The sequence below is a fragment of the Hippocampus zosterae genome, chromosome 9 (assembly GCF_025434085.1).
Source record: "Hippocampus zosterae strain Florida chromosome 9, ASM2543408v3, whole genome shotgun sequence".
In the NCBI taxonomy this organism is placed as follows: Eukaryota; Metazoa; Chordata; class Actinopteri; order Syngnathiformes; family Syngnathidae; genus Hippocampus; species Hippocampus zosterae.
In genome coordinates this window covers 6,709,844-6,831,739 of record NC_067459.1, presented here as the reverse complement: position 1 = coordinate 6,831,739, position 121,896 = coordinate 6,709,844, and the positions used below count along the sequence as shown (strand labels likewise).

Here is a 121,896-nt window from a genome sequence, read left to right as displayed (position 1 = left end):
TTTTCGATTCTTACAAAACCAGGGAAACCACCATTTTACAAACACAAGAAAACCACTACTTTCTCTTTACAGACTCAAATATTTGCCCGTGGTGCGTGACGACTCAACGTGTGTAGCAACATGTTTCCTTGCCAAAGTTTCGTTTCTCCCCGATAGGTGCGCGCATCGGGCCACGCGAACCGCGTCACCTCCACCGTGGCTCGTGTTTATTTACGAAGCCAAAAAGGAGGGGGGGGGGGCTGAGTGGGTGGGTGCGGGGGTCGTGAGGGGGCACTTCCGTGCTCTATCTGAGGCCAAACGATCCTCGCAACGTGGATCCATAAATGAATGGTGGGCTTTGCGGCCACACCATGGCGCACAGGGCCCTGATTGGCTCGGTGCGAGGCCGGAATAAACCCAACCGGCATATATATGTGGCAGTGAGGTGTGACACTTCCAAGAAAGCGAGCAAAGCCTCTCACCTAAAATAATAAAGAGACAAAGAGAGAGAGAGAAAAGAAAAAGGAAGAAAGAGAGGGTCAACAAAAGCTGCGTAAACGCACAACTCTTTTCAGGCCGATAAAACCCACCGCGGGTAGAATGAGGGCGCAGATTCAAAGAGTGCCGCAAATAGTGGAGCTGCTGAAGAAGAAGTCCGTCGGGCTACAACACTTCAAGGCCACATCCTCGGTGTGCGTCCTGGAGGAGAAAGATGCTGTGGAGGTTGCGCGGTGCCCGCACGCCGCCTCCTCCTCCGCCTCTTCCTCCTCCTCCTTCTCGGGGACGCACAGTCTGGATGCCATTCCCGGACCGACCAACTGGCCTCTCGTCGGCAGCCTGGTGGAGCTCCTGCGAAAAGGAGGACTCACCAGACAGCACGAAGCACTGGTACGCTCGAATTCACCTTACTTGTATTTCATTTGCTCTAATGGGATTTTTTTTTCTTCCAAGGTGGATTATCATAAAAGGTTCGGTAAAATCTTCCGCATGAAGCTGGGCTCCTTCGAGTCAGTGCACATCGGCGCGCCCTGCCTGCTGGAGGCGCTGTATCGCAAGGAGGGCGCGCACCCGCAGAGGCTGGAGATCAAACCTTGGAAAGCCTACAGGGACCTGCGCGATGAGGCGTACGGGCTCCTCATCCTGTAAGTCGTCGTGGGATGACTCACTTTTTCGATCTGGATGGTTCCGACTTGGAGGTTGACCAACATTTCTTTTAATTGATTCAGGGAGGGAAAAGACTGGCAGAGAGTGAGGAGTGCCTTCCAGCAGAAGCTGATGAAGCCGACAGAGGTGGTGAAGCTGGACGGCAAAATCAACGAGGTAAGGCGCCGATATGAAAATATCGTGTTTAAATGATTATGTTTGATATTAAAGAACTTTTTTTTAAAAAACACATTTCAATTACAGGTGATGGCTGAATTTGTGAGCAGAATTGGAAAAATCAATATGGATGGCAAGATTGAAGATTTGTACTTCGAACTCAATAAATGGTCTTTTGAGAGTAAGTTTCATTCTGTTAAATGTTAAAATTTGGGGCTGCAAATCAGATACATTTTTATTAATAAATGTATTCCCATTTTAAGAAAAAAATGTTTCTGGTGTTATTTATTAGGGATTAGCAGTATGTCCAGTGTAATACTGGACATACTGTTATACACAATGGGAAACCCTGCTAGATATCATACCACATCCAAAGATGAGCATTTTTTTCGTACTTCGGTACCAAAATGGAACCCTGCAATCATGTTTCTGTTGTTTGATTTAGCCATTTGTCTAGTGCTCTACGATAAGCGTTTTGGTCTGCTGCAAGAGAAGGTTGACGAGGAGGCCATGAATTTCATCACCGCTGTCAAAACGGTGAGTGCACTCTTAAGAGGAAAAACAATTGGGCAGATTTTCTCATCCACTTATCTTGAATTTGTGAAAATTAAAGAAGGTGAAGTCATTGGACATTGGACATTGTTTTACTAATTTGTTAGACCGGCCTTATAAGCTCATGCCAAAATGATTTCTACATATGTGTTTGTCATAGTTAAAGAAATCACTGTGGTGCCACTATTTAATCAAAATTATATGTTTTGTTTTGTAAAAATCTAAGCATTTATTATTATTCGTGAATTTTCTGAATGTACAGTTTTCCTGAAAAAATAATACATTCTATTCACTGTTCACTTCAATTTCCAAAGAGAAATTGCATTTGCATTCAGTGTTTAAAATGGTCAAAGGTCAAAAGCTTACTGAAATTGAAAGCACCAACATTAATGCACTTCGTGAGAGGTTTCTTTTTGGCAAGTGGTCTTACAAATGTGTTACATCAGACAATTAGTGTTATTCCTGCTTCCGGCATGACTGTGAACATCATGGAAGGTCCGTCCAGGTTATGCATGAAAATTGAACAACCGTTAACTCCCAGCACACTAAAGTCAGTAAAATGCAGTCAAAAATCCTGTAGGTGGCAGTATTGTCTATCATCTACAATACAGTGGAACCTATCAGGTTGAGTGTGCTTTAATGGTGTAGTGCTGCTTCTATTGACAGCTAAACACGAGAACCTGACGTCCCCACCATTATACAATGATCTGCATGCCGGAGTCACGCCGGTTGCGAGTTCGTCGGGTTCACCCAAGCCGAGGTCAACTGAACTGCTGCCAGTGAAGCCGGTTACTGGGGCAAACCGATACTGTCAATGTACTATCACAAAAGGGGGAAAAAGGAGTAGATATGGATGAGGGGGAAGTGGGATGATAGGAGTGAAAGCATTGACAAAGACCACTGTGATCAACGAAGGTGATGATTGGATTAACTGACGGGACTTCAATTCACAGATGATGAGCACGTTTGGCATGATGATGGTCACGCCCGTGGAGCTCCACAAGGGCCTTAACACCAAAACATGGCAGGACCACACCGCCGCCTGGGACCGAATTTTCAGTACAGGTACACAAACAAGCCTCTTTCACTTGAAGATATTGCAAAATTGGTCATGGAAGACATGTGCCATTTGGACAGAACCCAGTGAAGAGGAATATTGCCACAGCATTCCCCAATGAATTCCTTTTTGATATAAAAATACTTGAAATACAGTGACCAAATGTATGGATGCCCCAAGATGGCAGGGAATTAATTAAAGTGGACAGGACCATAAAACATCAAAATCCATGCTTCTAAAAAGTACACAATCATGAACTCATAGGACAGAAATGATTATTACACTTTCTCATGAAGCTTATCAATAATATTAGCTTGCATGCTAGCGTAAAGGACATGTTATGCAGGCAGCCTAAAAGGGGATACGCAGTTAAAGATGAAATCAAGTCAAACATTTTCTTTCCAATAATATGTTCTCTGCACCCCTACTAGTCTAAACACAACATTTTGATAAATATTGCTTTTGTGAAATATGAATTAAGCAGCAAAAAAAACCCACCCTTTTATTCTCAGTGGGCAGCCATTTTGCCACTTAGTCACTCAGGTAATGACTAATCTCGACTCAGCTTACAAACATCACAAGACTGGACTCAGAAAAAAGGTGCCCCGTGATTGGTAACCCCCATTCCCGGGTCAACATTCCTCTCACGCCACGTCGGTACTTTTCAAAAAAGGCAAAAACATACCAGTTTTTACAGACTGTGGAAAAAAAGGGACTTCACTTGGTCAATGTTCAATTTCAGTCAGGTGACAGGGAAGCGCACATGAACTGGATGCTCACTTTTTTTTTTGCGCGTGTGTACTTGCGTGAACCAGGGTTGTAGTAAACTGCGTGACCCACGAGAGAACAAACTTGCCAAATATTTGTCGTAACGGCAGCAATGAGGTCGGCGGGGGCGCTGAGCACAGGCCTGCCTTAGTAGAAAAGTTCAGTTATGACATTGCATCTAGAAAGTGGACATTTAAAAAACCCACCAACAACAACAACACAGATCATTCCAGAGAAATGTTCATTTATGACATGTCATCTGCAAAGCTGGCAAACGACTTTAGTTGGAGTTGACTATTTCAGACAAAAAGTTCAAGAACTTCCCCAAGTTAATGCCTGTATTTAATGGGATTCACTCTCTTGCTTCAGCAAAAGTTTACATCGACAAGAAGTTGAAGCGAAACGCCCCCGAAGCACCGGATGACTTAATTGGCGAAATCATGTACCACAGCAGCCTCTCTAAGAAGGAGTTGTATGCCACCATCACCGAGTTGCAGATCGGCGGCGTGGAAACGGTAAGACACATTTTCATACCACAGAAGAAACTCTTACGCTTATTAACAGAAGACTTTGAAGATGCAGGTTGTTTGTTCATTTTCATCCATATTTATCTACTTGTCACTTCCCATGCAGACACTGACTTGTAAAGCCATTGAGATTCAAAGTCACAGATGCTACAATAAATCTTGATGGGGACTCCAAGTAGAAGCCAAAGCTCACATGCATGTTATCGGTTTTAATAATTTATCCAATTATTCACTCAATGCCGTAGTTGACAAATTGCTCAAATCTAACAGTTGCTAGCTGCAGCCGGAATTTGAAGCATGTGGAAGGGAATCATATCGTTTCTCGATTTCACAGATTTTCACTTGAGTTTGAAAGGTATCCCAGACAATAAACGGATAAATGCATCACAGTCATTGAAATGTGAAAAAGTTTAAAAACTAATTAAAAATTGTGCTATAAATCACAGATGTCTGCCATATAGCAAGAGTTTCCACAAGTAGTTCCCGCCCAAAGAAATCTGAGATAAAGCTGGGCTATGACAGGTGAACCACCATATAGCGAGGAAATATTGTACTCAAGTGGCAAAGCATAACTGAGTAACAGCTTCACCTTTCACCTATTTCCTATCCTGTTAAAAAAAAAAAAAAGGAAGAGTGGTGGGACAGATTTCTCCAAAACAAGCATGCGCTACAGTTACAATGCCTCACTCAAATGCACCGTATGTGTGCAGAGTGAGCGTAACTGAAGGGGCCTTTGAAGAACCTGAAACATGTCTTCATTCCTGTCAGAACCCCACAGTGGAATGCACTTAAAAGAGGCTGCCTCACCATACTATGTCTCACCCTTTGCCCCCCTCCATTTCTCTCAGACTGCCAACAGCATGCTGTGGGCTATTTTCAACCTGTCACGTAACCCCGCCGCCCAGAGGGAGCTGCTGAGCGAGATCACAAGAGTGGTGCCCGCCGACCAGCCCCCATGCGGAGAACACCTCAAGAGCATGCCCTACCTCAAAGCCTGCCTCAAAGAGTCCATGAGGTACAATGGCACGTCCTAACACATAGGAACTACCTTTTTTTTTTGTTTAGTTCCCCTTGAAGGCTCATAATTTGTGTAATGAATGAAAATATATATATATTCTATTAACATTTGTAATGGTAAGTCACTGATAGGGAAGTTGTACACTCGTCTGGCTTGTGAGCGGGCAGTGTGGGATCGGTTGCCACTCAGTGACGGTGTGGATGTGGGTGTGAATGGTTGTTCGTCTCTATATGTGCCCTGCGGCCGACTGGCGATCAGTTCAGAGTGGAGTCCGCCTTTTGCTCGAAGTTAGCTGGTATAAGCTTCAGCAACCCCCGTGACCCTGTTCAGGATACACGATGTTGAAAATGAATGGATGGACTGGTAATGGTCAAATACTTATGCAGAAAGAAACCACTCATAAACTACAAGTTAACACTTTCACGCACCAATAATGATAATCTGTAACCTGATCACATGATCGGCTGTCCACTGTAGTAACCGCTGTCCCTGAAAGGGTTAGTGTAACAACAACTACTACTCTAATTTTGACTTTGCGGTAAAACTAAAATGAAATAAAACGACTCGCCTGTCAACTGTACGTACAACTAAAATGAAAGTACATAGTGTAAAACCACTCAGTTCTGACTGGTGGTAAAGCGACAGGAAAGTAAAATTTGTCAACCTTTGACTGTATCCTAAAACTAAAACAATGTAAAACTACTAACCTTTCAAATGTAGAGTAAAACTGTTCACTCTGACTGTAAAATAAAACTCAAAAAAGTAAAACTACTCTCGTTGACTGTATACTTAAATCTAAAATACAGTAAACGTTTTGCCCTATCATATTTGATTGTATGACAGAAGTAGAGTAGAACTACTCACCCTTTCACTACATAATGAAACAAAAATAAAACAGAACTATGCTTTTACTGTCGACTGAAAATAAAATGGAAATACTCACCCTTTGGTATCAAGCAAAAGCAAAGCTCACCCTTTAACCATGTACACTACTGTAAAAAACGAGTTCAGCTGCTTGGTGCTAAGTCAATAAATAAAGTTAAAACCAATGCTAAGATGAATTAGTAGATGTTTTGGATTCATTTAATCGCTCACATTACACTCAGCACGATTTTATTGTTGCCGTCCCTCATTTCCTCTTTGCCATCACACTGGTATACTTGGATACATGGGAAACGTCAAATAAAAAGCATTTGAAAGTTTGCATTGGAGGTCAAATCGTGCAACTGTAGTTACTGTAACTCAAGACGTGACTATATGCATCCCGTGAGCGTCAACAGAGATTCTGAGCAGTACCACAGAGATTAAGAAACTAGAACATCCCTCTCGCACATGATCGCGGCTCGACAAAACAAGCCCCGTGAGATCGGACGGCATGACCGGGCTCTGATGCTTTTCTTCATGTGCAGTCACAAGTTGTCGATCGTGTTATTGAGTGCTCCTATGTACGTCAACCAGGGAATGTACCGTATGTGACCTCCGACTGGAGATTATACCGGCACTCCCACTGTATGGAAAAAAAAAACCACACCGTGTGTTTAGCTCACATAAACAGCTTAGACATGCAACATTAGACCTTCATGAGGCCCAATTCTCATGTTGTGCTTTTTCTTCCTTTCTACATTTTATAGGTTATCGCCGTCCGTTCCATTCACAAGCAGGACCCTGGACAAAGACACTGTGTTGGGAGATTACGCCATTCCCAAAGGAGTAAGTGGTTTATATGCCATACACCTGACACCTGAGCAGATTATGTTCATTTACATTTGACACATGTCTGGAGGAGGCATGTTGGAGGGAGTGAATACAGCATGTACAGTACAAAGTCCAGATGGAAAGTTTTTAAGCCACCCAGATGACTGAGACATCAACAAAAAAAAACAATCTTTATCAAACACATTGGTAGTTTTTATTTTATCTACAGCATAGATCATTGGGGTCATAAGGGGAGTTGGAGACACAGTTTTTCCAGTCACACCAATGGACAATTTTGAGTCTTCAATGACGGTTCATTCAAATTCCACACGGGAAGGCCAGAGCAGAAATTCAAATCCAGAACGTCAACAACAAAACAAACCAACCCCCCGCCCCCAAAAAAACAACAACAATAAATTACTTTGATCCTCCCATCAGATTTTTTTATACTGACTGTGGCCCCAAGAGAACTTTCTGAAAACAGAAATTAATGACACTGACCCACGGACACTTGATTAAGTACACTAATACTTGTTAGTTAGTTAGTTAGTTAGTTAGTTAGTTAGTTAGTTAGTTAGTTAGTTAGTTAGTTAGTTAGTTAGTTAGTTTGAGAATAATACGATAAGGCGGATTCCGAATTGAGTCTGCTTGTGTTCTGACTTAGTCCCAGCATTCAAAACCGTTATGTTCAATCAATTGGAAAATCTAAATTGTTTCGCTGTGTGAATGTGAATTATTGTCTATATGCCCTGATGGGTAACCAGTCCAATGAGGACAAATGCTATAAACTCTGTCTCTGCCCTCCAGACAGTTCTGATGATCAACAGCCACGCCATTGGCGCCAACGAGGAGTACTTCAACGACGGCAAGGTCTTCAAGCCCGACCGTTGGCTTCGTGAGAACAGCTCTATCAACCCCTTCGCCCACGTCCCATTCGGCATCGGCAAGAGGATGTGTATCGGCAGGCGGCTGGCCGAACTGCAACTCCAGCTGGCGCTGTGCTGGGTAAGGCGCTCACGTTCAGATCAGTAAAAAGCAGACCAAGCAGTACAAATACAAAAGTGAACGTTTCACTTCGCCACTAATAAGATAAGATAAGATAAGATATCCTTTATTCGTCCCACAATGGGGAAATTTACAGCCTCCAGCAGCAAGAATGTACTGTATGTAGAAAGAAGAAAGGAGAAAGAGAAAAAAAAAAAAACAACAAACATCTGTCAATTAAATACAATATGAACACAATGGATAAATCGCAGTACTATTTACAATTTTACTTCACATAATTTAATTATTATTATTATTATGATTGTTATTTTTTATTCATCAGCCTGACAGCAGTCGGTAGGAACAAGCGTCGGTATCTCTCCTTCTTGCAGCGCGGGTGTAACAGTCTCTGGCTGAAGGAGCTACCAAGTGCTGTCAGGGCGGGCTGGAGGGGGTGGGAGGGACTGGCCATCATAGCTTTTAGCTTAGTTAGCATCCTTCTGTTGCCCACCTCCTCCAGAGTGTCAAGGGAGCAACCCAGGACAGAACTGGCCTTCCTGACCAGTCGCTCGAGTCTCTTTCTGTCCCGGGCTGAGATGCTGCCTGACCAGCAGACAATGCCATAATGGATGGCCGAGGCCACCACCGAGTTATAGAACGTCTTAAGGAGTGACCCCTGAACCCCAAAAGACATTAGTTTCCTGAGTAGGAAGAGTCGGCTCTGTCCTTTCCTAATCAGGGTGTCCGTGTTTGTAGACCAGTCCAGTTTGTCGTTCAGAAGAACACCATGGTAATGGTCCCGATTGCATCATAGCTCCACCTGAGTAATGTTACACAGAGATTCCCAGCCGCTGTGCCATGAGATCATCAAAAAAAGTACCCGATTTAACTTAATAGAGACCAACCACTGCCACAAATAGCGAAAATCCACGAGTGAGTCACACCACCCCCAAAAAAAGTTTGTAAATGCATATAGACGGTACTAGGGGGCGGCAAAGCGCTTTTTGCCTATTAGACAAAGCTATGGCCTGACTAAATGAAGCACTTACACACACTAAGTTGTGTGTAGTGCCGTTGCTTGCCACAAAGATGCCAGCAGATGGTGCAAAAGCAATATTTTTATCAGAGCTGTGGCTTTGACCTGAGCACAAAAGCAGTGAATTGGTACTGTCGTTAGGCTCATGCTCTGTGCGAAGTACATTTCAGAGCACATTATTAGGAACTTCAGGACAAATGATACAACAAAAATGTATTGAAATGACTCACAGGATGACTACAACAAGGTAAAACCTCTCACTTCTTGACGGTATAGTGGAAAAAAGTAAATCTACTCATCCTTCGACTGTTTAATGGCCCAGTAAAATGATTCACTGACTGTGAAAATACATCATTGTATCTTATTGGAACATTTCAGAGCACGTTATCAACAAACTGAGTCATGTATGAAATTTGACCAGAAATTGAGAAGTTTTATATATATCATATATATATATATATATATATGATGGGATGATAGAAATATCTATATGATGGGATAGATGATGGGATAGATAGAAAAAGGCCAGTACATAATAAATAAATATGCCACGTATATGTCTGCATTTAGAGCACTGAGGAGAAGCATGGGTGCAGGTATAAAAGTGAATAAAACAGCTGTTTAAAAAAGAAAAAAAAACCTACACCAGGCTTGTCCAAAGTCCGGCCCGGGGGCCAAATCCGGCCCGCGGTCGAATTTCATCCGGCCCTCGGCCCCTGTCATAAAATCAGTGCCGTCTGGCCCGCAGTTTGGGCGCAATGGAACACGTGTTGCATTGACTGAGGTCTCGTAGACTGGTGAGTGATGTTTCATTGAGTACTGCTTCCCTCTAGTGGCTAAATGAGTAATAGCATTCACTAAATGAGTAATAGCATTTAGACACTAGAGGGCATCACTCACGAGTTAACAAGACATCACTCCGTGTTTATATTGACTGATATGTCATATTTCAAATTCCTGTTTCAAATGAACCAAAAGAAATTCTTAAGATTGTTGAAATTAAAATAAAAATGGAAATGTGAAACAGACTGGCTTACTAAAATTTGTTGAACAATATTGTTGTTCAATGTAAAGAATGTCAGCCAAGGTCGGCCCCCCGACATTTTACCACATAAAATCTGGCCCCCTTGGAAAAAAGTTTGGACACCCCTGACCTACACAGAGCACAAAGTTGTAGGATAGAGTTGGAGGCATATTCAGACTTTTACTGTCAGTTCATTCGGTGTCATACAATGAAAACTAGCTGACAAGACCAAAGTCAACCTAACTACTCGGTAACTTAGGACAACTTGTTTTGGTCTCCACGGATGGTATTCACTGACTCATTGTCTTTCCCGACAGCTTGTCCGAGATTACGAGATAGTGGCAACGGACGAGGAGCGGCTTGACGTGATCCACTCTGGATTGTTGATTCCCAGCAGAGAACTACCAGTCGCCTTCATCAAGAGATGAGGTGAGAAAGGAACACTTCACTTTGGTACGTTTACGTTTCGCCTCTCATCCAAGCTTGATAGGATAGCACTATCCTGACTGTTGTGTGCACTGTGAAAGTATTCGTGGTGTGGGTGGCACCACTAACAGAGCGGATGAAAATTTGGTTTTCTACACCAACACCCAGGCTAGGGCCACCTTATCTAAATGAAAGCAGTTACCGGTACTACTTTCCTATTAATCAAATTGGACTGTCAGTATGTATGTACCCTGCTTCATCCCTAACTTCTTATTCCTCTTCCAGGCGCTGTATTCCTTCAATGGAAAGACGATACCTCTGTTGGACCACTGACTCCCTGTATTGCTGCTCTGTAAATAGAAAGACACAAAATTGAGAACCATGTAATCACACCATAAATACCTCAAATTTATTTAAAAGTATTACTCAAGACTGTTGATGGCTAAAGTAGCAGTTATTGTGTACAAATTAAGCATAGGCAGCTCTCTTTAACTCTATTAACGTCCTGTATGCATTTGTTTTGTCTCCATGTTTATTTCCATTGTGTATATAAAGTGCAATTACAAGGTACACTGTTTTACATATCACCTATGTTATTTTACGGAAATAAAAAATGAATAAGTACAACGTAGGTTTCTTGTGCTTTTCAAACAGACAAACTTGTCCGGGTATTTAAGACATTATGTATCCATTTTCACGCAGTAAAAAAACACAAAGCACGAGGATGTGTTTTACTTCTGAAAGATGCACACTGAAATAAGCACATGAAACCATGAAAAATACAACTGTTTCTGGTAATTATGATAGCGTTTTCGTATTGTAACTCGAATATATATTGTATGACACAATTAAGTGTCTTATTAGGGCATCTCTCAGTGGTTGTGTGTGTGAGGCAAGCAAATGGTGAGCAGAAAGGTCCAAGAAATGCAAGTACAGTATCTTTACTGCTATACTTACAGCAAGGGGAAAACTGTGTTTCATAAATCTGAGTTTTACTTTTTGAAGTCATTCATTCATTTCATCTTCCGAGCCGCTTGATCCTCACTAGGGTCGCGGGGGGTGCTGGAGCCTATCCCAGCTGTCTTCGGGCAGTAGGCGGGGGACACCCTGAATCGGTTGCCAGCCAATCGCAGGGCACACAGAAACGAAGAACCATTCGCACTCACACCTAGGGACAATTTAGAGTGTTCAATCAGCCTGCCACACATGTTTTTGGAATATGGGAGGAAACCGGAGCACCCGGAGAAAACCCACGCAGGCCCGGGGAGAACATGCAAATTCCACACAGGGAGGCCGGAGCTGGAATCGAACCCGGTACCTCTGCACTGTGAAGCCGACGTGCTAACCACTGGACTACCGGGCCGCCCACTTTTTGAAGTGAATCACTGAAATGAAAATTTCTACATTAGTCTGATTTACAATACATACCGTATGTTAAGATATATGATGATCCCCTGTGCTTGACCATATGACACTGCAATGCAACAAAACCCTGAAGATGACGAAACATCATATACGATTGGACATTGTTTGAATTACTTCCCACGATTAGGATTAAACACATCTAAGTGAGTCTGTCAAAATAACCAAAAGCCTGTTTGACAGGCTACTTGATCAACCAAACGTGTAATGCATGCAATTTAGGTTGACTGTAATGCAGCATGTGTGTGTTTATGCTGTATGCTAATCTTCATCCAAAGTCTGACATCAGGAAAATAATGCCATACAATCATAATTCTACAGGAGATTTGAATGCTTCGTTTAAGAAGGGGCATTCAGAGTAGCTTATTTTATAAGACATAGTGTAAAAATACACAATCACAAGGGTGTAAGTATCAGTGATTGTGGAGGGTGAAGGTTTCACATTAGTCTCATGTCTGGTGTTTAAATGCAATAACTCCGTTTTCAACACAGGCTTAATAAATCCATCTATCCATTCATTATCTGAACCGCTTATCCTCACGAGGGTGCTGGAGCTTATCCCATCTGTTTTTGGGCAATAGGCTGGGTCCACCCTGAACTGGTTGCCAGCCAATCGCAGGGCACACATAGACGAAGAACCATTCACGTTTACAATCTGTGGACAATTTAGAGTGTTCTGTGAACGTGCCATGTATGTGTTTGGAATGTGGGTTGAAACCGGAGTACAGGCATGGCGAAAACATGCAAACTCCACACAGGGATCGAAACCTGCAGTGTGAGGCGGGCGTGCTAACTTGTCGGTCACCTTGCCGTCCCTGAGTAAATCCAACATTCCAAAAGTCAATAGATGGGATAGATCGTTGCACGGATCGGCGAGTCAGTAGGTCTGTCTGTCGATGCATGGATGGACGGACAAACGGACAGACTTTCTCAAATGTAGTAACTGATGGCTCACATCCTCAAAATACACACACTCACTGTATTAATCATAGTCACTGAGAGTGTACTCACTCCACAGTAGTGGGACACTCGCCTAACATGTGACTGGGCAACGTAGGACCGGTTCCCACTCAGAAACGGTGTGGATGTGGGTGTGTATGCCTGTTTGTCTCTATCTGTACACTGCGACTCACTGGCGAACGGTTCAGGGTGGAGTTTGCCTTCCGCCCTAGGTCGCCTACGCTAAGCACCCCCAGCGACCATATTCAAGTTTGGCGGTGTTGAAAATGGATGGATGCAATCATCATAAAATTGGAAATTATATTTTGGTGCGCATACAAGTTCACCTAATTAAAACTAACACCACTGTGAAATTACATTGTTACTTGGTAAGTAGTCAGCACAGCCACTTGAAAACAATAATAGAGTATAACGTGGGAAGAAGTTGTGCAATGCTGTCCTCTAGAGGTCAAAAAATAAACGCTACTGGATTGATTTTTTAAAAATAAATATATCATTTAAGATTCTATTTAATTTTAAAAACCTCATTAAAGATCTCATTCTAGGAAATCAAAACAGTCTAAATGAAGAGGGCATGCACGCGCACACTCACACTCACGCTACGGGCGCGCGCGCATAACCACACTCACACAACCTGCCTAAGCAGTGGCAGGAAGTTTGCTGTGAGAGTCAAGCACCTCCGCAAAACTACAAAACATATCACATATTATTGACTCTTGTCGTCGCGACTTTATTCGTACAGTACTTGGAAATAATATCATCAGAAATACATCAGAGGGTGGACATGGCAACTGACATCAGTCAGGAAGAGTTGGACTTTTCAGATTTGTTTCTCTATAATCCACCTGGTGAGGATTTTTCTGCTGGCTGTATCCCAGGTGAGCATTCATTAAATTTTAAACTACATACCAAAATTAGTGCAGATACATATTGATTAACCGCTACAATTAATATTTAATAGCTTGTGTGTGGATACATTTTATATTAGTGTGTATATAGGCTATGTTTTTAAAATTAGAGAAGTACCTGTATTTCACCTCACCTACCCCCCTATATTCTCATCATATAGAATAATAAACATTTGAATCCTATTTCATGAATTTAGGATTGGTGAGGGGACTTTGTTGGGCACGTATAATTGACAGCATTGCACACACACACACACGCAAACACACACACACACACACACACACGCAAACACACACACACACACGCAAACACACACACACGCACACACACGCACACACACACACACACACACACACACACACACACACATTGCTGTTTGTGAGGGGTGCATTCAATTTCGCTGAGTTTTCATGGTATCATTTAGAACAGGGGTGCCCATTACCTCGATCCTGATCTACCGGTAGATCTAAGACAGGTCCCAAGTAGATCCGAAGAGTGTCGAGGAGAAAAAACACAAACAACCATTTGTGTCTTTGTACATGTTAGTAATATATTTTTTGTTAATGTACACTGCACCCTAATCGTCTTATCAGTCTCATTTTCACCCCAAAAATATTTTAAAAATAAAATAAAGCAGGTAAATCTTAAATTTACGGTGGCGCGTGATTACGTCACCGGAAGTTGTTAGCAATAAGCAGTTTGCAATTGCATGTGATCAGAACTGTTGCGCTCTATCTTTTATCGTCATTATTGTCATTCAGAGTTTGCTTCATGTACAATTCACCGAGAGCACGGGCAAAGAATAGGAATTTAGGAGGGCCCAGGGAATCACTTTAAAACGGTACGTGTGAGCTACGATAGTTAACAGGCTGCAAAAGTGTGTCGCATGCCTCCGTTTCAGGCTGTTTCTCATCATGGCGTGCGTGTGCCTGTGCGTGTGTGTGTGTGTGTGTGTGTGCGTGTGTGCGTGTGTGTGTGCGTGTGCATTTGCGTGTGCGCGCGCCGATAAGGGTAGATCCCGGGAGGTTAGTTGATCGAAAAGTAGATCTTCGATCCAAAAAGTTTGGGCACCCCTGATTTAGAAGCATTAAACTCCTATAATAATGGCACCAGAAGTATGCAGACCAGGAAGTAGACTACAAGCTAACAGTCATAGAATAATATGCCAATTCTTGATTTTCATTAACAGTTCAGCATTTGTGAAGGTCTCAATGTATTGAAGATTATATGATCATTAGATCAACTGTTACAAATCTGAGGTGGCGAAAGCAGAAGAAACCAGATTTTTAATTTCTTGGCTTCATCATCATTCCAAATAATGTCACAGTCACAGTTTCCGTGGCTCGGCGCAACTCAAGATTTGCCATCGTAAATATTTTACAGGTATAAATAGCATTAACGGGTGGCCCAGTGGTCTAGTGGTTAGCGCGTCAACGTCACAGTACAGAGGTGCAGGATTCAATTCCAGCTCCAGCCTCTCTGTGTGGAGTTTGCATGTTCTCCTCGGGCCTGTGTGGGTTTTCTCCGGGTACTCCGGTTTCGTCCCTCATTCCAAAAATATGCATGACAGGTTAATGGAACACTCTAAATTGTCCTTAGGTATGAGTGTGAGCGCGGATGGTTGTTCATCTCCGTGTGCCCTGCGATTGGCTGGCAACCTGTTCAGGGTGTCCCTATCCTACTGCCCAAAGACGGCTGGGATAGGCTCCAGCACCCCCCGCAACCGTTGTGAGGATAAAGCGGATCAGATAATGGACGGATGGATGGAAATAACATTAACGATTGTCGGCTAAGACAGTTTTGCGAGCAGATCAGGGACTCTTGATTCACCCCACACCACAGGATAATCGGTCAGGATACAGTTCTAGGGACATCTAATAAGCTCGCTTTAGCTAACTTTGATCACAAGGGAAGGCCTGGTTTACCCCACTTAAAATATGCAGTACTTTATTTTAGTTACTAAAATAGCTTTAGTTGTTCAATAATAAAATCTGAGGGCAAATGAGTATCACTGGTTATGTTGACAGATGATGCCGATCAGTCCGCCCTGCTGGAGGTCAACCATCACACCGGATTTATCAAGGATGCCTCCTGGAATAGCCCAGCTGAAGAAAGCTCAGCAGAGACCATGTTCGACTCCATGGGCCTGGCGACAATACAAGGGATTATCTCGGCTCCCAGCCCAAGGATTGAGATCACTCCGTCGGGGGACACTCTCACCCCTCAAGCCTTACAGCAGAGCCCTGGCTGCAAAGCCCTTGGAGCCTACCGGGAGAGTGCAAGCCCCGCTAGTAGCAACTCCTCCACAGGGTGGCTAGGAGATGGGTGCTCTCTATCAGCCTCGCCATGCATCTCCCCTTCCAACAAAGGCACATGTGCCATGGATTTGTCCACCATAGATCTCTGTCCCATTCTCCAGGGTTTCCAAACATCTTCCACCCACTCCTCTCCAGGTAATAGCTTCAGCAATGAGCTCCTCCTCCTGTCCCAGCGCCAAGTCACCTCACCACTCGTCCACCGACGCTGCCGCTCAGCGTCGCCACAAGGCAAGCGCACCCACGACCAGACCCTGCCTTATCCAAGGGCCACTCCTGTCAAAGAACACTCTCGGAGCCCAAGCCCCATTACCCTGCCCTCCAACCTGCTGGGCTCCCACCCCCTTCACCATGGAACCCGGGTTCCAGGCGAGCACCAGACCCAGGCTCAGGCCTCTGGGCTTTGCCCAGAAGACAAGGTGAGCAGCCTCACCTTAACTCGAGATGTGGTGGAAGGGACTAATGTGAAAAACCCAAGGCCAGATTGCTTGTACAGCGAAGGTCACGAGCTGCAGAGGGTTGGCAGGGTAGGAGCTGAAGTCAGGCCCGGAGGTTTCTGTGTACTCCCAACTCAATGGCCTCATCATCCAGTCCACTTTGGAGCATTTGGGTGTGTTACGTTTCTATCTCAAATTTAAAGAATATCAAGTATCTCTTTTCTTATTTCTCCTTTCTTCTTAAGAGGTCTTTCCTTGGTACCTCTACCACCTCTCGAGAGGTCATTGCCCAGTCAGTCAAGTGAGTACGAGCTGATGATCACATCCCAGCCAAGGTCTCACCACAGGGCTCATTACGAGACTGAGGGAAGCCGCGGACCTGTCAAGACACCAAATGGCGGACACCCTGAAGTCCAGGTACTTGATTTGATCCCTTGAAAATCTTTGTGATGTTTGATGCTTGAGCATCAAGCAACTAAGATGGAAAAAATATCACTCTCACTTCTTGTCTCTTCCATCCACTGATTAGAAATAAGCAGAAGTGAGATTGTGCACACACAAGAGTGATTCCTGCAAAACACGGTGTCTTTGTAAGACAGACAGCCATGCAAATTCAAATTATCCATAGTCCCACAAAGTCCATGATCATGATATGCCTGTTGAAGCTGGTTGTAAACACACTAGCATACTATGTTCAAATTACGGTAAATGTAAATATTGCCGACTGGTCTGGCAAAGGAATTAATGAGCTGTTGCTCCTGTTTTTCCTGGCTTGATGCAAAACAATGCACTTGTGACACAGAAGGTTTTAGTGGTGTGAAGTTGTTCTTCGGTTACTCAAATCGATGTCCTTTGTCAGTGAGCCACATTTCAAGCGTGATTCTAAACTGCTTTCATTGCGCCCATCAGCTCCACGGTTATCGGGGCACAGCTCCGCTGAGTCTACAGGTTTTCATCGGGACAGCCGACGAGAAGATGCTGAAACCGCACGCGTTTTACCAGGCCCACCGCATCACCGGGAAGACCGTGACTACGCCGAGCAAGGAGAGGATGGTCAACGGGACCAAAGTGCTAGAAATCACACTCCAGCCTACGAACAACATGAGAGTGGTGTAAGTCGCCTATGTAGAAATAGTTCCCAGAGCTGTTCACACTTGCTGAGGTTGATTGGCCTCCTCAATGTCTGTAAAGTTGTTTAAATCAGAATGAATGTAGCTGCGTACACCACCAAAAACCTATTTTAATGTCACTGCTGATAGAAATGTAGCATGCAACACACAGAATCCTGTTTTACTGGTGGTCTTTTGTCATGTTTCCCAGAATCGACTGCGTCGGAATTCTGAAGCGGAGAAATGCTGACATCGAGCTGCGGACCGGCGAGACTGACATCGGTCGCAAAAACACTTGCGTACGTTTGGTGTTTCGCGTTCACATACCACAACCTGGAGGCCAAGTGATGTCACTTCAAGTGGCCTCCCATCCAATCGAATGCTGTAAGGATGTAGCAAAAGATAAGTCGTTGTTGCATTGGGTGTGATCACGTCCTACATTTTTTTATCTACCAGGCCTTGAAATCGAGGCCTCAATTCAAGGAAAACTTGTACTGCCTATACTATAAGGGTCTTCAGTTTATGATAGAGTTCCATTCCAATGGCAGAATGCACTATAGTAGCGCGATGAGTCGAAATGTTTTTCATAATTTCGATTTTGGCATCCCTCGATCTTTAAAATGTTATAATCGAAGAAAATGTGCCGAGTAGAGCGTGTACAAGTAAGTATCCGAAGTTGTGAAAGTACCCTGAATACAACATGTTGCTTGCATAGCAAGTGTGTAGCGGTTGTGATTTTGTTGGCCCTAAGCATGATTTAAGATGTTTCATGACGTTCAGTTGAAGTTTATTATAAAACTAAACACACAACACATTTCTACATGCTGTGTATTTAAATGCAAACGTCACTAGCACTCATGCTAAAGTCGATGGCTGATCCGATTCATATGCTATAACGCCAAATTAGCATTGATTTGGGGAGTGATAGTCTTTCAAATTACGAAACATTCACACACCAATGCTGTTGAAACACATAAACACAGGTAAAATAACACAACTCAAAGGCACAAATTCATCCCAACCTGTGAAAAATGAGTTCCATTAATAGAGTTCAATCACAACCTCTTCTGTTGTCATTCAAACTACTACTCCATCCAAGCATGACAACAGGCTGCCCCCAATTAGTGAAAACAAGACTTTTTTTTTTTTTACGTTTCTATTATTTTAGTATATTCTTATTGTATTGTATTCCCTCAAATATGTTTCCTCATTGACCTTTCAAATTATATTTAAAGTTGAGTTTTGAAGTATTCAAAGAATTTTACTTTCCTCAAAATTGAAGGATTCACAGAGCCAAGGATTTTATTTATTTGTTTCTTAATTTATGTCGTACCAACACATGGCACGGCATCAAATAAAATCCTGAGTCCTCAGACTTTTTGTAATAACATATCAGGATAAAAAATAAATATGATACAGACTTTCTTAGACTTAGAAGGTAAGGCTTTTCAAGGCTTTAATGTATGCAAAGATGCAAGGCATCAAAGGTGTGGATGTAGAAGAATGAAAATGCAAGAGTAGTTCATTAGTTCATCTTGTCTTCTTCTGTATTCTGCATTCTGATGTAATCATACACCAGTGTGCAAACTAGTTCAATTGCGTGCTGTGTGTACAGTACCCTCGAAACATTACTCCTTGTAAAGAACGGTAAACTAAGAACGCCTATTCTGGGTGCTGCTATTACTATTTTGCAATAAAAACATTGTACTTGAAATTGTTTTTGTTCAGCCCAGCATTCAGCTCAGGAGATTCCTTTGGTGAAGACGCAGAACCTCGACCAATGCTCAGTTCTTGGTGGGCAACAAATGCTACTAACAGGGAAGAACTTCACATATGACTCGAGAGTGATGTTCTCAGAAAAAACACAAGGTCAGACAGTGTGAAAAAGAAATATGATGTTAGGTCTTAAATCACGAGGATGTAGAGTAATCATTTGAAAACAGAAAGAACCTTGCAATGTTACTGATCACAAACACCTGAAATGTGTCTAACTATTAAACCAGACTTTTGTTCATACAAAAAAGAAAGAGTGCACCACCTTGCCATCCAAACTTACATTTTCAAACTGTAGGTTACAACACCTTGAACATCCTACACCCATGTTTTAAACCACGGGTTAAATATCAATGTTTATGTACTCCTAAGAAACAGCTTGATTTTTTTTGATAAAGATCTTGTATTGGATCTCATCAAATAGCGGAGGAGTGTAAAATTTGACATGGAAATGTTTAATCCTCCTCTCCTCCTGCATGCCGGTTATGTGAGAATGAACCTACCTTATTGTTGACAACTAAATGAAGAGCTTCATGGTTGCATGCGTGGGTTTCAGTCAACAGGATGCGGTAAGAAACAGTAGACTTGGATTTAAAAAAAAAGAAAAGAAAAAAGCGAAAAGAAAGAACGAAGGAGAAAAAAAGCAAGGTCAGGTGAGTTAATCAAGTGGGCAAGTTGAACATGCCACTTAACAACAAAGCGAAGGCAGAGTTCACTGTTTCAATGCATTTGCATGCTAGCTTTTCTCAACTTGCTTTTCTCAACAAGTGTATGTTCACATCTTTCAGATGGTCAACAAATTTGGGAGGTGGAAGCAAATGCAGACCGAGAAAAAAGCCAATCTGTGAGTGTGCTTGTAGCCGCACAATAATTGCCGTCCTGACGTTCTCATGTATATTCAGCTGGAAGACAATCTTCCATAGCTTCCAACCACTACCATTTCATCATCTCACATTTTCACTGTCATTTCCAGAATACGTTGATGGTTGAGGTCCCTCCGTATCGAGATCGAACCATTTGTTACCCAGCCAAAGTCAACTTCTATGTCATCAATGGGAAGAAGAAGCGCAGTGAACCTCAGCATTTCATCTACACCCCCATAATAGGTATTTATTTCAGCACTTAATGCAATGGAGTGAAATACAATACATGGGTCCACGTATCCCTCATTCAATAGAAGGCCTGCAGCATCTATTCCACTTGCCGACATCTAAGCAGCTTTCTTTTTTGTACCCCAGACATTAAAACAGAGCCACTGGATGACTGGCAGGTGAATTTGTGTGATTACGGCGACACTCAGCTTCGGTCTGGCACACAAGTCAAGTCACCCTTCAATCAGCTGGAGAAGGAGAGCAGTCTTCAATCATTTAGTGTGCTTGCATCAGTTCCATGGGATTACCAACCAATCTTTTACCAGTCAAGGAGAGGCGATCTAATCAACAAACCAGATCTTTACCACGCTCAAAACTATGCTACCACTGTCCATGATAGCATCGTTAAAGCATCATTCCCTTCCACTGACCATGCCTCACTCCATCCCCCTCAGGGGTCCAGTGTCAAAACCGCGACTGCCAAACTAAATCAAGGCCCTCAGGTGACACAAACATTCCAGGCCTATTCATCGACAAGACATCAACGTTCTGAGCAAGTTGTGCCGTCTGTATGGAAGTTGGCGCCTTCCAGATTCGTCCAAAGTAACATTTGTGTGAAGTCTTCAACCCAGACCGGCTCAAACGCAGCCAACCAGGAAGCTCGGACTCTGGAGCGGATTCCAGTAAAACAGAAGGAGCTCAGCTGTGCCTACCTGGAAGACGGTAATTCATTTGTCTTGCACACAATGAAATCAACTAAGATGGAATCAATCGCTGTACAGCAATCGCCAGGTTTACACTTCACAAATGTACCTTAAAATATGTATGGCAGCACATTTAACCCTTTCAGGGACAGTGGTTGCTACAGCGGACAGCTGATAGGGTTAATGTTTAAGTGATTATGTTATGCAATTAAGAACACAGTCTTTTGTCATTATACTACATAGCATGAATTTGAAATGTAACCTAAAGATAACTATAAAACCTGAGGTGTTATTTTTTTTATTTTTTTTTTTGCGATCGAGTCTGCAAAGCTAGCAGGCACATTGCAAGCGTTTGCTTGCAAATGCTGAGTTGTGGTCTATGAGGCCTTTTGTTTTGACTTTCCTGTCTGTGTCACTCTCGCTTTTACTAATTCTTTCACTTGTCAACTCACACTTGCAGATCTGTTATGAACACTGTCTTCCCCAAGTCAAGAAAGCACCGTCATAACAAATGTTGCAAGTGCTGCAGACTGATCTTGTTGTCTGAGAACCAAAATAGTTGTTATCTTCCCTGTGGGCACAATAAAGGGAAGTACTGCATATATGCAAATACAAGTAGCCAAACCGGTGTCAAACAAAGCAGCAGTGTCTATTTCGTGTTTCAGCTAGACTGGCAGAGTGGTGCAAAGTCTAATAACGAGCATCAGTGTCGTCTGTTTAATTCCTGTTCTTGAATCTTTTCAGGAATAATGTATTTTAGCAACTACAGAAATGTGGCATGAATAAATAAATAAATAAATTGAACATTGCCATCTGGTGGATATGAATGTAACTGCAAATATTCCAAGTTGAATATTCCTTGTGGCATTGAACAGGCTAAACAGTGTTGAAAAAGAGTTTGAAATTCTGCTTTGGTTCGTAGTTTTGAATCCTAAGGTTGCTAATTGCTTTTTGCAGTGAATGACATCATACGAAGAGACTTGAGAGACCATCACAGCGACGCTGGAGTCATGCGGCATCCACGGCTTTAAGAACCACAACAATTCGGGATCGCGACATCATCGGGAAAAATAAATCCCACTCATCACCGACATGAACTCTTGATGTTGTCATCAGTGATTTTTAAGTCAGCTTTTACAAGTAGTTCCTTTTATCTGATTGTGATTATGTATGTGTATTTTTGTTATTTTGACTTCAAAATGGTGCCACTAGAGTGGCTGCCTTTCCAGCAGCTCCTATATTTTGTTGTTCTATTTCTTCCTTTCATAACTTTACTGCTGTGAATTGGGAATTTCTCCATTGCGAGACTAATAATGGTTTTCTTATCTTATCTTATACATGAGGAGGTGTTAAACTCCTAATAATCAAAGCATGCCTAATGCCTATGTGCAGTACGGGTATAGTATAGTATCTCTCTCTCTCTCTCTCTCTCTCTCTCTCTCTCTCTCTCGCTCTCTATTAAAAAAAAATCCTCATCTCACCCCTCGGGTGGTGTCCGTCCCTCATTCAGCTCGGGTCCTCTACCAGAGGCCAGGAAGCTTGAGGGTTCTGCGCAGTATCCTTGCTGTTCCCAGCACTGCACATTTCTGGACTGAGATGTCCGATGTTGTTCCCGGGATCTGTTGCAACCACTCATCTAGGTTGTGGGTCACTGCCCCGAGTGCTCCGACCACCACAGGCACGACTGTCACCTTTACCTTCCAGGCTCTCTCCAGCTCCTCTCTGAGCCCTTGGTATTTCTCGAGTTTCTCATGTTCCTTCTTCCTGATGTTTCCATCACTTGGGACCGCTACATCCACTACAACAGCTTTCCTCTGCCCTTTATCTATGATCACGATATCTGGTTGGTTCGCCATTACCATCTTGTCAGTCTGGATCTGGAAGTCCCACAGGATCTTCGCTCTGTCATTCTCCACCACCTTCGGAGGTGTTTCCCATTTTGACCTTGGGGTTTCCAGTCCATACTCCGCACAGATGTTTCGGTAGACTATGCCAGCCACCTGGTTCTGGCGTTCCATGTAGGCTTTCCCTGCCAGCATCTTACACCCTGCAGTTATGTGTTGGATCGTCTCAGGTGCCTCTTTGCACAACCTACACCTTGGGTCTTGTCTGGCGTGGTATATCTGGGCCTCGATGGCTCTGGTGCTCAAGGCCTGCTCCTGAGCAGCCAGAATGAGTGCCTCTGTGCTGTCCTTCAGGCCAGCCCTCTCTAGCCACTGATAGGACTTCTTGAGATCAGCCACTTCAGTTATGGTCCGGTGGTACATCCCGTGTAGGGGCTTGTCCTCCCATGATGGTCCCTCTTCCAGCGCCTCATCTTCTGTTCCCCATTGTCTGAGACATTCTCTGAGTACGTCATCCGTTGGAGCCTTCTCTTTGATGTATTCATGGAGCTTGGATGTTTCATCCTGGACAGTGGCTCTCACACTCACTAGTCCCCGGCCTCCTTCCTTTCGGCTTGCGTACAGTCTCAGGGTGCTGGATTTGGGATGGAACCCTCCATGCATGGTTAGGAGCTTTCGGGTCTTAACGTCCGTGGTCTGAATCTCTTCCTTTGGCCAGCTTATTATTCCTGGAGGGTATCTGATCACTGGCAGGGCATAGCTGTTTATTGCCCGGGTCTTATTCTTGCCATTGAGCTGGCTTCTTAGGACTTGCCTCACTCGCTGGAGGTATTTGGCCGTAGCCGCTTTCCTTGTTGCCAGTTCGAGGTTGCCATTGGCTTGTGGTATACCAAGGTACTTGTAGCTGTCCTCAATGTCTGCTATTGTTCCTTCAGGGAGTGAGACCCCTTCAGTGCGGACTACCTTTCCTCTCTTAGTCACCATCCGACTACATTTCTCAAGCCCGAATGACATCCCGATGTCGCTGCTGTAGATCCTGGTTGTGTGGATCAGGGAATCTATGTCCCTTTCGCTCTTAGCATATAGCTTTATGTCATCCATGTAGAGGAGGTGACTGATTGTAGCTCCATTTCTGAGGCGGTATCCATAGCCTGTCTTGGTGATTACTTGACTTAGGGGGTTCAGTCCTATGCAGAACAGCAGTGGGGAGAGTGCATCACCTTGGTATATGCCACATTTGATGGACACTTGGGTAAGTGGCTTGCCATTGGCTTCAAGTGTGGTTTTCCACATCCTCATCGAGTTCGCAACGAAGGCTCTTAGGGTCCTGTTCACCTTATACAACTCCAAGCATTCAGTGATCCATGTATGTGGCATCGAGTCATAGGCTTTCTTGTAATCAATCCAAGCTGTGCACAGGTTGGTACGTCGGGACCTGCAGTCTTGTGCGACTGTTCTGTCAACCAGGAGCTGATGTTTGGCTCCTCTGGTATCTCTACCAATGCCCTTCTGCGCTTCGTTCATGTATTGATCCATGTGTCCACTTATCTTAGCCGCAATGATGCCTGACATGAGCTTCCATGTTGTGGAGATACAGGTTATTGGCCGATAGTTGGATGGGACGGACTGCACCCTTCAAGGGATCCTTCATGATCAGGATCGTTCGCCCTTCGGTTAGCCATTCTGGGTGTATCCCATCCCTCAGCAGCTGGTTCATTTGTACTGCTAGGCGCTCATGGAGTGCTGTGAGTTTCCTTAGCCAATAGGTGTGGACCATGTCCGGGCCTGGTGCTGTCCAGTTCTTCATATCTGAGCCTCTTTCCTGTATGTCTGCCACTGTTATGGTAACTGGGTTCTGTTCAGGGAGGTGTCTGTGCTCCTCTCTCAGGGTCACCAGCCATTGTGCACTGCTGTTATGTGCAACCTCCTTCTCCCATATGCCTTAACAGTACCTTTCAGTTTCCAGTCTTGGTGGGTCAGCTCTGTTGTTAGGACCCTGCCACTGAGCGTACACTTTCGCAGGTTGTGTTGCGAACAGCCTGTTTATTCGTCTGGCCTCATTCTCTTTCGTGTACCGCTTTAGGCGACTGGACAAGGCTTGGAGCCTTTGTTTGGCAGTTTCGAGTGCTTCAGGTATGGTCATCTGGATGTACCTCTCGGGTATCGGCCTTTTCATCACACCTCTCTGGGCCTACGTCAATTGACTCAAATCTTTCCGGGCCGCCTTGATCTTAGCCTCCAACCGTCTTTTCCATGGTGGGTAACGTATCTCATGACTTCCATGGTTGCTCTTATAGCCCAGAGTCTCCAGGATCACTGATGCTGAAGCGTAGCTGAAGGGGTCACTCCTTAAGACGTTCTATAACTCGGTGGTGGCCTCGGCCATCTATTATAGCATTGTCTGCTGGTCAGGCAGCATCTCGGCCCGGGACAGAAAGAGACTGGAGCGACTGGTCAGGAAGGCCAGTTCTGTCCTTGGTTGCTCCCTTGACACTCTGGAGGAGGTGGGCAACAGAAGGATGCTAACTAAGCTAAAAGCTATGATGGCCAGTCCCTCCCACCCCCTCCAGCCCGCCCTGACAGCACTTGGTAGCTCCTTCAGCCAGAGACTGTTACATCCGCGCTGCAAGAAGGAGAGATACCGACGCTCGTTCCTACCGTGCTGCTGTCAGGCTGATGAATAAAAAATAACAATCATAATAATAATAATAATTAAATGATGTGAAGGTAAATTGTAAATAGTACTGCGATTTATACATTTGTGTTCATATTGTATTTAATTGAAAGATGTTTGTTGTTGTTTTTTTTTCTCTTCTCCTTTCTACATACATTCTTGCTGCTGGAGGCTGTAAATTTCCCCATTGTGGGACAAATAAAGGATATCTTATCTTATCTTATCGTATATCAGCTCATTGGTTTCTGTGATTGTTACGGTAGGGATTGCCCTCAGTGCTGCATTCACACTTTCTATGAGACTTTCAGATGGTACTTCGCATATCCGTTGTAATCGGTTTCTAGGTTGCCCAGCTTTCATTCTCGCCATGATCTTAGCTTTCAGGTCAGTTGCTGCCTCGCTCAGCATTTCATTCATTGGGGCTGGCCACCCAATCTCATCATCTGCATTCAATGGGGCTTGCCTCCCAATCTCTTGTATGACCTCCTCCTCTGATCTGGCAGCCTGGGGCCCTTCACCATGGAACCTGTGTTGTACCTCATCAATCTCAAGTTGTGACAGCAGTTGCCGTTTGTGGATGTTGGAACACTGAGCTACTAGTTGTTTCGTGGTCAACCGTGACTGTGGGTTTCGAAGTAACCATTTATATATATATATATATATATATATATATATATATATATATATATATATATATATATATATAAATGAACAGCAGTGGGGAGAGTGCATCACCTTGGTATATGCCACATTTGATGGACACTTGGGTAAGTGGCTTGCCATTGGCTTCAAGTGTGGTTTTCCACATCCTCATCGAGTTCGCAACGAAGGCTCTTAGGGTCTGTATATATATATACACACACACACACACACACACACACACACACACACACACACACACACACCAAGTCAGACTTGACTTGACTTGACCAAGACTGGACCAAGACTGGAAACTGAAAGGTACTGGAAAGGGATATGGGAGAAGGAGATTGCACATAACAACAGTGCACAATGGCTGGTGACCCTGAGAGAGGAGCACAGACACCTCCCTGAACAGAACCCAGTTACCATAACAGTGGCAGACATACAGGAAAGAATCTCAGATATGAAGAGCTGGACAGCACCAGGCCCGGACATGGTCCACACCTGCTGGCTAAAGAAACTCACAGCACTCCATGAGCGCCTAGCAGCACAAATGAACCAGCTGCTGAGGGATGGGACTCACCCAGGATGGCTAACCGAAGGGCGAACGATCCTGATCATGAAGGATCCCATAAAGGGTGCAGTCCCATCCAACTATCGGCCAATCACCTGTCTCTCCACAACATGGAAGCTCATGTCAGGCATCATTGCGGCTAAGATAAGTGGACACATGGTTCAATGCATGAGCGAAGCACAGAAGGGCATTGGTAGAGATACCAGAGGAGCCAAACATCAGCTCCTGGTTGACAGAACAGTCGCACAAGACTGCAGGTCCCGACGTCACAACCTGTGCACAGCCTAGATTGATTACAGTGAACAGGACCCTAAGAGCCTTCGTTACGAACTCCATGAGTATGTGGAAAACCACACTTGAGGCCAATGGCAAGCCACTTATTATATATACGTATATATATATATATATATACCAAGGTGATGCACTCTCCCCACTGCTGTTCTGCCTAGGACTGAACCCCCTAAGCCAAGTAATCACCAAGACAGGCTATGGATACCGCCTCAGAAATGGAGCTACGATCAGTCACCTCCTCTACATGGATGACATAAAGCTGTATGCGAAAGGGACATAAACTCCCTGATCCACACAACCAGGATCTACAGCAGCAACATCGGGATGTCATTCGGGCTTGAGACATGTAGTCGGATGGTGACTAAGAGAGGAAAGGTAGTCCGCACTGAAGGGGTCTCACTCCCTGAAGGAACAATAGCAGACATTGAGGATAGCTACAAGTACCGTATTTTCACGACTATTCGACGCATCGTACTAATGGCCGCAGTCTCATTAATGGGTGACATTTCTGTATTTTACACATACACAGGACGCATCGTACTAATGGCCGCAGTTTTACAGTGGTAAAACATACGCCAGCTTAAACATACGGCATGCATGCGCGCACTCTAACACGTTAGCTTGAAGCATACGGTAGCATGCCAAGATATACAGATAAGCTAAAAACACGTTTTTAAAAAGGCAACGAAAGCAGAACTGAGTTCGGGTGTATTTTATTTAGCCATCGTACAATGTTCTCACGTTTATCGATCAATCATCACCCAGAAATCCATCAAAGTCCTCATCCTCTGTATCAGAAGCAGAGGACTGCACATCTCAGTTGTCATTGAATGCATCACATGCTAGTGTGAGTTGCTACGCATTGCCGAGCGGAAAGAAGGAGTAGCAACAGCAAAGTCAACATTTCTCTCGTGTGAAGCTTTCCCACATTTGAAAGTAAAGAACAGAGCGAAACATGGTGGCAGCGCGTGTGTGTGTAGAAAGAATTGAACAATTGTGCAATTACCGTAATCCATCAAAAACGCCCCGTTCCCTCTCGTTGTTGCGTATTGTGGCGTAACTCGCCAAGTGCTGCCTCTCACTCTTTGTAAAGTTGTGTTTGCCACCGATCATCCATTGTTCCCATGCCGTTTGCAACTTTACTTTGAACGCCCGGTTCATGCCAATGTCCAGCGGTTGGAGTTCTTTAGTCAACCCTCCGGGAATAACGGCAAGCTCAGAGTTCATTTGCTTGACTTGTTTTTTTCACCGCTGCTGTGAGATGGGCATGCATGCCAAAAGCATAACCGGTGGCTTTAAGTTTGAACTGAGCTTCGTAGGCGTGTCTTTTTGTCGAATTTATTTTCAGGGGTTCTTAGAAACCAAAACCGGAGTTGTTTTGGTTTCTTCAATGCACATTGCCACACTCTATACAAGTGTTGGTACTGGCTTGAGGCGTCCACTTACACGCCCACCCTTCACCATTGGCGGACTAGCTTGCCTGTCCTCTCTCTCCCTCTCTCTCTCTCTCTCCCTCTCCATATATGTATATATACACGCCCACCCTTCCCTGATTGGCCAACTTCTTTCCCGCATGCCTGGCCACAGTCACTTCCGCCTTTTCTCTATATAAACAGCGTGTCGGCTGTCAGTCAGATTTTGGAACTCAGCGCATATAAAGGACGCTCTGCACCATAAGGCGTCCTGTCCATTTTGGAGAAAATTTAAAACTTTTAATGGCGCCTTATAGTCGTGAAAATACGGTACCTTGGTATACCACAAGCCAATGGCAACCTCCAACTGGCGACAAGGAAAGCGGCTACGGCGAAATACCGCCAGCGAGTGATGCAAGTCCTAAGAAGTCAGCTCAATGGCAAGAATAAGACCCGGGCAATAAACAGCTATGCCCTGCCAGTGATCAGATATTATTCCCTGCAGGAATAATAAGGTGGCCAAAGCAAGCGATTCAGACCACGGACGTTAAGACCCGAAAGCTCCTAACCATGCATGGAGGGTTCCATCCCAAATCCAGCACCCTGAGACTGTACGGAAGCCGAAAGGAAGGAGGCCGGGAACTAGTGAGTGTGAGAGCCACTGTCCAGGATGAAACATCCAAGCTCCATGAATACATCAAAGAGAAGGCTCCAACGGATGACGTACTCAGAGAATGTCCCAGACAACGGGGAACAGAAGATGAGGCGCTACACGGGATGTACCACCGGACCATAACTGAAGTGGCTGATCTCAAGAAGTCCTATCAGTGGCTAGAGAGGGCTGGCCTGAAGGACAACACAGAGGCAATCATCCTGGCTGCTCAGGAGCAGGCCCTGAGCACCAGAGCCATTGAGGCCCAGATATACAACACCAGACAAGACCCAAGGTGTAGGTTGTGCAAAGAAGCACCTGAGACGATCCAACACATAACTGCAGGGTGTAAGATGCTGGCAGGGAAAGCCTACATGGAACGCAATAACCAGGTGGCTGGCATAGTCTACCGAAACATCTGTGCGGAGTATGGACTGGAAACCCCAAGGTCAAAATGGGAAACACCCCCGAAGGTGGTGGAGAATGACAGAGCAAAGATCCTGTGGGACTTCCAGATCCAGACTGACAAGATGGTAATGGCGAACCAACCGAATATCGTGATCATAGATAAAGGGCAGAGGAAAGCCGTTGTAGTGGATGTAGCGGTCCCAAGTGATGGAAACATCAGGAAGAAGGAACATGAGAAACTCGAGAACTACCAAGGGCTCAGAGAGGAGCTGGAGAGAGCCTGGAAGCTAAAGGTGACAGTCGTGCCTGTGGTGGTCGGAGCACTCGGGGCAGTGACCCCCAGACTAGATGAGTGGTTGCAACAGATCCCGGGAACTACATCGGACATCTCAGTCCAGAAATGTGCAGTGCTGGGAACAGCAAGGATACTGCGCAGAACCCTCAAGCTTCCTGGCCTCTGGTAGAGGACCCGAGCTGAATGAGGGACGGACATCACCCGAGGGGGGGTGAGACGAGAAATTTTTTAGATGTAGATAGCTATCTATCTATAAGAAGATTGGGCAGCTGCTTTAAAATGCTGCAGAAACCTGCTTAACTAAACTAATTTAGCCGGAAGTTGAATCAAGTGTGACAAATCTGTCTGTGAATTACAAATCATTCAAAACTGTGTTGAAAGTGAAATGGTTTTATCTCATCTGGGGTGATCTGATTCCACAGCCAGGGCATGTCTTATACTTAATGATGAAAATTATATGAGGCAAAAGACTTAAATAAATGGCTAAAAAGTGTTTGAATATTATTAAGCTGAATATTCATGTTTATTTTACTGTATTTGTATCAGTTGCAGAGAACCAAGAAAATGTGTTTGAGAGAAACTTATAAATGGCAAAAATTTCGCTAAATGACATGATGCATGTGACATAAACCTGAAGGTCAGTGAATTAACAGTGATGGCAATTGAGGTTATACCCGCTCAAGAGCTCAACAGAAAGATTGATACGATGCCTGGTGAACAGGAAGTAAAAGACACCTAGGCAGTTTTAACTGCCAAAGGGAGCAAACAAAAGGCTAGCACAAAGTGGTGGCATGGGCACCCGCAGCGACTCCTCTTGTTATCTGTTGTCTGTTTTAGAGGGAGGAAATTTCATCTGTGCTGTATGTGCACATTTGACAATAAAGTTATACTTGAGTTGAAAAGAGAAACAATCAAAAGGATGCAGAGACTCAGAGATACAAAGTTATCACTGAAGATTAGTGTGGCTGAAAGGATAATTATAACAATTATATATTGCACAAAGCCTGAATCGCACATAAGGAAGCATGGGTCCAAAGCCACAAGATTAAGGCTACAAGGACTGGGAGAGGGTCTGGCCTGAAACAATAATGGCCTAAAACAAATCACTGTCACAAGTAAGCCAAGAGTCAAAGCCAAAAGGTCACCGGTTACAGCCGTGCAATTTAAAGGAATCCAGAAAAAAATCTGGCATCCAATTGGAGACATGCATAAGGAGGCAGAAGGCCAAAGTTGCAGAACTGCCTGTTAAAACAGTGTCACAAGAACGGACCAAACTCAAATCCGGCACAAAACAAAAGATAACAAGTAACCAAAGAGTCAGATCCAAAAAGCTGCCGGTGAAGGCCGCGTCGGCAAAAGAACTCAAAGTAATGACCTGTGCAAAACAAGGCCCCCGCTGCCCCGAAAGAAGACCATCGGGACCGAGGCGAAAAACAAGATGCCACCAGAAGCAGCGGGTTGAGATTGAGATGGATCATCTGGATAAATTCAGCAGCACACAATCTGGCACAACCCTCAAAAGGGAACAGAAAGGCAAACCAACTGAAGTGAAAAGTCTGCGAAGGCGACCGAATGTAAAGACAGCGCAAAACCAGATGCATTCAAAATGAAGCAGAGGATCAAAGATATGACAGTTTTGGCTGAAGCTGTACCGAAGAAAAGCAACAAGAAACAATGGGTCACAAAATCAGATACAGTACTGTACTTTCATAAATCACCAGATTGACTCAAGTGTCCGAGAAAGCAGGGCCACCTAGTGTAAATTTGGCAGACAAAGTAACTGGAGTGCATGCTAAGAATGTTTGTGGCATGCTTTTCTTCCGACAGACACCATATTAGAACAAAAATATATTTCCCTCTCCCGTCTTTTTCCATTTTCAAACATTATTGAAAAAGGTCCAGGGAGCCAGTAGGGCGGCGCTAAAGAGCTGCGTGTCGCTCTGCAGGTTGCCGACCCCCGGTTTATGCAGATCACAGGAAAACGGATTATAATCCAGTAAATAGGAGATTTAGAATAGGAATCTAGGAGGGCCCAGGGAAGCACTTTAAAACGGTACGTGTGAGCTACGATAGTTAACAGGCTGCAAAAGTGCTTAGCACGCCTCAGTTTCAGGCTGTTTCTCATCAGGGCGTGTGTATGCGTGTGCGTGCGCGCGCGCGTCCCGGTAAGGGTAGATCCCGGGAGGTTAGTTGATCGAAAAGTGGATCTTCGATCCAAAAGGTTTGAGCACCCCTGCTCTACAAAGACACGATATGGTTGTTAAGATGATGATCAAATACATCCCCAAGGCAAAGGTGAAAAATGTCCCATTGGTGAGTGTTGTATTTGTTGGCACAGACTTTGCCTTTATCCTTCCTCATTTCGTTTAAAAAACATTTTTTTACATCTGCATTGTCTAAATGTGATCACTAGAGCATACATGGAACGTTGCAGAAGGTCCCCTTGGAGGCCATCTTTATGCTGCAAGCATCCAGCATAAAGAACTCGGATGGAGAGGTATCTAGAGAGAATATCTAATTATGGAGAGGTCAGATTCAAATATTGTATTTATTTAATTTACTCTTTTGGGCTTCCTTTCAAACATTAGAGGTATATTCCAGGCATGTAAGATCACTTCTTCTGTAAAATACCAACCAAATAAAATACTAAATCAACATTTAAATACAACAAACAAAAACATTGAAATAACAATCCGTGACAAACATAAGCGAAGTGACCGTGAAACACAATTCTACATCCCACCGTTAGAGGACGACATTTGAGAACTAAGCGACAACCAGACAGCTAACGACAAACCGGAAATACGCTGGGAACGTTACGTCACTTCTTGTGAAAAAAGGATTTGTTTTATTTTCATCTGTGGGCCAACTTTTCTCAAAATTGCTTTGTGTTCTACGAGTTCTCCCTTTCCTGCGTCTTCATCCTCAATCTATTTGGAACAAAGAACAATTTCACAGTTCTGGTAAGCTTTAATTGATGAGAGTATTACATTGTAAATCGATTTTGGTCTTATTTTGTTCGACAAATAGGTCAGGAATGTAGTGGAAATGTTTTATCTTATCACGATCATACACGTTTTCCACAAATCAGAACAACTTGTGTTCAGGATTATAAATAGTCTTTCTCGTTACATCGTGCCATTTAATGTACCGCTGCCTCTTTGTTGCGTTCAGGCTACTCTTGGTAGCGTCGTAATTTACTCCCCACAGGACAACGTCTTAGCATACAAATGTATTTTTTATCAAACATGACAAAAAATAAACATGACTTGTCTCATTCTAATGCCTCTGCATTTTTTCCAAAGGCAGCAAAAATGTCTGCAGAAATGGACCTGTCTCCCCCAGAAGTCCCTGAACCAACTTTTCTCGAGAGCCTCCTGCGCTATGGCCTCTTTCTTGGTGCCATCTTTCAGCTCATCTGCATCCTGGCAATCATTGTGCCCACCTCGAAAGGGCACGAAAAGGTATGAACATGCTTTTTTCCTACACGTGTGTGTAAATACAAGTTAACCACTTTCAAATACAGATAAATATATTTTAAGGTAAATATAAAACAATTCCATGTAGAATATAGTAAAACACAAACTTTGCCTGATGAATGCACACTACTTTAATGCTAACATACAATGCAGAATTCGATAGATGGGCTAATGAGAAATCAGCATCAATGTTACGGTAATTATAATCCTTAAAACAACTTAGATTTTAAAGACAAATGCCAAGTCAAGTCAGATTTATTTATATAGCCCTTCATCATCAGAGTCTGAGGGCCTTGACAGATAGTTGACAAACCTTAATGACATCCCCTGATCTTAATTTCCAAAAAGGGCAAGGAAAAACTCCAAAATCCCATATGTACAAACCTTGAGAACCCAGGATAATCAGGCAGCAATGGATTCCGACTGAGCAGCTATTAACAAATATTGTGGTGTTATACTGGAACAGCGTAAGAGTCCATTTAATAAGATGAAGCACTACAGGAGGACACCTGCGGAAAAGTGGTATCACTCCATTCAAGACGGAGCACACAACAAAAATCAAAGGCATATGTTTTTTAACCATTCATCCTTTATGCAAACTGCTTATCCTCACAAGGGTCATCGGCATGCTGGAACCTATCCCAGCTGTCGAGCAGGGACCATACAGACACACGTCCATACAAACTCACAATCACACCATGGGACAATTTAGAGTGTTCAACTAACTGACCAATGCATGCAAAAAATGACTTGTAGTTGAGAAGATGATCTGTGTTTCATCATCAAACCTCCATCCATCCGTTATCCTACCGTCTGTATGTATTGTACTGCCCCTCGTGGCCAATGTTTGTACAGCAGAACAGCACAATGCCCTTATCATGATACACAAACTGTTGATGTTCTTCATAGTCTATGAAATGATTATAATTGTGTTTTTATAAAGCACAATACTGTAAAGAGCTATAGCTATATATGTGTGTGTGTGTATATATATATATATATATATATATATATATATATATATATATATATATATATATATATATATATATATATATATATATATATATATATAGGGGCGGCCCGGTAGTCCAGTGGTTAGCACGTCGGCTTCACAGTGCAGAGGTACCGGGTTCGATTCCAGCTCCGGCCTCCCTGTGTGGAGTTTGCATGTTCTCCCCGGGCCTGCGTGGGTTTTCTCCGGGTGCTCCGGTTTCCTCCCACATTACAAAAACATGCGTGGCAGGCTGATTGAACACTCTAAATTGTCCCTAGGTGTGAGTGTGAGTGCGAATTTCTTCGTTTCTGTGTGCCCTGCGATTGGCTGGCAACCGATTCAGGGTGTCCCCCGCCTACTGCCCGAAGACAGCTGGGATAGGCTCCAGCACCCCCCGCGACCCTAGTGAGGATCAAGTGGCTCGGAAGATGAATGAATGAATGAATGAATGAAAATATATATATATGTATGTGTGTGTGTGTGTACACACACACACTACATTTTCTTTTGCTTTAAAAAAAAACAATGCAAACGTTTTTGTTGTGGAACAGATTAAAAGCATTTACATTCATTTTAGTGGTGATAAATGAATTGCAATATCAGTGTTTTAAGTTACGAGCATGGTCACGCAACTAAACTCCTAAGTCAAGGCACCACTGTCATATGGACAATTATTATTATTTTTTTTGTATTTGTTCTGCGTGTGTAGGAGGAGACTGAATCCACCAACGGCAAGGCAGCAGATCATACGAAGAAACCCAAAGGAGCAGCGCCTCAAATTAGACCGAAATCCAAGAAGGAGAGCAAAAAGAAGCGATAGCTCTGCATTGCCACGAAAGTGTGTTTCATATTTTAATCCCTATTGCTCTTCAATGTCACTCCAAGTGCATGAGACACTGCGGTTACCAGTATTGACATTCTGTTTCGTCTGTGTCTACAACCACAGTTTTTGTCATTTTTCAATAACTGCTATTCATTTTTTAAAATAAACGTTGCAATTAAATGCATAGAGTGACCATCAGAGTTCTTTGAAATAATGTAGCTTATTTTAAGATAAGATATCCTTTATTTGTCCCACACTGGGGAAATTTACAGCAGCTCAATGATGTGATATCCTGACTTTTTGTAATAGATCTTTCCCAATGCAGGTGACACTTTCAGAAACAGACTTTTCTCATGATTGAGCACAATGTAGCCTTTTACATGTTACCGCCCTCACTTTGTGTCACAATTAGGTGGCTACATTTTAGTGTTACGTTAACCATTTTAAGGTTGTGATGTACCATCTATAAAATTGGGATGTGGAAAACGAGTGCGCAATTTTCGCAGCCTTTGACTGAAAATGTCCAGCAGTGTTAAGATGTCATCAACCCTCAAATGAATTGGGACACAGCTCTTGACTCATTTTGGATGGCATGACTTCCTGATAAGCACAGTTGCAACAGGGGAGTAGATTGTTTTACAGTAGGAAAGCAATATTTAATGACACTCACTACAAACATAATTATTACCAGATTTTTTTTCCTTTCATTTGCATGCTCCACGCCATTTTGTAGTACCGGTACATATTTGTGAATGAAATGATGTTGTTGTTGTTTTTTTAAAGAATGGTTCTAACTTCTATTAACCGGTATTTGTTTTTGGAAAAGCATGCTTAAAGGTGATTAAATGCCATCACAAAGGCGCCAGTCAACTCTGCAGTGTTGAGGGATCTCATTATTTAGCTCTATAAGTCATGAGAAAGCTCGAAAAGAATCTCCAAGGCATTAGATAAAATAAACTTGCAACACACTGACGACAGTCGTCAAGTGGAGAAAATATTGCACAACAGCAACATTACTCAGAACTGGATGTTAATTCAAACCTGACAAAAATAAAGTGGCCAGCGACTGCAAAAATGTTGCCTTATCGATTCAAGAAGCTTCAGGAATCAAGTACTGTCTCTTTTGTAGTTTTGACAACAATCTTACTTGTTCTTCAGACAATATATCTGGACTATGGAGTAGTTTGGCAAGATGGAAGCCTTATCTACAAGAAAAAATTATTTCTGCCTACATTTAGCAAAAATACACTTGGAATCTCCCAAATGCATACATGGAAAATATGTTCAAGTCTGATGAAACAGAGCTTGGACCATAAGGCCACAATTATTAAAGGGTATGTGTTGCACAATCACAACACAGCCAATTACAAAACAACACCATACCTTAGTCAACTTAGTCAAGGTGAAGGGAATTAGGAAGAGTTCCAAATAACAGCCCCTATTAGCATAAAACCTTCAGGCTTTTGCCAGAAAGCAAAAAAAATAAAAAATCAAAATCTGGGAAAGCATACAAAAACATCTTAACTGCGTTTGTGATTCATCACAGGCACTTTAAATTGTGGCAAGTGTGTGCTGACTCTCATTGAACATGAGTTTTACCTCGAGTGGTCAGCTCTGAAGACAGCCTGGCCACTGACAATGAGGTGTGCACACTTGTACAACCACATGGAAGTTATTTTGACTTGCCTTCTCAAAACGATGTATTTTTTTAAATTAAGTTTACCTGTATAGATTATATAGGTCACATTATCGATGGGAATCATTTAAAAAGGAAAATGACAGCCTAATTTTTGGTATTACAAAAATAGGGCATTTGAACAGGTGGTACAGACGTTTTATAGCCACTGTAGGTAGGTAACTAGGTGTGTAGGTAGATAGGGGGTCAGATAGATAGATAGATAGATAGATAGATAGATAGATAGATAGATAGATAGATAGATAGATAGATAGATAGATAGATAGATAGATAGATAGATAGATAGATAGATAGATAGATAGATTTGCAGATTGTGTTGTGCGTGTTGTGGAATAAAAATCAACCCTGACCACTGGGAGGGATTTTTAGAAGAGCCGTTGATGTCTTCTCCACACTCGAATCAGCATGCCTCCTCCTATCGCGTCGACACACGGACACGCCGCTAGGGCTACTCTCCGTAGTACGTAGTAGAAGAGGCAGCTTTGTCCGCCGGCCCACTGACTGACAATCGGCGTGTACTGTACCCAATGCGAGAAAAGAAGATGCACCCCACTCCATGACCTCCGCTTCCTCTTCTTTTTTCTTCCTCCTCCTGCATCCGATTGTATCGAAATTCGCTAAATGGGATTCACCAGCGTTTCCACAGCAACGTGCACTTATTCGTCAAATGAGGACGAGCGAGAGGATTTATTAACACGTCTCTGATTTGTGTTGGGCTTCATCTCAAGAAAAACGGTGAGTCTGTTTGTATTATTATGCGCATAGAATTTATTTATTTTAAAAAAGCGAGGCACTGCGTATTTTCTCCCTTAAACGTGGTTAGCGCGTCCATACTTTCGGCCAGTTCCATTCAAACAAGCCGACGGACCACAAACGTTTGTTGTCGTGTTTCCGACACCCCCCTCCGAGCCTGAGACACAATAAAAGCGACGCGTATCAGGCAAAATATCACGCTTGTACGGGCTTCCACGGTCATTTCACGGCGGGGGAAAAATAAAAACACTCTGGGGGAAACAATAAAAAAAGACAACAATCCATTGAAATTCAAAATGGAGCAGCACCTGTTTCGACTCATCTGGTCGAATAAACAAGCCTCGGCAGCATTTTCACTCTTTTTTTCTAATGCTTGTGGTTCTGTTAATTTAACCTCGACCATCTTACATGTTCTGGAATGCGGTGTCCGTATGTAACATTTTATTGTCTTTTTAATAATTATTTTTAAATTCCAATTCCAACCCCCTTCTAGTATCTGATTTTGACAGCTGCTACTCCGGCTGGCAGCTAGCACCCCACCCCTTCACCAACAACTGGGCTGTTTGGAATCACTTCCTTTTCATTATCGTATAGAACACTATTATGGCTAGTTGATTTTGTTCTTCTGCCCTAAATGATGTTTTGTGTACACATAGGTTATCCTCTACATGCAGTCGTTTCTTCAATGTATCCCACAATGCATCTTGAAAAGTAGTGAACAATCAATGGTCATTTGAAAAGCAACATAATGATATAGTGTCGTGTTTTTTTTTTTCAATTTCCAGGGTGTTGTTTAATTTTCATTATAACAAATTCATGAGCTGTAGCACAAAAACAGGTCAGACAAGTTCTATGAATGCTGTCACAAAGATACACAGTGGTACCTTTGTGGCAATTTACGAATAGTAAACAATTAAAAAAAATAGGTTTGAAGCTGAGCCACTCCTTGTTCAATATAACAGTCCAACTAGTTTTGCTATAGTAAAGTTCACTTAGATTAAGAGGAAGTCAGTTCAAACATTTCCTTGCTCCGGTCGATGCAAACATTGATGTTCATTCTTTAAGAGTGTGAGAGGCTCTCATTACTCCATACAGGGATCATTGTGTAAAACACACACTGATCAAACCAAACAAAACTGAAGTTGCCAGTACCAGTGGCAGGGTAAGATGCCTGCCGTCTGGCTTCAACGACATGCGGCCAATTGTTAGGCCATTCATATGTAAGTCGGTGCTGTTGAACCTTGAAGCAACTGATGTTTGAACAGAAATGTTGGCGCAACACGGGCAGACATTAAAAAAAAATTGTCATAGACGTGTATTCTTTCAGGTGTGTATTATACTGCCTCTCCTTGGCCAAAGTGCACACATCACAAAGAGCAGCACAACCACAGTGAATTAATCATCAAGCACAAACGGTTTTATTTTTTGCATTATATTTAATTGTCTTTGCTGTATTTTAATGAAGTACAATATTAGAGATATATTATTTATTTAAAAAACATTTACAGCACTTCAATTCATTCGTTTTTTGGGGGGGGATTGGTGGGGGGGCCCTCCCTCCCACCACCCCTCCCCAATACTTCAAAAACGTTGATAAACATTCGATCCACGTTTCCCCCTTAAAAAACGAATGCATTGAAATGAGTTGCTCAACTGCATATAAACATCCCTATGTGGCATACGGATTTTTACTGTACTCATTGGTGAACTCTATAATCAGTCCCTGTATGGGGATTAGGGAGTAGAGAATGAGTGAATGATTCCGCACACAGCCGGAATCATTCTATGGGAATAAAAATTCAAATGATGATTCAAATCCATTTACTTTTTTTGGCTGAGATTTGGATGAGTTCCAGCTCATTTGCATGAAAGGAAAGCCGATTCGAGGCTAGGCTCTGAATGAGATGTCTGAATCACCAGAGCGGTGTGATGGTGAAGCAGGGGACACACAACATTGGACTCTTTACCTTTTGGTAACCTTTTCTCTTGCAAGGACCACAGTCGTAGGACTGGTTATTTGTTGCTTTTTTTCCCCCTTTTTTGGCTGTCGAATTATCATAGAAGTATACATTATATTTGTGGGGGAGAGCAGTCACTCGCCCACTTGAGACTGTCTATAAGGATTTTACTGTGTCACTGTTCAGAATGGGGGTGTGAAGGTGACCGAGCAGTTTTCTATCTTCAGGGGTAGTATGTGGGATGACATTTTGCTGTGTCCTTTTCACTGCCTATGTAAGCCTTCCTTTTTTTTGCACATGTTCCGTCTCACTCGTCGGTGTAAACGGCATTCACAATGATTCGGAGAGATAAAGTCAACCAGGCAAATTTCCATAATCAGGGGTTTTATTGATGTAGGATGACATCTATCTACCAGTGGTCCTTTTAACATTGCCTGGAAGAGCCCTTCCATTTTCTTCCCATGCTTTTCTGTACAAATGGCAACGACATTGACTCAGAAGAAAAAGTCAACCCAGCAATTTTCAACTTTTGGAGGTAGTATTGTTGGTGCCCCGTTTATACTGCCTGGAAAAGTAATTATTCTCTCTGAATGCCAGTGACACAAAAGGGGTGTTCACAGGGCACACATTTGCTACGGCGCTGCACCGATGTAGTTTGTTGCGATATATTTTGCACCGCAGCAAATTGTGTGGAGCGTTCACACGTACAAAGCCGCTGAGCGTGCCAGTACCGGCACAGCGTCGGTGTAGCCCCACTTGCGTTCACACGGCAGTTTCTGCAGCGGAGCAAAACGACAGAAAACAAATGAGCTGTTGTGTTGGTTCTTTTTAAAACGTACTGTATATACACAACTCAAGCGACGACTGGACAGGCACGTTCTTCTCCTTCTCGGTCTCCGTGCCTTCTGCTCGAGAGTGACCGCCCCCGAAAACGTAAATCAACGATGACTTCAATGACACTCAGAAAAGCAAACACGTAATGCGCCAATCAGAAATTCAAGAGGAAATCACAAAATAAATTATATGGGGGGTATGAACACACAACAAAGGAACAAACTACACTAACAACATCGAGATAGTCCAGTCTCCTACAAAAGGAAAGATGTTACCTGCCAAGTCTTATTAAACAAACGCATGACGGAAGTCCGACAGAGCGCGAAAGCAACGCATTTTCGCCGCACGTACGTTTCACAAGCATTTGCTCTGGAGCAAATTCAACCCAGTTGCGTTCATACGTTCAATTTTACATCGGTGCTGCTTCGCAAACGAGCATTTGCGCCGGAGCAAATTTTTAAACCACCTCCCTGAGGTGGATCAAATTTGGTCCGGTGTAAGCCTTTTTCCGGGGCTACGCCGGAGCTAATTTGCACGTGTGAACGCTCTACTGGGGCAGCCCCGGCGTAGCACCGGACCAAATCTTGCCGTGTGAACACCCCTAGAATCAACGGATTTAAGTTGACCGAGCACATTTCCGCAATCTTAAATCGTTTCAAAGCTGTAACTGATGCCGGTAAAGACCTTAATATTTCCACCTTTTTTTTCATGTCAGTGTTCTGTGGAAACAGCACAAATGTGGAATTCGGGCAAAGTCGACCTGGTACATTTCCACCCACGGAGATAGTATCAGTGGTGAGCAACTGATTCTAATAGCCATCTTTGTTGCCGTTCTATGTAAAGGGCACCACACAGAATGTGGGACAAAGTTAAGCCGACTTTTCCGCCCTCAGAAGTAGTATCAACAGACTTGTCATAGGTGGCGCTCCGCCTGCAAAGGCCATCAGGTGTCCGCCTTTTTTCTCCAGTGTTACTGTTCCGTCGAAATGGCATACGCACAGAATGGGGGCAAAGTTGATCCAATTTTCCGCCTTCTGAGGTATGAGAAGTGCGACAACCTTTGTCATAGCATCCTTTCCACTGCCTGAATGGCTTTTTTCTGCATTACTATTCTGTACACACAACACCAACACAGAATCGAGTAAAGAAGTCAACCCAGCAAGATGACATAAAGGTGCGACTGAATTCTTCACAGTCACTTAATCAACTATTCTGCCCACCCACACAACACCGTAAATTTCCACGAAACCTTCCATGCTTGTTTACTTCTGAACTGGTCTTGTCAAATATTGACACCTCAGTTCACATGCTGTCATTTATTGACAAAGAGCGCGGCACCTCCGCAGTGAACTCGCATTCAACCTCTGACCTCCTTCATAGAATTAGTAACCATTGCACACAGGCAACACTCACAGCCAAAGCCCGCACTCGCAGATGGTCGGAAAGGGAAGTGTTTTTTTTTAATCAGGCAAATGCCAGCATCCGCTGCCTGTCTTCCACTTCTTGATGTGCTGCGAGATAGAACTTTTATAAAAAAATAAAAAAATTTTAAAAAGTCCTTAAGGTCGGCAGACAAAATGAGATTGGAAAGCACTGGGTTGCAATGCAGTGTTTCATTTTCGCCCCAAACAACCCATTCTTTGTCTCTCTCTTAACTTATTCACATCATTGTAAAACTGTGTACAGGTAATCAAGACAAATTTGAGCATGTCGCCACCACATTTGATAAAAGTCAGCAAAGCCCCAATTATCAGATGGTTCTAAAAGACTATTCGAGCCAATTATCCTGAAATGAGGGGTGTGTTAAGAGTTATTTTTTTCTCCCCTATCTGCTCATAAAACAGCCCGACAATGTTAAACTTAAACAGTCGCAAATTCTTATGTGTGTGCTAAGCGGTCAACACGGAGTTTGGCGGATCCACTGACAGGTAGCCCGTTAGCTGTTGTTTAACACAAACAGAAGAGAAACCGGTTTTGTTAGTGTTGTCTCACGAATGATTCACCGCAGTAAAAATGATCAGGATTACAAGATTAGCCCGTCTTCCTCTACTGCTACTCTTTCTTCTTTGTATTTTCCGACAGTCTGAATGCCCTGCAGCATCATCCTACCTTTCACGGTGGGTCAGTCTTGGTACTATGACAGACAGAAGAAAATGTCGCAATTTCAGTGAATGTATTATGTGGGTGTTTTGTGGTCTTGGTCATCTCAAATAAATTGCACAGTATAAGAGAAGTAAAACACTTGAGATGTTTTTTTTTTTCTTCCCATCAGCATGTGTCAGGTCACTTCTATTTTAAACAGTCAGGTAAGATGTTAAAAATGAGTATACAGTTAAAACCCACTTTGGACCTAAAATGCAAACACGTATGTGAATGTTTTCATCTTGAGTCGCCACCACACCCTGCACACCCCCTTACTGCGATGCTCTCATTGGACTGCAACATTGGCAGCGGTGACTTCCTTCGCTCTCTGCAGCAACTGTTCTCGTCTGTTGTGACTCATTCACGTTTGTCACGGCCAAATGTTCGCATCGGGATTATAAATGCTGGATGGAGGGGAGGGGGGCCGCGGGGGAGGGAGAAGGGTAAAGAGGTCCACAGTTCTGTTGTCTTGAAATATAGGTAGAGTTATATAATGCTGTTTGTCATTATAATAACCAGTATACCCGTTTTGGCAGCCTCTCCATTCCTACACGGCAGTAGACAAGTTTCAGAACTCTCAATGTTAGCTGTTATTGAACGTTGATCATTATTGATGATTTGAACATCAGACAAGCTTAAGAATTGAAGCAATGGTGACTTATGATTCTAAAACACTGCATGTTTACATGAAACCTTTAGTGCCAAACACAATTCATTCTGTGATACTTGTCATCCTTTAAAAACAATTTTTTTCATGCATAATTACATTTTTATTATTTCCTAATTCATATGTGCAATTTAATCCACTTTCCTAAATGTAAGGCCTCTGGGAACATTCAGATTTTGAGATTCAACTGTATGAGATGTGGTTTCACTTGATGTCAGATGTTTTGGTTTCACCCACTTCATCAGACTAATTGTATACGCTTCTGTGTCTTCCGTAAAAGTGAGTGATTGTGGAAGTACTCTTGAGTTCAATTGTGGCACCCCATATTAATATTCCCAAGTATACTTGATTTTGCACAAATATGTAAGACAAGAGGACCTCAATCAAGGAGTTATTTACCACTGCTTTCATCCTCCCATTATGCCTTCCCACTGCTCAGGTGTCTTCACTGATAATTCTTTGTGAGTGTCACATGTGGTTTTCTCACATTCTTTACACTGATAAAGTGTCACAAACCCTCTCCCGCCCAGCTTCGATTTCATTTTCCGTCCTCTAGGTTCCTCTGCTGTCTTCAATTTCTGTCCTCTGATGAAGGATCGCCATCCCTGTTTCATACCCAAGTTATGAACAGAGCTGCGTGTCGGCGTATTCTGATGTTAGCTTGCTATGACACCATATTGGGAGAAAGTGAGAGGCTCTTTTGGTGGTGTGAGGTGGGATGTTTACATACAGTTTGCAAACTGGGATGCTTTTAAGTGGGCTGTTCTAGTGTTTCTTTGAAAGTACGTTTTCAATCATCCTTGGAACACTCAGATATTGTTCCAGAGATCAGCATATATGCAAGGCACATGGCTCACAAAACACCAACAAGCAAAAACGAACATACACATAAACAAAAAATACATACATAGGTTAAATATGTACCCTCTGCCATCACGTACAAGAGAATTTAGTTGCTCTGCCAGTGACGTTGCTACCACAGAGGATCAAGCGGTACGGAAGATGAATGAATGAATGAATAAGCATTGTAGTAAATATAAATTTTAGAGCAGTTAATTAAAATGTAAAGATTTGGCTGCCAGTTCAGGGATTATCCAACTTCTCTCGTAAAAAGTGAGTTCGACCACACTTCACCTCACCTGCAATTATGAACAGGGCAGCCAGTACAAAAAATGGTTGGATTAATGATGGTTATCCATCTCTTTTTGTGCCCAGTGTTCAACTGGCAGCTCGTCCAAGGTGTGATTTGCCTTTGCCTAAAGTAAGTTGGGATAGTCTCCAGCTCACCTGCAAACACGATGTAGAAAATCGATGGATTGCTTTTGATACGTGACACATTTCACCCATTCCGGTCCATCACTTTCAGCAGACCTGTTATTGTGGCTTGTCGCTGTGTGACTCACTGTTGCACTCACAAGGATGCCTTCACCCCCCGAAGGACGTTAAGACCACATCTTGGCGAGAGCTGAATCAAATCTCTGGAGAACGCACGCCTACATTCTCCCGCTTCATCAGCAAGGGTCCCTCCTTATCATTTGACATACTTCTATCATTATGCGTGCATGTTATATTTAAAATAAATTAAATATAAAGCCCATTGCGCTGTATACGCCGGCACCTCCACATTCTTTTTAGCACCCGCCGGCACTTCCTCCTTCGTCGTTTGTCAATAGCACTCAGTCGGAAAAAAAACCAAACCCACACGCAAGTGTTGGAAAAAGGATGTGAGATGCTACCGAGGTTGAGTGCGAGAGCTTCCCAGAGACTAGGGAACAGCTGCTCATACGCACACACATTGGTGCAAACACTGTCTGGAACTGAGAGTGCCTCCGTCCACAGGAGGAACAAGGCCGTTTTCATGCGTGTGTGACTGTCTCTGTTTCAGCCCGCCTGAAATAGCTGGTCTCGCAATGAGTCATCTTCAGCTTCCCAGAGGGAGGTCTGCTCTTGTGGTGCGAACACACACATCCATACATATAGACACACACACAATGTCACAGCTTTCTGGGGATGCACTTAACTTGTCTTTGTCGCTGCTTGTCAAGATGATGCCGACATTCTCCACTGACTGTAATAGATATGTTCAACACAAAGGAGCTTGAATTTTCACAAGGAAGCATTGTTGAGACATTTGTCGATTATTCCCTCCTACCTCGTGTAAAACTATATGGAAGAGAAGTTGAGCACATATAAGATGGCCAACATGTTTCTACAGTTATATGTTTGCAATTTAACATGGCACTCCTGACTAGTAGAGTGGAAGTTTTGCTTTTCACAAGCTGCTGTCCTTTCCCAGGGCACAACAATCATGATAGTGGTAGATTCTCTCTTTTAGCTTATCATAAAACTGTACATAAGTGGAACATACACAGGAAACTGACAAGCTGTTTGTACGAATGGAAGATACAGACCTCTGAAATGGCATAACAATCATGACCAGCAGAGGTACATTATACCATCAAGCTTAATGGTTTGCACAATGCTGGACATAAGAGAATAGAGAATGTGGGGAAATGGGCAAGCTGGACTCTATGTACATTAGTACATTTGCAAGATGCGGTCCTCTGACTGGGTTGAACAATTATTCCCAAGAGTGATGGAATCTCTCTTCAAACTCATTCATTCATTCATTTTCCGATCCGCTTGATCCTCACAAGGGTGGCGGGGGGTGTTGGAGCCTATCCCAGCCGCCTTCGGGCAGCAGGCAGGGGACAACCTGAACCAGCTGCTAGCCAATCGCAGGGAACACAGAGACGAACAACCATCCACACTCACACTCACACCTAAGGACAATTTTGAGTGTTCAATCAGCCTGCCATCCACATTTTGGAATGTGGGAGGAAACCGGAGTACCCGGAGAAAACCCACGCAGGCCCGGGGCGGGACATGTAAACTACACGCAGGGAGGCCAGAGTGGGGATTGAACCCAAGATCTCTGCACTGTGAGGTCGACACACGAACCACTGGACCATTGGGCCGCCACCCCCCTCCTTCAAACTTACCCACTAATATGAAACAGTATGTAACATTATGTGGAAAACAAGTGCTCTGTGTATACCTTTTGTGTTAAAACAGTGAATAGTTGTGGTCATCGGCCAGTACATACGTGTAGAAGTTCCTCCCCTGTAACGTGTGTAAATCTGAACCTAAGAGGAACTGTATGCGAAAAACAAATGAGTTGGGTTTGCATTTGTGGGTTTGAATAGTCATAATTGCGCTCCTCTATTAGACATAACAATCACGCCCGAGAGTAATAAATGCCCCCAGCTTGATTAACTGTGCAGTTTAAAATGATACTTTAGAAGAACAAAGTACAGTCTGTCCTCTGTTCACGACAGAATTCTGCTCCTCTGATGGCAATGTAAGAATTTGTATGTAATGCATTGTAGTCTGTCACAAACCGACCCTCTCCCGGTGGTCAGAATTACCATAAAACATTAAGGTGGAGGCATTGTGCATTCCAAAGTTGTTGCCAAATACCACAAGGACAAGATGACGTAGGCCATTTTCCATGGATTCGAGTTGATTACATTAAAAGATAGTCCCGGATGCGCAAGCCTTGTCTTCACCTAAATTTAAGGGTTCCTTTTTTTATCGCACTCTTTGTCTGAAAGTTGTGCAACTCTATTAAGTAACATGCTACCATGGTAAAAAAAAAAAAATGCAGGCGAAACAAAATTCTTGTATTGTACTCAAGCAAAACAATCACGGATGAGCTGGTGTGCCAGTATAATTATTTTCATGAACAATCAAAAGCCAGTAAAAATTTCCCTGGCAGACATACTGACAAGCACAAAATATAACTGCAATTGTCCTTCGAAGTTGTAACTAACTACCCTGGCTCACCGCAATTTCAACTCTCCTTCTGTTTAATGCGCATTGATTCGGTCCAGATTGATTCGACAGACGGCAAACTACCTCGTCCGTGTGTTGACACTGTCAAGGTGTCCTGGTCGCCCCGTTTGGCTATCAAACAGTTTGAATTGAACCTGGACCTGCTCCAAGGCTTCTGTTTGGTGGGGCCAATATAAATAAAGATGTATTGTGTTGATAGATGGATGACACTAAGATTGGAGTCACACTGCTAATGCGGTAGTAATGTTTGAGGTTTGTTTTTATAGTTTTTGTCACAGTGAACTGTGAATATCAATGCATCAGTGAACTTTGTACAATTCAGTCAGCTCATTAGAAAGGAACTGAAAGGGGTTTTGACGCCTTGATTACAAATTATTTATATATAGCATGGTACACTTAAATAGTATTGCAGGGTAGGCTTTTATGCAAATACAAGTTAAATCGGGCAGTCAATTTAATTTTTTTTTTTTAATCCCCTTGAGATTTATTGTTTCCACGCAAAAAAAGGAAGTGGTCACGGTGATAAAGGAAGTTTTTGTTGCTCTTTGTTCCATTTGTGTGTAGATTTAATCCATCAGTACCGGTAAATTCGTCTTCACTTGAGGAAGAGACAACGGGTTTAAAATTTAGTTGAGCTGAGCGGAACCCAACATCAGGTGTAAGTTGGAGAAAGACGAGTCATCCTTGCTCCTACAACATCCTGACCCATCACTGGCTGTCATTCCAGGTCTGCACATGGGGGCTGGCAAGAGCAAGCCCAAGGAACCGGGCCAGCGCTCCATGAGCGTGGACGGCACCATCGGGACGGGCTCAGACAGCGGACACTTCCACCACCTGAGCCCCGCCCAGCAGACCCAAACCCCGAACAGGAGTCCTGCGGTGAGCACGGGGCGGCGAGGTTACAAAGGGTACCAGCATGCGCCTACCAACACCCCTGAGCTTGCTCTCTTCGGAGGAGTCGACCACACGGGCACCGTCACTTCGCCTCAGAGAGGACCTTTGTCAGGTATGCTTTCCAGTTACATTGCATAGCACCAAATATTTCTCCAGTCTTAGACGGGGACTCAACAGAGCCACCGTATTGTTCCTTGGGAAGCAATTATTTCATGGTGACCCACAATGACTTTTTTTGCTGGTTGCCTGGTAACCTCCAAATGAGAACCAGAAGCTCAATTTTTACTTTATTTTTTTACACTTTGCACTACACGCCTGCGTGCGCACACACACAAACACACACACACACACACACACACGCGCACACAGTTAAAATATCATATAGATTTAGAAGAGGATCTCTACCGTGGGTTTCAACTGGGGAAAAGTCTGGTTCGTTTTTGGTCAAAGCATTTTGCTGCAGGTTTTTGACAAGAAAAAAACAACTTTCAATGTGACCTAGTGGAGTGCACACCTCTACCTCGACCCTGCAAAATTCTCTTTCGGATCAGAAACTTTGCATATCTGCTACTTAATAGATTAATTTTCCATGTGTGGCTAACATTTTCACTATTTCACCAAAACTAAAGTGAAAACCAAAAATCATTCATACATAGGAGCCCTGTGCCCTTAAGGTAAAAAATATGTGTCATGAAAAATAATGCACAAAATAGTGTCAGACATGTGAGGTCTGGGTGCAGTCAAGGTTAACGCTGCGTGTGCTTTGTTTTTCCATTGGCTTTTTGGCCACATTATTTCCACATGTGATTGACCTTTCCAATCAAGGTGCATTAAGAAAAGAATGGAAACTGAAGTACACTTTATATTCTTTGTTTGGCCCATTGTGTTGAATTCTGCTCCCTAACAAACGTCAGAGAAAAATATTTGCTTTTATCAATGTCAATTCTCTGAAATGTTGAGTCACGTCGACAGCGGAGGAGGAAGTACAGTTTTTTTTCCCCCCTCTCCAACCTTCGGCTGTCAAATAGACTTGAAAGCTCTGACGTTAAAAGGCTGCTCAGTGCTCTGCAGACTTGACATTAAGCCTTAATGTGTCTAGACTGGCCAGATGGGTCAGCTAATATTGCTCCATCCAGTGAGCAGTCTTGAAGTGAAGTGTATTTTTGCTGTCTCCTCACATATATTCATCAGGTTTTGCTTTTGGATTGCACATCTTTCAAAGGAAGTGGCCCAAACTGCTCAAACAGCATGCACAGACAGATAATCGGGCCGATTATGTCCTGTCCGAACAAGATCAGCAAAGACCAGATGCTGGGATGTCTTGAAAAGATCCTGAACGATTATCCTGTGTTGTTGGATTTTTAAGCGTAATTTCTCCACCCCCAAGATCTGACCCTGCCCCTCCACAAAAAAAGAAAAGAAAAGCAGACATGTTTGTTTTGTGAAACAGGACAATAGCCAATTAGAGATATTGGTATGTGTGTGGTGTCCTGTGTTGGTCATCCCGAATACAACACAACCAAATTATTATTTTTTTCCCCTCGTCATGAGTGTGGTGGCTCATCTCAACTCAACTCAACTGTATTTATAGAGCACTTTAAAACAACCATCGATATATACAAAGTGCTATACATGGATCAAATATATATTCAACAATAAAACAACAAATTAATAACAAAGACAGTCGAAAGCACCGAACAGTAATACTGAGGTCAAGTCGGAGTCATGCCGTGTCAAATGCCATAGAATACAAATGAGTTTTGAGACAAGTTTTAAAGATGGGCAACGAGGGGGCTTGCCGAATGTTCAATGGGAGTTCATTCCAAAGAGAGGGACCAGCAACGGAAAAGGCTTGATCCCTTCTGAGCCTACGCTTAGGTCTTGGTACTTCTAATAATGTCTGGTCCGCAGACATGATCTCATATTCATATTCATATCGCTCATATTCGAAATAATAGGAGGGTAAATATTAAAAATCAGTATGTCTAGTGCCGTGAAAGGATATTTGCACTCCTCTCAAATTCTTACTTTTTTTTGCATTGTTTCCCCACTTTAATGTTGAAGATCATCAAACAATTCATAAAGCCAAGTTAACATGAAATGGAGTAGTTAAATGATGATTTTATTTCTTAAAGGGAGAAAAAATTATCACAGCTACTGTACTGGGCCATGTGTGGAAAAAGTACTTGCCCCCCTAAACCTAATACAGTATTGTGATTTCTGGGCTACAAAATCTACCTGATTAAAAGATACAACAGCTCAATTTAGCCATTAAAACTCATTTGTACATGCATTGGCTGCTTTGTTACAATTAATACAATTACTGCTAAATTCAAATTACTAAAATAAATACAATATGATACAAAAGAATCAACATGGCTCAGTAACAGAGTGGTTGTCTCTCAATCCAAAGATTTGTGGGTTTGATTTTTTAAATTAAATGTAATTAATTTATTTATTTTTACACTGAAACACTAGCAGGCACTACCCATCTCCCCGAAGACAGCAAGTTACACGGTGGCGTCCCGCAACCTTTCTCAGTCACGCTTGTTGTCTCATGAGGTCCATTTGCCAACAAGCTTCAACAGGTAGCAGTGCACATAAATCCATGGGAGTGCAACCTTGGGAAAGCTGTTTGGGAGATGCAGAGGATGTCACTACATGGATAGAAATGCAGTAATTTGTGGCTCGCCGTTAGTGTCGTCAGTTGCCAGCCATGGTGGGAGTCGGTCGCAAAACAAACAACAGAGAGACGGGGGCTGCACTGCAGAGATGGCTGTATTTATGGCACTTGTTCCTTACGCTCATGAAACTAAACTCAGGATGCTTATTTTTGCTTTACTATATCCTTTTTTAGCTCCTACACAGCCACATACCACTACACACTCACGCGCACACACTTCCCCATTTCAGGCAGGAACTCTGCCGTCGATATCATTTGTGCCCAGTCTCTTAGTCATTGTTGAGTCACTAACACTGACCTCAACTGAGGCAAGGGAGGCCATCACTTCCTTAGACCACTTAGATTCCTTTGTGACCTCTTGGCTGGGTCGTTGCTGTGCTCTTGGGTTAATTTCTGTAGGCTGGCCACTCTTGGGAATGGTCACCACCATTTCATGCTTTCTCAATTTTTGGATCATGGCTCTTACCGTGATTCGCTGCAGTCTTAAATTTTTAGCAATGACTTTGTACGTCTTTCTCATCTGTTCTTGAATTTCTTTGGATCGATCATAGCATTATGATGCAGCTTTTTGAGAGCTTTTGGCCGACTTAATTTTGTCAGACTGCTTCTATTTAGGTGATTTATTAATTGAACAGTTCTAGAGGTACTCAGGCTTGGGTGTGGTCAGTGAGAAGGAACTGGAAATGTGATTAGCCATCGTGACAAGCCTCCCCGCTGCCCATCTTTAAAACCCACGTCAAAACTCACTTGTATTCTTTGGCATTTGACTCAGATTTGTTCTCGGTTTTGCTGTTCAGTGCTTTCTACCATCTTTGTTACCGATTTGTTGCATTACTATTGTATATGTTAGTTGTTCCATGTACAGCACTTTGTATGCAGCGATGGCTGTTTGAAAGGGTTGAGTTGAGTTGAGTGAATTTGTGATTTAACAATGGAAGCAAGTACCGGTACTTTATCACACAGGGTCAGGCGTGTGTGTTTGGAACTGAGAATCGGCGCTTGGAATTGAAGTGGATTTAGATGGGAGGGGAGAAGTGAAACAATCTCTTTTTTCATCAATGGACGCTATTGCTTTTTGTTTAGTTTCAATCTTAGCTTGTTGTAGACGTGTGGGACGAGATGCACGTTTTGAGCATAACGTCTCTGATCCACCAGTGAAAACAGACTTTGATTCTCTCCTCTTTCATCTATAACTGCTTCAAACAACAAAGCACATGCAAGAAAAGTGGTTAAGATTGCATGAGTGTCCATGTCTTATCTTATGTGTGATTCTATTCTTTTGTTATTTGATGATAAGTGTTCTGAAAAGCACTTTGTTACAGATGTGAAAGCGCTACACTGTACTGTATCGTAAAGCAAATCACCATTTAAAACTCCATTGTATGCTACTTGGGTTATCTGTTTTCTGATATGTACATTTGTCTGATAATCTTAAACATTGACGTGGGTAAAAAAGGTAAGAATTTGAGACAAGTGCAAATACATTTTCTCGGCCCTTAAGTACCCTATGATAGACAGTTGATAGAGCTTTGTCCTTCACACGTTATTGGTCACCTGCAGTCTGCATGTCAATATTTCTCATCAAGCCATGACAAATTGTTCAATGTACACATAGAGTGTATGGAAAATAACTATGGATTTATGTTACATTAGAATTAAGGACTATATGTGCCTGATAGGATTCATATTCATGTAGTTGTACTTAACCATCTTGATCCCTAAACGCCTTTTGGCGTGCGGTTTCTTGCAGGAGGTGTCACTACGTTTGTGGCTCTGTATGATTATGAGTCACGGACAGCATCCGATCTGACCTTTCGGAAAGGCGACAGACTGCAGATTGTCAACAACACGTAAGAACCCACAGTCGACCTTGTGTGTTTTATTTCCCCCTACTCCTTTCTTATACCGCAGATTAATGTGAACAGATTTGGACAATGCATGTTTGCTGAAACGCACCAAAACAAACTGTAAGCGTTGAAGGATGTTCACAATTCTGTCATCACACTTCTTGCTAATCCGTACACTCGCTGGCCACATCACTTCTGTAGAGACACAATCAAGTGAGTTTGACTTCAAGTGTATTAACAAAAATAAAGATAAAAGTTTTGATTTGTATTACAATACAGTGGTGCCTTGAGATATGCGTGACCCAACTCGTGAGTTTTGTTTTTTCATTTTTATTTTTTATTTGCAAATTTAAGATTGACTAAAAGTACAAGATTTTCAAGTGCTGTTTTTCTTATTTAAAATCTATATATATATTGCGCGTCGTCCGCACGCGGTCTGTCCTTCCGTCTGTCCCTTTTCAAAACGTACCTACTTCTGCGCGCCGCCACTGCGCCCCGCCACTGCGCCCCGCCACTGCGCCCCGCCACTGCGCCGCTCAGGCAGTGGCTCACTACGATCGCGCGGGCATCTTAGCGAAAAAATGTTGTCTACCCACAAGCATTGCAATAAAATTGTTAGTTATTTAGTAGAGCTAAACATCTCTTTATTTTTGCGATAAGCAATGAAGATGAACAAAAAGTTGAACCAAGCAACAACACTTTTGTGGGCCGAAGGCCCACCTTACCAGCCTTCCGCAGGAACTAGCTGATGAGCCGCCCGGAGGGCGGCGAACCAGCTAGTACATAATAAAAGGGTTGGGTTTTTGAGGAGGCTGGAACAGATTAATGACATGTCCCATTCATTTCAATGGGGAGAGATGATTTACAACAGTTTGGTGCTATGAGCATGGTCACAGAATGAATTCAACTCATATCTGAAGGCACTATTGGATGTATGATAAAATATGCAAAATCAAGGGCACTGTGCTAGGAGGTATTTTGTAATTTTTCAGCCCTTTCATGTCGGTAGCCGAGCAAATATTAGAAACATGTCTCATTTTGATGCAGTGCAACTTCAATAATGTAAATACAGATGCATCTCTAAATTACAATATCTTGGAAGACTGAATTTTTGTTAGAAGCTTAATTCAAAAAGTGAAACTCTCATTATAAGGATAAATGCTTCTCTAAGACGGGTAATCAAAGCAAAGGCCATGTAAGGACCTTTTTTTCTTCAACTGGGTTCCTTTCGTAGCTTCCCGCCATGTTTTTTTCCTGTTCTTTTATCTGCTGGTTGGAACGACATATTAGGGCTGAACAAAGATGAATCTATAATATTCGAAGTGTATAAATAAAACATCAAGTGCATCCACAACTCCTCGATTGGAAAATGTACACGAGGATGCTCCCTGGGTCTTCTATACTGAAATGATGTAACGTAGTATGTCGGCCCCGCTGTGTCGTCCCACCGCGTGTTCTCCGCCTCCGCTGTCTGTCTGAGTGCTGCTCGCCTTGCTGTGTTTTGATGTGTCTGCTGTGACTGTTATCTCTCCCTCTCTCTCTCTCTCTCTCTCTCTCTCTCTATCTATCTCGCACTGCCACGCCTCATGGTCTCTCCTAGGAAAAAGTACAGCTTCAGGTCAGTAATCGTTACTGCAATAAAAAGCAATCCTTTGCAACCCTTTTTATCCGCACTAATGCTGAACCACGCTGTAATGTTTGTACAGAGATGATGGGCATGATAAATATGTTTTGCACATAACAATGTAACAGATACTGTAGTTGCTCATTAGATGGAATGAGGTTCCCCATGCTGGCAAAGTGCGTCAATACATCTGCATTCCCTGAGTCATTATACATTTTGTACCCCTATACGACTAATGCCTCAAATGTTGAAGCACTGGACATATCGATGAAATGGATTGTTGGTTCGTAAAATATTTACAAACCACCAAAAACATTTGACATGCTAAAGAACCATGGTGTGGAGTCCTTTAGCGCATCAAAAATTTGGGCAATCCCTCCATTTCTGTATGCTGTGGCCCATGAGACAAGCTGTGTCCCAAATGTTGCATTCAGTATAAAAGTAATTAGAGGGAGGTTCCCGAGGCTGGCAAAATGTACAATTTTCTATTATTACATGACTAGTGCACCTATCATTGCAGTCCTTTATGTCACCATATAATATTTTATAAGTTAATGGCGTGAGGTTTCCCAGGCTGGCAGTTTCCACTTCAGTATTTTTGTATTCCCTAAATTTCTGTATGTTGTTTACCACTACTCAACCAATTCTCAAAAAAAACAAAAAAAACCTCAATTCTTTATACGCACATGAAATGTTTGTTTGCCTGTAAGTAAATAGGGTAAGGTTGCCAAGACTGAGAAAGTTAGTGCATCATTTTATCTGCATCCACACAATTTCTGTAAGTTGTTTACCACTGCCAGTTATCGCAGCGCGAAACTATAAAACAGACTTTTTTGTATACACTTTGTATACACTTTTTTTAAGTGTATGGAATTTGTTTACTCTGAGTGGTGATGTAAGCATACCAATGTTTTGTGTTTTTTTTAGTTTGGAGTATAAATTATTTTTTAATTGCTGAAATGTATTTGGGTGCTCATCCCCAACATGCAATAAAGTGTCCAATAATTACTTCCAGTCAAAAAACTGGGAACTGCAGTGAGTGGGGCGGCATGTGCTAAGCTTCCTTTTTCCTTCTCTTCAGACAGCACTTTTCGGCGATGATGAGTCCAGGTGACACAGTATTAAGCTAACTCTAAAAAAAAAAAGGAAACTCTGTATCGCTAAATCCTGGTAGCTTGTTCTGTCTTCACAACTGACCTTTATAGTCACCTAGCAGCTATGAAAGCCACACAGAATGTCGGAGGATTCGGAGGCACCAATGAGTTTTCCATAATTTCCTTTTTTATCTTCTTTGTCTGCATTTGCCATCACAGAGAAGGGGACTGGTGGTTGGCTCGCTCCCTGACGACCGGAGAGAGCGGTTACATCCCCAGCAATTACGTGGCACCGTCAGACTCCATCCAGGCGGAAGAGTACGTCCCACCTGATATACTGCACTGTATAGCAATGCCTTGCCTTTGGAAGCAAACTGTACTACTTCTTCTGTGGCCCACTTTTGGCAGGTGGTATTTTGGGAAGATCACTCGGCGAGACTCAGAAAGGATCCTTTTGAATTTACAGAACAGACGAGGAACCTTCCTGGTGAGGGAGAGTGAGACGACAAAAGGTGAGACCAATGTCTGGTATACGGGATACAAGAGTGCATCAGTTTATAGTGGGACGGACATGTGACGTTTTAGGCTTGCAAACAGCGCAAAATGAACTCGCAAGCGCAGTGGCATAAGAAATTGCTGTCACCAATGACGCCTGGCCAGTAGAATTCTTAATTTATTCTCTGTCCCCGTCTGTAACTCAAAACGTTCATAAATCAAGGTAACTTTTACCATTGAAATGAATGGAAATCCGGTAACCGGTTCAGGGCGACCGCCTACTCCCTAAAGATGGTTGGGATAGGCTCCAGCACCCCCCCTCGGCCCTTGTGAGGATAAAGCGGTTCAGAAAATGGATGGATGGATACACACACACACACACACACACATCCTTAATGGGTTTTTTTCTACTGATATTTTTAATTTCCCGCCTCTCCAAACCGATATTGACAACCGATAACTTTTTTTTGGACACTACAAATATATCTGTTGTTGCAGCTTCCATCATGTAGCGGGGGTCAGCGACCAACGTACAGTCACAAGTTTGGCTACTCTCTGAACCATTGTCACTTCAGACAGTGAGGTGATGAGTAATCTAAAAAGCTCTAACGTGTATCAGTACCCATTCATAAAATTGCTCGTGTTTTGTTGTCACCCCACTCGCGTTTTGTATACATGGTAATGTTTCAAAGAATAAGTCACTGTCCAAATTGTTAGCTACTAGCAGTGACATTTCACCTATGCACATTGCACACACGCATATTTTTAAATAAAGGCAGGTCTCCAAACATTTTAGCGCAACTGGAACATTTTCATGCATTTTTAACAACCAAAATAAAAACAAATGATTAAAAATATCACTCACTATAGCTACACTCAAAGGAGTCACGGTAATTTGTATTGCAACAAGTTCAGGAGGACATAGTGCAGTGTCATAGTGTTTGCTATCCATCCATCTATTTCCTGAACCACTTATCTTCACTTTTAGAGATGAGCTTAGCCATAGCTCGGCTCGGATGTCCCGCTTTTGTTTACGTTGCCTTATGCCGTCTACCACGCCTGCCAGAGCAAACAACAATGCTTGGGGTCCGAGCTGTTCGCATGCTACTGTCTCGTCCGGGAAGTTGAAAGTGTGTGTGTATTTTTTTTCCTCTAATTCTTTAAATTGCTGTAGAGTTTTTGTTTTTTTAACACAATCCAGGGACCCTCCCTCATTTAAAGTCAAAATGACCACATTTCTTAGAGCGTTAGATGTCAGTTTTGTTACACATTTAGAGTATTAAACTTAAACTGCCTGTATGTACAGTAGGAGCTTCTTAGCATGTGTAATCAAGCAGAAAGAAAGGTCATTAAAGTGACACATGCCCTTTCACGTTCGTATTAATCAATTCCACACACGTTTTCTCGACTGTTTTCTGTTGGTCACGTCTGAGCATATCGTGACTGCAGACTGTTAAAATAAGCAATTTAATGCACTGTTCAGAGAGCAGCATACAGTATTGTGAAAAATTGTAACGTTATCATGAAATATGTGAGGAAGTATCAACGCATTTTAACAAAGTTGTAAAATATTTATTTAAGCCTGAATGTACATTGCATCCGGAAAATACTCACAGCACTCCACTGCATTTTATATCGATTTTTTTTAGGGTTTGGCCAATGAGATAACTAAGATATGAAACAAACTAAGAAATTAATTTTGAGCTGTCCTAACAAAGTTGCAGTACAGTGATTTATTAGATGTATTTTAATATCAACAAAATGCGGAAAAACTGGAGCTCTGTGAATACTAGGTTGCTAATGACAACTGCTGTCTGTACAATTCCCACATTAAAAAGTCGGCTTCCTATTCAGCCCCAGCTGGGCAATTAAATAACGAGAAAGAAGGAAGTAATGACGTCTCGCCAACCCTGGTGGACTTCTTTGTGCATCACAGTTAATGCAAAGCTACCGAGATGTTAAGTGAGACAATTTGTACGAGACGTACGCTCGTAATGATATCAATTGGAGGCACTCGCACCGGCCTGTGGCGCCGTGCCTTTGTTCTCCAAGCCTGTGGCGGTGCTTCTACTGGTTTGGCATCGCCTGTGACATACAGCAGCACTTTGGAGGGTTGGGGAGGGGGTTGTTTTTGAAGGAAGCGTGTGTGCCGAGGTAGGGAGGGGTGAATAGATAGGGGTGAATCACAGTGTCAGAAGTAGGTCAGTCTACAAGGGTGCTGCAATTCTCTCCTGAGGCTACAAGCCCCAGTTCACCCTAAGAGTCAAAGATGAGGCTGAAGAGGTAGAAGGAAATATAATGGGAGGAAGGAGGGAGTCTTATTAGATGTCGAACGTGATTCTTATGGTGACAGATATGTCGCATTATGGTTGAATCGAGTCAGACTGACTAAGATGCATGACTCACCTGCCATCATTGTTTATATCAACTGGTGCTATGAGAACAATGTGGTAAAAGGGTGAGTCGTGGGTTTACTAGCTTGACATTTTGTGTGAAAGGACATTTATCATTTATTTTTGTCACAGTTTAAAGCAGTTCCAAGTTGTCTGAATATCATGACTAGGACAGAGTACTTTTCAAAATACCCCAATGTTCATGATTTTTTGGACAATTGACACACCCTGAAATTTGTCTATTTTCAGGAGTGACACTTTACCCCATCCATTGCAACTCTGTCACAAAGTGGCCTTTTACAGGCATTGCTGGAAATAGCCTTGTGGTATTTAAATGACTAGTAGCATTTGTCCTGAGCCACCAAATACGTCCATCCATCCATCCTGATATTGCAATAATACAAGAACGATTTCCCGTTCAGCGTTTGATGTGAACTGAAGTGTGCTACTTGGTGACACCCAAAAGAGGTACTGTTGATTCAGCTGTAACTAGTTTGTTGTCTAAAAATACAATAACAACATGTTTCCTGTTACATAGCAGTTCTTGTTGGAATTTTAGACGTCAACAAATATGTTTATGAGGAAAACCCCTTTTCTAACCATTTTCTGCCAATTGCTCATTTTTGTTCTATTCGCCATCGTCAATCAGTGAATACTGTTATAAAAACCTGCCAAAAAACAATGTTTACTATAAAAAGTGTTAAGGGTGTGTTTTGCGCTTTTGAACAATATTAGGATGAAATTAAGATTAAGATTAAGATATCCTTTATTTGTCCCGCAATGGGGAAATTTACATTCCATTATCTGAGCCGCTTATCCTCACAAGAGTAACGGGTGTGCTGGAGCCGATCCCAGCTGTCTTTGGGCATAAGGCGGGGGTACACCCTGGACTGATTGCCAGCGAATCGCGGAAAAATTAGCATTTTCTCACAATTCCAAGACATTATGGCATTATCAAATATCTGTACTCTGCATCGATAAGGGGCAATAGTACTTGTACTTGTTCTCATCATCATCATCATTTATTAGCTATATATGTATACACATAACAGAATTCAACAGGTGCGGACACATGCATAAATTGCTAGGATCAAACATTACATTACTGGACTAGTCAATGCTTAAAATGCTTAAAACACTCTGTGCTTAAATCTTTGTTCAGAAGACGGTTCTCTGTTGGAAAAAGAGGGCTATCGGTGCATCGCGAGTTAGGCCCTAACAAAAAGAAATGGCAAAAGAATATCGTGACATTCTCCTAAATCACAGACTTAAGCGCATCGACAGACGCCGGCAAATGGCACTATCGCATTCTTCGGCCTCCTATAGGGCCCAGCGGGAAGTTAACCCGGTGCAGCTGTTGGGAAACGCCACACAGCAGCTGTCCCAGACGCCTGACACGCTTATATTGTTCCACTCCTTCTCTATACATTTGTTTTCCTCTTTAGGAGCTTACTGCCTTTCGGTGCTTGATTATGACAACACCAAAGGTCTGAATGTGAAACATTACAAGATCAGGAAGCTGGATAGCGGCGGCTTCTACATCACGTCCCGCACGCAATTCACCAGCCTGCAGCAGTTAGTCTTCCATTATCGCAGTGAGTACGCAGACGCTTGCTGCACAAAAACTCTGAAACCCTCCCTGACGTCTCACATTGCTCATCTTACAGAGCATTCCGATGGGCTGTGCCACGCCTTGACCGACGTGTGCCCCGTGGCCAAGCCTCAGACGCAGGGTCTGGCTCGAGATGCCTGGGAGATCCCTCGAGAGTCCCTCCGGCTTGACCTTAAACTCGGCCAGGGTTGCTTCGGAGAGGTCTGGATGGGTAAGAACTACACTGCACTGTATTCAAAGCTACGCCCACACCTTAGTTAATGTAATGCTAATTAAGGCACACCTCACCTTTTTTCTGAGCTTGGTTATGTTATATTCTCAATAAGAGCCAGAGGGCACTTTGACCTCAATTCCAGTGGACAGCAGAGGGCAGTAGAATGTCCCTGAAATGGGTGCATTAATCTGCTTATATCGTACATTTCCCACCAGTGAATCTCACCAGTCCAAAAATAAATCATGAAGAGGAAAACCTCTGTAAGTTGTATTGGACTACAAGTCGCATTTTTGGTGGAAATGTATTTTACAAAACCGGAGACCAAGAACAGTAGATCTCAGACTCTCACCCAAAATCCCCTTTGCTCACTCATGGTGGTCGGAACTTCCACTTCTAAATAAGGAATCGTTTTTCTTTATAGTTTAAAATGGCTCACCTTAACCACATGCTGAAGATAGTTATGCACCAAAAGTATTTTCCAACTGCCGAAAGAAGATGGTAGAAGAAAAGAAGAAATAGAAGACCAAGATGAAGTCACGGCAACTAATGTGAGAACATCTCCCGAGCTAGCTCACAAAATTAGCCTGCAGCATCCCCCACCAAAAGATGCAACGACCGACCAGGATTCTACCTATGGCCACAATGTGACACAGCTTTGTAGTTAAAGTAAAACATTTTGAACTAAAATAAAAAAGTTTTACATAGTTAGAAGCTTAAGTTTCAAATCCAACCAGGAGTTGTTCACTTTTCTTTATTAACTAAAATATGCATTGTTTAAATTCGCAGTACAGGCAATTATGAGCACTCTAAGGTTATGTTTCGCATATAAGGTTATGTTTCCAATAAATTCGAGGCGATTGATTTGCGTGTCCCTGAAGGCATTTTTAATGCTGCCTTCAAAAAATGTTTTATGCACATTGGGTATTTCAAGTATATTTATTTATTTATTCATTTTAACAAAAGCATGCAAAATCCACCTTTTACCATGCATTGAAATTTATAGCGGTGACTCATAAAAAATATTCCACCTGTTCCTGAACCTAAACCTTAATTCATAATATTAAAAAATTCAATTACATAATATTGCTGTTTATATTATTATTACTACTAGCTGGTTCGCCGCCCTCCGGGCGGCTCATCAGCTAGTTCCTGCGGAAGGCTAGTAAGGTGGGCCTTTGGCCCACAAAAGTGTTGTTGCTTGGTTCAACTTTTTGTTCATCTTCATTGCTTATCGCAAAAATAAAGAGATGTTTAGCTCTACTAAATAACTAACAATTTTATTGCAATGCTTGTGGGTAGACAACATTTTTTCGCTAAGATGCCCGCGCGATCGTAGTGAGCCACTGCCTGAGCGGCGCAGTGGCGGCGCGGTGAAGTAGGTACGTTTTGAAAAGGGACAGACGGAAGGACAGACCGCGTGCGGGACGACGCTCAATATATATATAGATTACGAAAATCTGATATGCGATGGGGGGAAAAAACAGGGTAGAATCAGAACAAAAAAAATCATTGAGAAAAGCTTATTTGTATCTGATTTTAAAAACCAGTATGAACATATTTCAAAAAAGCTTGTCGGCGGCATACTTTTTAAACAACTCAAGGATGAAGAATTACAGCACAGTTTTCCCCCTATTTTTCTCGTATTGCTGTTTTGAAGATCCTATCTCACAAAAATATGCCATGGTTAACCCTGCCTGTTTTGCTTTTTTTGACTGTGATGACTGGGGACAAAGTATTGCCATTGCAGCCCAGCAATTGAAAAGAAAAGTGAACACCACCATGAGAATCAAAGAAAAATCGTTTCATTTATTAATTCATGGAGGCAGAACTTCATCGCTAAGTCACCAAATTACGCTAGTCAACGAGTGTCATGGCGAGCTGTTAAGTCACGGGTGTAGAAATTTGGTGTGAAGGGGAACCGTTATACAAATGCAGAACGACTTGATCACTGACAAGATATTTGCTCGCCTTGACCCTTTCATTTATGTACATGCAATTAAAAAGTCAATATGCCACAATAATTGTGAGCCAAAGTCACTTTTAACATACTCTTACCTTGTCAAGAAAAAAATTACTAAAGTAATTGTAATTATTTTTTTTCTTTATGGCTGTGTAAATTGTCAGTCATCCAGGTCAATTTAATCTACAAAGGATGAATTGAGGCATTTGTTGTTTTTCTTGTTTTTGGAAAATGGTTAAAAATCACTAAGACAATTATGCTTTTAGGATAACAGTCTGTCCCTTTTACCATTTGGCTTCTGTGGCAGGTGCAAAATCCCACAAAGATAATCCCCACGACAGGTTCTACAAGGTTAACATGTTTGGTTTTGTTCTTCTTTTTGGTCAGGCACGTGGAACGGTACGACACGGGTGGCCATTAAGACCCTAAAGCCGGGCACTATGTCACCAGAGGCCTTTCTGCAAGAAGCGCAGGTCATGAAGAAACTCAGGCATGAGAAGCTGGTCCAGCTTTACGCCGTGGTGTCCGAGGAACCCATCTACATCGTGACCGAATATATGAGCCAAGGTCATTAAAAAAACCAAAACATTATTCTGACCTCATGAATGCCCTCAGATTGGCTGGAGACCAAAGTCAGCTGGGGTAGGCACCAGCTAACTCACTTGATCCGAATGAGGAAAAGTGCTGTCTAAAATGGATGGTAGGCTGGATGGCAACATTAGACTTCATTCACTGGCCCTTTCATTAGGTACAGATCTATCAGTGAAATGAGTGCTGCATCAGAAATTCTGCCTGTTAAAACGAGAGTAGCGTTCAGGTATTGATTTAGGTGTTTGCATTGGCGCAAAGCTGCTTGCTGTGAGCTGTTTCGAATATTTTGATCCTCTTGTGTGGCTTAACAGGGAAAACAAACATTGGATTGGGTCTGACTAATATAGGGGGCAAATGTGTACGACTCAATTAGATCCTTTTAACTAAATGTAAACTTGTTTCTAAATGGTGTTTTATCTCACCCCCACAGGCAGCTTACTCGACTTCCTCAAAGGAGAAGCAGGCAAAATGCTTCGACTGCCTCAGCTGGTGGACATGGCAGCGCAGGTCGGGCCTCTGTCGTGCTGCATCCCATAATTCCACTGCGACACCAACGCAACGACATCCTCTCGGTTGCGCCTTTTATCCAGATTGCAGCGGGGATGGCGTATGTGGAGAGGATGAACTACGTGCACAGAGACCTGCGCGCCGCCAACATCCTGGTGGGAGACAACCTGGTGTGCAAGGTGGCCGACTTTGGCCTTGCGAGACTCATCGAAGATAACGAGTACACTGCCAGGCAGGGTGCGTTTTAGCTTCGTCTTCTCCATTGTGCAGTTTTCGTTGTTGGATTGCGTGCGTGCATGTGTGTTTGTTTGTGCGTGTGCATGTACATGTGTGTGTGTGTGTGTGTGTCACCTCCTGCCCATTTAAGAAAATATATATTTATTTAAGGAGTTCTGTCGTTTGGATTAAAAACTGCAGGCCAAGATGCCCAATTCAAATTTCATGCTGATCTCAAATGTTTGTCCCCCCTGCTCCCTTGTACATTTCAAGTGAGACATCGGGTACGGCTGTTTACACACAAGAAACAACCCACATCTACAGATGCCCAAATTTTACAAAAATCACTAGTTCTTGCTAAAAACAGAAAGATTTTTTTATTTTAAAGAATTCACTGTGGATACGCTGAGTCAGAACTAAGTTTCAGTCATCATTTTCTACATCTGATCCATATTCCATGTGCCTTGCGACTGACTGACGGCCAGTTCAGGGTGTAGTCCGCCTTTCGTCCGAAGTCGGCTGGGAGAGGTTCCAGGACGCTCCCGCAACCCTGTTCAAGATAATCAGTGGTGAAAATTGATGGATGGATGGTCCATACTTCCGATTTGTTGTAAAACTGGGTTGGAAAACGAGTCCCTTCTTTTGTAAAATTTAGTATTAAAGAAATATGTGTCTGTATGGTCTTACAGCCATGCCGTAAACTTGAATATAATAGACGCATCTCAGTTCCTGCACCATCTTAATCAATTTAATGCTTATCGAAATGTCTTAAACAGACATTGTCGATTTGCCAGATGTCTCTGCATGAAAGTCGTCGAGGTTCTTTTAAAAATCATCATCATAAATGTCATCCACTGACTTTTGAATTTTACAGGTAAGAAATGTTTTGGCTTGGCTGAACGTCATTTTTTTCCCCCTCCTCATAATTCATCAGGAGCTAAGTTCCCCATCAAGTGGACGGCCCCCGAGGCGGCTCTTTATGGACGCTTCACCATCAAGTCGGACGTGTGGTCCTTCGGGGTGCTGCTTACAGAGCTGGCCACGAAAGGCCGAGTCCCTTATCCAGGTAAACCCTCACACAAATACATTTGTTTTCCCTCTAAACACCAACATGCTGAATTTGAAAAGAGCCGAACAAGATGTGCTTTCACTGCTTTTTTTTTCCTTGAGGCTATTTTAATCCAAAATCAAATACACATTGGTCACCCATATTATAGTGTAACGTGAACATTGCGACCCCATGTGGACAGAAATAATACCAAAACCTCACGTATAGTACAGTATGTGTAATCTGCATAAAGATTTAAAATGTATCAATGATCAAATAATATATGGTCGCTACATCTGCTGATTTTGTCTGTCGCGGGAATTATTTGCAGCATCACCCTTGCGATAGACGAGGCATGACTGCACTACATAATTGTCAGTCTTTGCAAGTCTTCAAACATGTCCAATGTACTTGGGCGCAGATAGCCCTGGGGACGATTTATGTATTGTGACCATGATCCATCCCGTTCACTTGTGCCACCACGTAAGGCGACAACAAATTTCTGGGAAACAGAGAACATTGATGCTGCTGTGCGTATGTTGCGCTAACCACTATTGACGCGATTATGATAAACCAGTGGTTCTCAATTATTTTCTATCATGCCCCCCCAAGGAAGAGGAAAACATCTTGAGGTTGCTCGATTTGAGAAACACTGTGTTACACAAACACGTTGCAGTTGGAACTCCAACTCAGGAAGGCAGACAAATCTTACAAGCCCCACATAGAATTCATACTAACTGCTACTCACCTAAGCACCATATTTACTGATTTTTAGTACGCTTGTGCGGCCCAGTAGTCCAGTAGTTAGCACGTCGGCTTCACAGTGCAGAGGTACCGGGTTCGATTCCAGCTTTGGCCTCCCTGTGTGGAGTTTGCATGTTCTGCATGTTCCCTGGGCCTGCGTGGGTTTTCTCCGGGTGATCCAGTTTCCTCTCACATTCCAAAAACATGTGTGACAGGCTGATTGGACGCTTTAAATTGTCCCTACGTGTGAATGTGGGCGTGGATGGTTGTTGGTCTCTGTGTGGCCTGCGATTGGCTGGCAACTGATTCAGGGTGTCCCCCGCCTACTGCCCGAAGACAGCTGGGATAGGCTCCAGCACCCCCCGCAACCCTAGTGAGGATCAAGCGGTTCGGAAATTGGATGGATGGATAGTACGCTTGTGAAGTCGGGAAGTGCTGTGAGCACGCAGCTCTCCTGTTATGGTGTCCAGTGCTCTAAATTCCCACTCTCAGTGTAACTTGAACACACCATCGCAGTGGCCATGAGTCTCCTGTAAAAAAATTACGTGTTTGCTCAACGTGAAAGATAGAAGCATAGAACAATTTTTCATGGATATTTGGTGTTTTTTTTTCCTCCAAGATACATTTTGCACCAAGCGCACAACGCAATAATAAATAATAATAATGCTCTTGCGACGCGGAGGCCCAGTCTCATTCGGCTGGGTCGTCGCAGTGCGTAGAGCCGATCAGCTTCACCAGGGTCCGCCAATGACCACGGTCATGGGCCAGGTCCGCTGCATCCTCCAGGGTAAGGCCCTGGTGTTTGAGATCCTCTCTGATGACATCAAGCCATCTGGTGTGGGGTCTGCCGCGTGGCCTTTTCCAGCCGGATGTCGCTGGATCAAATGAGAAGATGGCACGAGTTGGGTGTTCCGGGGGTAATCGGAGGAGATGACCAAGCCAACGGATGCGCCTCTGAGCGGCCAGTCGGGATGCAGGGGGCTGAAGGGTATGTTTTCGGAGGTCTGAGTTGGAAACATGGAGGTGCCAGCTGATGTTCAAGATGGTTCTGAGTGACCTGGTGTCAAAGCCGTCAATCCTCTTGGCCTGGGTCTTGTTTAATGGCCAGGATTCTGCACCATACAGGAGGATGGGAAGAACTGCTGAGTTATAAATGCGCATCTTGGTCTTTTGGGACACTGAGTGGTGGCGCCAGAGGGGCCACTCATCATCTACCTTGCACAACGCAAGCTGAATTTAAATTAAAATATGGGTTTTGCGGCCAACGGGAGGTCCTCAGGAACAGAAAGCCATGCATTGCCCTTATTAATGTTCAGAAATAAGAAGAAAAGAAAAAAGAAGAAAAATAATCCCAGCATTTTTCTCAAAAAGAAAAAACAACAACGTCGACGGTCATATCCTATGCTCGATGCTTGCTGGCAAGATGTGGCACGCAATTATTTTGTAATGTCGGGTAGCTTGTCACAGGAAGAAAAGACTGAAAATTCATACAGTCAGAAATAATAAAGAGCACCTGAATCAAGATCATTGTAAACTGAAAACAATTTTATTCTGTATGGAGCGTTGGACAATCACCATAATACTACCGTTGTGAATTTCATGTACATTTTACACAATTATCTTTGTTTATGTAACTGTGTTGTTGTTAAATGCTAAAATATGTTTTGGTAGGTGATTGGCATTCAATGCAAGTAAATAATAATAATTTCACGACTTATGTCGAATGCTAGGCGTTATTTTAATTTTTTTTAACCAAAAATCATTGTTTAGCTCTCTCTAATCTGCACGCCTGCTTTATCATTCAAACTCATTTTACAACATTAGCCTCAAAATAAGTGCAAAACACGCACCTCAGGCGTGCACGCACATGCGGCGAAGACTCTGCAAAACTCCCACTAACAACCCAGGCTAAACTTAGTTCCTCACCGGTACATAGCACGTCTGTCAGTCGAGATGTTTCACTTCTACTTACTTCCTTGACACCAATGTCTTTGTGACTTCCCTTTGCAGGCATGGTGAACCGCGAGGTTTTGGACCAGGTGGAGCGCGGCTACCGGATGCCGTGCCCGTCCGAGTGTCCCGGCTCCCTGCACGAGCTCATGCTCTCCTGCTGGCGGAAGGACCCGGAAGAGAGGCCCACCTTTGAATACCTGCAGGGCTTTCTGGAGGACTACTTCACCTCCACGGAACCCCAGTACCAGCCTGGGGAGAACCTATAGAACCGCGCACACACAGTCACGCACACACACTGCTACGCACATATATACACAAAACACATACAGTCTGCACTAAACCACCTCAGAAGAAGACAGAAACCTGCAAGGAAGTCTCTGTGCCATCATGGACCTGGAGAGGCTTCTTTCTGGACTTTCTGGAGACCTGCAAGTTTGTTCAGGACACACTCAGGCTTTGAGGAGTAAGGCACGAGACTGACGTAAAAGGGTCTCAACACTGCGTCTAAAGGGGAGAGAAAGTCTACTGAAACCATCCCTCGGTCTTTCGGTACTTTTTTTTCCACCCGCAAAAGGCACTGGAAGAGCAGGCAACTTTTGTCCGGAATCACGTCTGGTGTTGGGACAAAGTGGTCCCGGTAATTTTGCCATAATTGGGGTGGAAAATTGCTCTGAAGTTGTCAATTTGGGGAGTTTTTTAATAATTCCAAATTGGAACGTTTCCATGGGTATTGTATTATGATAATCAACCGGAAATTGAGGGTAGTTTCATGGAAATGTATCACATTCAACTGAGCATAAATATCAACTTTTTTTTCTGTCTTAAGCAGACATTCAAACTGATTGCTGTCAACAACAGCCACCGTACTGGAGTTGCTCAAATGGTTGTTTTCACCTGACTTCGGGGCAGCGTGTTTGAAGCTCGCTTGCAAAACAAAGCAAAAAAAAAAAAATCAATCAAAAATAAACCATCAATTTAGTAAATCCCTTACTTATTGCCATGAGAGTTTCCAAATGTGGAAATTCCCAGCATTTTGCAAGCCTAGCCATAACAAAAGGTGTTAGTGTGAAAGGCGGGACAGAAGTGTGAAGTTTGGAAAACACTTCACGCAGCCTGTTTTGTCAAAAGCAATCGTTAAGCGCTGACGTCATTTCATATTTTGTTTGAGAAAGCACACCCAGACTTTTCGGGTTCTGTGTGAAAATTCAGTTCCGGCTCAGGTGAGTCATTTTGCGGACCATCCCTTGGCCATTTTGTGGGGTCTCTGAGTGAAAGTGATTTCACTACCGTGTGACCTTTCAAAGTTTTCAATGCAGTGCTGCTGAGTCTTCAACCTCCTTCATATTTACACGGAAATGATCGCAATCATGATAATCAGTAGGCGTACTTGCTTGAACCAAAATGTCTCAGTCGGGTTCTGTTCAAATCGGGCCAAGACAAAAGACAATAGCAAGCATTTTGGCCATAGGTGTCCCGTCCACCGTCACCGCCCACACATACAGGACAGGTGTTTTGGTGTACTTTCACGAGGATCAGATGTAATTGTTGTGTTCGTAACAGTGCTACAGATTTTGACAAGGGCCCAAAACGGTTTCACTTTGATTTGGAAGACATGTTTCCAAATAAAATACAGCCCGCTGTTTCATTTGAGCTGTCATGATAATTGGATGCATAAGTGGTTGTTTTGCGTAAGGCTCCAAAGTCCAACACTATCAGGACGCTAGTTGTCCTTTCAAGTCATTCAAATTGTGACAAACTAATCTGAATTAATTGATTCCAGAAGCAAACACTTCCTAGCATAAAATCTTCTTACCTCAAAAGGTAATTTAAAAAAAAAGGATAAATTCTTGAATTCGCCCAAAATGGACGACTTCCTGTTTAGATTTGAGCCTGGGTCCTTGAGAGTTTTTTTGTGTGTCCTCTTAAACTACACTTGGTCACTCAATTCCATATCAATTGCCGAAAGTGGTATGGAGGGGGGGGGGGGCTTTAGGACTCTGTTGTGCATTCTGTGATCATTGACCAAAGTCATCAACAAAAGTTTGGATCACTGGCCAACCTGGTGTTATCGTGATACACTTTTTTCCAAACGTTCCAATTCTCATCACAGCCACCCACCACCACCACCAGCTTTTGAAGTTAATCATTTTGATGTTGACTTTGGTCGCACCGGATTCGCTGATATTGACTGTCCCCTCTACCCTTTTGGGATTTTTTGACGTTGCAGGTTCTGCTTTCTAAAAACAACTCGATAATGGGCGGCAGTATGGAAAGTCATGAGAGCATTTATTCCATATTCTTGATATCCAAGAGCCCTGTGCTAGTACGTTTTTTTTCCATGCTAGCAAGACAATACAGTGATCGTAACACTACCAGGCCCAAGTTGTTGGCATGTGAATGCACAAGGAGCATCCATATCATGGATGGAATAAAAACGAATGCATGGGATGCCGTTTGAGCATTTATTTGCTTGATGCCCGTTTAAAAGCACAAGTCCAATCATTTGTTCTGTGCGGCCTCGCAAGTATCATTCTTTGCAGTCTGATTCGTGTTGCGTTTGTAGACTACGAATTAAGCAGCAAAATCCACTCATTTTTAGCCATCTCAGGGGGGTGGCCATTTTGCCACGAAAATTCTACGCGTTAACAGTGCTTCACTAGTTGTACAAGTATCGTTGCCAATGTTAACTCGTGTTCTGTTTTGTCTTACTAGTTATGCGCAATTGTCTTAGTAGTAGTGTTAAGATACAATTGTTCTACAAGTGTGCCATAGTTATTCTATTATTGCACCGACTTGTCCTCGGACATTAAGTTGGGTATCGAGGATATCAAATAAATGCTCAAATGGTTTTCTATACAGCGGTGATACGTTGCCCGTCATATTCGTCACTAGTAATGGCCGCTCGACTGCCGTTCATGTTCCTCAAACATTTCTCCAAGTAGCAGATGGGATTTCTGTTTAATACCCGGCCGAGCTCGCGATGCCGTAAATGTTGACTGCATCTGTGCCAAAAGAACTCAACTGCTGTCTGTTTTACTATGAGAGGGAGCCGACATATGCTTTCAAAATAAAGCCCGAATCGTACGCTTCCTGTCCCAAGTGCAGAGGAAATATTCAAGCAGTAGGCCTCAGTGTGTCAGCAGGAAATAAGCTGAGAAAAGAAAAAAAATGTTCTCATGTCTTGATTTGGAAAGAAGTTCAGCATGCTTTTTGTGCTGCATTTGTACTGTACATCCTCCTCAACGTGTTTACTTTAAGCTCCGTGGATACCATTGACCTGCTTAACGAAGACTTTTTTTTTTTGTACATCTCATCCAAAGTAGTCGCACTGTATATAGTGTAGCGCTCCAAGGGTTGCTTTTGTACCATAATGGCGGATACGTATTTATGTTGGCTGTTACTCACTGCATTGTTTTGTTTGTTATTTTGTTTAATCCGTAGATAGGAGCATTTTAGGCTGCCGGCAACCTAAATGACGACAGAAGCAGCAATAAGAGTCCACATACAAACAGGCCTAAACAGACGTTTGACAGTGGATATAAAAATCCTACACACCCCATTAAAATCAATTTTTTTTGTGCTATATTAAAAAATAAAAGTAAAAAGACTAAATCATTTCAAAAGTCATCCACTACCTATGAACTACAACTTGTACAGCACACCTGAAAGGAAAAAAATAATAATCATCTTTTCAAAAGATGAAGTAACATTAAACAACGAAGATGCCCAAGTGTGCACACTCTCACAACTGGGATGTGAAAATGTTCAGAAGTTAACATCAATCACATTCAATCTCATGTTACGTGGGAGTCAACACGCACTGGCCACCATTTCAAGTGCGTGATTAACCCTCAATAAATAAAGCAAAAATATGTCCAGGAAATGTTAACTTGAACAGCTGAACTTTATTTTGGTGAATCAGGAGCGCTTGAAATGGTGAAAGGTGTATGATGACTCCCGTTCAACGGGAGTTTTACTATTATTGGTAATTCTGAACACCACCACAATTCTGCGTGTGCACTCTTATACGACCACATGATTTTAATTGTTCGTTTTCACATCTCGTAGAAGATTTCATTGTTCGATTGAATTGTACAGGTTATATGTCACATGAATGGTGGAAAAGGTTTTGAAATTATTTAACTCGGTCTTGTTTTTGTTCAGCCACAAAACTTTGGCATTTGAACCGGGGTGAACTTTTTATATCCTCTGTATATCAGCGGTGGGCAAACTATTGCCCACTGTTTATTCATTCAAATTTAAAAGTAATGATTAAAATGTTTAATATGGATTTCATTCATTAATAACATTAGTTAACAATACATTTTCTACATTAAGTCTGTTTTTTTGTATTAAAAATGAGGGGCTACATTATTGATATAACAAAGAAAAAATAACAAATATCTGAACTCTTTTGACGAAACAATACATGACAAAAAAAAAATCTCAGAAATGTTGTTGGCCATCTGAGAACTTTACAAATAGGCCCAAGGTTGCCCAACCCTGGAAGTATTTGGACAAGAGCAACATTTTGAAATCATGAGGTCAAAGATGTAAATAGCATTGTCAATGACTGTGAATATCAAGTAAATACTGTACTACTTTATTCGACTGAGGTTTTGTTTTTTGTTTTGCTTTTTTTCACAAAATGTGATCCCAGGATGTTTTAATGAGATGCTACTGTATTTTCTTTTTTTTTTTATTTGACCCATATAAAACAACATAAATTGGGCTTGACGTGTATTTTCAAGAACAGTGTTTTATTTGTATTCTTTGTTTTGTTGGTGTGTGTGTGTGTGTGTGTGTGTGCGTGTGTGTGTGTGTGTGTGTGTAAATCCCCACTGTCTAATTTAACAATACAGTATGCGCCCATGAAGCACATGAATATGTGATCCTGTGCAGGAGGAAAAATAGCAGATTAGTGAATAAAGCTACGATCTGTTTGGAAAACATGTGCCATGATTTCAAACATGTCTCAGTGTTATAAGTTTGAATCTTTTTATTTTATTTTATTTTTTTAAGAAATCTATGCAGTTCAGGCAGACGTCACAGCCACCACAGAAAGGTGAGAGTTTCATTTTGTGTGTATTGATTGAAATGGGTATTATGCCACTTTCTGTTCTTTAAATGTGCAATAAATTCTATTTTAAGTGTGTTTTGATAAGTGCGTGTGTTCGCATGTGTACGTGTGTGAGTTGTTCTTGATGTACCACTTCAAGTTCAATTTATGACACTTACATCACATTTGGCATCATGTGATGACATTCACTACAATAACAAAAGTAATAATAAAAATACTGGATTCTAATTTACCAGTAAGAAGATGTCGCGTAGAATGGCCCATTTAATAGATGTACCCAAATCATGGGTACATGCTTTAGCCTGTCCCAGCTATCTTTGGGCAGTACGCGGGGGAAACCTTGAACTGGCTGCCAAGGCACACATCAACGAACAACCATTTGTGCTCGCAATCAGACCTAGGGACAATTTTGAGTATTCAATCAGCCCGCCATGCATGTTTTTGAAATGTGGGAGGAAATCTGAGTACCCGGAGAAAACCCACGCAGGTTGGGGAGAACATGCGAACAGGAAGGCCTCTGCCGGAATTGAACCCTGTATCTCTGCACTGTGAGGCTGATGCACTAACCACTGGCTCACCAGGCCCCAACTATATTATACAATTCAAAAGTGCTTATTTCATTTTTCCCAGCTGTATTCAGGCAGTAGGCAGGGGACTGAACCGGTTGCCAGCCAATAGCAGGGCACACAGAGACGAACAACCATCCAAGCTCAAACTCACACCTAGGGACAATTTGGAGTGCGCAATGAGCCTGCCAGGCATGCTTTTGGAATGTGGGAGGAAACCGGAGTACCCAGAGAAAACCCACGCAGAGCGGGGAGAACATGCAAACTCCATACAGGAAGGCCGGAGCTGAAATTGAAGTCGACGGACTACTGTAATCACTCGACGACCGCCCCCCTCTCTCTCTCTCCATATATATATATATATATATATATATATATATATATATATATATATATATATATATATATATATATATATATATATATATATATATAGGGCGGCCCGGTAGTCCAGTGTTTAGCGCGTCGGCTTCACAGTGCAGAGGTAGATTCGATTCCGGGTTCGATTCCAGCTCCGGCTTCCCTGTGTGGAGTTTGCATGTTCTCCCCGGGCCTGTGTGGGTTTTCTCCGGGTGCTCCGGTTTCCTCCCACATTCCAAAAACATGCATGGCAGGCTGATTGGACGCTCTAAATTGTCCCTAGGTGTGAATGTGAGCGTGGATGGTTGTTCGTCTCTGTGTGCCCTGCGATTGGCTGGCAACTGATTCAGGGTGTCCCCTGCCTACTGCCCGAAGACGGCTGGGATAGGCTCCAGCACCCCCCGCGACCCTAGTGAGGATTAAGCGGTTTGGAAAATGGATGGATGGATGGATGGATGGATGTATTACCCAAACAAAAATACATCATGTTGTCACGTCGCGCGTCCGCCAGCAGGTGGCGGGTCTTCTCCTCCGCCATTCGGCACACCTGCCCGTAATTTCGGGCTGATTACCCCCCTTTATTTTGAGACTCCGGCAGTCATCTCACTGCCGGAGAATTCCACGCCGCGCCATTGTTCCTTCGCGAAAGTAAAACCTAAATTAATATTACTCATTGCTTCCTAGCCTTTTGGCAATTGTATCGTCGTACCAATTATTGATTGTATTTAAATTATTCCTATAGTCTATTCAGATATTCCTCGCTTTTGTTTTCCGCGAGCGTTTTCTGTTGTCACCTTATTTGTACCCTGGTCCTTATTTGACCAGCGCTTTTTGTTATTCTTCTTGTCGGGTATTTTGTGTTCCGTATTAAAGACTTTTTCTGTTCTTTGACAAGATCTCGTTTTCTGTCTGCTATCTCGGGGATCCACTTCCTTATTTTTTGTTGTGCACGAAGCGATCTGTCAATCGCTTCGGGCACAACGTGACAGAATTCTCCGGCCACCATGGATCCCGCAGACATGGAAAAGATCTTGTCCGCTCTGTACCGACAAGAGCAACAGATGAGTCCGCAGGGCCAAGCCCTTTCGGAACTCCGCAGCGCGGTTTCCATGCTGGCTCATCGGTTCGATAATTTCGAACCCCGTTTGGTACAGGTAGAGACACGGGGAGCACCCCCCCCCCCCCCCCCCCCCGTGGTTCGCCCTACCACCACTGAGGCTCTCGCATCATTCCCCACAATGATGAGGGAGTCCTCGCTTCCACACCCCCCACGTTACGGGGGTGAGCACGGGCAGTGTGGACAGTTTCTCCACCAATGCTCGCTCGTGTTCGACCAACAGCCTTCCGTCTATGCTAATGACGCCGCTAAAGTGGCATATATCATGAGCTTATTGACAGGTCCGGCGGCGTCATGGGCGATGGTGACGAGCGACGCGAAGCCGAGCCTCCGGTCTTCGCTCCACGAATTCGTTACGGCGTTCCGCCGGGTGTTCCACCATCCCGTGCGGGGCAGAGAGGCGGAGGGCCGGCTGCTCGAACTCCACCAGGGAAGGCGATCGGTGGCGGATTACTCGATCGAGTTCCAGATATTGGCCGCCCAGAGTGGCTACGGAGACCGAGCACTGTGTGGGCTGTTTCGCCATGGATTAAATCCCCAGCTCAAGGATGAACTGGCGACCCGTGACCACAGTTCCGACCTGGCGGCGTTGATCGATCTCTCCCTACGATTAGACAACCGCCTGAGGGAGAGAGACCGGGAACGTGGAGGTGATCGGTTCCCGTCCCGGCATACCGCGGAGGAGCCGATGCAGCTAGGTGGCGAAGACGCTGTTCTCGGCCATCCGGAGTCGCCGCCCTCGCCTTACACCAAGTACTGTGAGTCGCGACCCCGCGTAGTACCTCCCGAGCCAAGGCGTATCGACCCCCGGCCGGGAAATCCTAACAGACTGGAACTCGAGGGGGAGATATTTGGGGAATCCCGGTCGCTGCGGGTTAGAGCCCTGGTAGACTCGGGGGCGGATGAATGTTTTATGGACACAGCTCTCGCTTCCGAGTTGGGTTGTGGTATTGAGGAGTTGGCTAATAAGAAGCGGGTTTGTGATCTCGATGGGCGCCCCCTGGCGGTAGTTACGTGTAGAACAGAACCACTGAAACTCCGCCTCTCCGGTAACCATGTCGAGCATCGCCGTTTTTATTTAATGCGGTCCCGTAATGCTCCGGTCATTCTTGGGTTGCCCTGGCTCAAGACCCACAACCCCGTAATTTCCTGGGAGCGCCCAGCAGTAGGCAGTTGGAGCGAATATTGTTATAAACACTGTCTACGATCGGCCATCGGGGAACATGAACGAACCAGTGGCGAAACCCCCGAAGCTATCTGCCTTGACGGAGTGCCAGATTGCTATCGGGACCTTCGTGAGGTTTTCAGCGAGGATCGCGCACGCGCTTTGCCCCCGCACCGTCCCTACGATTGCGCCATAGACCTGCAGCCGGGCGCTCCGTTGCCGACCTCACGGCTGTATCAGGTGTCCCAACCCGAGCGCGAGGCGCTAACGGAGTATATAAACAGCTCGCTCGCTGCAGGTCTCATTAGACCCTCGCGATCACCATTAGGTGCGGGGTTTTTCTTTGTGGGGAAAAAGGACAAGACCCTGCGACCGTGCGTGGATTATCGTGGGCTTAATGAGATCACGATTAAAAACAAGTACCCACTACCATTACTGGACTCCGCCTTCGCCCCTTTACAAACGGCCACTATTTTTTCCAAACTTGATTTACGCAGTGCATATCATTTGGTCCGCATCCGGGAGGGTGATGAATGGAAGACGGCTTTTAAGACCCCGTTAGGTCACTTCGAATATTTAGTCATGCCTTTCGGGCTGACAAACGCCCCCGCCGTCTTCCAAAATCTTATCAACGACGTGTTAAGAGACATGTTGAACATTTTTTGTTTTGTTTATCTCGATGACATTTTAATTTTCTCCCGGTCGTTGCAGGAACACCAGCGACATGTCAGGCTGGTGTTACAACGGTTACTAGAAAATCGGCTCTTCGTCAAGGCAGAGAAATGCGAATTCCATGTACCCGTCATCTCTTTCCTGGGCTTCATTGTCGAACAGGGCAAGTTACGGGCAGACCCCAGCAAGACGCAGGCAGTCACTAACTGGCCGGTTCCAACGAGCCGTAAGGAATTACAACGCTTTTTGGGGTTCGCAAACTTCTACCGGCGTTTTATCCGCGGTTACAGCCAGAAAGCGCTCCCCTTGACCCGGCTTACATCTATTAAGGCCCCCTTTAGGTGGGACCCGGCCGCGGACGCGGCATTCAAAGACCTAAAGGCGGCGTTTACCAGTCCCCCGGTATTACAACATCCTGTCCCTGATCTCCCGTTTGTCGTAGAGGTGGACGCCTCGGATTCGGGGGTGGGGGCGGTGCTGTCCCAGCGTTCTCCGGTCGACCAGAAGCTGCACCCCTGCGCCTTTTTCTCCCGTCGACTCAGCGCTGCCGAGTCGAATTACGACGTAGGTAATCGAGAACTGCTGGCCGTGGTAGCCGCCCTACAGGAATGGCGGCACTGGCTCGAGGGGGCGAAGGAGCCCTTCACAGTTTATACGGACCACAAGAATCTCGAGTACCTCCGCTCCGCAAAACGACTGAACGCCCGTCAGGCCCGGTGGGCCCTGTTCTTCACCCGTTTCCATTTTATCCTTACCTACTCCCCAGGGTCCAAAAATACCAAACCTGACGCCCTTTCCCGTCTCCACGACCCCGCTGAGAAGGACCGGTCTCCGGAGGCCATTCTCCCGGCCCAGTGCATTTTGGGGTCTTTGCAGTGGGAGATTGAGCAGCGGATCCAAGCTGCTCTGGAGGGGGTTCAGGCTCCGGCAGAATGCCCCACGGGGAGGCTGTTTGTGCCTCCGTCGCTGCGGTCGGAGGTCTTACAGTGGGGACACGGGTCTAAGGTCGCATGTCATCCTGGGGTGAACCGGACTATACAACTCGTCGCCCAGCGGTTCTGGTGGCCGGAGCTCCGGAGGGACGTGACGGACTTCGTCAGTGCCTGCACCTCCTGCGCCTGCGGCAAGTCCTCACGCCGGCCCCCGGCGGGGTTGCTCCAGCCGTTGCCCGTTCCGCCTCGTCCTTGGTCCCACATCGCCCTGGACTTCGTGACGGGCCTACCGCCATCCCGTGGGAGGACCGTCGTCCTCACGATCGTGGACCGGTTCTCCAAGGCTGCCCATTTTGTGCCTCTGTCCAGGTTGCCCTCGGCGCTGGAGACCGCCGACCTCCTTATCCAGCACGTCTTTCGCCTCCACGGTATTCCACTGGACATTGTCTCGGACCGTGGGCCCCAGTTCGTATCCCGCGTCTGGAAGCGGTTCTGCCGGTCCCTCGGGGCCACGGCCAGTCTGACCTCGGGGTACCACCCCCAGTCCAATGGACAAGCCGAGCGTGCCAACCAGGATCTGGGGGCAGCCCTCCGCTGTGTGTGCCTTCACCGTCCCTCATCCTGGGTCGACCACTTACCCTGGGTGGAGTACGCGCACAACACCCTCGTCTCTTCTGCCACGGGTAGGTCCCCCTTCATGGCCGCCTACGGGTACCAGCCGCCGCTGTTCCCGTCCCAGGAGGGGCAGGTGGAGGTCCCCTCTGTGCAGCACCACCTTAAGCGGGCCCATCGCGTGTGGAAGGAGGCCCGGGCTGCGTTGTCCCGCACGGCGACCAGGAACCAGCGGATCGCGGATCGTCGCCGGCGCCCTGCTCCTTCGTACGTGGTGGGACAGAAGGTGTGGCTGGCAACGAGGGATCTTCGCCTGGCCGGCACGTCTGCGAAACTGGGACCCCGGTTTACTGGACCGTTCGAGGTCGAGGCCGTCATCAGCCCAGCTGCAGTCAAGCTCCGGCTACCACCCACCATGAAGGTTCACCCCGTCTTCCACGTCTCCCTACTCAAACCCGTGTCTTCCAGTGACTTGGCTCCTCCTCCCACGCCGCCGCCCCCTCCGCGGGTCGTCGACGGTGACCCGGTGTACACGGTTCGTGCCATCCTGGACTCTCGGCGCAGGGGAAAGGGGTTCCAGTATCTGGTCGACTGGGAGGGCTACGGGCCCGAGGAGCGGCAGTGGGTGCCTCGCTCCTGGATCCTTGATCCGTCCCTTTTGCGCGACTTCCACACTGCACACCCTTCCAAACCGGGTAGGCCGCCGGGAGGCGTCCATTGAGGGGGGGGTACTGTCACGTCGCGCGTCCGCCAGCAGGTGGCGGGTCTTCTCCTCCGCCATTCGGCACACCTGCCCGTAATTTCGGGCTGATTACCCCCCTTTATTTTGAGACTCCGGCAGTCATCTCACTGCCGGAGAATTCCACGCCGCGCCATTGTTCCTTCGCGAAAGTAAAACCTAAATTAATATTACTCATTGCTTCCTAGCCTTTTGGCAATTGTATCGTCGTACCAATTATTGATTGTATTTAAATTATTCCTATAGTCTATTCAGATATTCCTCGCTTTTGTTTTCCGCGAGCGTTTTCTGTTGTCACCTTATTTGTACCCGGGTCCTTATTTGACCAGCGCTTTTTGTTATTCTTCTTGTCGGGTATTTTGTGTTCCGTATTAAAGACTTTTTTTGTTCTTTGACAAGATCTCGTTTTCTGTCTGCTATCTCGGGGATCCACTTCCTTATTTTTTGTTGTGCACGAAGCGATCTGTCAATCGCTTCGGGCACAACGTGACACATGTACAGTTTCGCCATAGCATGCAGAAACATAAGGTAGAAAGAACAATTGAATGCTATTCCACAAGAAGGGATAAGGTGCTATTTACCTACATGTCGACCTCTTGCCATCCAACAGAATAAATAAAGCAGGCCTACAGATTTCATACTGAACGATGACATTTGCGAGTAAATTGAGACCAAATCATCATTTTAGTATATGCTGCTTGGTCAGTTGGTTAGTTTATTTGTTTGTTTTGCTTTTACTACATTAACAATGTCGGGAGTAGACTTTATTTCTGAATAAATGAATAGTAACAATCCTGTTTTTGTCTCATGACAAATATATACCCTAGCTTGCTGTGACCATTTTGTCCACAAAGGGGCAGTCAAAGTTGGGAGCAGTTTTAATCAGGGAGAGAATTGTGCCCGTCCACCTGCTTTATATCACACTAAAGTCAACTCATTCATTACGCCTGCTAATTTATCACAGATGTTTGCTTCACTCCACCGACTGCCCCGCTAGAGCCACTACTGAGCACGAGGACGCTGCGGTTGAGGCATTTTACGTCCAGTTGGATTTTGTCATGCTTTGGTGAGCCACACAGCATTTGCTAAACAATCCGCGCTTTTTTATTTTTTATTTTTGTGGTGATTCCTCAAAATGATCCTCAAACTTTAATGCCATACTTTGACATTTGGAGAAGCCCGTCCTGTTAAGTGGGGCTCATCTGCACCAGTTCCTGATGAAGCTTCATTGAGTTTTCTTTGGTTTGAAGCAGTGGCTGTGTCTTAACCTCCATGGCAACCCCTGAGACCGATTCCCCGAACCCCTGGGGTTTGATCAAACTCAGATTCAGAACCAAAATTCGCTTGTCGAAGTTTTTCAAAATCATGGAATTTGCCGAAAATGGCTGCTTCAAACCAAAAGTGTTGCCTTTATCTTTTTTGTTTGGCCACTTTTCCTTGGGACTTCTTCATGTGTCATGTTAGAAAATTCCAAACAATTTCATGTCGCTGGTGAGTGAATTTTGATCAATGGTGTGATTCGTAAAATACACACATAAATTTTCACCAGAATACACAGGTTTACAATTATTGTTGAGTTTTAGGACATGTTTAATGTTTATACAATCGTCACATGATATTTGTCATGATTTCAACAGGATCAATACAAAGGTTCCCTCCTAGCAAGCTACAAGGCGCAACAGCTGACTACTGCTGCATGTGTGCATCAGTGTGTGCGTGTATCCCCTGCGTATGTGCACATATGTGTGTGTGCTTTCCCCATTTGCCGAGTCGCGGTACGGGTCATTTATCTCAGTTATCCAGACCGTGTCAAAGCTCCATCTGTGAAAACAGTAAATACATACACTGACTCATTGCCTTAGTGATAGCGGATGGAGAACACACACACACAAACACACGCACGCACACACACACACACACACACACACACACACATGCAGAGCATAAAGCATGTGTGCACACATGTACAAATCGCATATTTAGTGTATCTGTTTGTTTTGCAACAGTCCGTCCATCCAAAGGATTGTCCTTGTTAGTGCACCTATAATTATACTGCAGCAGCAAGGTGATCGTCAAGATGTTTCTTTACAGTCCAATTATTGCGCCTGGTGTTTTGTTTTTTAATATTTCCCCTCCATTTGTCAGGACCACTCCACTCCTTTCCGCTCATCCTCCTTTTTCCACCTCCCTTCTTCACTTGTCACCCGCAAGGATACACACACCACCTGTTTGTGTTATCTTTCATCCTGCTCCCCATCCGCTTGCCGTCTTTCCATCATTTTTACGTCCTGTTTCCACATGACCATTTCAGACCATCTGTTCTCTATGCGTCATCATCCATTGGTCGATCCATCACAGAGCTGTAACACCATTGGTCCATTTATAACGCAGCGAGAACACCACAAACCTATCATTCACATAGCTGGAATGCTATTGGACGAGCCATCACATAACTAAAAGTTTATTGGGTAACCCATCATGTCGCCATCAACGAGCGAAAGAATGATTGGTTAAAATACCTCCTAACTCAAACATTATTGGTACAGTCAAAGTCATTGATTGGTAGGTTTAGCGCACAGATAGAATGCCAGAGATCAAATTATTATGTTGCTTTAACCGCAATCACGGCTTGAATGCCATTGGTCCACTTCCCACCTCACGATAAGGTTGTTGTTCCTTGTTTGAAATACTATCACAAAGTTAAAACATTGTTGTTCCAATTGTGCCAGTGGTTAAACGTTGCTAGAATCCTATTGGTCAACTCATCACGCAGCTGGAACCCCATTGTTGCATTAATTTCGCTAGAGGGCATCATCCCATGGTCGGCAAAAAAAATATACGGTATGTCCAAACCTAATTTAAAATGTCATCAGCCCACAATGCAGTGCACAAAAACAAGTCAATATTTTAGGAAAATAAAAACCTCATTTAAATAGATTGGTCTATTCCTTTACTTAGCCACTAAAACATCCATTCATTTTCTAATCCTCTTATCCTTATGAGTCTTGCGGGCGTGCTGGAGCCTTTCCCAACTGTCTTCGGGCAGCAGGCTGGGTACACAATGAACTGTTTGCCAGCCATTCACAACCACTAAAACACAAACATGAATAAATACATTCCTGACATTTGATATCAGGGATGGGCCATTTTCCAAAGGAAAGCTGGCTGAGGATGAAGCCAAAACATTAACCTCAGTTTTGGCGATATTATTGCTTAGACTAGGGATCGGCAACCCGCGGCTCCAGAGCCGCATACGGCTCTTTAGCACTGCCCTAATGGCTCCCCGAAGCTTTTTCAAAAATGTTTGAAAATGAAAAATATGTTTTAATATGGTTTTTGGAGGAGGAAAAACATGACACAAACATTCTTAACGTTTTCTAATGCTGTAAAAATGTGCAGACTATGAAACTGTAGATTTGCGTACAGTATTATCAGGTCTAATCTTCTTGGCCCTCTTCTCACCACTGTGCACGCTGCTAAATGCTTTTGCCATTTTTGTTCGTCTCTTTTTTTTGGAAAAGTCACCAAATATATATATAAATAAACTTTGCCGCCTAGCAAACACTTCAGACACAAAATGAAACGCCTGCTTGCCACCTCACTTGCACTAGCATCCACACGTGTCCACATCAAATAAATGCACAAAAGTTAAAATAAAAGCACCACATATTTTAAGATTAAGATTAAGAAAACCTTTATTAGTCTCGCAATGGAGAAATTCCAGATTCACAGCAAAGTTATGAAAGGAAGAAGTAGAACTACAAAAAAATAGGAGCTGCTGGAAAGGCAGCCACTCTCGCAGCGCCATTTTGAAGTCAAAATAACAAAAAATAACACAAGACAACACATAGGACAGAGACAGTCGTGCAATCTTCACCACTTTTCTGCATACACTTTGTTGTCTGAAGCAGTTATAGATGAAAGAGGAGAGGATCAAAGTGTCCTTTCACCAGTGGATCAGAGACATCATGCTGAAAAATGTGCACACGTCTGCTACAAGCAAAGTTTTGAAAGCAAACACGAAGCTGTAGCGTCCATTGACGAAAAGAGATTAGTTCACTTCTCCTGTCCCACATAATCCGCTTCAAACTCCAAGCCGCGACTCCCAGCTCCAAATCCGCATCGGCACTCCGCGCCAACGCTCCTTTCTTCTCATCGTCGGCTCCTCAAGACTTACATCCATCCAGCCGCAGACCGTTCAACAGCACCGATCTCTCCGCTGAACAAAGCGGGGCTGTGAAAAATGCTGCCCATTACAGGCGCAAGACACAAGCGCCCCGGGACTGTCCAGCAACGACAGTCAAATGGTGCCGACATTCCTCCAGTCAAAAACAGTGCTGGTATACCCATGGCGCAACCACCAAGCACAGAGTCTCCTCTTGATGAATGTCGTGGCCAAAAAATGCTGAAAAAGGTCCACATCAAGTCCACACGACGTAACAAACACAAAGTGACAAAAGAAACACAAGAACAACAAAAAAAAAAGCAAGGCTCATGAGAGCACTTGCTGACGGCTGCCTACTCGGGCGCCATCTTGACTTTTTTTTATGTTTTACTTTGAGATCATGGTCACTGTGAGGGCCGGTCAGAGACTGTGGGGGAGCCGGATGTGGCCCCCGGGCCGTACTTTGTTTAGATCTGTATTAGATAAAAGAAATGCTGCAGTGGAGGAAGTTTATCATCCTTATTTCACCACATCGGCAAATCTATAAGGATGTCTGCAGCCAGAGCTGAACATAATAAGTGGATTTATTTATATTTTTTTTATTCCTGGCAAATCCCACAAAGACCTACTTTGAAATTGCTTTAATTTGTGTGAAAAAAGAGCACATGGAAACTGGAGAGCAACACAAACAAGACGACTTCTGGAGGATATTTCACGCTTAACCTCACTGTCAACAGCACTTTGTCGTACACACGCCAAAAATATCCTTATTTTTTTAACAGTGTGTGTGTGTGTGCGTGTGTGCGTGCATGTTACATTACTAAATTAAATAAAGCATAAAAATGAAATAAAATAAAATCTAAAAATGGGCAGGCCGGTGGTCGACTGGTTAGCATGTCGGCCCCACAACAGAGGTTGTGGGTTTGATTCCGGCTCCGGCCTTTCTTTATGGAGTTTGCATGTTCTCGCCGTGCCTGCATGGGTTTCTTCCCACATTCCAAAAATATGCATGGCAGGCTGATTGAACACTCAAAAATGGCCGTGGGTGTGGGTGTGAGTGATTCTGTTTGCTATGCGATTGGCTGGCAACAAGTTCAGGGTGTACTCTGCCTACTGCCCTAAGACATCTGGGATAGGCTCCAGCACGCCCCACGACCCTTGTGAGGATAAAACAGATCAGAAAATGGATGAATGGATGACAAGCTTATGACAGCATCATTGGAGCCTCATTGAAAAAACGATCCCCCTTTACAACAATCATAATAGTAATATCCCTTATTTAAGCTATAAATGTAGGATAAGTCACATGGTATTGTTGAGGCATTTTGTTTAAGTGTTGACCAAACATGGTTCAATCAGCATCCGTTTTCTTGTCATTGGCCTTCCAGTTGTTAATACTTTACATGGAGCACAATAAAAATCAATTAACACCACAATATTTTTTTGCACTTTTGTAACCAACTGAGCTCTTAGAAAACCTAGCAAAACTGTCACACAAAATATGGCGAATGACCAAATCGAAAAAAAAAAAAAAATACCGCACCAAAAAAAAAAATTCCAGCTGCGAATCTGTGTGTATGCATGAATTCAAATGAATTCATTCCATACATCTTAATCAATGCGGAAATGTTGTCGGACTGGTCCAATTCCTGGCCACGCCCCGATCTTAATTACAGTGCCTGTCGGTGGGAATTATCGGCAAGCCGAACTGTGGAAAAGAAAAGTCAAGCTTGCTGGCAGGCCACCACTTGAGCCAACTTCAAAATAAAAGACTACTAAGGCTATTGCGTTGGCGTCAAGGTATTATTTGGGAAGCAGAATTTATTGCAACGCTGAAAAGTCTAAGTCCTCGTCACCGCACATAATATTAAATGAATTCAATTCAAACAATTTTTTTTTCTGCTAGCGCGAATGGAAGTGCCACACCGCAAGAGGAGGATGGAATATTCCAAAAGTGGAGTACTGTACAGTATTTTCCTCAAAGACCTTAAAAATCCTCCAGGCTTGTATGAAATGTTTGGATTGGAAGCCTAAATGAGTTTGCTTTTGCAAGAACTTGAGCCGCTATTTAAGGCCCTCCTGGAAGAAGACGAAGACGACCAAGAAGTAGAAGATAATGTGCTGCCAGAAAAGTGTGAGCTCATCACTGAATCAGCACAGAGCTCAGCTATCATAAACATTTCATTAGGCCCAAACATTGTTGTTTTTGGAGACGGCCAGCTCCCATGTTCTCCTTTTCCGCTTCTCACACATAACCTTGTTCTTTTTCCACCTTGTTTTTTTAAATTTTGTTTTGTTTTTTTACTTTTTGCTTCGATCCTCTTGAGATCTCTTCCTCCATCTCTCACTCCTCCTCAGGTCAGGGATGTCGCCCCTTCCAGACGTGGATAAAAGTGTCTGTGAGAGTCAAAGAGTGGAAGTCTGGGAAGACATCCTGGGTCAGCCAAGCACAGCAGATGTTCAGCTGTAGCTTTTTAGATATCAGTCTTTTTTTTTTGTCTTACCTCCCCCGGCTCCTCTCTGTTTAAACAAGAGCACACATACGAAGAGAGTGTTGAGTTATGAAGCAACTTTTAGGAATGATTATGGCACAGACTGCCTCACACCAGGATGTGGGCATGTGGTTAGATTTCTAAGCTCTCAAAGTCAGAACATTTACAATCGTTACTGTCCACGTTTTCCACGAGCCAGCCTGTAGCTCACGAAGACACTATGGCTTCATAACTCAAAGTGCCACTGTAGTAGTATCTTATAATTATTACCATTATACTTTGACCAGGGCGGCTCGGTGGTCCAGTGGTGAGCACGCAGACATCACAGTGCAGAGGTACCGGGTTCAATTCCAGCTCTGGCTTCCCTGTGTGGAGTTTGCATGTTCTCCCCGGGCCTGTGGGGGTTTTCTCTGGGTGCTCCGGTTTCCTCCCACGTTCCAAAAACATGCATGGCAGGCTCATTGAGCACTCCAAATTGTCCCAGGTATGAGTGTGAGCATGGATGGTTGTTCATCTCTGTGTGCCCTGCGATTGGCTGGCAATTGGTTCAGGGTGTCCCTGCCTACTGCCTGAAGACTGTTGGGATAGGCTACAGCATGCCCCGCGACCCTTGTGAGGATGAAGTGGATCAGAAAATGGGTGGATGGATGAATTTCAATAAATTTGTTTTTTTTGGGGGGGGGGCATTTGAACACTGCTGTATATGATGAGATTTATATTCATGGTTAAATATGGGGCTTCTGGATAGTTTTTAATTGGGACTCATGCTCAGTGGCGATAACGCTGCTCCCAAAATAGCGCAAATGAAGCCTTTTACATTGGTACAATATTCAAAGAAAGTTAATCAAACTTAATCATAACATATCAAGTATGAACAATTTGAGGAACAACAGTCCAATCCAATTAGTACAAGTAAGACTCTTTGAAAAATTAGAGCTCACAAATCACTTAATGTTTTTTGTGTGGAAAAAGATTCAATTCAAGCACTTTTACGGAAACTGTATCGCACTCAATATCAGTGTGCGTCTGTTCACGCCGACCGAAATGCTTGGAAACAAAGTTTTGGTGACTTCAAGCTATTGGCTGCGTCGAGGGAAGATTCTCTGTGAAGATAAGCATCCAAAGATTCCACCCACTCGCCTGCCCGCAACAAAATGAAGCGAATGGAAATGATTACGTGTGATTGAAAGGTTTGGCTTCTCCTTGTCTTTCTGTCTATGCGCTGCGCTCAAACAGCACATTCCAATGATGATAAAAGGCATTTGGCATCCATCATACCAAAAAGAGGCTCTGCAATCCAAACGAATATATGAATACGCCCACAAGATGCATTATTCATTTTTTTCCCCTTTTTAAACTTTGTGTTCAAGATTTCCGTCCAACGCTGATAATGTCTAATCACTCGGCCAAGACCTGTCGTCTGCTTGGCTCCTGACCTTTGGGAACCTTTCCCTCCCTTTTCTTCTGTGACTTCTACTCTTGCACTTTCATCTGTCTTCTATCACCAGCACCAGACGGCGGATGCCACAGACGGGCAGGTTAGTGTCGCCAACAATTAGTCTGCTGTTGACAAGACAAAATATGTTTGAGGGTTGTTTTATTCAGTGTTGCACATAGGTCTAATACAACAACGTGGTTCAAATTTGCAATCAGACAGATAAAATCACTTGGGCAAGTTCTTCTTTGAAGGAACCCTCGAATAAAGACCCTGAAATGGCCACCTCAAACGAACATGTCAGGCTTCGTGTGTCTTTCTGAGAATGGCTTTTGTGGGTCTACACATGACAGACATGACCACCAAATTCCATGTTCGTTTTATGGTGAGTCATCAAAATTGGAAGCCATGTTTCACCCACAATGACAAAAACTCGTATTCTTCGAAAACGACCATTCTCTGGCTGTTTTGAATATGTCAGTTGAAATTGCAAAAAAAATAAAATAAATAAAAAAGGCCTCTTAAGAACGAGGTGGCAGACTTCCTCTGTTTTTTCAGGCATGGCTTAGTGAGACTTTTTGTGGTACTGCTTGGGATAGACGTATCTACCAAATGTCATTTTGCAAAGTGAAATTGGCCATGAGGGCTCAAGGCTAGAAATAACAGGTTTTCTTTGAGCAGCAACTTTGCTCATCAATTATTTCATTTTAGAAGCAATTTTTTGCAGGTTAATCCATCAGAGGATGTAGCTGCCAAAACTAATGTGAATTGCACAACACATCATCGCTTTAAACGTACGCCGCTGCAATATGCTTCAGTTTGGCACAAATGCAGGCTCTAATCCACTAATCCAATTTTTTTCCAAGATGGCGCCCAAGTAGGCAGCCTTCGGCAAGTGCTCTTCAAGAGCCTTGCTTTTTTATTCTTTTTTGCTGTTTTTGTCTTTTGTTTTGTCACATGTTGTTTGTTGTTTCATTGTGTGGACCTGATATGGACTGTTTTCAGCGCTTTTTGGCCACGACATTCGTCAAAGGAGCAGTATCTGTGCTTGGTGGTTCCGCCTTCTCGGCAGCACGCCTGTACCAGCACAGATTTTGATTGGGAGGAATGTCGGCGCCATTGACTGTCGGTGCTGGACAGACCTGGGGCGCTTGTGTTTTTGCGCCAGTAATGGGCAGCATTTTTCACAACCCCGATTTGTTCAGTGGCTATGTCAGCGCTGTTGGACAGTTGCCGTTGGTGCGGCTGGATGGATGGCCGCTGAAGTTGAGGATGAGGAGAGAGGAGCGTTGCCGATGCGTATTTGGAACCGTGAGTCGCCGCTTGGAATTGAAATGGATTTCCATGGGACAGGAGAAGTGAACCAATCTCTTTTTTCGTCAATGGATGCTACAGCTTCTTGTTGAATTTGAAACTTAGCTTGTACCCGACGTGTGCACATTTTGAGCATGACGTCTCTGATCCACTGGTTAAAGGACACTTTGATTCTCCTCTCTTTCATCTCAAACCGCTTCAAACAACAAAGCGTGTGACGGAAAAGTGGTTAGGACTGCACGACTGTCCATGTTTTATGTTATGTGTTGTGTTTATTATTTTACTTTATGTTAACTGTTTTGTAAAGCGCTTTGTTACAGCTGCCGCTGTTGTGAAAGCGCTATATAAATCAGCATGTATTGTATTGTATTGTATTGTATTGTATTGTATTGTATTGTATTGTATTGTATTGTACTGGTGTCCAAGTCAAAGCCCGGGGGCCAGACCCGGCCGGCCACATCATTTTATGTGGCCCGTGAAAGCAAATCATGTGTCAACTTCCATGACCCTTGCCTAAATCTATACGAAAATCTCAAATTGCCATATGTAATAAATAACTGTGAGATTTTGCAATAACTTTGTTTCATAACTAACTAATAACTAATAAATAACTTTACAATAACTTCGAGTTACACTCACTTGAACAAATACTTGACTGATTTCAAAACTAGTGAGGCATGTTTTTTTGTCTACAATAATACAATATGATGATTAAAAAAAATTATAATTCCAAACAAAACATAATTTATAATTCCAAACAAAACATAATTCAAAACATAATTCCAAAGTGGCCCGTGACGAAAATGAGTTTGACACCCCTGATCTAATCCTAACCCAGGCACTCTTCCCCAATCGGTTATGAGGGATAACTGCACTGATGATATTGTTTGTAAAATATTTGAAACAATGATGACAAGTTACGGACGAAACGAGTTAGCGTCCAGGGATTTGCATAACATTTGTCAGCTCTGTGTTTTATGACACAAAGGCCCATTTACAGTTTTGCATTTCATGCATTTGGATGAGTTCTTTTATAGTGAATCCTCCACAACTTTGCAGCGACACTTTGCTATTACGCAATGACAAAAACTATTAATGTTCACAATTTAGCGTTGGCCATCCGGCTCAAATTTGGTAGCGATTGGACAAAATCTCAGAGTTCATCCACAGTATGAAGGAAAGACAGGCAAGAGACCTCAAATTGCTGCTTAAAACTGAAATGACAGACTTTGTGTCTTTTCGGACATTGCTTCCTGAGACTTTCTCATGATAGACAACGGCACGGTGGTCGACTGGTTAGCATGTCCGCCTCACAGCAGAGGTCCGGAGTTCATATCCAGCCCTGGTCTTCCTATGTAGAGTTGGCGGTTCTCCCCGTGCCTGTGTGGGTTTTCTCCGGGTACTCCGGTTTCCTCCCATACTCCAAAAGCATGCATGACTGGAACACTAAACTGTCCCTAGTGTACGCGCGCAGATTGTCCCTGCGATTGGGACAGCTGGGACAGGCTTCAGCAAGCCCGCGACCGTCATGAGGATGAGCGGATTAGAAAATGGATGGATGAATCATGATAGACATGCCTACCAAATTTGGCAACTCATTAAAATGTTCCTTTCTGTTGTTTTAATCCGTCTGGCTAGCATACATGATTTACATTTGATAGCAATCAAACAAGACTTCTCGGTACGTTAATTGTTGAAGGACCCCTGTAAGGCCAAAATGACACTAAAAGATTCTTGCTATAATATTCTGTCATTCTCCCCCGAATGAAAAAGCCTGTCTTATTACAGAAGAGATGACAAATGGAGCAAATGACCAACTCCTTGAATTTTAGGTCAAAATCGGAGATGATTGCGATCTGAATTGCTTCACTCGGAATTTGCGAATTTATCTAATACACGGGCAAGGTGCCGAAACAGCAGAAAATCGATCACAGTGAGCGCCTGAGCTCAGAGAACAAGTCTGAATTATGAAAGTGCATGCCTGCATGTGTGCGAGTTAGTCGCGGGGGCAGACACAGGGCAGAGGGGATTATGGGGGCCAGCCCCGGATAACACAGGTGGCTCAGGATCTGACTCAGTCCTTGAATCCTGCTCCTCCCGACAGCGCTTCTACACACAAATACACACAAGCGCACACATACACAAAGAGGGGTGGGCGGATGCTTACCGGGGAGCTCCGGGATGAGGGAAATCTTCCATATCACATTCCTCAGTTGACCACGATTCATCTTCAATTTCCAGTGTTGCCGTTAAGAGCCATTCGGACTCTCTGTTGATGCTCGTGGCAGGGGGCTTGACTTTTACGGATGGTCTTTTTTAACCACTTGTGTCCAGCAGGGAACCCCCACTTCTAACTTCAGAGGGGTGGGGGGTACACGATACAAAGTGCACATCCATCACGGCTCAGCGGCATGCATTCATTATGTTGAAAGTGGAGGAGGAGGTCAGGATTAAGGAAGTGGGCCAGAGTGCGTCGGGGTCAAGGTTTGTCTCGAGCCGGCGAGGTTGGTTCAAGATGAGGAGATTTTTGTGGGATTTTATTTTATTTTATTATTTTTTTAAAGGAGTGTAGTCATGGTAGTGGGTTAAGACTCCCTGGAAGTAGTCCAGATATGTCTGCATTATTAAAAGAGGATTTTGAGACGCAAGCTTTCAGTGGATTACGCCCAAAGGAATTTGAATGAACAAAGCAACATACAGAAGCTAATAAACACGAAGCTGCTCATACCGGAGATGGTGGGGGCGGGTGGTGGGGGGGCACGCTGGGCTTGTGAATAGCACAGTGTGCTACACAAACAAAATGGTTCTGAGGTTCTGTGTTGGAAAGTACGCGTGTTTGCGTGGGTTTCCTCCAGAAACCCACGCAAACACCCTCACACCTTCCCGGATCTCTGCAATGATTTTCATCCATCCATTCATCCATTTTCTGAACCGCTTGATCCTCACTAGGGTCGCGGGGGGTGCTAGAGCCTATCCCAGCCGTCTTCGGGCAGTAGGCGGCGGACACCCTGAATCAGTTGCCAGCCAATCGCAGGGCACACAGAGACGAACAATCATCCACGCCCACACTCACACCGAGGGACAATTTGGAGTGCCCAATAAGCCTGACATGCATGTTTTTGGAATGTGGGAGGAACCCGGAGCACCCGGAGAAAACCCACGCAGGCCCGGGGAGAACATGCAAACTCCACACAGGGCGGCCGGAGCTGGAATCAAACCCGGTACCTCTGCACTGTGAAGACGACGTGCTAACCACTGGACTAGCAGGCCGCCCACTGATTTTCAATAAAACAATATTTACAAATAATATCAAGGTTAAAAAATATTAGCGGAATGTGTGGCTGATTTTCAATAAAACAATATTTACAAATAATATCAAAGTTAAAAAGTATCCACTGAATGTGTGGAACCCCACACCGCTCGACTGTCAAATGTAGAGCTGTAACGATTCATCGATTTATCGACAACTCATCAATTATCAAATCAATTACTTTATGAATTGATTATTGGTACGGTTTGTTTAATTTATCTTGACCAAATCCTCTGAATTTCAGCAAACATTCTCAGATTTCTGCAGTCCTCCATGACAGCATTCTAGTCATGTAAAAAAAAATAACAAGATTTGCAACCATCTGCTATTACTTTGGAAAACATCAACATTTTTGCCAAACCAAAACGGAAGCTTAATTCATTATTATTTGTGCATTTGATGCAATGTCAATTTCAAAGTTCCGTTTTTTGAAAATAGGGATGGATTTTTTTTTTTAATTTATTTTTTGCTAATTCATCAAATAATTCACACAATAATCGACAGATCAATCAATTAATACAATAGTCATTAGTTGCGGCACGAGTAGAATGTCAATCAAATAACACTGCTCTTCTAAGAAGCTTTTTAATTTAATTTCCATACACTGCAGCAACAAAATGACACCATCTCAAGGCCTCCGGTGGCTGGGATACACTATATCCAATTGGGTTTTCGCGGGGCTTTTTCCTCCAACCCTGAGCCCCTGTGCACACGCTGGCTGACATTTTCCTCCTTCTCACTCTTCTGCTTTTCTCTCTCGGTTGTGCGGGCACTCATGCTTGACCATGAGGCGCTCTAAAGCGGTCAGACCAATGAACTATCTGGAGGGAAGATGCATTTTCGAGGCTTAGGCATAGCTAACTAGTAAATAGCATGATACAAGTGCTGGTGCAAATGAAGTCATTAATTTCTTGGCCCTTTTAACCATGAAAACTTAAATGGCAATAAAAAGTCACATATGGGAATGGGATTTCTCCAAGTAGTTCGCAGTTCTTTTCATATTTTCAGTCGTTTCCTTCAAACCTATGTCATGTATTTCAAAACAAATCTATAAATTCCCTTCATAGGGTGTTGAAATAAAAAAGGAGACATTTATTTGAGGAATGTATTTATTCATAAGTCGCATTTGAACCTTTTCAAGAATTCCTGGGTTTTATGTGCGCTCCATGTGAGCTCTGGAAAACACGCCTCATCTGCTTTCTTTGGTGATCCCTCTGTGTGATGTGTGTGTGTGTGTGTGTGTGTGCGCACACATTAATTTGAAGTTCAACATGCTGGTGCCAACAAAATAAACGAGGGGGAGTTTGTGCTTCAGGAGGTCAGGGGAACAACGTGTCATTTACTGGCGGGGAAGAATTCGTTTCAAAGGTCACCATCTCAACATGTAATTAAACTCTGGGGACGAAATACTTTATTTTAAAGGTGCAAAGGCAGGAGCCGACGCAGTGCCATCAAGCCATTCATTCCATTTTCCAAAAAAGAGAAGAAGGAGGGTGTGGGGTTCTGAGGTAACAGGATCCCACAAGGCAAGCCATTCTCGTGAAGGATCACTAAATTTGGGTAATTTAATTCTTGCATGCCTTCTCGTCCCATATCGTGGCTGCGTGTCTCCGGGGGACAACAGACAGGAGAAATAATATCTGGCGGCGGCCCATACAATAGATAAATCCTACAGAGGCCGCGGTTCTAAATGCCCAAGGACTTTGTAAGACTCCACAGATGGGGAATTATGGCTATGCTCTCGGGCCTTTATAAATGAAGCATCATAAAATGTTGGAAAGGAATGAGGAACAACAGAGGACAGTGGGAGGCGGGGAGGGGGGGCGGGGGGCTGGAAGTGACCTGAAACTGTTCAACCGCTTCAAAAAGAAAAACATTTGAGTAGAAGTCCTCGGTGAATTTCGTAAGACAGTAGCATTGTGGGTTATATTGCAAAAAGAAACCGAGATAAATCATTCCTACAAAAGTGAAAAATGGTGGAATCCTGAATTTTTGCCCATCCATAGGAATTCAGTGAACCCCGATTTATTGCGGGCGATACGTTCCAGACCACATTTGCACTGCTCCTACGTGCTCTAAACTCACTTCAACTTGAAAGTGTCCCTACCACATAATTTCATTCGATAAATATTAACGCCGTCGAAGGGGCTAATGGAAATTAGCCCATTTGTTAGATTAATAATAAACCTTCAGACAACTGCTCCTCTAACACAAACAGAGCATACAACAATTTTAATCTTGGAAATATACCACGCTGCCCAGTGTGAACAATTGCAATTACTGTTGTGGACTAAAATTGGGGATCTTCTCTGCCTCTTCTTCTTGCTGTCGGTGAGGATGCAGCTCTTTCAGTAGACTGCAGCGCTTTCCAACATGCTATTGCAAAATGTGGTGCAACACCGAAGGCACGATCCTATGGTCTTGCCTGTGCTTTTATTATTTTAAATAATAAAAGGACCCCAATAATTTCCTAAACAACTTTACATTCAGTTACTGTAATTATATTTACATTATAAAGTTTAATTTAGTTATGAGTAAAATAATCAAACCATGAATCATTCAGTTTCATTATTTATTTGAAAATAACATTTCATTATGATTAAAATCAGCTATTTTATACATTTTTACATCCACGTTTCTTTTAACCTAATTTCGAGTGTTACATAAAATGAATCGACATTTGAAAAAAATGTACCCTATGAGTGGTTGGCGACCTTGCAGAGAGATATTTTTTCATTTTAATCCAGATTTTTACAAAAATTTTGTTCTTTTCTATGAAAATCCGGTGTACTAACTACGAGTGTTAAAAACAGTATTCTTCAACTTTACACATGGCTTGGATTTCCATTGCAAAGCAAAAAAAAAAAATCTCCAATTCAAAGCATGTGGAGGTCCATGCAGGTTTGTTTTGACTGAAAAAACAAATGTCCCCTCTGCCTCAAACACCACACACTGTGGCGTCTGCTTCACTTTGAGAGGTGCGTCGGTAAGACCGTGACCCGCTTTGATCCCTCCTCTTTCTCTTAAGTTGGTGCACCTGTCCAACAACTATGACACTGGACATAATGTCGACACACGTTCTGCTCCTTATCCACACATCGCATGCTGAAATGTAAAACACACACCTACTTAGGATATTTTGCAAAACACCCACATACTTACTTAGGATGTTTTGCCAAAAGGTCTTGGTATGAATCATTGGGCACAGATTTTTGAGAACCATTCAGACCTACATGGACAGTTTAAATCATAAAGTGAACCTAATATGCATATTGTTGGAATATAGGAGCAAGAAAAACAGAAACAGGGTGGTTGTGAGACAACGCGGGTGGGCGGGATGGGCAAACGTGACAGGCCGTGATTGCCGTGGATGCCCAGTGAGAAATATTCGACAACCAGTTTGTCTGGGTTGTTACATCTGCCCCCTCTCGATAGCCCCTCCCCTCCCACATGTACAAGTTTTTGAGTCATTGTTGTATACATGTCCTATACATGTGGCTTCCGCAGAAGTTTTTCCAATCCTATACTTGGGACTGGGTTTTTTTTTCCCTTTCCCCCTTCCTTTCGTTTTTCTTTTTCCTTTGAAGAAAATCAGGGCATCGTTTGGCAACTCATCAGGCTTCTCCGGTCCGTCCCCTTCTGCTGGCATGTTACTTGTAAAGTGTAATATACCTCCTATTGTAAGTTTCCTTTTTGTACGTTGCTTTTTAGTTACTTTTTAAAATGGGGATTCATTAATTTAATAATAGGGCGGCCCGGCAGTCGAGTGGTTCGCACGTCGGATTCACAGTGCAGAGGTACCGTTTGATTCCAGCTCCGGCCTCCCTGTGTGGAGTTTGCATATTCTCATCATGCTTGGATTTTCTCCGGGTCCTCTGGTTTCCTCCAACATACCAAAAACATTTTTTTTAATGGATACAGTTGTGATATTTTCTTTCTAAATAAATGCTCTTAAATCCATGTCGTGGACTATTCTTTTAAGAGGACCAGAGGAAGATGAGCAGTGCCTCAGGGCACAGCTAATGGGGATCCTAACAAATAAACAAAACTCTACTCAACCTGACGGTACGTAAAAGGGTGTATCATAATTTGGCAGTAGTGAGTTGTGCGATGGCAAACCTTTGCATTCCCTGGCATTTCTCACTCACCGCCTACACACACACACACAAAAAAAATTTGGGTTGCGCATAATTAATATGTGTCAATATTATAATATAATATAATATAATATAATATAATATAATATAATATAATATAATATAATATAATATAATATAATATAATATAATATAATATAATATAATATAATATAATATAATATAATATAATATAATAATAGTGCCCATTTGAAAGGCTTAATGTTGAAAAATGAGGTCAAGGAGAGTGAAAGGGAGAGAGAACACACGTTAACACACACAGTGCTGACGTCGACTCTGGAACCACACCTGACAGGAGAGCTTCATACTTCTCTGCCGGGGCCACAAACGTGCTCCAAAGCTGCCCGCCGTCCATGTTTCATCGGTAGAAAGCCTTGACAGAATGTGAGAACATGAGCCGCCCTTCAAATGATCATGGGCCGGGAGGGACCATACTGGCATCTGTGTGAGACCGCAGGCTGAAATGTAGTGCGCCTTTGAGCCTGCGGGACTCAACAGACATTTCCCCTCACGGCCCATCAAGGATAGCGTGATAGACCGTGAGAAAACTTGAATACAGAGAGGGGGAAAAAACTGGTCAAAATCCAAGCCGCACATCCATTTTGGGAAACGACGCTACCATTGCCACTGGGAACGCAAGACAAACTCAATCAAAGGATGTTAAGCACATCAGAATTTTTTTAAATCTGAGTGCACATGCTAGCTTGTCTATATGTGCTTTGTGATTGGCTTGGTGACCATTCCGGGGTCGATCCTACTTCTCCCTCCAAGTATGTTGGGGTAGGCTCCCCTCAGTCCTACAGGATGAGATTAAAATAGCGAATGGAACATTTGATGGCGAGCCTGACGAGTCACATCTGGTCGCAGAAACTTGGGGTTGCGGCTTTGTGGAGAGGAGGGGAACAGGCTCATTGAGGTGAGAGGCAGAGGCCCCTTATTGACATAGCTGCCATCTTGGCTCTCTTCTTTGCATCTCGCCTATAAATCCCATCCCGCCTTCCCCCGAACCCCCGTCAACATTCACTGCTGCTTTCGAACACGAGCCAGAAGATGAAGCTCCTGCATTTCAAGGGAACACTTGAACAAACATACACGTATACCCATACACACACGCACACACACACTCACAAATGGACACTTGTTACACACACATACACTTTCTCCAAACATGCTCACACATTCTCCAAACACACCCAAATCAACAGTGGTTGCTATCATCTGCCATTTGAATCCTCAATGCCAGCCCATTACCCCCCTTTAATGTCCTTAAAGCTGCTCTAAAGTGATTGTACTCATCCTCAAGTGGGAGGTAGGAGGACCACACCCAGTCTTCCTAAATGAGGTCATGTCATGTTGCGTTTTGGCTGTTTATGAGGGAGTGTTGGGTCCCGGCAAGTAGCCCCGTGTGGCTCGTGATTATGAGCACTTGCACTCCAACATGTGTTGCGATAACTCCGACCTTCCCGATTTATTCCCGGCAACAGGCCTTCTCCCCTTCCGCCCCATCAGACGGCGTGTCATGAATCAAACACACCTCCAGAATTTCAAGTGACCCGGGTCAGCTACCATTGCATCTCATATCCTACGTTTTATTATGGTGCTGTTCTAAAATATGCGAACAAGACAGGGATTTCGTTTCTGGACTCATGACTTGTCACATTGGACCGGGGTTCGTGCCTCGGCCTTCTGGTCCCACCATTGGAGATTAGTTCAAGAAAGCAAAGTGAGAGTTGATGCGGACCACAGAGCGACCGTCACGGTGGTCTGCTGGGAAGCTTCACGTGGAGCCGTCCATTCTCAAGAAACAATAACAGAAGCGTTTGCGTTTCATGTATGTCATGTAAAATGTTCCATTTTCCACAAAAGAAGAGCTGTTATTTTGTATTTGCATCCCTGACCCTATGTACCGAAACCTGATTTTTGATTCTCTCAACCGATTATGATATATATATTTTAACTTTGTGCGGCCCGGTGGTGCACTGGTTAGCGCGTCGACCTCACAGTACAGAGGTACCAGGTTTAATTCCAGCTCCGGCCTCCTTGTGTGTAGTTTGCATGTTCTCACCGGGCCTGCGTGGGTTTTCTCTGGGTATTCCGGTTGCCTCCCACATTCCAAAAACAGGCATGGCAGGCTGATGGAACACACTAAATTTGTGAGGATAAGCAGATCGGAAAATGAATGAATGAAAATGAATGAATGAAAATGAATGAATGGATGTTTTAACTTTCAAGCATTATTCTTCAAGAATTAAAATACACAACACAAAACGTATCCCCGTAGCAGCTATGACTAATATTTTGGTACAGGCACTCACTTTTTCGTCATTTACTTTGACTGGCTGCTTGTCACCCTACCACGGTTCTCTTCAACTTGCCGCAACACGTTTTCTCCTTTTGAAAGTGGAAAGAAGCGAATGCGTTAACCGAGAACAAGCACAGCACGCTTTGTGCAAAGAGCAGCAAATCCCTCCCAAGAGACTCCCTTATCGCTCTAACTCAAATATGTCAGAACAAATAGCTGCCGTGGCTTCACAGTGGCACGTTTGCGCCATATCAAAAGAGATTCTCTGAGTCAACATTGGACAACAAAACCATGTCGGCCAGGAGACCGTTTCTCAGTTTGCAAAACATGAGTCCATATCCAAAGTATTTTAAAATGTGCTTGCCCTCATTCGAGCCCATCTATGATTTTGGACCAGAGAAGCAGGGTAAACCCTGGACTGGTCGCCAAATCTATTGCAGTTCATACATCCACCAAACTATTTTCACAATAAATATTATCTACAATCTTTACAGCTCAATTGAGAGAAAAACTATTTCTTCAAGTGGGGAAGTAAAAACGATTGAATTAAGTCATGGGCTCTATTTTCGTGCCAGTGCAAAAGATCAGTCTAACTGTGCGTATGGGTTGAATTTTTTTTCTTTGGGTATTTTGCTCGACTTTGCGCCTTTGTGGGATGGAATTGATAGACTTTTTCCGATCAATACCCGCGGCATCCCTTGTTTCAAATTCAAATTCAAATTCAGGCTGTGCCTGATATTGCAGAAACTGAAAACCACACAACTTGGGGATTGAACCCCAGGTGGCAGCTTGCATGTGCGGAGCTAAGAGTCCGGGTCAGCGTCTCGCCGAAGTGTTTTATAACCACAATGAAAGGTACAACTGAAGCTGGAATTCGTTACGCATAACCCAAAATATTTTCATATTCGGGATGTTGATGGGGCGGCCTGTTGGTCGACTGGTTAGTGCGTCAGCCTCACAGTGCAGAGTTGCAGGGTTCAAAATTGGGTCTGGCTCTGGCCTCCCTGTGTGAAATTTGCATGTTCTCCTCGTGCCTGTGTGGGTTTTCTCTGGCTGCTTCGATTTTACCCCATATCCCAAAAACATGCGTGGCATGTTAATGGAACACTCGAAACTGTCCCTAGGTGTGAGTGTGAACGCGGATGGATGTCCGTCTCTGTGTGCCCTGCGATTGGCTGGCAACCCGTTCAGTGTATACCTCGCCTACTGCTCGAAGATGGCTGGGATAGCCTCCAGCACACCCCGCAACCCGAGTGAGGATGAAGCGGTTCGGAAAATGAATGAATTTATATATGGGATGATGATGGAGCGTTCTCAAAGTATGCACCCTCACTATCCCAGGATTGATCGATTAATCGATTATTGATCAGACGATCAACGTGCACCAACTGTAATATATTTTCATCAAAACGAGGGCAGGTGGATGTCCGGGTGCTATAAAAATATTTTTAGAATTTGCTCAACTGGTATCTATAATCATTCAGGCTACGTTTATCTGATTGCATCAGAATGTGCAAAAGTACCTTCCCGTCTCCACTTTTTTTTTTCGCGTTTCGACGAGCATTGATGAGAGATGTGCAAGTGGTGAAGCAAGAGTGCGTGGAACTCTTTTGTGTATGAAGGTCAGGTGGCTAGGTGGTGCTGTGATGTAACTCCACCATGTCCATGCGCACGCGTAACACCTCCCCTAACGCCTCTGATCTGCGTTCTACGTCAATGGTCTGTGCCACAAAAAACAAAATGATGGCTACTAGCAAAAAACCTAGTCAATGAACAGAGTCTGTAAAATTATTGGCTTATTCAAGCAAACAAAGCAATTTGAAGGGTTAATGAATGGATCGAGTCAGACGTGTTTCCTTCCTTCCCTGTACTAGCACATGTATGTGACATAAATGCATACGCGACTTGAGCAGACCTAGACGGAGTTTTTAGTTTTGGGCCCGGTATACGGGAACACAATGGCGCAGCATTTCTTTTACAAATTATTTTGTATTCAAGCCCCCAAATCACTGTCACCATCTCAACAAATGGCAGTTCTGATATTTTGGGGTGTTTATTCGCGAGCTTCAAAGGGATTGTCCCAAGCTGATGTCATATTTGTGAATGAAATCCGGTGACGTCCACTACATACATCCAGGAAGCGCCAAATCTGTCTCCCTGTGCCTTGATCAAATACACCAATACAGTATTAAATGCTGATGCAAGCGTTTCTACGCTGAGTGCAGACAACTTTCTGTTTCGAAATTGTCGGATGACTTGAGGGTGAAGCAAGACCATGTGCGAGCCACCCAGCCGGGTGCAACACGACACCAAGCAGGGTAGACTAGACTTGTGCTGGCACTAAATTTAGGTTATGCCCGTTTTTATACCGAGTGTGCTAGCGCCAGCTACCAGAATAGGGCACAATGTGGTTACACAAGTGTGCACAATCTTTTTTTTAGGAATATGGGTGTGATCAGTTAACCAGTCGCATTCAAACTCATGTTGAATGTGTGCCGCCATCTCAACTGCCTCTGATTACTATTCAGATGTTGTAGTACCGGCGCGACAGAAATGGATGTGAGTTGTTTTGAAGTCATTTTTTGATTTATCAGAAGGGTCAAACAGAGGCATTAAGGGATTACCGCCTTTTGTAGTCTACATCTCCTCATCAGCACACTGAGGTGAAAACAGATCCAAAACAAGGCACGTCAGACCTCACCTGGTCGCAAAACAAAACGGTTCCGGCCGACTGACGGAGCAATGCGCTCTGCATTGTGGTCCTTCGACCAAAAGGATAACGTCTGAACTATAGTAGACATTTCCTGCCTCTTGTAGATAAGACGCTGAGATGTGAATATGTCATGATTAAAGCATGACCGCCTATCTGCAGCTGCCTCAGTTTGCGTATGCGCGTGTGTGTGCGTTTGTGTGTGTGCGTGTGTGTGTGTGCGTGCGCAAATGTGTGCACGAGTGCATGTGCCTGCATGTCCATATGTGGTGTTTATCTTGTATAGATGGCAAAGACAGCTTTGCAGAGGAAACCAGAAAAGGTGGCAGGGATAACATGAACAAAATCAAAATGAAGCTCTGTGTGTGTGAGTGTATGTATGTGTGTGTCTACAAGTATATACTTTGGGTTTCTGTGTGTTTCTTGTATTAATGTGTATTGGTACCTGAGTTTGTGTGGGTGAGTGAGTGTGTATTTTTGTGTTTGTGTGTACTTGTACCTGTATTTGCACATGTGTATAACGTGTATGTTTCTGTGTAAATATGTTTTTTTTTTTGCGTGTAACTATAAGCGTGTGCCAATGTGTGTATGAGTACATTCATGTGATTATCCCAGTGAATTGATGTGTCGGAAATGAGCCCAAGCAAACACGAGCCATGCTCAAACAACCACGTGCACACACACACACGCACACATACGTGTTTTGGTGCATTTTCAGGACGTCCGTTTGTTCACCCGACATATGGGTACATGCCTTTCCCGTGGTCCTACAGGCTCCAAAAAAATATGGTAACCATGAAAAAAAATCAGGAAGACAGCCATCTACTCAGATTTTGGCTAGGACGTAATTTTTTTTTGATTTATGACAAAACTACTACATATGAGGACATTGACAGGTTTTTGTGTATTATGGAGACAGTCACCTCAAACACACTACCATTTCATGTTTTTGTGAATTTTGAGCCCCCTGGATACACATCATTTTCAAGTATATATGACTTATGAAGACCAGCTAAGAGTAAAGTGTGTATTTTTAAATTGACTCATGTTACATACCAACAGTATATGTTAGGCACATGTGTCCAATTGTCATGCTCAGGCATGGGGAGAACTCTACAAAGGAAGGATGCCCAGATTCAAACATTCAAATATCAATTGCTGAACTGTGAGGCGAATGTGCCAAACAGTCGTTATACCCGTCATCCCTCAAATATTCACATTAATAATACAAGATAGTAAAATAAGCTGTGAAGAAGAAGAGACGGTTAAATATGTGGTCAGTCCACTTTCTTATTTTTTAATTGCTGACAATATGAAATTATGAACACAGAAAACATGCCACCTCCTCTCCATGACACAAAGCACTGCAATAGATGAGGGTTGTTTGAACTGAAGAAGATTATGTCAAAATGTGAATACTGCGATGAAGAATTTTTAATGAATCTGGCCATATATTGTGCCATGTGTGTAGCAACTTCTTTAGCTACCGTTAGACAAAAGCAACTTTTCAAAAAGTATTGAAATTCTTGAAATAGGATGAATTCAAATGTTTTAGGGTTTTTCCAAAATATCACCTCAAACCTAATAAGCCTATCTTTTGTGAGAAGTTTGTATATCGTACGTACGTTTATATACAGCAGGAGTGTCCAAGGTCGGTCCTCAAGGGCCGCTGTCTTTTTGTTTTCCAGCTCTCCCAGGATGTTCTAATGCTGCATCAGAGCTGACTGATGAACTGATCATCTGAAACAGGTGTGATGCAGCCGGGAGAGCTGGAAAACAGGCACGACAGTGGCTCTCCAGGCCCAGATCGGAACATGCCTGATATACAGTATAATTTACATGTTCATACATCTTCAAGGATTTTCCAAATTGCTCTTGAAGATCATGAAACAACAAACGTGAAACACAGTATCCAACAACAAATATGAAATCCATAATTGACCATCCCACCCTAAATGCACCATTGCTATTGCTTTAGTTAACTTGAACTGAAATGTACCCAGACGTGCTCGCATTTCAATGGACTAGCCATTCATTTCCCTTTTTAATGCAGTTATATCCTGTTGTGGATGTAGTTTTTGATGGACACCCAGCCTCTGTCGTTCAGAGCTGCTGGCTCTGCGTGGAGACAGGACTCACAGCTCGTTTTACCTGAAACTTTATGGCTTGTTATGAAATCAAACATATGTCGCTCAACAGCCTTCACTTCATAATCTGTCCACGTGCGTCTCTTATTCCCACCTGTAAAAGAAGGCATTATTTATTAAAAATGGAAAAATAAAATAATCAAAATAAGATATTCCAGGAAATAATGAGAATTTTGAAAATTTGAGAATTTTGAGAATTTATCTCTCATTCCATTCATGGTCTCCAGAGGGTTCAGTCAGGTCACTTGGTGTCTGGAACATAACATTACGGTGTCAAAATATTCAGCATTCTTCATTCTGACCAGTTAAGAAATGAATAAACATTAATTATCATTGAACATTGCTCACGGGAGAGTTTGGGATGAATATACCACACTATAGAAAGTTAACACTGTTCAGTTCTGTGGAACAGCAATATGGGGACTATCGAACACAGGCTCTCCAGAGTTAGGTTAAGACAAAAGTCATGTCACCTGAAACACACTCAGGTTTTTCAGGTCTGAAGAAATATGAGGACATGACGACTGAAATCATGGAGAGTCCATGTTTCTGATTTATAACTTCTCCTGTGTTTGTCAAAGAAAGCTGAAAACTCAAACCTAGTATATAATGATAAGACGTAGTAACCTGTTGTAAGGAAGAAGTGGATCTTCCACTCCTTTCTTGATCTTCAAAAGGTTTCATCAGGATCGGAACACTTGGTGTCTGCAACATAGCAACAGTGCAGTGTCAGAAATATTCAAATTTATTCATCCTGATTAGTTAATAAATGAATAAACATTGTTATTCATTGAACATCGCTCACAGGAGGGTTTGGGATTAATATAAGACACTATAGAAAGTTAACACTGTTCAGCTCTGTGGAACAGCAATATGGGGACATTCGAACACAGGCTCTCCAGAGTTAAGTCCAGACAAAAATCATATCACCTGAAACACACTCCGGTTTTTCAGGTCTAAAGAAATATGAGGACATGACGACTGAAATCATGGAGAGTCCATGTTTCTGATTTATAACTTCTTCTGTGTTTGTCAAAGAAAGCTGAAAACTCAAACCTAGTATATCATGACAAGAAGTAGTAACCTGTTGTAAGGATGAAGTGTATCTATCATTCCATTCATGGTCTCCAGAGGGTTCAGTCAGGTCACTCGGTGTCTGCAACATAACATTACGGTGTCAAAATATTCAGCATTCTTCATTTTGACCAGTTAAGAAATGAATAAATATTAATTATCATTGAACATTGCTCACGGGAGAGTTCGGGATGAATATACCACACTATAGAAAGTTAACACTGTTCAGTTCTGTGGAACAGCAATATGGGGACATTCGAACACAGGCTCTCCAGAGGTAGGTTAAGACAAAAGTCATGTCACCTGAAACACACTCAGGTTTTTCAGGTCTGAAGAAATATGAGGACATGACGACTGAAATTATGGAGAGTCTATGTTTCTGACTTATAACTTCTCCTGTGTTTGTCAAAGAAAGCTGAAAACTCAAACCTAGTATATCATGATAAGAAGTAGTAACCTGTTGTAAGAATGAAGTGGATCTCTCATTCCATTCATGGTCTCCAGAGGGTTCAGTCAGGTCACTTGGTGTCTGGAACATAACATTACGGTGTCAAAATATTCAGCATTCTTCATTCTGACCAGTTAAGAAATGAATAAACATTTATTATCATTGAACATTGCTCACGGGAGAGTTTGGGATGAATATACCACACTATAGAAAGTTAACACTGTTCAGTTCTGTGGAACAGCAATATGGGGACATTCGAACACAGGCTCTCCAGAGTTAGGTTAAGACAAAAGTCATGTCACCTGAAACACACTCAGGTTTTTCAGGTCTGAAGAAATATGAGGACATGACGACTGAAATCATGGAGAGTCTATGTTTCTGACTTATAACTTCTCCTGTGTTTGTCAAAGAAAGCTGAAAACTCAAACCTAGTATATCATGATAAGAAGTAGTAACCTGTTGTAAGAATGAAGTGGATCTCTCACTCCATTCATGGTCTCCAGAGGGTTCAGTCAGGTCACTTGGTGTCTGGAACATAACATTACGGTGTCAAAATATTCAGCATTCTTCATTCTGACCAGTTAAGAAATGAATAAACATTTATTATCATTGAACATTGCTCACGGGAGAGTTTGGGATGAATATACCACACTATAGAAAGTTAACACTGTTCAGTTCTGTGGAACAGCAATATGGGGACATTCGAACACAGGCTCTCCAGAGTTAAGTTAAGACAAAAGTCATGTCACCTGAAACACACTCAGGTTTTTCAGGTCTGAAGAAATATGAGGACATGACGACTGAAATCATGGAGAGTCTATGTTTCTGACTTATAACTTCTCCTGTGTTTGTCAAAGAAAGCTGAAAACTCAAACCTAGTATATCATGATAAGAAGTAGTAACCTGTTGTAAGAATGAAGTGGATCTCTCACTCCATTCATGGTCTCCAGAGGGTTCAGTCAGGTCACTTGGTGTCTGCAACATAACATTACGGTGTCAAAATATTCAGCATTCTTCATTCTGACCAGTTAAGAAATGAATAAATATTAATTATCATTGAACATTGCTCACGGGAGAGTTTGGGATGAATATACCACACTATAGAAAGTTAACACTGTTCAGTTCTGTGGAACAGCAATATGGGGACATTCGAACACAGGCTCTCCAGAGTTAGGTTAAGACAAAAGTCATGTCACCTGAAACACACTCAGGTTTTTCAGGTCTGAAGAAATATGAGGACATGACGACTGAAATTATAGAGAGTCTATGTTTCTGACTTATAACTTCTCCTGTGTTTGTCAAAGAAAGCTGAAAACTCAAACCTAGTATATCATGATAAGAAGTAGTAACCTGTTGTAAGAATGAAGTGGATCTCTCACTCCATTCATGGTCTCCAGAGGGTTCAGTCAGGTCACTTGGTGTCTGCAACATAACATTACGGTGTCAAAATATTCAGCATTCTTCATTCTGACCAGTTAAGAAATGAATAAATATTAATTATCATTGAACATTGCTCACGGGAGAGTTTGGGATGAATATACCACACTATAGAAAGTTAACACTGTTCAGTTCTGTGGCACAGCAATATGGGGACATTCGAACACAGGCTCTCCAGAGTTAGGTTAAGACAAAAGTCATGTCACCTGAAACACACTCAGGTTTTTCAGGTCTCAAGAAATATGAGGACATGACGACTGAAATCATGGAGAGTCCATGTTTCTGATTTATAACTTCTCCTGTGTTTGTCAAAGAAAGCTGAAAACTCAAACCTAGTATATCATGATAAGAAGTAGTAACCTGTTGTGAGGATGAAGTGGATCTCTCACTCCATTCTTGTTCTCCAGAGGGTTCAGTCAGGTCACTTGGTGTCTGCAACATAACATTACGGTGTCAAAATACTCAGCATTTTTCATTTTGACCAGTTAAGAAATGAATAAACATTAATTATCATTGAACATTGCTCACGGGAGAGTTTGGGATGAATATACCACACTATAGAAAGTTAACACTGTTCAGTTCTGTGGAACAGCAATATGGGGACTATCGAACACAGGCTCTCCAGAGTTAGGTTAAGACAAAAGTCATGTCACCTGAAACACACTCGGGGTTTTCAGGTCTGAAGAAATATGAGGACACGACGACTGAAATTATGGAGAGTCTATGTTTCTGACTTATAACTTCTCCTGTGTTTGTCAAAGAAAGCTGAAAACTCAAACCTAGTATATAATGATAAGACGTAGTAACCTGTTGTAAGGAAGAAGTGGATCTTCCACTCCTTTCTTGATCTTCAAAAGGTTTCATCAGGATCGGAACACTTGGTGTCTGCAACATAGCAACAGTGCAGTGTCAGAAATATTCAAATTTATTCATCCTGATTAGTTAATAAATGAATAAACATTGTTATTCATTGAACATCGCTCACAGGAGGGTTTGGGATTAATATAAGACACTATAGAAAGTTAACACTGTTCAGCTCTGTGGAACAGCAATATGGGGACATTCGAACACAGGCTCTCCAGAGTTAAGTCCAGACAAAAATCATATCACCTGAAACACACTCCGGTTTTTCAGGTCTAAAGAAATATGAGGACATGACGACTGAAATCATGGAGAGTCCATGTTTCTGATTTATAACTTCTTCTGTGTTTGTCAAAGAAAGCTGAAAACTCAAACCTAGTATATCATGACAAGAAGTAGTAACCTGTTGTAAGGATGAAGTGTATCTATCATTCCATTCATGGTCTCCAGAGGGTTCAGTCAGGTCACTTGGTGTCTGCAACATAACATTACGGTGTCAAAATATTCAGCATTCTTCATTTTGACCAGTTAAGAAATGAATAAATATTAATTATCATTGAACATTGCTCACGGGAGAGTTTGGGAATGAATATACCACACTATAGAAAGTTAACACTGTTCAGTTCTGTGGAACAGCAATATGGGGACATTCGAACACAGGCTCTCCAGAGTTAGGTTAAGACAAAAGTCATGTCACCTGAAACACACTCAGGTTTTTCAGGTCTGAAGAAATATGAGGACATGACGACTGAAATTATGGAGAGTCTATGTTTCTGACTTATAACTTCTCCTGTGTTTGTCAAAGAAAGCTGAAAACTCAAACCTAGTATATCATGATAAGAAGTAGTAACCTGTTGTAAGAATGAAGTGGATCTCTCACTCCATTCATGGTCTCCAGAGGGTTCAGTCAGGTCACTTGGTGTCTGCAACATAACATTACGGTGTCAACATATTCAGCATTCTTCATTCTGACCAGTTAAGAAATGAATAAATATTAATTATCATTGAACATTGCTCACGGGAGAGTTTGGGATGAATATACCACACTATAGAAAGTTAACACTGTTCAGTTCTGTGGAACAGCAATATGGGGACATTCGAACACAGGCTCTCCAGAGTTAGGTTAAGACAAAAGTCATGTCACCTGAAACACACTCAGGTTTTTCAGGTCTCAAGAAATATGAGGACATGACGACTGAAATCATGGAGAGTCCATGTTTCTGATTTATAACTTCTCCTGTGTTTGTCAAAGAAAGCTGAAAACTCAAACCTAGTATATCATGATAAGAAGTAGTAACCTGTTGTAAGGATGAAGTGGATCTCTCACTCCATTCTTGTTCTCCAGAGGGTTCAGTCAGGTCACTTGGTGTCTGCAACATAACATTACGGTGTCAAAATACTCAGCATTTTTCATTTTGACCAGTTAAGAAATGAATAAATATTAATTATCATTGAACATTGCTCACGGGAGAGTTTGGGATGAATATACCACACTATAGAAAGTTAACACTGTTCAGTTCTGTGGTACAGCAATATGGGGACATTCGAACACAGGCTCTCCAGATGTTAGGTTAAGGCAAAAGTCATGTCACCTGAAACACACTCGGGTTTTTCAGGTCTAAAGAAATATGAGGACATGACGACTGAAATCCTGGAGAGTCCATGTTTCTGATTTATAACTTCTCCTGTGTTTGTCAAAGAACATTGAAAATTCAAACCTAGTATATCATGATAAGAAGTAGTAACCTGTTGTAAGGATGAAGTGGATCTCTCACTCCATTCTTGGTTTCCAGAGGGTTCAGTCAGGTACCTGTCACTTGATGTCTGCAACATAACAACATTACGGTGTCAAAAGTTTCAGCATTCTTCATTCTGACCAGTTAAGAAATGAATATATATTAATTATCATTGAACATTGCTCACGGGAGAGTTTGGGATGAATATACCACACTATAGAAAGTTAACACTGTTCAGTTCTGTGGAACAGCAATATGGGGACATTCGAACACAGGCTCTCCAGAGTTAGGTTAAGACAAAAGTCATGTCACCTGAAACACACTCAGGTTTTTCAGGTCTGAAGAAATATGAGGACATGACGATTGAAATCATGGAGAGTCCATGTTTCTGATTTATAACTTCTCCTGTGTTTGTCAAAGAAAGCTGAAAACTCAAACCTAGTATATCATGATAAGAAGTAGTAACCTGTTGAAAGGATGAAGTGGATCTCTCACTCCATTCATGGTCTCCAGAGGGTTCAGTCAGGTCCCTTGGTGTCTGCAACATAACATTACGGTGTCAAAATATTCAGCATTCTTCATTCTGACCAGTTAAGAAATGAATAAATATTAATTATCATTGAACATTGCTCACAGGAGAGTTTGGGAATAATGTACCACACTATAGAAAGTTAACACTGTTCTTCTCTGTGGAACAGCAATATGGGGACATTTAGACACAGCCTCTCCAGAGTTAGGTTAAGACAAAAGTCATGACACCTGAAACACACTCAGGTTTTTCAGGTCTAAAGAAATATGAGGACATGACGACTGAAATCATGGAGAGTCCATGTTTCTGATTTATAACTTCTCCTGTGTTTGTCAAAGAAAGCTGAAAACTCAAACCTAGTATATCATGACAAGAAGTAGTAACCTGTTGTAAGGATGAAGTGTATCTATCATTCCATTCATGGTCTCCAGAGGGTTCAGTCAGGTCACTCGGTGTCTGCAACATAACATTACGGTGTCAAAATATTCAGCATTCTTCATTTTGACCAGTTAAGAAATGAATAAATATTAATTATCATTGAACATTGCTCACGGGAGAGTTCGGGATGAATATACCACACTATAGAAAGTTAACACTGTTCAGTTCTGTGGAACAGCAATATGGGGACATTCGAACACAGGCTCTCCAGAGTTAGGTTAAGACAAAAGTCATGTCACCTGAAACACACTCAGGTTTTTCAGGTCTGAAGAAATATGAGGACATGACGACTGAAATTATGGAGAGTCTATGTTTCTGACTTATAACTTCTCCTGTGTTTGTCAAAGAAAGCTGAAAACTCAAACCTAGTATATCATGACAAGAAGTAGTAACCTGTTGTAAGGATGAAGTGTATCTATCATTCCATTCATGGTCTCCAGAGGGTTCAGTCAGGTCACTCGGTGTCTGCAACATAACATTACGGTGTCAAAATATTCAGCATTCTTCATTTTGACCAGTTAAGAAATGAATAAATATTAATTATCATTGAACATTGCTCACGGGAGAGTTCGGGATGAATATACCACACTATAGAAAGTTAACACTGTTCAGTTCTGTGGAACAGCAATATGGGGACATTCGAACACAGGCTCTCCAGAGTTAGGTTAAGACAAAAGTCATGTCACCTGAAACACACTCAGGTTTTTCAGGTCTGAAGAAATATGAGGACATGACGACTGAAATTATGGAGAGTCTATGTTTCTGACTTATAACTTCTCCTGTGTTTGTCAAAGAAAGCTGAAAACTCAAACCTAGTATATCATGATAAGAAGTAGTAACCTGTTGTAAGAATGAAGTGGATCTCTCATTCCATTCATGGTCTCCAGAGGGTTCAGTCAGGTCACTTGGTGTCTGCAACATAACATTACGGTGTCAAAATATTCAGCATTCTTCATTCTGACCATTTAAGAAATGAATAAACATTAATTATCATTGAACATTGCTCACGGAAGAGTTTGGGATGAATATACCACACTATAGAAAGTTAACACTGTTCAGTTCTGTGGTACAGCAATATGGGGACATTCGAACGCAGGCTCACCAGATGTTAGGTTAAGGCAAAAGTCATGTCACCTGAAACACACTCGGGTTTTTCAGGTCTAAAGAAATATGAGGAAATGACGACTGAAATCATGGAGAGTCCATGTTTCTGATTTATAACTTCTCCTGTGTTTGTCAAAGAAAGCTGAAAACTCAAACCTCGTATATCATGATAAGAAGTAGTAACCTGTTGTAAGGATGAAGTGGATCTCTCACTCCCTTCTTGGTCTCCAGAAGGTTCAGTCAAGATCCCGTCACTTGGTGTCTGCAACATAACACCATTACGGTGCCATTACGGGACATTCGAACACAGGCTCTCCAGTGTTAGGTCCAGACAAAAGTCATTTCCCCTGATCACACTCAGGTTTTTCAGCAACATTACAGTATCAGAAATATTCTAAAAAGTATTCTACAGTAACTGGGAAGTATGAGGGCATGACTGAAATCATGAAAATCAACATTATAGCAACCATAGAGTGTCAGAAATATGTCGTAGTTACATGACTTTTGAATAAATTAAACTTCATACACAGCACAAGCCGGCTCTTCATGGTAGTTACCACTGTACAGCTCTTATAGCTAACAATTTCAGGACAACAGACATGACTAAGTTCAAATAATAAAGACAACACCCGAAACATACTCTTTCAGACTAAAACAATGTAATGACTGAAAAATAATTCCGGTGACCATTCGTTGTTTTCAACTAAGTAGAGACTTTTGATGGGCAGTACAAATTGCTGATAAAAATGTGGATTTGTCAAACAGCTACCACAGCCTTCTTCAATCAGGTGAAATAAGCATTATGAAGGAAGTTTAAAGGCATCTAATTTTCCTCGACTATTACGGATGTATGCGTTTTTATGAATTGTGATATTTGGTGAAGCACAATATTTTAACAGAAGCCGAATAATTTCTATTTCTATTTTTTCATTCCAAGATATTCCTAGTTCTACATGGCAATACAATATTCTCAATAATTGAATGATAATGGCTGCTAAACATTTTCTTCAAAAGTACTTCAATTATTTTTGCTCCAATATGATCAATGGCATAAAAAATATGCTGTTTACTGTGACAGTTTTGGGGTAAATACAATGTACGAATAAAATCTGTCACTGTGACAGGCTTTGGTTGCAGCTCTTGTCATATGCTTGCGGTAGCCATAAGAATTAGATAGCAAGTAGATTGATAGCATACCTTTATAATCATTGATCCACTGGGCTTTCAAACAAGGCTTGTTGACTCCAGATAAAAGGAGCAGCCTCAGATTCAGGGCTCAGTCTGGTTCTTCTTTGTGACATTATCACCACCAGTAAACATCTACAATGGAAAGTGAGAAGAAGTCAGCCAGACAAGCAAGCACAATATTATGGCAGCACTTATTTTGGCTCAAAAAGTACTGAGCCAAAGGAATATTATTTTCTTCCTCAAAAATACAAAAATTCATTTCATCAAACATTTGCTGGTCAGACTATTAGATTCGGGCAAACCATTTGTCAGGCAGATAACAATGTAAAATTAAAATAGAGTAACACAATATTGTCTTGACTAAATGTACCAACAAAGCTGAATTCTGCTATAATTTCATTGCAAACGTTTGTTTGTTTTTTTCATTGAAACGGTGTACAATTGAATCAGCACAAGAATAAACAGTGTAAATACACCGGGCTTAGCGTAAATGCTAGAAGTGCCTGGCCCACTTTCATTAGGCTACCTGTACTAACTAATTTAAATTAACTGCAATCGAATAAAACAAATACTGCACTGAAATAAACATATGGTACCAAAACCAAGTTCCACAGACTGTGTTGTTAAAGATTTAGAAAAGTTTTCCAGAACCTTGCCTGCAGGACATGTCCACATTACTTTTACTGGAAGCTTATTAGCATGCTAACGATCGAGCTAGCTAGCTAGCTAGCTGTCTTATTGAATGATATTACCTTTGGTGGGCACTGTTAAACACGGTTATATTGAACAACTTCTATGTTACGGTAAGATAAATGAAAAGGAATTGCTTACCCGATGGTCATCCACGCGTGGTCGTGTTTGAGAGTAGGATTGTCTGGCTGCTTCACATGTTGGATTTTGTGTGACTGCTAATTGATGTGACTTATCAGGACGAGGGCGGGGAAAATGTGTGAGTCAGTCCGAAAAAGATGACATTTGAGGTCCTGCACAATGACGTCACTGAAAGTGTGTTAAAAGTGTGTTAAGTACCGAAGTTGGCCACTAGTTTTCCAAATGAAAAGTGAGTCGAAAGTTAAACACACTTAAACACACAATTTCTGAAAATTGTGCTCTTTCAGGACATCACTTATTTTTGGTGTGGGAGTATCCTCGTGAGCTCTAGAGTAGTGTAGACTGCGTGGAAATATGAGGACGCGAAAAATGTCCTCATTTTTCCACAGGTCCTCATTGTGAAGGTGTGTTATCATAAAATTGTCCTGAGATGTCATGAATACAATCGCATACGTGCACACACACGCACACACACCGAGGCCACCATGGTCGTTGGCCACGCTAAGGTATTAGTTACTTGTCGGGGGGATTTATTTGATTATAAAATAGTGCGGGCTGTGGAGTGTATGCTTTTCCTATGCCAGTTATTTCTGTGCCAACCTTGTATGGTGTGTGTGTGTGCGCGTGCGTGCGTGCGTGTGTGTGTGTGTGTGAGTGTGTGTGTGTGTGTGTGTGTGTGTGTGTGTGTGTGTGTGCACGCATGCGTGTGCGTGCATTCCAGCGGTGACCCAGAGTGGATCAAAGCTGCTGACACCCAAGCAGCATCCTCCTGAGGGAACATATTGTCAAATCTCGGATCAGAGATCAGCGGTGTCTTGTCCCCCAGCAGCTCCCTCAACCCCCCCCACCACCACCACTGTCTCCCCCAACCCCCCTCCACTGTGTTCTCACAGCCATTTAGAGGTCAGTTAGAGGCACTGATCGACAATTAGATGAGTGCCAAGCCCGAATAATGGCCCTGACGAGACAACTCAGAGATGTGGTTGCTTATTTGCAACATTAAAAGTGGGGAAGGGGAGGCTAACATTAGAGAGGGGCGGTAGTTTAAGCCTCGAAAGCCCTGCACCCTTACTTTACCGAGGTTTAAAGGGTTGTAACAGAACGATGCTGATGCTATTTGTCAGTACATCCACCACATTTTACATTGTTTTTTTAGCATGAAGCTCAGCCGATTAAGAAATGTGGCTGTTTTAACAAAATGTGTAATTCTCTTTGATTTATGTTTCGTTTGACTGTAAGTGAGAGTGGCCATGAAAAGCTTGAGGCTTCTTTGATGAAGAAATTGTTCATCATCTGCCAAATTGCTGCTTGTTGTGAAGTCATGTCATGCCATCTTCGACACCGCTCATCCTGGAGTCGATCCCACCTGATTTCGGGCGAAAGGTGGACTTTACCCTGAACTGGTCACCAGCCAGTCACACAGACGGAAAAACAATCACGCCCACATTGCCATTGAGTGGGAACTGATCACCCGCTGCCTGGTGAGTGTACCACGATAACATCAGCAACTCTTGGTGTGAAGTTCGCAGCTATCTAGCACTCTTAACCAAATGTGTTGCTCTCAACTCAAGACAAAAACAAAACTCTCCTGACTGACACGTTTTTCTTTCAGTACACCATTTATACACAGTTGTATTGAGACGATCGGAAAACTTGCAAACAAATATTTTTAGTGTTGTAAATTTGCTGTATTAAAAATAATAACTTACACTAGCTGCCCGTGGTACAGGATGTGTTGTGCGTCACATAGCGAAACCCCTTGACTGGGTGCCAGCACGGCGGTCAGCCCAACCCCCGTAGATGTGCTTCCAAGTCTGACTTTTGAAGGCTTTCCATACCTCCACGGTGGCGATCAGCAGAGTCAACTTAATCGGCATGACTGAAGCGTTTATGTGGTGCTCTAATAAGGTGCCGTATGCTCTGTGTGTGTACGCAGCTGTGTTTTGGGTTTTTTTTCACATCACTATAACGCACAAGTACGAGTATGAGCACAAACATTTTCCTCTGATGGCTGCATATAGGGGCGGCCCGGTGGTCCAGTGTTTAGCATGTCGACCTCACGGTGCAGAGATACCGGGTTCGATTCCAGCTCCGGCCTCCCTGTGTGGAGTTTGCATGTTCCGTGCCTGGGTGGGTTTTCTCCGGTTACTCCGATTTGCTCCCACATTCCAAAAACACATAACGGAAAACATAAAACATAATGGAACATTCAAAATTGTCCCGAAGTCTGAGTGTGAGCGTGGATGGTTGGTCGTCTCTGTGTGCCCTGCGTTTTGCTGGCAAACGGTTCAGGGTGTCCACCGCCTACTGCCCAAAGATGGCTGGGATAGGTTCCAGCATGCCCCGCAACCCTTGTGAGGATAAAGCGGATCGGAAAATGAATGGATGGGCTCCATATAGAAAAATGGAAGGATGTGAGGACCGCTATGACATTCTTCAACTGTAATTTATGAAATAGGCTCTCTCTTGGGCCGCACATGACTGCGGTCAGGGGTTTTATATGTTTTTGTGTTTGGGGGGCGGCTTACTGTACAGTATTTTCTAAATAAGTACAATATTGTAAGGCGCCATTGTGAAAAGCATGTCAGAACCTTTGTTGATGTCTTTGAAGAGCCCTCAGCGTCTGTTCAAGGCTCATTACAGACACTAATGGCATCTCCATTCATCTCAGTAGGGTAAGATGATTTGAGATGTGGGTGTGTTGCGTTTTGAGCATGGTCATGGAATGAGTTAAATAGATATCTGCAGTGTACAGAAAGACAACATGTACATTCATGTGAAATGTTACAATACTAAAGGTGGAAAATGGTCAAGATAGATATCTGTCTCAGATATCTGCCTCTATATATGTATACTATATATATGCCAGATATCTGCCTCTATATATGTATACTAGCTGGTTCGCCGCCCTCCGGGCGGCTCATCAGCTAGTTCCTGCGGAAGGCTGGTAAGGTGGTGGTTCGCCGCCCTCAGGGCGGCTCATGAGCTAGTTCCTGCGGAAGGCTGGTAAGGTGGCCCTTCGGCCCACAAAAGTGTTGTTGCTTGGTTCAACTTTTTGTTCATCTTCATTGCTTATCGCGAAAATAAAGAGATGTTTAGCTCTACTAAATAACTAACAATTTCATTGCAATGCTTGTGGGTAGACAACATTTTTTCGCTAAGATGCCCGCGCGATCGTAGTGAGCCACTGCCTGAGCGGCGCAGTGGCGGCCCGCAGCAGCGCGGTGAAGTAGGTACGTTTTGAAAAGGGACAGACGGAAGGACAGACCGCGTGCGGGACGACGCGCAATATATATATATATATATATATATATATATATATATATATATATATATATATATGCGGCTGGATATATATGCAGTTGGTAAGACATCGGTTTGGCATACGGGAGACGGTGGTTCGAATCCCGCTTGGGGCAAAAATGAGCACATAACACCATCCAGTGTGGGTCCTTGGGCAAGATCCTTCACGCTAATGCCTACCTCATACAATGATGAGAGACAATAAAACGAATGACATGCCGGCTCAGACGTCGCCCGGCCAAACAAGGTCTGCGTCAGGTGCTGGGGAACCAGAGCACCTTGATGAAAAATGGGCTACTGGAACAAAGCGGAGATGGGCGAGATGCGATAACATGGCTCTGTTGGAATGCTACTACTCAAGCAACCCTAGTCAGAGGGGTTACATGCAGAGAATGTGGGCTAAATGGTTACTTCGAAACCCACAGTCACGGTTGACCGCGAAACAACTAGTAGCTCAGTGTTCCAACATCCACAAACGGCAACTGCTGTCACAACTTGAGATTGATGAGTTACAACGCAGGTTCAATGGTGAAGGGCCCCAGGCTGCCAGATCAGAGGAGGAGGTCATACAAGAGATTGGGAGGCAAGCCCCAATGAATGCAGATGATGAGATTGGGTGGCCAGCCCCAATGAATGAAATGCTGAGCGAGGCAGCAACTGACCTGAAAGCTAAGATCATGGCGAGAATGAAAGCTGGGCAACCTAGAAACCGATTACAACGGCTATGTGAAGTACCATCTGAAAGTCTCATAGAAAGTGTGAATGCAGCACTGAGGGCGATCCCTACCGTAACGATCACAGAAACCAATGAGCTGATATACGCTTCAGCATCAGTGATCCTGGAGACTCTGGGCTATAAGAGCAACCATGAGATACGTTACCCACCATGGAAAATACGGTTGGAGGCTAAGATCAAGGCGGCCCGGAAAGATGTGAGTCAATTGACGGAGGCCCAGAGAGGTGTGATGAAAAGGCCGATACCCGAGAGGTACATCCAGATGACCATAACTGAAGCACTCGAAACTGCCAAACAAAGGCTCCAAGCCTTGTCCAGTCGCCTAAAGCGGTACATGAAAGAGAATGAGGCCAGACGAATAAACAGGCTGTTCGCAACACAACCTGCGAAAGTGTACGCTCAGTGGCAGGGTCCTAACAACAGAGCTGACCCACCAAGACTGGAAACTGAAAGGTACTGGAAAGGCATATGGGAGAAGGAGGTTGCACATAACAGCAGTGCACAATGGCTGGTGTCCCTGAGAGAGGAGTACAGCAACCTCCCTGAACAGAACCCGGTTACCATAACAGTGGCAGACATACAGGAAAGAGTCTCAGATATGAAGAACTGGACAGCACCAGGCCCGGACATGGTCCACACTTACTGGCTAAAGAAACTCACAGCACTCCATGAGCGCCTAGCAGTACAAATGAACCGGCTGCTGAGGGATGGGACTCACCCAGAATGGCTAACCGAAGGGCGAACGATCCTGATCATGAAGGATCCCTCGAAGGGTGCAGCCCCATCCAACTATCGGCCAATAACCTGTCTCTCCACAACATGGAAGCTCATGTCAGGCATCATTGCGGCTAAGATAAGTGGACACATCGATCAATACATGAACGAAGCACAGAAGGGCATTGGTAGAGATACCAGAGGAGCCAAACATCAGCTCCTGGTTGACAGAACAGTCGCACAAGACTGCAGGTCCCGACGTACCAACCTGTGCACAGCTTGGATTGATTACAAGAAAGCCTATGACTCGATGCCACATACATGGATCACTGAATGCTTGGAGTTGTATAAGGTGAACAGGACCCTAAGAGCCTTCGTTGCGAACTCGATGAGAATGTGGAAAACCACACTTGAAGCCAATGGCAAGCCACTTACAAAAGTGTCCATCAAATGTGGCATATACCAAGGTGATGCACTCTCCCCACTGCTGTTCTGCATAGGACTGAACCCCCTAAGCCAAGTAATCACCAAGACAGGCTCTGGATACCGCCTCAGAAATGGAGCTACAATCAGTCACCTCCTCTACATGGATGACATAAAGCTGTATGCTAAGAGCGAAAGGGACATAGATTCCCTGATCCACACAACCAGGATCTACAGCAGCGACATCGGGATGTCATTCGGGCTTGAGAAATGTAGTCGGATGGTGACTAAGAGAGGAAGGGTAGTCCGCACTGAAGGGGTCTCACTGCCTGAAGGAACAATAGCAGACATTGAGGACAGCTACAAGTACCTTGGTATACCACAAGCCAATGGCAACCTCGAACTGGCAACAAGGAAAGCGGCTACGGCCAAATACCTCCAGCGAGTGAGGCAAGTCCTAAGAAGCCAGCTCAATGGCAAGAATAAGACCCGGGCAATAAACAGCTATGCCCTGCCAGTGATCAGATACCCTGCAGGAATAATAAGGTGGCCAAAGGAAGAGATTCAGTCCACGGACGTTAAGACCCGAAAGCTCCTAACCATGCATGGAGGGTTCCATCCCAAATCCAGCACCCTGAGACTGTACGCAAGCCGAAAGGATGGAGGCCGGGGACTAGTGAGTGTGAGAGCCACTGTCCAGGATGAAACATCCAAGCTCCATGAATACATCAAGGAGAAGGCTCCAACGGATGACGTACTCAGAGAATGTCTCAGACAATGGGGAACAGAAGATGAGGCGCTGGAAGAGGGACCATCATGGGAGGACAAGCCCCTACACGGGATGTACCACCGGACCATAACTGAAGTGGCTGATCTCAAGAAGTCCTATCAGTGGCTAGAGAGGACTGGCCTGAAGGACAGCACAGAGGCACTCATCCTGGCTGCTCAGGAGCAGGCCTTGAGCACCAGAGCCATCGAGGCCCAGATATACCACACCAGACAAGACCCAAGGTGTAGGTTGTGCAAAGAGGCACCTGAGACGATCCAACACATAACTGCAGGGTGTAAGATGCTGGCAGGGAAAGCCTACATGGAACGCCATAACCAGGTGGCTGGCATAGTCTACCGAAACATCTGTGCGGAGTATGGACTGGAAACCCCAAGGTCAAAATGGGAAACACCTCCGAAGGTGGTGGAGAATGACAGAGCGAAGATCCTGTGGGACTTCCAGATCCAGACTGACAAGATGGTAATGGCGAACCAACCAGATATCGTGATCATAGATAAAGGGCAGAGGAAAGCCGTTGTAGTGGATATAGCGGTCCCAAGTGATGGAAACATCAGGAAGAAGGAACATGAGAAACTCGAGAAATACCAAGGGCTCAGAGAGGAGCTGGAGAGAGCCTGGAAGGTAAAGGTGACAGTCACGCCTGTGGTGGTCGGAGCACTCGGGGCAGTGACCCCCAAACTAGATGAGTGGTTGCAACAGATCCCGGGAACAACATCGGACATCTCAGTCCAGAAATGTGCAGTGCTGGGAACAGCAAGGATACTGCGCAGAACCCTCAAGCTTCCTGGCCTCTGGTAGAGGACCCGAGCTGAATGAGGGACGGACACCACCCGATGGGTGAGATGAGGATTTTTATATATATATATATATATTATATATAAAAAAATCCTCATGGGCAGCCCGGTAGTCCAGTGATTAGCACGTCGGCTTCACGGTGCAGAGGTACCGGGTTCGATTCCAGCTCCGGCCTCCCTGTGTGGAGTTTGCATGTTCTCCCCGGGCCTGCGTGGGTTTTCTCCGGGTGCTCCGGTTTCCTCCCACATTCCAAAAACATGCATAGCAGGGTGATTGAACACTCTAAATTGTCCCTAGGTGTGAGTGTGAGTGCGAATGGTTGTTCGTTTCTGTGTGCCCTGCGATTGGCTGGCAACCGATTCAGGGTGTCCCCCGCCTACTGCCCGAAGACAGCAGGGATAGGCTCCAGCCCCTCCGCGACCCTAGTGAGGATCAAGCGGCTCGGAAGATGAATGAATGAATGAATATATATATATTTACATATAGTTAGATAGAGAGAGAGAGAGCAAAAGAGGTGCAGGTTTTTCACTGTTTGCGTGTGTTTTCTGTGTGTATTCGGGGTTTCAGTGTGTGTGTATAGCTTTATGAGGAATTGCTGCCTCCATGAGTGAAAATATAAACCAAACGGTATTGTCTTTATGAGATCTCACGTACACTACCCAAAGGAACTCAAACCGGCGTGGTGAGCAGTGGCTCATTTGCCTGAGACAGGACTTCCCGCTAATTTCAGAAAGGCTTGAAAAAAAAAAATCAATTCTCGATGCTAGGGCTGTTTTGGAAAAGCCATATCACAGACATTTTCGGACATCTGGGAACAGTTTTAAATCGTCACAAAAAGTGCAAAGTATATCTCTTTTAACATTGGAAGTAAAAAAAATGTCCCCACTGCACTCTTCACACCTGAACACTCCCTTGAGCTTTTCATTTAGGAAGTTGAAAGCGCGCAAAGACACACACACACACACACACACACACACACACACACACACTCTCTCGAAGCTCCTTTATCTGCTTTTCTCCCTCTCTGTCTTTCTCTCCCTCGAATGAACACACACTCCCTCCCACCATCACATTATACTCTTCCTCACACACACACACCCTCACACACGCACTTGCTCCACATGCATGAGTGGAAGCCAGCCACTGTGTGCTACACACTCACGAGGAGAGCACCACTCTGGAGATGTTGCATGCCCACTGATTTTTTTGCTACCAGAGCATGGAAGCCAACAACTGGACATAAAAGAAAAAGTAGCCACAGCAGCGTGTGTAGGATTACAGGAACGCTTTATGTATGTTTGTGTCATGGTGACAGGTCACATGAGTGTCTGCTGCTGACAGGAGCTTCTCGAGTTCTGGGATCTTAAAAGAGTTGCATGTTGAAAGGCAGCAATCATGTCAACGGGAAGCTCGGCACACGCGCTCTGGGGGGTCTGCTTCATTTGGCAAGGTAAGTCCACGCAAAAGGGGTAGAGGGGGACTTTTAGCATATTTTCAAACGCCGAAGATCTGTGTTTTATTAACTATTCACAAGCCAAGAACAAAATATTGGAAAATAGCTCACGGCAAACCACCTCACAAAAATTGTATAGTTGAACACAAAAATGATTAAATGTTGAAATGGCAACAAGTGGAAACACAGGTTCATTCTACATTTTGCCATCTGAAGGAAGAGTATGGAATTGTTGCCAGTCACCATACGTCGCTGCCATAAATGGAGGAATAAAGATACTGTAATACTATACCATGTCCCACTTTTTTGTGGGAATGAGGACCAAGCCCTAGCCCAGATGACCAAAGTAAAAACCCCATATAATTGCCTCGATTAATGGGTTATACCGTAACTCTCCCAAAAACTATTATCCCAAAACACATAAATATCATTTACATCTCAATTTATAACATTACTGTTAAAAATTCAGGCCTTGCAGATGGTTGTTTTTTTAATTGTAGCTCACTTTATCGGACAAAAACACACACACATATATATATATATATTATATATAGTAGCAGTATCATACATACACACATGCATACGTAAAGAACAGTTTTGCAACTAAGTGAGCTGCAGTAATATTATTAATTTTTGCCAGAGAATAAAGAATACATGCCTATGAGTAGAGCTGGATGACATGACAATATACACTGCCAAGACATGTTGTGTATCACAAAGTGTGTATCATGTTGCTTGTGTTCTACCATGCCAATTGTAATTTATCACCTGCATTGTCACCTGCAATAAAATGCAGTGGTCACATCAACAGCGGATGCTTGATTTGATGGGTGAAAGCTTACATTCATAATTCTCATGTGACATAGCTGCCACCAAGTGGCAGACTTAACAACATATGGACTTGAGTCATTCCGTGGTCATAATAAATGACAGATTTACAGTGCAAAAATTTATCTAACAGCTCAAGAAATGTAATAAATAACAAGGTGGGTGAATCCAAAAAATGAATTGCACCATGTGAAACAATAAACTATCAACAATAAACCTGTAATTATAACTACTTGAGGTTTTTCCTATAATTGAGTCGAGACTGTCATGCGGATGGTCTGTGTGCCGAAATGAGATCGGTGCAACTTGGCTAAATTAGGCTGCAGCAGCTCGCTAGGAACAAGCTTTGGCTGGCTACTGCCGCCCATAAACACAGTGCAATTTCCCGACTGTCAGTAATCACAGTCTCCATAGCAGCAAATGGGGCACACTCCTTACAGGTATCATTCTCACAAAAATATTACAAGGTGTAATTAACAGTGGGAAAGATTGACAAGCTCGGCTACTTGCTAAGCTCATGTCATGTTATCCATCATGAAAGACTGAATAAAGTACCCGGGTGACTGAATACACTTCACAGAGGTCTCACTGGAATCACATTAAAACGTAGCATATCCAACTTTGAGCAGCTAAATAGCAGGCAATTGTCTGGAGAGAAAATTATACAATATAATGCTACACACAGACGACAAAGAGGTAATGTTACAGCATCCCGTACGTCAGCTGAGAGGAGTGACCTAGAAGATTAAAAGTAATTATCAATTAGTAATTAATATTGAGGATAAGCGATTCTGAAAATTGATGGATAGACACTACTATATTGAATACAGATTGCATTACTAATGTGACTTGTTTTCACAGTGGGTCCTGAGTTTTGATTTGGACTTTTGAGATCTGCACAATCAATGTTCTCAAAATTATATTAAAGACCAGCTCATGTTTTTATGTCAGTTTTT

The 121,896-nt window shown here is 43.3% G+C and overlaps 7 protein-coding genes across 20 annotated transcripts in view; 6 read left to right on the top strand and 1 right to left on the bottom strand.

Moving 5' to 3' along the window:
* The first annotated feature begins 371 nt into the window (after positions 1-371).
* LOC127607078 (1,25-dihydroxyvitamin D(3) 24-hydroxylase, mitochondrial) lies at positions 372-11,013 on the top strand. The gene is made up of 12 exons (XM_052075160.1): positions 372-867; positions 931-1,121; positions 1,206-1,299; positions 1,387-1,480; positions 1,745-1,836; positions 2,805-2,916; positions 4,046-4,191; positions 5,052-5,218; positions 6,853-6,931; positions 7,724-7,921; positions 10,278-10,389; positions 10,672-11,013. Exons 1-11 carry the CDS (start codon positions 580-582, stop codon positions 10,386-10,388), a joined length of 1,572 nt encoding a protein of 523 aa, XP_051931120.1. The 5' UTR covers positions 372-579; the 3' UTR covers position 10,389; positions 10,672-11,013.
* A 2,387-nt stretch (positions 11,014-13,400) lies between these two features.
* LOC127607054 (nuclear factor of activated T-cells, cytoplasmic 2) lies at positions 13,401-22,443 on the top strand. The gene is made up of 10 exons (XM_052075104.1): positions 13,401-13,646; positions 15,705-16,602; positions 16,675-16,846; positions 17,339-17,541; positions 17,750-17,922; positions 19,267-19,407; positions 20,100-20,155; positions 20,285-20,417; positions 20,550-21,125; positions 22,064-22,443. The coding sequence occupies exons 1-10, from the start codon at positions 13,553-13,555 to the stop codon at positions 22,135-22,137; spliced, it is 2,520 nt and encodes an 839-aa protein (XP_051931064.1). The 5' UTR covers positions 13,401-13,552; the 3' UTR covers positions 22,138-22,443.
* Positions 22,444-33,190: 10,747 nt separating this feature from the next.
* manbal (mannosidase beta like) lies at positions 33,191-35,397 on the top strand. The gene is made up of 2 exons (XM_052075335.1): positions 33,191-33,362; positions 35,084-35,397. The coding sequence occupies exons 1-2, from the start codon at positions 33,213-33,215 to the stop codon at positions 35,192-35,194; spliced, it is 261 nt and encodes an 86-aa protein (XP_051931295.1). The 5' UTR covers positions 33,191-33,212; the 3' UTR covers positions 35,195-35,397.
* A 1,825-nt stretch (positions 35,398-37,222) lies between these two features.
* LOC127607071 (proto-oncogene tyrosine-protein kinase Src-like) lies at positions 37,223-72,132 on the top strand. 4 transcript variants are annotated; one of them, XM_052075145.1, is made up of 13 exons: positions 37,237-37,628; positions 47,830-48,108; positions 52,430-52,529; positions 54,127-54,144; positions 55,464-55,562; positions 55,653-55,756; positions 59,578-59,727; positions 59,800-59,955; positions 62,306-62,485; positions 62,940-63,016; positions 63,100-63,253; positions 64,167-64,298; positions 67,035-72,132. In XM_052075145.1, exons 2-13 carry the CDS (start codon positions 47,838-47,840, stop codon positions 67,241-67,243), a joined length of 1,650 nt encoding a protein of 549 aa, XP_051931105.1. In that variant the 5' UTR covers positions 37,237-37,628; positions 47,830-47,837; the 3' UTR covers positions 67,244-72,132. The 4 variants fall into 4 exon arrangements, with proteins under 4 accessions (XP_051931104.1, XP_051931103.1, XP_051931106.1 ...); XM_052075143.1 differs by having other exon boundaries at positions 37,225-37,628; positions 55,464-55,756; XM_052075146.1 differs by lacking the exon at positions 54,127-54,144 and having other exon boundaries at positions 37,234-37,628.
* A 30,115-nt stretch (positions 72,133-102,247) lies between these two features.
* On the bottom strand, positions 102,248-110,356 carry LOC127607135 (cell surface glycoprotein 1-like). Of its 11 annotated transcripts, XM_052075245.1 has the most exons (13): positions 110,064-110,356; positions 109,616-109,687; positions 109,169-109,240; positions 108,722-108,793; positions 108,275-108,346; positions 107,819-107,896; positions 107,371-107,442; positions 106,476-106,547; positions 106,019-106,096; positions 103,784-103,855; positions 103,337-103,408; positions 102,880-102,957; positions 102,248-102,504 (listed from the first exon to the last, which is right to left on the bottom strand). In XM_052075245.1, exons 1-13 carry the CDS (start codon positions 110,148-110,150, stop codon positions 102,451-102,453), a joined length of 951 nt encoding a protein of 316 aa, XP_051931205.1. In that variant the 5' UTR covers positions 110,151-110,356; the 3' UTR covers positions 102,248-102,450. The 11 variants fall into 11 exon arrangements, with proteins under 11 accessions (XP_051931205.1, XP_051931207.1, XP_051931211.1 ...); XM_052075247.1 differs by lacking the exons at positions 103,337-103,408; positions 103,784-103,855 and adding an exon at positions 105,572-105,643; XM_052075251.1 differs by lacking the exon at positions 107,371-107,442.
* A 4,920-nt stretch (positions 110,357-115,276) lies between these two features.
* Positions 115,277-118,711, top strand: LOC127607055 (uncharacterized). Its single transcript, XM_052075105.1, has 2 exons — positions 115,277-116,465; positions 117,303-118,711. Exons 1-2 carry the CDS (start codon positions 115,390-115,392, stop codon positions 118,660-118,662), a joined length of 2,436 nt encoding a protein of 811 aa, XP_051931065.1. The 5' UTR covers positions 115,277-115,389; the 3' UTR covers positions 118,663-118,711.
* A 1,031-nt stretch (positions 118,712-119,742) lies between these two features.
* apcdd1l (adenomatosis polyposis coli down-regulated 1-like) overlaps positions 119,743-121,896 on the top strand; it is a 20,406-nt gene continuing 18,252 nt past the window's right edge. The window contains exon 1 of the mRNA XM_052075167.1: positions 119,743-120,109. Within this exon, the coding sequence (XP_051931127.1) occupies positions 120,055-120,109 (55 nt within the window). The 5' untranslated portion in view covers positions 119,743-120,054. The remainder of the gene's footprint in view (positions 120,110-121,896) is intronic.

Excerpts from the sequence above, each read along its gene's own strand:
- manbal (XM_052075335.1), top strand. The coding sequence starts at position 33,213 with ATGTCTGCAGAAATGGACCTGTCTCCCCCAGAAGTCCCTGAACCAACT. Across the intron at positions 33,363-35,083 it reads CCTCGAAAGGGCACGAAAAG|GAGGAGACTGAATCCACCAA; the intron begins GTATGAACATGC and ends CTGCGTGTGTAG.
- LOC127607055 (XM_052075105.1), top strand. The coding sequence starts at position 115,390 with ATGATGAGAGACAATAAAACGAATGACATGCCGGCTCAGACGTCGCCC. Across the intron at positions 116,466-117,302 it reads CTGGTGTCCCTGAGAGAGGA|GATCTACAGCAGCGACATCG; the intron begins GTACAGCAACCT and ends CCACACAACCAG.
- LOC127607054 (XM_052075104.1), top strand. The coding sequence starts at position 13,553 with ATGGCAACTGACATCAGTCAGGAAGAGTTGGACTTTTCAGATTTGTTT. Across the intron at positions 16,847-17,338 it reads GCGGACACCCTGAAGTCCAG|CTCCACGGTTATCGGGGCAC; the intron begins GTACTTGATTTG and ends TGCGCCCATCAG. Across the intron at positions 17,923-19,266 it reads CTCCCATCCAATCGAATGCT|CCCAGCATTCAGCTCAGGAG; the intron begins GTAAGGATGTAG and ends GTTTTTGTTCAG.
- LOC127607135 (XM_052075245.1), bottom strand. The coding sequence starts at position 110,150 with ATGTTGCAGACACCAAGTGACGGGATCTTGACTGAACCTTCTGGAGAC. Across the intron at positions 109,688-110,063 it reads CCACTTCATCCTTACAACAG|ACACCAAGTGACCTGACTGA; the intron begins GTTACTACTTCT and ends GTTATGTTGCAG. Across the intron at positions 109,241-109,615 it reads CCACTTCATTCTTACAACAG|ACACCGAGTGACCTGACTGA; the intron begins GTTACTACTTCT and ends GTTATGTTGCAG.
- LOC127607078 (XM_052075160.1), top strand. The coding sequence starts at position 580 with ATGAGGGCGCAGATTCAAAGAGTGCCGCAAATAGTGGAGCTGCTGAAG. Across the intron at positions 1,481-1,744 it reads CAATAAATGGTCTTTTGAGA|CCATTTGTCTAGTGCTCTAC; the intron begins GTAAGTTTCATT and ends TGTTTGATTTAG. Across the intron at positions 5,219-6,852 it reads TGCCTCAAAGAGTCCATGAG|GTTATCGCCGTCCGTTCCAT; the intron begins GTACAATGGCAC and ends TACATTTTATAG.
- LOC127607071 (XM_052075143.1), top strand. The coding sequence starts at position 47,838 with ATGGGGGCTGGCAAGAGCAAGCCCAAGGAACCGGGCCAGCGCTCCATG. Across the intron at positions 63,254-64,166 it reads CGAGTACACTGCCAGGCAGG|GAGCTAAGTTCCCCATCAAG; the intron begins GTGCGTTTTAGC and ends ATAATTCATCAG. Across the intron at positions 64,299-67,034 it reads AGGCCGAGTCCCTTATCCAG|GCATGGTGAACCGCGAGGTT; the intron begins GTAAACCCTCAC and ends TTCCCTTTGCAG.